The 144179-nt window shown below is 43.7% G+C and overlaps 2 protein-coding genes across 4 annotated transcripts; one reads left to right on the top strand and one right to left on the bottom strand.

The window, feature by feature from the left end:
• The first annotated feature begins 26029 nt into the window (after window positions 1-26029).
• Window positions 26030-27019, top strand: GPR3 (G protein-coupled receptor 3). The gene has a single exon (XM_032228494.1). The coding sequence runs from the start codon at window positions 26030-26032 to the stop codon at window positions 27017-27019; it is 990 nt and encodes a 329-aa protein (XP_032084385.1).
• Window positions 27020-50023: 23004 nt separating this feature from the next.
• On the bottom strand, window positions 50024-90209 carry WASF2 (WASP family member 2). 3 transcript variants are annotated; one of them, XM_032227674.1, is made up of 9 exons: window positions 90078-90209; window positions 74830-74983; window positions 66563-66697; window positions 64749-64902; window positions 63546-63663; window positions 61977-62107; window positions 57162-57317; window positions 55198-55694; window positions 50024-53888 (listed from the first exon to the last, which is right to left on the bottom strand). In XM_032227674.1, exons 2-9 carry the CDS (start codon window positions 74957-74959, stop codon window positions 53734-53736), a joined length of 1476 nt encoding a protein of 491 aa, XP_032083565.1. In that variant the 5' UTR covers window positions 74960-74983; window positions 90078-90209; the 3' UTR covers window positions 50024-53733. The 3 variants fall into 3 exon arrangements, with proteins under 3 accessions (XP_032083565.1, XP_032083566.1, XP_032083567.1); XM_032227675.1 differs by lacking the exon at window positions 90078-90209 and adding an exon at window positions 89747-89860; XM_032227676.1 differs by lacking the exon at window positions 90078-90209 and adding an exon at window positions 78357-78430.
• Window positions 90210-144179: the final 53970 nt, after the last annotated feature.

Raw genomic sequence — 144179 nt, 5'->3', positions numbered from 1 at the left:
CCTCTCTCTCAGCCCAACACAAGCCACCTCACGGGGTTGTGGTTGTGGGGAAAATAGGAGGAGGGGGGAGTATTATGTATGTTTGCCATCTTAAGTTACTTAAAAAGTAATAACAGTGGGAGAAAAATCTAATAAATAAATAAGAACATCATCAGCACGAGTGGGCTTTATGAAACTGACGAGAAGGCATTGTGAAACTGACCAGACTGGTTCTCTGGTAAGAGCAGAGGATAAGTCAAACCAAGATTTATACCCCTTTTGGAGAGGTGGGATTCAGCTGGTGCACACCAGTTCGAGCAAACTGGATGTTAATTTTACATCTGGTTCACCGAACTGGTAGTTGCAAGGACAGGTTGGCCCACCCCACCCCTCCCAAGAGACTCCACACAGCCCGTTCATCATGCCAGGCAAGTGCAGGGCCCATGCAGAGGCTCTGGGAAGGCAAAAAACCTTCCAGAAGTCCAGAATCTGGAGTGTTTCCGGCCTCCGGAGCCTGGGGGAAGGCTGTTTTTGCCCTCCCAGAGGCTTGAGAAAAGTCTCCAGAGCCTGGGGAGGGTGAAAAACAGGCCTACCGGAAGTCTGAAAATGGCCTGTTTCCTGCCTCCGGAGCCCAGGGGAGGCCGTTTTTGCCCTCCCATAGGCTTGAGGAAAGTCTCCGGAGCCTGGGGAGGGCATAAATGCCCCCCTCCATGGTGCAGGAGACTGAATAGGCCACACCCACCATGGCCACGCCCCCAGCAACTGGGCAGAGAACCGGTTGCTAACATTTTTCAATCCCACCCCTGCCCCTTTGGGTGATGCATCTTCCATTCAGATGAAGTTTGCCAGCTGGAAGCCAGAAATGAGATTTCTCCAACTGCTCAAAGAATTAAACTGGCAGGATTTCAGAGCCGATCTCAGGACAATACCACAGAAACCGAAATATTTGTTGTGTTGCATCGCATGGGTTTCCTAGGCGAAAAATGTAGTTCCAACAACGGGGCTGGAAGAGGACTGAACAGCTGCAGCCTATTGGATCGGCTCCTCCTGCCTTGAGCTGCCCAGCCGTTGCCCAAACTCTCCACCCGAGAGCCATCCATTACTCAGAGACTGTTACCATAGCAACCAGACTTCTGAATGGAGAAAGAAACACTTTTGGAAAACCCAGCCTGAATTGGATGCTCAAGAGAACCCATCCTTCCCCTGTTTGGGTAAAGAGATGGAGTTTTCTCCAGATACCTTTCTCCCCAATTCTCGGAGAAACGGAAGCATTTTTTAAAACTTTACAGCATGCTTAAACTTAAACTGAATCCAGAATGGAGAAGGTCCTTATTCCTTCCCCTCTATCCCTCAAAGGATGCTATTAGGGAAGGAGATCTTATTAGGTAAGCAGTGAAGGAAGACCCAGCTCAGCAGCTGAGCACCTGCACTGCACGCAGGTCACGGGTTCAATCCCTAGCATCTCCCGATCAATCCTTTTGAAATCCTGAGAGCATCTGATGCGAAGGGCCTCTCCCTGCTAAGATCTGGCAGAGGGACTGCTGGTAATCTTTGCATCGGTTGAGGAAGGATGAACAGCAAATGCTAAAGCAGAGCAATGCATTTCTGGATCTAACTGAGGATCAAAAGACTCAGCTGAATTGTGTTTTGATTAACACAGGAGGCCATCAACTGACGTAGGCAAGCAGGCAGTGACACCACGTGAGACGTTGACACTTGTTGGAAGTGCTACAGTTTTCCAGAGGCTCCCTGACAATTTGGCAATAGGGTCTTGTTTCCCTTCTGACGGCCATCTTTACCATGTCAGGGAGCTGTCCAAGGTGCTGCAGGTACTCCCTTTGGCTTTGCTTCCGTCAGCCAGTGCTAGGAAAGACAACCAAAAATTCTGCAGGTGGCTGAGAGTGCCATCAAGGCAGTGGAATAGCTACAGAATTTAAAGATCATAGGGGGAATTGGTGCTTTAAGACAGAGTCCCCTACCTTTCCAGCTTTGCGGATCAAAGGGGAGGTGGGGAGGGGATGGTTCTGCGTGAATGGTGCCGTGCACACCTGTCACTCGTGCAAATAGAGCACGCACATGCATGCTTTCTCACTGCTGACACAAGTAGGGATGAACTCGCCTGCCACTTCCGTGGCCCAGTTGTGAGCAACTCAAGGCCCAGTAGCAGGCAAGGGGCCATGGGTTGGGAACCCCTGCTTTAAGACAAAAGCATTGCCTTTATTAGGAAGAACACAACCCTTGTTAACCACAAAGTATTTTGCTTTGAAGGGACATGGTGGCTCAGTGGTTAAGACACTGAGCTTGTTGATCAGAAAGTTCAGCAGTTCAGTGGTTCGAATCCCTAGTGCCACGTAATGGAGTGAGCTCCCGTTACTTGTCCCAGCTTCTGCCAACTTAGCAGTTCGAAAGCATGTAAAAATGCAAGTAGAAAAATAGAAGCCACCTTTGGTGGGAAGGTACTGTGTGCCTTCGGCGTTTAGTCATGTTGGCCACATAACCACAGAGACGTCTTCAGACAGTGCTGGCTCTTCAGCTTTGAAACGGAGATGAGCACCGCCCCCTAGAGTCGGGAATGACTAGCACATATGTGCGAGGGGAACCTTTACCTTTATTTTGTTTTGAACTAAGCACTTCCTCTGCCTAGGAGGCTAGTTTAGTTATAAACTAAACACACATTTTCGTTGTGTGACGAACCGGTGGTAAATTATGTGAAACTCACCTCTGGTTATATTACATAGTAGTAAGTATGTTGCATGGTAGTAAGTATGAGATGGGAGTGCAAACAATATAAAGAACATCTATAACTTAATTCTGTTGAACATGCAGAAAAAGCTGCATTTTTAAGTTCTTTCTCCAACATCTAAATCAGGAATGTCCAACCTTGGCAACTTTAAGACTTGTGGACTTCAACTCCCAGAATTCTCCAGCCAGCCACGCTGGGGAAGTCTCCAAATAAAATAATTAAGGCAGTATATAGTTTAGTGCTATATAGTGCAGATAGGTTTGGTAAAGAAAAAGAGGGAGAAATTTATTAAGATGAAGCATTATTTTGAAGTAGGATTTTTGTTTATCTTAACCTTTAAAAAAAATCCAGTTAAGCTCCATAGGATATTTTGAAACTAAATCCATGTATTGAATCGTTAAACCACTCAATTTAAAACCCAGCTTCTACAACAAACCAGGGTAGCGAAGACGTAATATTTTTCTCTGTCATAGCTGACAAAGCTAAAAAAAAAACACAACCCACTACATTTAGGCTGGATTCCTACAATCAAGGGTAAAATAGGTTTGTATTATACTAAAATCCAATCAGCTCTTTGCAAGCTGTCTGACCAAGTATTTGCCTTAAGCCACTGTGTGATTTCTTTGTTTGGATGTAGCATACTCTACCCAAACAGTTGTGATTTGTTAACCCACATTTCTGGTTGATCATGCTGTGAATTCAGCCTTAGGTCTGTTCAGCATCTGGATGGTACTAATGGTATGAGCTGAGCCAATTCCCCTTTTGAAGATGACAACTTAAATTTCTCCAAACATGCCTACGGAGACACTGCTACATTGGCATTTCCTCTATGGTTTTCCACTGAGCAGAACCCTAACAGAGCGCCCAGGTGTCCTGTCTCTAGAATTCCCAACATTGGCAACTCTAATAGGTGTGGACCAACTCCCAGAATTCCTCAGCCAGCATTGGGGAATTCTAGGAGCTGAAGTCTACGTATCTTAAAATGGTTCCACAAGATGAATCACTTTCTGTTGATGGCTAACCCTCCTTTTAAGAAAGAAGGGACATTTTTGGAATCTTCTCACCGTGTTTTTTGACTCAGAGAGTCAAGGACACCTTGCCCTTGTAGCTGCGATGGTGTGACTGGGAGGCATCTCCAGTTGGGATGGTGCCTGATTGGATCATCTGATGGATATGTGGGTGATGGGTAGGGACTTGGACTTTCGTTTGGGTGGGGGAAATCTGGAAGCTTTCAGATTTGGGTTTCCCCAGATGTGCCAATATGACATCTCTAATAAAATGGAACTTAGAGGAAGCTCAAGCTTTGGAGTCTTCTTTCGTTGTGGGTGTGACTCGGAACCCTGACATTAACCCAAATCCCTTTTAAAAGCTCTACCAGCTGCCCTGAAATCTGGAGTGCTGTCCGTGGTCCTGAGCCCCAGCGTGACAGGAGGAGGATGAGCCACAGCGGGAGCCGATGGAGAAAATAGGGCAGCTTCATTGGCTTTGGAGGAATGTGGGGAGGAGCAGGCCGAGGCAGCGCAGGACTCCTCAGGATAGGGATGGCTTGTTTGCAGGGAGAAACAGGGGCAGGATGACCAAAAGAGGGCAAGCAGTGGACATGAGGAGCAACGGAGCTCAGGAAATGAGCAACGACCACCCTCCCTCCTGATCCCCGAGCATGGAGAGTGGAGAGAAGGTGAGAACAGTGCAGGCCAACTAGATGACTCAGGAGGAGAGGGCCTCACCCCTCTTCTCAAGGCACACCTGGGGAATGAAATTTAAGGAGACGCTGTGGGGAGGGGCATTTGTCGGGAACAAATCCTGAATTGGTAGAGTTCGGCGGTTCAAATCTCACCGGCTCAAGGTTGACTCAGCCTTCCATCCTTCCGAGGTGGGTAAAATGAGGACCCAGACTGTGGGGGCAATATGCTGACTCTGTAAACCGCTTAGAGAGGGCTTTCAGCCCTATGAAGCGGTATATAAGTCGAACTGCTATTGCTATTGATGTGCCAGTACCAACATTTGGAGTTTGCAGGACTGTTTGCCTCTTCCTTACTTCATGGACTCAGTACCTTGTTCCTCACTTTGTGGACTCATTGTTTGTTCCTTGTTTTGTGGACTCATTGTTTGTTCCTTGTTTTGTGGACTCATTTCCCTCTTCCTTTGTTTTTCTGGACTGGGCGCAGACAGAGGCTGCTGTGTATGAATGTGCGCACTTTGCTCTGGGACTTTGCCAAGAACTTGGTGGTGGGTGAGGGGAAATTTGGAGCATTAAAGGGGAGCTTGAACTCTCAGTTGGCTGTGTGGCCTTCATGCCTTGTCCTGGGCCATCACATTCCCCATCGGAAGCTTGGCCAAGGTGGAACAAGTCTTCTAGGTTTGATTGGTGAAGCTCCGTGAAAGCAGCAGCAACGGAGCAGCAGCAACAATTGAACTTAATGAAGGGTTGCTACTGCTGTTAAGGCAGAGCAGCACGAGGGATGGTGTGTGTGTGTGTGTATGTGTGCATGTGTATGTGTGTGTAAGCATGCGCATTATGACAGGAGCCTTGTACCCTTCCCTGGTGACGCTCTTCATCCCCGAGAGGAAAAAGCCAGTGCAGCAAGCAACACATGATGTTTCCCCGATTGCTAACTACTGTGACAGATTCATCAGAGGAGAGAAAAAGGAAGGTGGCGTCTAGAATCTTAATTCAAGCTGGTGCCAGCTTCAGCCTCCAAAAATGAGATGCCAGAAACTTGCTTTGTGTCTGACACAACTGTAGGGGAAGGAGTGGGGAAAGTTAATAGTTCTCAGGAGCCTGGCTTAAAAAGGGTGGGGCCAATTTTAATGCTAGGACTTATCTCTAATCCTTGCTGCAAATAAAGAGAGCTTCTGAGCATGGCTAGATAAATGTATTTCCCTGCAGTCAACTCCCATGTTTTCCCCAAAATAAGATGGGGTCTTACATTTATTTTTGCTCCAAAAGATGCATTAGGGCTTACCATATTTTTTGGAATATAAGACGCACCTTTCTTCCCCACAAAAGAGAGTGAAAATCTGGGTGCATCGTCTACAGTGAATTCAGCATTTTTGACCTCCTGAAACCCCACCCCCATGCATCCCATTTTTCACAAAAATGCAGAGGGTTTGGGAGGCCTGCAAAGTGCCCCTGGGGGCTGGGGAGGGCAAAGATGAGCAAAAAACAGACCATTCCCCCCCACACCCCCCAGGATCACTTTGCAGGCCTCTTAAACTTTCTGCATGCCCCGTTTTTCACGAAAAATGTGGCATGCAGAGGGTTTGGAGCCCTAAAGAGTTTTTTTTTAACTCTTTTTTTAAAAATTTACCTCTTCAAAATCTTGGTGCGTCTTATACTCCGGTGAATCTTATAGTCCGAAAAATATGGTATATTCTGGTTAGATCTTGTTTTCAGGGAAATATGGTACTAAAATGTGTCTGTCAGGCTGACGATCTTAACTGGAGCTTATTTTGGGGGTAGGGCATATATTATGTCCAGTTCAGATGTGGGCTTAAGCGCAAAAACAACCCCAAACAATGAAGTCCATAACCTCTTCCAACCTGGATGTCAACCAGGATGATTAGGGGACTGGAGGCTAAACATACAATGAACGGTTGCAGGAACTGGGCATGGCTAGTCTAGTGAAGAGAAGGACCAGGGGAGACAGGATAGCAGTCTTCCAATATTTGAGGGGCTGCCACAGAGAGGAGGGAGTCAAGCTATTTCCCAAAGCACCTGAAGGCCAGACAAGGAATAATGGATGGAAACTGAACAAGGAAAGATTCCACCTGGAAATAAGGAGGAACTTTCTGACAGTGAGAGCAATCAACCATTGGAACAGAAGTTGCCTTCGGAAGTTGTGGCAGCTTCATCACTGGATGCTTTCAAGAAGAGACTGGACTGCCATTTGTCAGAAATGGTGTTGGGTCTCCTGCTTGATTGGGAGGGTTGGACTAGATGACTTGCAAGTTCCCTTCCAACTCAGTTAATCTGTTAATAGACAGGTGTAGAGATCTGCTGATTCAGGAAGGAAATCCCAAAAGCCCAGCTGATCTTGTTCACTGATGGAGACTGAGCACATATGCCTTTTGTCATATACATGCCTGTACCATCACTGAAAAAAGTGACTTATGACTGAACCTTTCATTTACCACTGTTGCTGCATCCCCCAGTCATATGATCAAAATTCAGGTGCTTAGCAACCAGCATGTTTTTACAATGATTGCAAGACCCTATGTGATCACCTTTTGCAACCTTCCCAGCCGGCTTTTGAGAAGCAAAGTCAATGGAGAAATCAGATTTGCTTCACAGTTGTGTGATTACTTAACAACTGCAGTGGTTGACGTAACAACTTTGACAAGAAAAGGTCATAACATGGGACACAATTCACTTAACAGCCACATTGTGTAACAATGTAAATTCTAGCCCCAGTAATGATTGCACAGGAGAACCTGTAGTTTGATACATCTAAAGATTGTACAAAAAGAGGGAATCAAACTATTCTCCAAAGCCCCTGAAGGGAGGATAAGAAGCAATGGATGGAAACTAACCAAAGAGAGAACCAACCTAAAACTGAAGAGAAAGTTCCTGATATTAAGAACAATTAATCAGTGGAATCAAATACTTTGACCACCTAATGAGAAGGAAGGACTCACTGGAGAAGAGCCTCATGCTGAGAAAGACTGAGGGCAAAAGAAGAAGGGGACGACAGAGAATGAGGTGGCTGGATGGAGTCACCGAAGCAGTTGGTGTGAAGCTTAAATGGACTCTGGGGGATGGTAGAGGACAGGAAGGCCTGGAGGAACATGGTCCACAGGGTTGCGATGGGTCGGACACGACTTTGTAACTAACAACAACACATAGTTCAAAGAAATTCCTGTATTTCCCCAAGTCCAGGACCAACCTGAAGATAGTCTCAGTTAAGTGCATCATTGCCTTACCCATTGAAGCCTTCAGCCCTTCCCTGCAAAACATCAAAGATGGTCTTCTTGTCCTCTACCATCCCCCGGAGTCCATTTAAGCTGCTTCAGGGACTCCATCCAGCCATCTCATTCTCTGTCGTCCCCTTCTTCTTTTGCCTTCAATTGTTCCCAGCATCAGGCTCTTCTCCAGTGAGAAGGTCAGGGTTGATCTCCTCTAGGACTGACCGGTTTGATGGCCTTGCAGTCCAAGGGACTCACAGGAGTCTTCTCCAGCACCATAGTTCAAAGGCCTCAACTATTTGGCCCTCAGCCTTCCTTATGGTCCAACTTTCACAGCCATACATTGCAACTGGGAAAACCAGAGCCTTGAGTATACACACTTTGGTGACTGTAAAGAACTACCCATAACAGTCAGAGATTTGATTGACGTAGCTTTGAATATATTGTATATCAATGGAAACCCTTCACCTGCCAGGTTTCTGCTCAGCACAGGAGAAAGCCTGACAAGAAAGTGGGGAAGTCTCTACGATATGTGATGTGGGTGGTGGTGGAAATATATTACAACTTTTGGGGGCAGAGAAATTGTAAGATTAAAAACAATCCATGGCAGTTGTGATGCTCATTGAGTTTACAGCTAAATCCACCCCCGTTGTTGCTCTCCTGAATGAAGGCAGATGCAGGGACCAAGCAGAAAGCATTAATGCGCTTGGGCACATGAGTCTTTCTTCCCTCCTACACGCAAGGCTCTCAGCAGGATTACTTTGCAGCTTCTCTGCGTAAGTGCTTGGAATATTAACAATCACAGTAATCGCTTTTATTTTTATTCCCCTTATTAAGAGAAAGGAGCTTTCTTAAGGAATGAAGCAGAGGCCATTTATTCAATGGGAAATCTACTCCTACGAGTAACCCTATCTATGGGCATGCATATTTACACATACAGCACCTTTGGAGTTGGGATGTGTGTGTCATATAGAGGAGGGCACTCCCTTGGCTTGAGCTGAGTTTCCTAAGTTACAGGTAGTCTGAGCCCAGAATTTATGGTGCTAAGTGATAAACTTCTTAAGTAAGCCTCACCTCATTTTAGGATTTTTCTTGCCACATTTGCTAAGGGAATCCATGCAGCCATTAAATTAGCAACAATGGGCCCCATCTTGACTTTGCTTGTCAAAAGGTCGCAAAAGATGGTCCCATGAACCTTGGTCATGGCAGCCATCATAAATATGAATCAGTTGTAAAGCATCCAAATGTAAATCACAGGACCACAGGGATGCTGCAATGGTCGTAAAGTGTGAAAAATGGTTATAAGTCACTTATAACTTTGTAACTTTGAACAGTCACTAAAGAACTGTCGAGGATTATCTGTGTTGAGATTCTGATCAGGACACAGAGATGTTAAAACAAAACTTTATAGGATGGGGTGGTGCCAGCCAGCCACTCCTAACCTCTTTCAAAGAACTCCATTCCCTACCCTTGAATTTAACATCCCTCTTTTCCAAAATAACCATCTTCTCTACCCTCGTTTGGCTAAGTCCTTGGGTACCAGTTGCTTGCTGATACCTCTTCAGCAGGGATGATATTGCTGTGGTTACACAAGAATCAACAGGCAGGTGCCAGCTTGCCTCTTGTCTAAGACGTTCCCAGGTGTTTATTTAGAAATCAGCCCTTCACAACAACTGCCTGCAAGGTGAACTGGGCTAGGAAAGCGTAACCAGGGAATAATTCACGGGAATCTGGATCTTCCTGGTCACTTTGTGATTTTCTTTCGATCTGCAGATTGGATGCAGCTTTCAAAATAAAACCAAAGTTAAAAGAAGACAATATTGAAATTGGGGGGGAAAGAGGTCTAGCAGCTGGCAAACCTAATGCTGTGTGTGTGTGTGTGTGTGTGTGTGTGTGTGTGAGAGAGAGAGAGAGAGAGAGAGAGAGAGAGAGAGAGAGAGAGAGAGAGAGAGAGAGAGCGCATTTGGGGAAAGTGAAACTGAAATAGAGGTAGAGGTAAAGGTTCCCCCTCACACGGGTGCTAGTCGTTTCTGGCTCTAGGGGGCAGTGCTCATCTCCGTTTCAAAGCTGAAGAGCCAGCGCAGTCCAAAGACATCTCCATGGTCATGGGGCTGGCACGACTAAATGCTGAAGGTGCACGGAACAATATTACCTTCCAACCAAACGAGGTTCCTATTTTTCTACTTGCATTTTGTACTTGCTTTTGAATTGCTAGGTTGGCAGAAGCTGGGACGAGTAATAGGAGCTCACTCCATTACACGGCGCTAGGGATTCAAACCACTGAACTGCTGACCTTCTGATCGACAAGCTCAGCCTCTTAGCCACTGAGCCACCGCGTCCCATTTGAAATAGAGATAGGTATGACCTATTGAATCATATGTATAATGTGAGCAGCTCTATAAAGCTTGGAAGAATGCATAATTAACTATAACCTATTGTCATGGGGAGAGGGGAAAGGTATGGTGGCCTAATGGTTAAGATGCAAAGCTGTTGACTAGAAGGTTGGCAGTTCGAGACCGGTAATGGGTTGAGATCATGATCTTGCCTCAGCTTCTGTCAGATTCAGTCGAAAGTATGCACATGCAAGTAGATAAATAGGTACCATTTTTGGTGGAAAGGTAACAGCATTCTGTGTCCTTCAGCATATAGTCATACCAGCCATTTGACCATGGAAGTGTCTTCAGACAATGCTGGCTTCCTTGGCTAGGAAATGCAGATGAGCATCTGACCCCTCCCAGTCAGACATGACTGAGCAAGGAAAATCTTTACCTTTTTAAAAACCTTTTTTTATGCTCTACTGTCTCATGGGCCTAGCTGAGGTGGGAAATGAGAAGAAGGGGGATAGAATGACTGAAATTCTGAACAGCAAAGTGGTGTGATTGTCTCAAGGGCTCTGCTTCTCCCTTATTAACTATATATTTAGACCCGGGGTATCAAACTCAAGGCCTGTGGGCCATATCCGGCCTGCGAGGTGCTTAGATCTGGCTCATGGGGGTGCCCTGAAAACAGTGAAGTACCAGCCCACAATGCCTATGCCAGCAAAGCCCTCCCAAGCACCGTTTTGACTGGCAGAGGGTTGCAGGAAGCCGTCACAGCTGAAAATGGAACTTGGGAGCCGGTTTTCCCTAGCAGGGCACTCTAGCTACAAGAGGCGCCCCCAACAAGAGTGACGACAGGCTGGCCATGCCCACCCTGGCCACACCCAGTCTGACCCTCCAGAGGTCAGACACAATCCTGATGCAGCCCTCAATGAAATTGAGTTTGACACCCCTGATTTAGACAAAGCTAAGGAAGACAGAAAAGGGGACACGGTGGCTCAGTGGCTAAGACGCTGAGCTTGTCAATCAGAAAGGTCGGCGGTTCGAATCCTTAGCGCTAGTAACAGAGTGAGCTCCCGTTACCTGTCCCAGCTTCTGCCAACCTAGCAGTTCAAAACCATATAAAAATGCAAGTAGAAAAATAGGGACCACCTTTGGTGGGAAGGGAACAGCGCTCCGTGCGCCTTTAGTCATGCCGGCCACATGACCACGGAGACGTCTTCGGACAGCCCTGGTTCTTCGGCTTTGAAACGGAGATGAGCACTGCCCCCTAGGGCCAGAAACGACTAGCATGTATGTGCGAGGGGAAGCTTTATCTTTTTAAGGAAGACAGGAATCACTTATAGCTCCTGGATCTGAAGTATGGAACGTGTCATTTTTTTTTCTTCACTTGGATTCCAATTAAAACAGCAACATGAAACTGACATTAATTCCTGGAGTGATTCTTTTGCTCTTTCTTCACCTCTCTCTCTCCACTACACACCAATTGACCTTCACAGTTATTTCACTCTGTTGCTATGAAACCACACACAAGCACCAAGAGAGAGAGAGAGAAAGAGAGAGAGAGAGAGAGAGAGAGAGAGAGAGAGAGAGAGAGAGAGGCTTTTCAATAAACCAACTACCCCCCCCCCGCTCAATCCCTCTGGGTTTGCTGAAGTCAGCAATACAAACCAAACCAGAACGACATCAAAATGCAAAGATCAAAACAAAAATAGCACAAGTATCAAGTAACAATTGACCAGTTTGCTTAACCTTTCCCGACAGAGTTATTAAAAACATGACTTGTTGGCGGTCAAGCAGACCCCAACATCCGCCCTAAGTTGATCTGTTCCAGAAAAAGAGCCATCCAAACACTTCTGAGTACTCAGAAAGCAAGCGTCATAAATTATGATTTTGAAATGCCATTCATTCAAAGAATTCTCATTGTTAATTATGGTACATTGCATAATCAGACAGGTGTTTAGGCTGGGTTTGGGTTTTTTTTAATCCACCTTTCAAATCCTTCCCAAGGACCTGAAATAGGTAGATGTTCTTGTCTGATGGCGTTATAGATAGCAATAGCCATAGCACCCAGACTTATAATGCCACCCCATAATGCTTTATAGCAACTCTCTAAGCGGTTTACAGAGTCAGCATCTTGCTCCCAACAATCTGGGTCCTCATTTTATTCATCTTGGAAGGATGGAAGGCTGAGTCAACCTTGAGCCAGTCAGGATCGAACTACTGGCTACTGACAGAGTTTGCCTACAATACTGCATTCTAACCACTGCACCACCGGGGCTCCTTTCATCCTAAGGCAAAAGCTCTAACACGTAAAGCAGCTTGGAAGAGCCGGGGTGGCGCAGTGGGTAGAGTGCAGTACTGCAGGCCACTTCAGCTGACTGCTATCTGCAGTTCAGTGGTTCAAATCTCACCGGCTCAGGGTTGACTCAGCCTTCCATCCTTCCGAGGTGGGTAAAATGAGGACCCAGATTGTGGGGGCGATATGCTGACTCTGTAAACCGCTTAGAGAGGGCTGAAAGCCCTATGAAGCGGTATATAAGTCTAATTGCTAAGTCTAAGTCTAATTGCTATTTTTTGCAATTAACTGATGGTGATTTTTGCCAGTGCTGTTCAAGTGGTGTTCCAGTTGTTCTAGGGTTGCATCCAAGGCACTTATTAGTACAGGTAATCCTCAACTTACGTCCAGAATGGAGCCCAAGCTTTCTGTTCTTAAGAGAGACCCGTGTTAATTCAGTTTTGCTCCATTTTACAGCTTTTCTTTCCCCAGTTGTTAAGTGAATCACTGCAATTGTTAAGTTGTCGACACAGTTGTTAAGTGAATCTGGCTTCCCCATTGACTTTGTTGGTGAGAAGGTCACAAAAGGTGACCATGTGACCATGGGACACTGCAACTGTCATAAATATGAACCAGTGGCCAAGTGTCTGAATTTTGATCACATGACTTCAGAGATGCTATAAAGGTCATAAGTGTGAAAAATGGTTTTCAATGCCATTGTAACTTTGAACAGTCACTAAATTAACTGTTGTAACTCAAGGACTACATGCATTGGTACTATCCTTGCTTTCTTTTGCCACAGTTGTTCCATTTCTATTTGCAGGTCTTTTGTATTTCATCTCCTCCAGTTCCTTCTCTTCTACTCTGCTCTCTTCAGGTTCTGCTATACGTATCTTTCTTATGGACAAGTGTTAAGTCTGGGGTGTTATCTGGCAGGTGCCTGTTGGCTTGTATTCTAAAGTCACAGAGCGCTTTGGCTTTTTCATTTTCTGTTACTTTCTCTATTTTACAGATGATGATAACGATGATTGTTAGGTAAGCTCCCCATTGGGGGCGCGAGTGCGTTCAGAGAAGCGTTGTGAGAGTTGTGTTGGAGAACACACAAACCGCCATACAGAGACACTGCAGTTTAAATAGGCTTTTACTTTCATGGAAGTAGAGGTATCAGAGTCCATCAAACAGTCCAAGTCATGCACGGATAAGACAGTCAATCATCAATGTTCTTCAGTTATAAGGGATAATCCAATGATGATGATGATGATGATGATGATGATGATTGCCATGATGGGAAAGAGCAGCTAATTATACTTTTAGAAGTGCAGTCCAAGAAGTGTTACAATCATCCCCACAAAGGGTCTCCATCTCATATTCATTTGAAAGACTAACCAATTACTTTTCTTTGGCAGAGTGTAGGCAGATCAGCCATTTTCATTGTTTTTAAAGAACAGGTTTTGTTACCCGGTTGCCCCTTGAGGAACTCAGAGCTGCCATTGTATTAAATGTTGAAACTCAGTAAGAAAACAATTGAGGGAGATGGTATGATTTTGAGACAAATAAGGATCACCCAAGCTGTATTAAAACAACATAAGAACTTGCACTATCTGTGTGGAATGATTCTGTTGCAAAGTGGGTAGGATAGTCTTTCTAATCAACTAATACAGAGGCAGGGGACGATGGCCCCTTTATGATTTGGGGAGTTTAGCTCCTAGAATTCCTGAGCATGGCTGGCTCAGGAATTCTGGGAGTTGAAGTCCATGAGTTATAAAAGGACCATCGTTTCCCATCACTGACCTCAAGGATAATCCTGGTGTTATGCCGGTAGCACTTTTTGAAAGGAAAGAAACAATTGCAATGCAAGGAGACATGCCAATGGTTTCACTGGCGTGCCCTTGAGGCGATGCAGTTCAAGAGGAGAGGAAGAATTCTCAGTGTTGGTCGCAATCAAATGCAGCCAATTCAAGCTTCCTTGCTTTTCTTCACTTCCCCCAATCTGCTGTAGGGAGGGAAACAAATTGGATGGGGGGGGGTCGGAAAGCAATGCAGCAAAGGAATCCGAAATGGATGGGTTTGAAAAGCGATTGTACTCTTAGGAACATGAAGAGATTCTCTCTGCAATGCACTGAGTCACCAAAGTGGTGCATCCTACACACGTTGATTCATAATATTAGCTGCCTGGTCATAAGCTGCAAGGGCTTCCTTTTGAATTTATTCCTTGCTTTGTGTGCACGCTTGAGTAGCAACTTGCTTACCTCAAACACCGTCTTGTTTCTACTATATATCAGTCTCCATATCCTCTGCACCTAGGCTATGAGCAAGCAAGGCACGCTTTTATTGTATTTGGACAGAAATGCTGCCTGAATAAAAAAAATAAAAAATAATCCCAAAATCATTGTGATGCACCCCTCACCCCCACAAGCAGTCGAGTTGCCATTCCCACCCCCTCCCGGCCATCGATTCTCCTACAGTAACAAACAGGTTCCCCTGCCTGACCCAAATAGCATGACTTAAATATTCCTTGTGTAAAAATCAAGGTGAGCTGCCTGTGAGTTACCAGAATGATGCCTTCTTTCTGAGCAGAAAGAAGGAAAGCCTTAGCTGGTGGGGCATATAAAGCAGGTTCAGGATTTTATTGTGTCAGCCATATGTGTGTGCCAGGTTAGAAAGTCTAAAAGGACAGGTGCAATCCCTGGGTCAAATTGACCCCGGGGAGAAACAGGGCACAGTGGCGGCAGCAGTAACCAGCAATGACTACGCAATTTCAGCTATTCGTCCTTTCGTTAGCTACTTCGGAACAGTTCCCCCCCCCCCCAAGGCTGACGCTCTCCACATAGGTTGGGGTTGCAGTGCTGAGAATTGTCAGGCATTGGAATTCTGGGAGTTTTAGTCCTAACTCATTTGGAAAGTGCCAGATTGAGAAAGATTGTTTTAAGTAGAAGGAGAAAGGGGAGGAGGGAAAGGGGAGGGAAGATAAAAGAAATGCACACACCTGGAAATTTCTAGCCATTAGTATCAGCTGCCTGGCTCAATAAAGCAGGCACTTAATTACAGGTATGAGACGCTGTTGCTATTTTCAGAAGCCAAATACTTATTAAGAGAGGAAAAAGAGAAAAAAGCCAGCCTCTCCGGAGTCTTTAATGAAGGTCACATAGCAGGAGATGGGATTATCTTGATCCATTCCAGTCAGGCTTCAGGCCTGGCTACAGCACAGAAACCGCTTTGGTCGCATTGACCGATGATCTCTGGAGAGCCAGGGATGGAGGCCATGCCTCCATCCTGGTACTCCTTGACCTCTCTGCGGCTTTCGATACCATCGACCATGGTATCCTTCTGCGACGACTGCGGGAGGTGGGGGTGGGAGGCACTGTCTTACGGTGGTTCTCCTCTTACCTCTCGGACAGGTCGCAGTCGGTGTTAGTCGGAGGGCAGAGATCGACCCCCAGGCCCCTAACATATGGGGTGCCGCAGGGTTCGGTCCTGTCCCCCCTTCTTTTTAATATCTACATGAAACCGCTGGGCGAGATCATTCGACGGCACGGGATAAAATACCACCAGTATGCGGACGACACGCAGTTGTATCTGTCCGCCCCGTGCCAACTCAATGAAGCGATGGACGTGATGAGCCAGGGCCTTGAAGCTGTTAGAGACTGGATGGGGGTTAACAAGCTTGTACTCAATCCAGATAAGACCGAGTGGCTGCTGTGCTTCCCTCCCACTAATTGGCCAAGTGTTCCATCTCTCAGGCTGGGGGGTCAAATACTACGCCCCTCAGATAGGGTCCGCAACTTGGGAGTCCTCCTGGACCCACAGCTGACCTTTGAACATCATTTGTCAGCTGTGACCAGGGGGGCATTTGCCCAGGTTCGCCTGGTGCACCAGTTGCGTCTCTACCTGAACCGGGAGGCTCTCACAACAGTCACTCGTGCCCTTGTGACCTCTAGGCTGGAATACTGCAATGTGCTCTACATGGGGCTGCCCTTGAAGAGTATTCGGCGACTCCAGCTGGTCCAGAATGCAGCCGCGCGAGCGATCGTGGGTGCACCTTGTTTCACCCACGTAACACCTATCCTCCGCGAGCTGCACTGGCTGCCTGTTGATCTCCGGGTGCGCTTCAAGGTGCTAGTTGTCACCTACAAAGCCCTTCATGGTATTGGATCTGGGTACTTGAGAGACCGCCTACTGCCAATCACCTCCACTAGGCCAATAAGATCCCATAGATTAGGCCTCCTCCGAATTCCATCAGCCGGCCAATGTCGACTGGCAACTACCCGGAGGAGAGCCTTCTTGGTGGCTGCTCCGACCCTCTGGAACGAACTCCCTGTGGAGATTCGTACCCTCACCACCCTCCAGACCTTCCGCATAGCCCTTAAATCCTGGCTGTCCCGACAGGCCTGGGGCTAAAGACTCTAACCCCACTCGAATAGTATGACTGTTGTGCTTTTTTAATGATGTATTGTCTTCATGTTTGTAACTTGTTTGTCCTTCCCTCCCCCTGAATTGTGAGCCGCCCTGAGTCCCCTCAGGGAAAAGAGCGGCATACAAATAAAGTAAATGAATGAATGAATGAATGAATGAATTATATAAAAATGGTTTTCCTTGACCTGAAGCCTTCCAAGACGCCAGATGCAATCAAAGTGAGACTGTTGCCTCCATTGTGCCCTGTTGCATCAATGAGATTATTCCCCCAACCCCCGGACCCACCTCATTGCCAAGAACACCCCAACCAATGGAACCAAGTGTGTCATAGTATGGAGCTTACCCTGCATAAGCTTTTGAAAAGTCAAATTGCTCATGGTCTGTAATCCTAACATCAATGGGGGGGGGGGGGGACGACAAGTTAGGGAAAGTGAAACTAGTTTGCTACTGTCGCAGAAGCAAGTTGTTTATCGGGAACTGTCCTTGGTACTGAAATCATTGTCCTGTCTAACTGCCTCAAGGGCTTTGCAGGGACACCCCTTCCTTCCCTTGGGTTCTGATCTTGCTGTATTGATCTGCAGAACTTCAAAAGCAGGTTCTTCTACTAGCATTTGCTCAAACGCAGAGACTACACATAATGGAGAGGAAAGAGGTGGCTGTGTCCACTTTTAGCTTCCAACCATCATACCAAAGGCTGGAAAGGGCTTTGCAGGGCTGCATATTGTTTTTTAAATGTAGAGATCTCAGAAACCAATGCAAGCTGTTGTTTATGGTTCACCTTTCAAACTAAAAGAGACACTTTTGGGGACAAACACACGTTTCCTCAACTCTAGCTAGCTAGCCTAGTGAAGAATTGAGATACATCACTCCCCCACTTGGGGCACTAATTCTGTCGTTCCAAAGGATTATAATGCCTCTGCTTTTTTATCCCTTCCAACAGGGCTTCACTAATCCATCCTCAGCTCTTTCCCCACATGTCCTACTATATTTCCATGACTCTCTTTGCTTTATCCATGAGAACTACTTCCTCAGTAATTCTGGGAACTCTAATCTATTATTTTTAATTAATTTATTTATTTTAACTTTCTGTGAATCCCAGAGTTGCTGCTGTAAGATGGAATGACATGTAAATAATTTAAATAAATAAATAAGTTCTTAATTCCCTACTTTTCTACGTACTGTGTCAAAGAAATATCCTTGAACAAGCCTTTTTGGTTTGCATTGGGTGGGGCTAATGTATTCCATGTTCCTTATATACCCTTTCAACAAAGTGAAGTGTAATATTGTATCATTATTGGCATTGTTTTATTGACAATAAATAGGCATTATACTATTATATCTGATACACTCTTCATTAATTAGAGTGATGAGACATGGTTAGAATGTTCAGTCAACCCTTGTTGGTTTCACCCTTTTAACAGCATGTAACCCTCAACAAATTGAGATAAAAAGCATTTCCACAACACTACCATAAAATAGTACTTCTTCTTAGCTCTAAATAGTTAACATCCTTTATTCAAGTTCCCAACAAAAACGGTGTGAAAATGGCTCGTGGAATCTATCTACCAGAGGGCCCTCAATTGGCTATTATCAACATTTTTGTCTTCATGATTAAATACTTGCTAATTCCTTTCCTGCTAATTTTCACTTCACAAAAATATTCTCTTTCATTGCTTTCTTCGGACAGCCACCCAGACAGCTCCCTGTACTACATTATCTTAAAAAATATACAAAATTCTTTCTTCAGTCATCTCACAAAAACCCTTTTTAACATGGTTGGATTTGAATGCTTATAAATAATTTTGAAACACCTGGCATAGGTTCTGAGATGTCACAGCTATCTTTCAAGTATTTGGCTTCATTCCTACAACTCTACTTAGTTCCAGATATCAACATATTCCATTTGTAAACACTTCCTTCCTTCCAAGCTCCAAATCTCTTCGGATTAAAAGCACTAGGTGCCATCCATTGGAAATCATACAGGTAGTCCTCAACTTACAACCAATTTCTGTTGCTAAGCAGGACAGTGGTGAAGTGAATTTTGCTCCACATTACTTTCTTGCCAGAGCTGTCAAACTGTCACTGCAATTGTTAAGTTAGTAACACAGTTGTTAAATAAATCTGCCGTCCCCATTGACTTTGCTGGTCAGAAGGTCACAAAAATGGATCACAGATCTCTAGGACACCGCAACTGTCATAAATACAAGCCAATTGCCAAGTATCCAAATTTTGATCATGTGACCATGGGGATGCTGCAGCGTTCGTGTGAAAAATGGTCATAAGTCACTTTTTTCACTGCCGTTGTAACTTTGAACTGTCACTAAAGGAACTTTTGTAAAGGCGAGGACCAAAGAATTATAAAGAGAGGGGATGCTTTTGTGCAAAGAGAGTAATTAAAAATCTCGCAATTAAAAAGAATCCCTAATTTTCTGGAGGCTTCTACTTCCCAAACTGCCATAACAATCCAAGCATGTTCCCAATGTAGCCATCACTAAAAAGCCTCACTTTGGCCTTTTGCTGTTAATGATATTATGATAATGAAGAACTGGTGGTTATCCATGAAATATTGGGGATTTTCTCTTGGGGTATACAGGTTGCAGAGAAATCTCTTGCTTTGAGCTAGGATTAAGTACAATACAATACAATACAATACAATACAATACAATACAATACAATACAATAGCAGAGTTGGAAGGGACCTTGGGGGTCTTCTAGTCTAACCCCCTGCCTAGGCAGGAAACCTTATACCATTTCAGACAAATGGCTATCCAACATCTCCTTAAAGACTTCCAGTGTTGGGGCATTCACAACTTCTGGAGGCAAGCTGTTCCACTGATTAATTATTCTAACTGTCAGGAAATTTATCCTCAGTTCTAAGTTGCTTCTCTCCTTGATTAGTTTCCATTGCTTCTTGTTCTACCCTCAGGTGCCTTCTACCCTCAGATAATTTGAGATTAGACAAAGAAAAACATATTTTAATGAAAATAAGAGTAGTAATAGCAGAATCATAAGGATTGAAGAGTTGGGAAAATATTAAATATGTTAAAAATGTGATTAACAATGAATATGCATTACATGCTTGAAAGATCATGATTGACGTTAAAAATGCATATTGAAATATTAAATAAGGAAAAAGGAAGGTTCACGTCTTTAAATATGAGAATGATAGGGGGGAAGGACTAAAATAGAGATAGAAATAAGAGGGGGGGGGGAAATAGTAAAAACAGATGTTAAGATGATACAACATATGGCAGAACTATGAGAAGGTTTAGAATTGAAGGATGATAGTAGAAGTTATGTGTTAGTAAAATTAAAAATGAAAAGCAATTATTAGAAATAATACGGTTACGTTTATTTATGTTGAACTGTATGACACCCAGTAATCAAACCATTCACACAATAAGATGTAAAAAAATAAAAAAAACCTTTTTTTAAAAAAAGAAACCTCTTGCTTTGACACATCTGGTGCAGACAAGCCTGGGACGAACAAGAATCTTGTGAATTGAGCTGAATAATACCATGACGAGGCACAATGCAGAAAGGTGCAAGGACGCTTTGAACTGGAGCACTCTCTGTTCTTTGGTACAAAGAGAAAAAAAACAGGAGGTACAGACATACAAATCACCAGAAAAGCTGTTTAGACTGCCATTGAAGGCTCAGGATTGACTCCCCGATATGCTCTTGTCTTCTTTTCAATGCAGGTGAATCAACATTTCTCCAAACACTTTTTCCAGAGATTATTTCTCACAATTGTCCTCCCCTCCTTCTTGGGGGAAATCTGCTCTAAAATTCACCATCTTAATTTTTGTGGTGGTTTGAGGAGTTTGTTACCCTATCTTTCATTCTCCTGATATAATGATGTGTCTAGAGGAAGGAGGGAGGGAGGGAGGAAAGAAGGAAAGAAGGAAGGAAGGAACGAAACTATACATTGTTAATGACGAAGGTACCTTCAAGAAATTTGTGGTGAAATTTTGTTACCTTCTGGAGAAAATGTAGGGATAGGTTTTCCCCCATAGTCATTTTCCCTTCATTCAAAGGAGAAAAATCTTAAGTGGCCATTAAGGCACAAATGCAATAGTTCACCATAGAAACTATCTTCAAGTGGTTTAAAATGAATATAATGATGGACTTATGCTATGGAGAAGTAGGTGGAACCCAGTGAGACATGGTGGATCAACTGAGACTCTAACCTTCTCAAAGGATCAAGGTATGTCATAAGGCTAGATCAGGAATCTTGTGGTCTTCTGTTTTAAAGTTGCAAAGATTCCAAGGACAAACTTAACCTGGAACCCTTCTGAGTTCCCCAGCATGCTAAACCACAGCCTGTTAATCTCCATTTCAGCCTGGCCTAGCTCATATTGTGAAACCAGTCTTCGAGCAGACACCCACTAAGTCTGGGTTAATTCAGGCTATGCTGCTTCCTCGGGGAAGGAGAATAGCCTTAAATTTAGAAACAGCACAGTATATAAAGAGAATAACAAGCATGATAAACGAAGGTACCGAAGGCGTGGGAAGTCACAAGGAAAGGAAGTAAGCATATCCTACTAAATATCAGAGTGCTATTTTAAATGTCTTAGAGCAGTGATGGCTAACCCTTTTCAGCCCAAAGCCCCAAAATGCAATGTGTGCATCTCTGTGCATGTGCCCTGTGTGATTCCCCGCATGGGTGGACGATTCCCACACACATTCCCTCCTATGCATGGGTGCAGAATACTTTGCACACGCCCCATGCATGCATGCCCGATCCCCCCTGCATGTGCCCTGCCCCCATGCATGTGCACATGACTCTCCCCCACACATGCCCCACCCCCATGCATGCATGGCAGAGACCTGACCATCAGCTGGCCAGCAGGAGGCATGCGTGTGCATGCACGGCGGAGCATGAGCTCGGGCAATGGTTCACGTGCCATCAGAGAAGGTGCTGCATGCTACCTCTGGCACACATGCTATAGGTTTGTCATCACAGAGCATACTTCCACAATTCAGGGTCTTCTTGATGTTCATTTTACTATAATCCCCAGCCTATAGATCTTTTAGTACTTAGAGAAAACATTTTACATTTATTGCAATGTGTCAACTCTGTGTAGCTGATCTCTGTATGTCATTTGAAAAAGTTCTATTAAAATGAGAAATAAAACAACAAGAACTAGTTGCCAGTGTTAAAATCCAAAACAAAAGCAGTTGCCCCAGATAAAAAGCACATTTTCTCTTGAAGCACATATACTTATAAATGATTGCTATAAGAAGAGGCTGAATGGACAACTAGACTGCCTGTCCTGATCTAAGGCATATGTCAAAATGTCCACTCATTATTTTTTGCATCACTCAATTCAAAGTGAATTTTCAGAGAAGACGTTTCATTGATTTATCTTCCCAATCAGCTCTTGGTTGATTAGCCCACCAAATTTACCTGTAAGTAAAACAAACAGGATGACAAAGTCTCAGAAATCACTTGACTGAATATCCCCAAAGTATCAAAAAGTGAAAAATTCAGAAATGATAAAGTCTGATTTCATTCTCCTTAAAGTTCAGTCTGAATTGAGTATAGGGCAGAAAGAAAAAGAAGAAGAGAACAGAAGAGAAGGAAGAGAAAGAAGAGAAGGAAGAGAAATAAGAGGAGAGGAGAGAAAAGAAGAGGAGAGGAGAGAAGTCAAATCACTTCCACCTCTGGAATTTACCAGTTAAGTCAATAATTTCACGTTATTTCATGAAAGGATCATGCAAACTCCAGAATCGACATGAGACATTGATTCAGCACCATAAACAGCTCCTTTCCTGATAGCTTTATTGCTCTTCCACTCTCAATTGATTTGGTGGTACCAGCACAGCGGGCTTTTAGGATGTTCAGATTCCCACTCAACAAAATGAACCCCCCCACAACCATTTGAAAGATTAAAAGAGTATTAACTGAACCACTATTATTGAGGTTAATAGTAAGTTTCCCTCCCAATCAAATACGCATCCCATGTTTTAATTCAAGGCAAAAACCAAACGATTGTGCATCATGCATCCAGAATAATTTATAACCTCCTCCTGAAATATTTCAAAGATTGCTCATTCCACAGCTTGTTCTAATGGATGCAATTACACATATACAGCTTAAAATAAGCTATTATATAACCCGGGCTGCGTCTATTTTGTACTCTGCTGCTGGTGAAAGCACCAGCCAGAGAATAAGAACAGAAATGTCTTTTGCTTCTTTTAGCAAGGTAGTCATTTATTTATTTATTTTTAAAAGGATAGAGCTGGTTGATGCATCATAGGCTCAATTAAGATGTTCTGGTTTGAAAAGCTCTCCCATCTCCACCTCCAGGGAAAAGAGCTGAAAATTAATTATTTTAATTGACAACTATCAAGCCCCATTTCACTGTAACCTTACCCACATTGTCAAGTTATTTTTGTAGTGAGGAGGAATGGAGGAGAGAATATTAACTCCGAACCATCTTTTCATTCTCCCTGTTTAGAAGCTACAGGAAATGGGACTTATTTTCTGCAGCAAGAATAAGTTTCAGCTTATAGAACATACAGTTCAGATTTTCCAAGGCTCTACATCATGTTGCAATTGGAACCTCTAATGTAGAGACCAAAAAAACTGTCCGTGTAAACATTTGCTTCCCATTTAGAAGAAAGATGAACCTGGTGACTGAAAGTAGTGAGCCCTGTGCATTCTTCTTCACTGTCAATTGACATATTTGTAGTGCGAATGCCTGAACAATGAATGAATCATACAACCAATGAATGAGTTGCTATTGTGGACATACAGCAATTAATGATTTATACAACTGTCAGTTGAAATGGGCTGGTTTCAGAGTTTTTCCTGGACATGGCAATGGGAGATCTTCTCTAGTCTGAATAATTTCACAAGGCTAGGAGAATCAGTGACTTGGAAGGGAACTTGAGACCTTCTAGTCCAACCCCCTGCTCAAGCAGGAGACCCTCTACCATTTCAGACAAATGGCTGTCCAATCTCTTCTTAAAAACCTCCGTCCACAACTTCTGGAGGCAAGTCATTTCACTGATCAATTGTTCCCACTGTCAAGAAACTTCTCCTTGATTCTAGGTTGCTTCTCTTCTTGATTAGTGTCCATCCTCAAACCACCACAGCTTCAAGTTTAAACTGTCTACTGTGGACCTCACCCCTTTCCTAAAAGATCCATAAAGGGGGTGTGCAGAAGCGCACCAGCGTGCCTACCGTCTCTGTCCTACTGTCCCCATTTATTTGTACTCATTTCCTTTGTTCATCTCCATGTTGACACTTATACCTGTTATCTCGTACCTGTTTGAAAAACTAAATAAATAAATAAATAAATCAAAGGCTGGTTTATGTGGAGAAGGTTAAACCGAGAGTTTTAAACACTCTGCGTCATGGAATAAATCACCACTGACTGGAATGACACATCGTGACAAGCCAGGGTTGATAGACCTCCATCATGCTGAGCCCCTAACCCACTAGCCACAGTATGGAGTCCTGTGATGAGGGAACCCGTCATTGGGGCAGCCTCCGCCTCTGAGCCACGAAGGCCTTAAGGGATTCTTGGGAGGGGGGATTCTTCGTCCCCCGTTTCCGGTCATAACGCCCCGCAAAGCCCTTTGAACGAGACGCAAAAAGGGGCGAGGAGGAAGCTCTCCCCAAAACGCCTACACGACAAACGCCTCAGCGGCGCCGCTCCTCTCCTCCCCCCCCCCCCGCGCCCTTCTCGCTTTTATGAATGGAATTCTCCAGCCCGAGCCGGATTACTATGCCGCCCGGCGCTCTAGCGCGCGCTTGTCCTCCTTCGACACTGGATTGGCTCCCGCCGCCATTGACGTCACCCGAGCGGTGGGAGGAGTCGCCCGGCCAGAGCCCTTAAGTATGAGTCACCCTCGAAAAGGGGGCTTGTTCACTATAACACCGGGCATCCCCCCCCCCACACCAGTTCCCGGCCAGTCTGAAAGCCGTCGCTGCCGCTGGACAGGGGTTCTTCCATCCTCGCAACCCCACCTGCTAAGCTCCGGCCACATCTGCATTGGGAGAGGCGGATTCCTTCGACCTGCAGCCACCCAATCGGACGCCCGGATCGACCCCGCTGCTGTCCGCCTCCCCCTCCCCAACCGAGGCTTTTTTCTCGCTGAATGTGCAGTGGGACCCTCTTCCAAGGTGAGTGCGGACCCCTTCCTTAATTTGACAGCCCAAAAGAACCTTCTCTGCAAGGGATCCAGATCTGAGCGAGCCATCTAGGGTGGTTTAACACGTTTTCAAAGGCAAAATCACAGGCTAGTCTAGACTCCAGACACTTGTTTTTTAAGGACATTTTCCGCAGTCCGACTCTAAACTTGTTAAGTGGGTTGCGAGTCTCAATAGGCTTCACTTAAAAGTCGCACCGTTACACATCAGAATTGGAAACAGATCCGGATGGTGCAGCAGCCGTTTTTCAGGACACGGATCGACATCTACAAATCCTAAGTGTTCACCAACAAACGGATCGCCAGGTATTTTTCTCAGGAAACTAGCTGGACTTGAACTCTTGAAGGAAGGGCTTCCTAATTCGATGCCTTCCAGATGAGCCTAGACTACTACAGGCTTCCTAATTCCCAGCCAGCACGGTTGCTTTGCCATGCTGGCTGTGAAATAGTACTCCATACATGTAGAAGACAGAAGGCTATCCAAAGTTTGTTAAAGATATTATTGCCTTCCTTAGCTTGACGATTTAACAGACATAGGCAGAATAAAAAGGATTGGTGTTTTGTTTTTACAAAGGAGGAGGACATAAACACCGCTCAGCTTGTTCCCTTGACTTTTCGTGTTTACCAGCTTGTTAGCAGAAAGGCAGAGAGAAGCTGCACAATCTATTTTGTTGCACAGTATTCAGAGCCATCCCTTCCCTAGAAACATTTCTGAATGCCACTATTAAGGAAAGAGCTAGGTTAGGTTAGAGCAAGCAAAAGAGAAAGAGATACGGGCAGGGAGACCTGTGCAGGAACAGAAAAAATATACATGATGTCATCTGGAGCAACCTACGTTGACAAGAGACAACATTGGCTTGTCCTCTTTTATCTTGACGGGCTTGTTTGAAGAACGGGGAAAAAAAGACAGGGCAGGTGGCAAACAAGGACAGGCCCAAGCCAGAAATATCCCATTTAGAAGGCATTGATCACAAGGACTCAACAATCACAGGTAAACTATACCTACAAAAGGTAGTGGTGGTTTTAGGAAACTAAAGGTAGCTGGTTTGCCTCCGTCTTGACTCCCAACCTTAGAAAACATGTATCAATTAATCTGTCCCTTCCAAATGCACACAAACATAGATATGAAAACACGCTCCAATACTTACAAATACTTGCTGCTTCATTCCAAACCTGAGTTGCAACTGAGTTGGCTTTTTCATCTGCTGTTTCAGATCACAGGTAGAGAGCATGAAAGAGGAACTGCCCACCAACACCACCAAGATCCAGCCAGGCTGGTTTGTGCCAACTAATGGCAGCACCAGCAAGTCCTTCTACTTCTCAGAGACGCCTGCTGCTCTTCCCTTAAATCCTTGGGATGTCGTCCTGTGCGTTTCTGGGACGATCATCTCCTGTGAGAACGCCATTGTGGTGGCCATCATCTTTTACACTCCAGCTTTTCGGACTCCGATGTTCCTGCTGATTGGAAGCTTAGCCACGGCTGATCTCCTGGCTGGCTTGGGCCTGATCTTTCACTTTGCCTTTGTTTATTGCGTCCAGTCCGAGATGGTTAACCTCCTCACCATGGGCCTTCTGGTGACCTCCTTCACCGCCAGCGTGGGCAGCCTCCTGGCCATCACCATAGACCGCTACTTGTCTCTCTACAACGCGTTGACCTACTACTCAGAGAGGACAGTCACCCGGACCTTCGTCATCCTCATCCTCACGTGGGGGGTCTCCATCAGTGTTGGGCTGTTGCCCGTCATGGGCTGGAACTGCTTGAAGGACAACACCGCCTGCAGCATCATCAAGCCGTTGAACAAGGACCACCTCGTCATCCTGTCCATTTCCTTCTTCATGGTCTTTGCGGTCATGTTGCAGCTCTACGTGCAGATCTGCAAGATTGTGTGTCGGCATGCCCAGCAGATCGCCCTGCAGAGACACTTCTTGGCGACGTCGCACTACGTCACTACCCGGAAAGGCATCTCCACGTTGACTCTCATCCTGGGGACCTTTGCTTCATGCTGGTTACCCTTTGCTGTTTACTGTCTCCTGGGAGATTACACCTACCCTGCCCTCTACACCTATATGACTGTGCTCCCGGCCACCTACAACTCCATGATCAACCCGGTGATTTATGCCTTCCGGAACCAGGAAATCCAGAAAGTCTTATGGGCAATATGCTGCAGCTGTATCTCCTCCTCCATGCCTTTCCAGTCCAGATCGCCCAGTGATGTCTGAGTCCTCTTTCTCTCTCTCTCTCTCTCTGCTCCAGCAGCCTTCTCCCCAATCTCTTGCCGCTGCAATGTGCAAAGCCTTTCTTTCTAATGTCCTTCCCCTTCCCCTTTGCCAATGTAAGTGACCTGGATGTCCTATATTTTTATTTATTTTAACTTCAGGAAAGGGGGGGGAAAAGGACAAATCTCATTTATTTTTTTAACCATGCCTTTTTAAAAAAAAGACAGGGGAGGGGGGAAAGAAGGGGGAATCCGTGTTTCTGCTTTTGTGTGTGTGTGCATGCGTGGGTGTATCGGTGACATGTCGGGTCTGATGCAAATCTTTTGTCTGAAATATTGAGAGTGCATTATTTTCTTAAGAAAAGGAAAAAAACGGCAAGAAGCAAGCCTCAAAACCTTTCTTTTGAGTTTTTATAGCCTTAATTACCTCAGAGCTCTAGAAAAACTATTTTTCTACATTTTAAACAAATGCCATTGCACCTCCCTTCTGTCTCTCCTTCGATCAAATAGCCCAGAGCTACCCCAGGTTTCAAAAACAAAATAGATTCCCCCCCCAACATATCTGTATTTGGCTGCCCCCTGGTGTTTATTCTAATCCCTGCAACCCTAAGAAGAAGAAGAAGAAGAAGTGTGCCATTGGGGTGGGAGGCGGGGTGGAGGGCAAGGGGAGAATAAGGGCAGTATTAATAAAAAAAGAATGTATAATATTGAGATCTGAAGCAATGTGAATGTCCAGCATGCAGGTGGTCCTCGACTTACAACCATTTGTTTAGTGACCATTCAAAGTTATAATGGATACTGGAAAAAAAGAGTACTGATTTATGACCACGTGCAAACATCTCTGGGGTCACATGATCAGAATCCAGGCACTTGGCATCCGGCAATGTATTTATGACATCTGCAGTGTCCCGGAGTTATGTGATCCCTTTTTGTGACCTCCTGACAAGCAAAGATCCTGCTTGAGCAGGAAATTGGACTAGAACAGGAGCCAGCAACCTTAAATACTCAAAGAGCCACAAAGGTCCTAACAGGAAGCCCCCCACCCATTCAATTCTGGAGCCAACTGGAAGTCCAGTTCCCCCACCATAGAGTCTCCTCCTAGCACGTCGTCCTTTTTCCTCTTCCTGCCCTATCAATTGTGGAGCTGACCAGAAAACCTGCCCCTTGCCATAGAGTCTCCTCCTAGTGTACCCTACTTCCCCCCGCCAACTGGAAGCTCCTCTCAAAATTGTGGTGCTGACTTGCGACAGGGAGCAGCAGCAGAGGGATGAAAGAGCCACATGCGGCTCCAGAGCTGTAGGTTGCTGACCTCTGGACTAGAAGACCTCTAGGGTGCCTTCCAACTCTTGTTATTGGGGAACCGTCATGAAATGACCATTTTACTAACTTAACTGCAGCAATTCCGACTTAGGAACTCTGGCAAGAAAGGTCATAAAATGGAGCAAAACTCAACTTAATTGTCTTGCTTAGCAACAGGGCCGCTTGGGTTCAAGTTGGGGAGTTGTAAGTCGAGGATTACCTATAACACAATACTAAAGGCTTTCAAAGACACTATTTCTGAATAACCCATATCAAGGTTACAAGCCTAAATATGTACCTTGCCCCAATTTTAGACCCTATTGGACTATGGCAAGGCTCTCCAAACTTGGCAACTTTAAGACTTGTGGACTTCATCTCCCAGAATTCTTAAAGTTGCCAAGTTTGAAGACCTATGGACTATGGTTTTCATTTTCCTAGCTGTCAGGCTGGGACAAAACTGGGCATTTGTAGTTTCTAGCCCAATATCATTGGGACCAAGGCTAAAATGGCTGAAACAATTGCACTAGGGTGGGGTGGGGAGATAGCACTGGGATGGGAAGTATTCCATACCATGTTTATTGACATTGAAAAGTTAGGGTCTCATTTAATCTAGTTTCTGTCTAATGCCTTTGACATGTTTTTGACTTCAGCACCCATCATCCACCTGGCTTGACCAAAGGATTATAGCTGGGGAGGGAGCTTTAGCACTAAACATGCAAAGGGCATTCTTTTCTGTCTCTCCTTTTACATTTTGCACAGCTCCTTGAAAGGAAATGAATGTAACAGGCACTTTGGAAATAGGATTTATGTTATTGTTTTGAGCCAGTTTGGTGCAGCAGTGAAGGGCACCAGGCTAGAAACCGGGAGACTGCGAGTTCTAGTCCTGCCTTAGGCACAAAGCCAGCTGGGTGACCTTGGGACAGTCACTTTCTCTCAGCCCTAGGAAGGAGGCAATGGCAAGCCACTTCTGAAAAAAATAAAAACTTGCCAAGAAAAAACTGCAGGGATTTTGTGCAGGCAGTCTCTGAGAATCAGACATGACTGAACAGGAGGAAAAAAAATTAGTCTTGCAGGGAAACTCAAAAGATGTTCTGTGAGAGCACTGTATTCCTTTGTTTACAATTGTAAGAGGGGGGAAAAAGAAATAAAGATAATTTTGTGATACTTAAAGCTGTGTCAGTTTTCTGTCCACTGCATGAAAGTCACTGTTACCTGGCTGGGGCATCTTGCGGGCAAGTTAGGCTACACATCAGCCAGCATGCATGTTGGCTGGGGATGATGTGAGCTGTAGCCCAACTTGCCTGTCCTATTAGGGGAGAGCAGCATAGCTGCCACCAGACAAATAAGAGATACTGAAAGGAATCTTAAATGTTTGGCTGCTTTTGAAGTTTGTTCCATCCTTACATCTCCATGAGGTTACATCCTCTTTCTCCTCTTAAAGATGCTTTCAAAAAGCAACTGGACTTTCTTTGGTTTTCCTTGAAGATGTTTTGCTTCTCATCCAAGAGGCTTCTTCAGTTCTCGGACAAACACTACCTGATGACCAAGAACCTCCATAAACACTATTCTTCTTGTAAATGTGTTTTTATTTTTCATTTTCATTTCGTACAGTCACATATATACTGTGCATAATCGGGGCCATATAACAATAAACAATAAACACAGCCATTCCTCTTGTCAACAATACCCCCCAAAATAGAAACCCAATGTACCTCTTCGACCCTCCATACACCCTTTCTTTCACCCCCCTCCAACTTTCCATCTTCCCTCCAACATTCCCCTCTACCCTACTTCCCCTCCCCCTCTACCACTACTCTCTCCCAGTACACTCCCTCCCTTCCTTCTCACACTCCTTCCCATCCTCTCTCCCAGCCTCTCTACCCCTCTTTCTTCTATCCCTCTACTCCTCCCTTCGGTGTATTTCTACTATCTATTAATATATTCAGCTTGTCCTATTTTTACAGTGAAATTAAAGAGCAACAGTATACAAGTGCAGTCGCGTTACTTTAAAATCTAACACATACTATACATCCCCCTCCCCCCTCCCTCCTAACACCCCACCTCCCTTCCCCCCCCCGACTTCCCAGAGCCCGTACACGGTATAGGTTTTTAACAAATACAGTCTAAAATATATTAAGACAAAAGAAATTAAAAAAAGAAGTTAATAACATCTCTGCATTAAACTCAGCTTCTTCCTGACTAACTTTAAGCAGTTTAGAAGATTATTCCTAATCTTAAGCATAGGCTATCTGTAATTTCTTAGTCCCGTATTTGTTTTGTATATAGTCAATCCATTTTTTCCAGTCTCGTTTGTATCTCTCATTTGAATGGTCTTTAAGATATGCCGATATTTTAGCCATCTCGGCTAGGTTTGTGACTTTCAATGTCTAAACACTATTCTTGAGCCATTCAAAGATGCGTTTTCAAGAGACAACTGGACTTTCTGGTTTTTCTTTGAGGACATTTCGCTTCTCATCCAAGAAGCTTTTGGGAATAATCTTCAAAGAAAAACGAGGCCTCTCTCTCTCTCTCTCTCTCTCTCTCTCTCTCTCTCTCCTCCCTCCCTCCCTCCCTCCCTCCCTCCCTCCCTCCCTCTCTCTCTCTCTCTCTCTCTTATATATATGCAGTTTATATATAATATACACATATATACACATGCACACCCACATATATACACCCACATATATACACCCACATATATACACCCACATATATACACAAACATACACACTTTAGCTATTAAACGCTGATGAGTTGACTGTCCTTTGTAATAGACCAAGATGGTGCCAACACATTCATCCTGGCCTCTTCCTAGGCTGTTGCCCATACACTAGGCTGCACCACCCATTCTATTTTCTAAGAATGCCTAAGCATTAGAGGCCATAAGTGGTAGCCAGAAATTAGACTAACACAACTGATTCAAGGCATAAGCTTTTGAGGGCTCAGCGACAGCTCGGAAATGCTATGCCTTTAATAAAATCTACTGGTCTGGACCCTGCCAACAAAAGTGTGCATAGTCAAGGCTCTGGTTTTCCCAGTTGCAATGGATGGCTGTGAAAGTTACACCATAAGAAAGGCTGAGCACCAAGAATGGAGGCCTTTGAACTCTGGTGCTGGAGAAGACTCCTCTGAGTCCCTTGGACTGCAAGGCCATCCAACTGGTCAGTCCTAGAGGAGATCAACCCTGACTGCTCTTTAGAAGGCCAGATCCTGAAGAGGAAACTCAAATATTTTGGCCACCTAATGAGAAGGGAGGACTCCCTGGAGAAGAGCCTCATGCTGGGAAAGACGGAGGGCAAAAGAAGAAGGGGACGGCAGAGTGGCTGGATGGAGTCACCGAAGCAGTTGGGATGAGCTTAAATGGACTTCAGAGGATGGTAGAGGACAGGAAGGCCTGGAGGAACGTTTTCCATGGGGTTGCGACGGGTTGACACAACTTTGCAACTAACAACAACAACTGGTCTGAAAAGATGCTACAGGAGTCCTTCTCATTTGGGGACTCATCTGGGGGGCAAGAAGCACTTTCATCAAGCGAGTACACCAGAGGTGGGCCTCTTGCCAGCTTCCCATTTTTAAAATCAGCAGGTTGCTAAGCAGAAATCAGGAAGCACCTAAGGGTACTGAATTGCTAATGTCACCGAGATGTTGCCTTTTAAATATGTTGCAGCAAAAATAGCCGAGAGTCTGGGGTCACCTTAACACAACCTTGTAAATAAGCCCAGAATAGTTACTAACATTTTTTTTAAAAGAAGCATGTCAACGAATAGGGAACACTCTGTCTTTGTCACAGTCAAACCCAAACAATAAAGATAAGTTATGACCTTCCCTCCTTTTCTCCCAGCCTTGCAGTGAAAAGGATGGTTGTGGCCTGCCAGCGGCCAGCTTTGTAAGTGGCTGTATCCCAGGCCCAAATCTCTGCCGTAAAATTACCGCCCATTTGTTGTGGCCCGCCAGTGGCCAGCAGAGCTGGAAGCAGATTCAGACAGTGAGCAGTTTGGGGAGGAACCTGGGCCAGTCCTGCAGTCTGGGGAAGACTCTGATGAGGGCTCTGTGTCGGAGGCAGAGAGGGGGCCAGAGCCGTATGCCAGTTATCAACTGCCTTCAAAGTCAGACATCAGTGGGGCAGATGAACAGCTGGAGCCTGATCCCAGTGTGCGCATGTGCAGAGCTGCCAGGAGAAAGGAACAGCTAAGGAACAAGGATCAACTTGGGAGTAAAGGGACAGGTGGACAGTGAATGGCCACTCCCATAGGGAATAAAGAGGAGCCAAAAGGGTGGGGGATTTGCAGGAGACAATTACTGTAGTTCAATTCATTAGGGTGAAGATCTTTCCTGACTTCTTGCCAAAGAATTGCTGCTACAGAGTGGTGTTGGGAAGATATCGGCCTGGCAGTTCTCCAAGCCTGATAAAGTCCTGTAGTTGTGAAATCTCATGAAAGACTGTTGGCCAGGACTTTGCTGGAGTGGAATTCCCTTTAACCTAAATAAAATGAGTTTTATTAGGACGAGGAGTCCGCTTCGTGCTTTTGGGTCAGAACAGGTCAGAACAGGGACATTGGATATCCCTAAAAACTCACTTAATGACTGCATCATTAACCACTGCTGCAAAATGGGCATAACATCAAGCACAACTCACTTCAATGACTGCATCGCTTAGCGGTGGAACTTCCAATCCCAATTGCAGTTGTAGAGAAATGTCTATGGAGATTCTCAATTATCCAGGTTGTGGCTGTCCCAAAGGGTCCTTTTTTTTCAAGAGGCAACTGGGCTTTCTGTTCTTCTTCTTTGAAGATGTTTCGCTTCTCATCCAAGAAGCTTCTTCAGCTCTGACTGGATGGTGGGAAATGGAAGGGTTTATATTCCTTGCAGACATCAGGTCATTTACATCCTTTTAGAGCAGTGGTAGTCAACCTGGTCCCTACCACCCACTAGTGGGCGTTCCAGCTTTCATGGTGGGTGGTAGGGGTTTGCTGTAACTCTGCTTTATAAATTTTATAAAGTAAAGTTACTTCCCTACTTTATAAATCACCATTACTGTGGAACCGGTGGGCGGTTAGAAAATTCTACTACCAACAGAGATACAAAAGTGGGTGGTAGGTATAAAAAGGTTGACTACCCCTGTTTTAGAGGGTTGTTGAAGAACTTTGAGGTTTAGCTGTGTCCTCAGAGTCACCTGAGTAGTGCAAATGAGTGTGAAACCTTCTTGGAACCAGTGATGGGATTAATTTTTTTTAGCAAGGGGTTCTGTGCCCGGTTGCTGGGTGAGTGTGGCTATGGTGGGCATGGCCTAGTCAGCCTCCTGTACCATAGCAGGGGTGGGGGCGTTTTTGCCCTCCCTGGGCTCCGGAGGCCCTCCTGGGAGAGGTGGAGCAGGATGGTTGGGGCCAGCCAGTTCACCTTGCAACTACCCGTTCGGCGAACTAGATATAAAATTAGCATCTGGTTCACTCAAACTGGTCCAAACTGGCTGAATCCCCCCCCCCCGATGTATGCCCTTGTTCATTGCACTGTGAGGCTATCAGTGAGTTTGGGTGTCCTCATCTGAGAAGGCACACAATTAGACAATTGCATAAGATGCAATTCTTAATCTTTAGTTGGATGCACCCATTGCTTTAAGGCTCGGATGGTGGAATAATCCAAAAACTCAGATGAATTTACACCAAGGTACAGACCATGGCTTGCAAACTATAATAGCTTCACATACACAAACTAGGCCAAACCAATTATGATTCCATTAGTACATGAGTTATTTCCCTCCTTTTCTTTTCTTCCCACTCCCAACCTTGCCTAAAATTAAAACTAGAAAGTGAATGTGAATGTTTGCTGAAGCTAATTAAAGTGGCAATGGATTGTCCTTAAGATCTCCATCTTGGCTCCAAGCTGACTGAATTCCAAAGATGACAAACAATTTCTCTGTTAAAAGATGTTTGTGTTTTGGGTCGGATGAAGAAACAAGCAACTTTTCTTTTGTTTCGCTGTTCCGATTATACAAAATACTTGAGGATTTTTTTTTAAAAAAACTACCTTTTCAAAACAGCGAATAGCTCTGTCCTCTCTCAGGCAAAGGCACTCAGAAATCTGAATGGAAGGCTGACGTCCTTGGCCTGATTTAGGTTGGAAAAGCAACAAAGGAATTTCTTTCTTTAAAAAAAAAAAAAGGATTGCCAATGTAAGAAAGATAGAGGAGCTTTCAGAGAAGAAGGCCAAAGCCAAATAAATAGAGGGAGGCAGAATAACACACAGTACAAAAGTCATATAATCAATTAAAAACCATGCATGCTACGATTGCTATTCTGAAAATGAGGATGGAACAAACAAGGCTTACGGGGCTCCTGATATACTTTTAATAGCCATTGAGATGCCTTCTCATTATTGATGAAGAGAACGGGAAGCTCCATTCCCACCATTTTGAGGTAAGAAACACAAAAATATTGCAGTGGGAAGCTTAACATGGGCCTCACCTCGTTCAAAACAAAGAAATCCCTGTATTTCCCCAAGTCCAGGACGAACCTGAAGATAATGAGAGGAATACTGTTAATATAGTTTACTTGGACTTCATTAAGGCATTTGATAAAGGAGTCTATAACCTAGGTAAAGGTAAAGGTTTCCCTTGCACACATGTGCTAGTCATTCCTGACTCTAGAGGGCAGTGCTCATCTCCGTTTCAAAGCTGAAGAGCCAGCACTGTCCAAAGATGTCTCCATGTGGCCAGCATGTGGCCGGCATGATGCCAAAGGTGCACAGAATGATGTTACCTTCCCATCAAAGGTGGTTCTTATTTTTCTACTTGCATTTTTATGTGCTTTTGAACTCCTAGGTTGGCAGAAGTTGGAACAAGTAACAGGAGCGCACTCTCTTATGTGATGCTAGGGATTCGAACAGCTGAACTGCCGACCTTTCTGATCGACAAGCTAGCGTCTTAGCCACTGAGCCACCACGTCCCCTAGACCATAACCTACTACTAGATAAAGTAGAAAAATGTGGGTTAGACAGCATCACCACCAGATGGATTTGTAACTGGCTGACCAACCGCACTCAACGTGTAGTCCTCAATGAAACTGCATCTACATAGAGGGAACTATGCAGTGGAGTGCCCCAAGGCTCTGTTTTAGGCCCAGTGCTCTTTAACATTTTCATCAATGACTTGGACGAGGGAATAGATGGGAACTCATCAAATTTACAGATGACACCAAGTTGGCAGAAATAGCTTAAGATACAGAAGGATTTTGACAGACTTGAATATTGGGCAATATCTAACCAAATGAAATTCAATGTTGAAAAAAAATAAGGTTCTACATTTAGGCACAAAAAACAAAGTGCACAGGTACAGTATGCAGTATGTGGTGCCGAGTGGTGGGTTTCAAATTTTTTTAGAACCACTTCTGTAGGTGTGGCCTGCTTTGTGGGAGTGGCTTGCCAGCCATGTGACTGGGTGGGCATGGCCAACTTGTAAAATGTGATGAAACTCACTTAATAACGCTCTCGCTTAGCAACCAAAATGTTGGCTCAGAAACTCTGGCATTTGAAGCAAGCAAGTCTTAAAGCTGTCAAGTTACAAAACTCTTGCACCCCTAACCTTTTAGAAAAAAAAACCCAGGGGTGTTCAAACTTGACAGCTTTAAGACTTGTGGATTTCAACTCCCAGAATTCCTCCTCTCGCTCTTCATCTTGATGATGCGCAGACGGGCAGGGGGAGGGAGCTGGAACCGGTTCTAAATGGCACTGTAGACTTGTGGAATCACTTCTATAGAAGAGGTTAGAACTGGCAGGAGCCCCCCCCCCCTGGTGGTGCCTTACTCAATAATAGTAACTGTGAGAGGGATCTTGGAGTCTTAGTGGACAACCATTTAAATAGGAGCCAGCTGTGTGGAGCAGCTGCCAAAAAAGTCAACACAGTTCTAGGCTGCATAAACAGAGGGATATAATCAAGATCATGTGAAGTGTTAATACCACTTTATCATGCCTTGGTAAGGCCACACTTGGAATACTGCATCCAGTTTTGGTCGCCACGATGTAAAAAATAATGTCAGCTAAGCTCATCATTGCCTTGCCCACTGAAGACTTTAGCCCTTCCCTGCAAAACATCAAAGGCAGCTTGTAATTACAGGTAGTCCTCAATTCTGACCAAAGTTGAGCCCATTAAGGCTGATCTTATGCCTAAATTACCGGTTCAATTTATTTGGAAAAAAATACATTCGAACAAACAAATCAAAATAGCCAATTCTTGTTTTCATTATGGATATCCAGGTCATTCTAAGAAGAAACAAATAGGCAATGTAAATTCAGAACATGAGAGCAGTTCGCTAACCAAGTTACTAGTAAAACCCACAAAATTCTCCACGTTTAATAGAAGGAGACAGAACGGTGATTTCATCCTGCATTTATGCTTTGGAAAGCCTAGTCTATTTGTTCTGTGAATGTATCCTGTTCCAGCTGGAACAAGTTCCTGTCCTTCAGATCAGAGCAAAATGTTCAGGGTTGAATTGCCGACTGGACATCCCTGTTGTCCAAAGAGTTCTTTCCAATACAAAAGAACAGAGGAATGCATTATTTCATGCATTGCTAGTCCCTTCGCTTCTGTTGCAGTCAAAACAAAGGGGAATCTAACAGCCCAGCCACTTTAACCCCTATGGAAAACATTAAATGTAAAGCCATCTTAGTAAGAGTTCTAAGAGTTAACTCTTCTTCTTGTTTGTATTTAAAATAACCTATACAACCAAGAAGGAAAAGCCCATAGCATAAAATACAAAAGCCATTATCCCAGTAAAATTCCCCATTAACCTATAAAACTATGGAAGTGTTCACCAACTAGGACCAGATGCAGTGGTGGGATTCAAATAATTGAACAACCGGTTCTCTGCCCTAATGACCAGCTGGGTAGGCATGGCTTGGTGGTCATGTGACCATGTGGGCATGGTCACTCACATCGATGGGCACTTCATCTTAGCGGTTACAATGTAATAAGGGTTAACTGGAGAGGCAGTTTCTGTAAGCAGGGCAAGAAAGATTTGGCTAGAAACAACACCAGTGTGTTTCCTTCCTGCCTTCCTTATAGGATTAGCCCTCTAAAGTGGAAAAACACAAAATAAGATTTCTTCCAACAACTAGTTCTCAAACTGCTTATAAAGTTAGCAGCTGGTTCTCCCAAATAGGTGCGAACTGGCTGATTCCCACCACTGGCCAGATGTAAACAGATAACACTGGGGTAGGAACAGTGAGCCAAGCCCTCAAGCTACCTACAGACAGAACTATATGCAGTATCTAGGAGCACTTCATCTTGGTAGATACTTGACTAAAGCACCATATCAAATTTGCTCTGTGAAACAACCTGGCCTCTCATGGTTCCCAAAAGCCACATTGCTTCTCTTTACTAGTCTTTTGAAGACCTCTTCCAACAGTTCCCAGAAGTACAAGCAACATGTTGCCTTCCTCACATGAAGAACCGTGTCAAGCCAAGTTGCCCAAACCAAAGCTACATCATTATAGATCAAGGATTCCCACCCTTTGATCTAGCTATTGTGGAACTGAGAGTTGGAAAGCCTTACTTAATCTTCTCTAGCCTGAGCATCCTCCAGATGTGCATACTTATTCCTGGCTGAGAATACAGAGAACTGACATAACACCGCTAAAGAATGCCAAGTTTTAGGAAACTGGCTTTTGCGGATCAAGTGCAAAGCCCAGCCAGACTGTCAATCCCAATTTGTTTTGACTTGTTCCAACGGATGACACAGTTCCTTCTAAATCCCAGATCTGCCTTGTAGCACACCTCCCCCCCCAAAGACTCATTCATCATTCATCTCCCACTCAAGCCAAGCTATGATTCCCTCAAGCCATTGACCATGATGCTTGGCCACTTTGGAAATTGGTGGCTCAACCCAGAGGTGGGATTCACTTACCTTCCCTACTGGTTTACAAATGTGACCGCTTGTACGTACCATGTCTGTGCATGCACAGTGCTCACATATTATGTTGGGGTGGGTGGGCAGAGCCCCCTGCAACTGCCGCTACCGGTTCGCCTGAACCAGAGGGAAACGGCTGAATCCCATCTCTGGCTCAACCTATCTGGAGGGCAACATGTTTGAGAGAGCTCATGTAGAACATTTTATTAAAAAACAAAAACTTCCCCAAAAGGGAAAGGGAAGTAATGCCTCTGCTAAATGAGCACCAATGTGGTCAAATGCCACATGCCATTTCAAGTGGTAGCTCCAGCTAAAGCATGACTATATGCACAGCCCCCCTATTAATCTCTGTTTCTGTTCTGACCCAGCTCCCCAAACATGACAGACCCTCGGAAGTGAATTCAAAGATTCCTTTATTACGAGCACCAGCAGCTCCGGCAAAAAGTTTCTCTCTCACCGCAGGCTAACAAGTGTGCCCAGACGGAAGATGAATAGTTGTCTGCCACATCTATTCATCTCCGCCCCCTGCCTTTTATCACCAGAGCTAGGATGGGGCTTCGTAAGCAGCGGTGGCTCTTTCATCCCAAGGACCGGCCCATCGCTTTCCACTGCTCTCCTCTCCTCTGCCTTCTGCGCATCCACACGTCAGGCACTAGACCCAGCTGTTCCTCCTCTTCCTCATCAGCCATCTCCAGACCTGGGGGCTGTTAACTCTCCATCTAAGGGCTGACGGACAGCCCAGGCTCTGTCTCTCTGTCTCTCTGTCTCTGTCTGTCTCTCTCTGTCCCTCTCTGTCTCTGTCTCTGTGTCTCTGTGTCTCTGTCTCTCTCTGTCTCTCTCTCTGTCTCTCTCTATCCCTGTCTCTCTCTCCCTGTCTCTCTCTCTGTCTCTGTCTCTCTCTGTCTCTCTGTCTCTCTCTCTCTCTGACAGCTCCATTCCCTCTTCCCCCTTGGAGCTCTCAGCTTGCCTTGATGCTGACCCGGACTCCCACACCGTCTCATCTGACTTGACTGCTGGAGGGGCCAGCGGCCGACAGGCCACAACAGTTCACAATGGCAAGGAGAAAGTCAGCTAAGAGAAAGGTTCAAGTCTCCAGTATGTCATATACAGAGGAGAGACAGAGAGAAAAATGCATGTTTGAATTGGAAACAGAGAAGAAAAATGTTTGGGGTTTATTGAACGATTGTACTGCTGCATGAGCTTAGCATTTCCGACTCAACCTAACCAAATAGCTTTTTGCTCTCTGTTCTGGCATGTAGGTGTTAGCCTTGGTTATATATTGGAGCCTTCTACTAAACCAAAATAGGGCTGGTGTGCCTCAGGGGCTAAGAGGCTGAGCTTGTCGATCAGAAAGGTCAGCAGTTCAGCGGTTTGAATCCCTAGCGCCGTGAAATGGAGTGAGCTCCCGTTATTTGTCCAGGCTTCTGCCACCTAGCAGTTGGAAAGCATGTTAAAATGCAAGTAGAAAAATAGGGATCGCTTTGGTGGGAAGGTAACAGCGTTCTGTGAGCCTTCGGTGGTGAGTCATGCCAACCACATGACCATGGAGATGTCTTCAGACAGAGCTGATTCTTCAGCTTTGAAACGGACATGAGCACCACCCCCTAGAGTCAGGAACGACTGGCACGTATGTGCAAGGGGAACCTTTACCTTTACCTTACCAAACCCAAACTACCAAAACTGATTTGCAAACAGGTTAGGGATCAGGGAGGGAAGGCAGGCTAGTAACAAAGCCCAGTTTGGCTCCAAAGTTGTTTGTGTTTCTCCCGAGTCAGCTGCCGAATCCATCCTCAAAATGTCAGCCATTTTGACAAAGCTCAGCCAGGCTTCTCCTAAAAGGCCTAGCAAGAGCTTCAAGCGGCAGGGAGCGAGGGTTACGGAGGGTTAAGAAGAGCAGGGCGAGTTTGCTCTTGGAAAACAGAGGAAACAAGGAGGTTTTGTCCAAACGCCTCCCTGGCCACATAAACCCCCATCTCCTCTTTACAGCCTATTCTGTTCCCCCCTCAAGGTGCCTGAATAATACAGCTTGGCCAACAACCAGGATGACACAGCACACACAAGGTGGAAAAGCATCCCTTTAACACTGATTGGAGCTGACAATATTTCATCTCGCCTCTGATCCCAGAAGGGAAATTAAGGCAATGGGGGAGATAAAGCATGGCATCAGAGGGGACAGACAGTCCCTGCTTGACCTTGGTATTGTGAAGATCACCTCGCAAGGAGAAATTGAACCGATCTGTGGAGGCTGAAAGCAGAACCCAGGGACACAAAAGGACAGTCACAAGGCTCCTTTCCTCCTGGAACAGTTAAGTTGCTGGCACGCCCATGATGTGCCCCATCCCATATTACAGGGTAGACCTCGACTTACAAGAGTTCATGTATTTGACTGTTCAAAATGACAACGGCACTGAAAAATGGGACTTAACAACTGTTTTTCACATGTACAACTGTTGCAGCATCCACAGGGTCACATGATCACAGACGCATGGCAACTGACTCGCATTTATGACGGTTGCAATGTCCGAGGTTAGGTCATCCCCTTTTGCAATCTTTTTACAAGCAGAGTCAACGGCGAAGCCAGATCCACTTAACAACTGGGTTATTAATTTAACAGCTGGAGTGATTCCCTCAACAACTGTGGCAGGAAAGGACGCAAAACGGGGCAACGTTCACTTAGCTGGCTCACTTAGCAACATAAGTTTTGGGCTCAATTGGGGTCCTAAATCAAGGACTAGCTGTAAATATTTTTAAATGATCAATTAAAGTAATTAAAATAGGTGTCCACTCTGACGGCTTTTGTTCCTCCCTTGGAGTTGTATTTAACCCAAAGTAAACTTTTATTTTAACCCCAAATAAAGGGATATGGTGGCTCAGTGGCTAAGATGCTGAGCTTGTCGATCACAAGGTCAGCAGTTTGCTGGTTCAAATCCATAGCGCCGCATAATGGAGTGAGCTCCCATTACTTGTCCCAGCTTCTGCCAACCTAGCAGTTCGAAAGCATGTAAAAATGCAAGTAGAAAAATAGGGACCACCTTTGGTGGGAAGGGAACAGTGTTCTGTGTGCCTTTGGCATTTAGTCATGCCAGCCACATGACCACGGAGACATTGTTGGACAGTGCTGGCTCTTTGGCTTTGAAACAGAGATGAGCACCACCCCCTAAAGTCGGGAACAACTAGCACATATTTGAGAGGAACCTTTACCTAAACTTTTAAGACTAAAACTGCCCTCTCCCTAACCTCAATAGGTTTTAGGGCAGAGATGGAAACGAAGGTTGCAAGACCTCTAAGTCTCCCAAGATAACATCCCTGCAATATATCAGCAAACATACTTGCTTTGGGAACAAGTATTGGGATTGTCTGAGAGTTCAGGTGTTAACATTAGCAGTTTGCATCTCTGCAGCATCCTGTTCCCAACTAAAACATTTCAGACATGACTTCATAATTATAGCATGACCACCTTTCAGCTCAGGAGAGTCTAGGGAGGCCATTTGCAGCCCTCCAGTTTTCAGCAGCTGTCTTCTACTGCTTTAGGTTCTTTCATGACACACACCAACCCTCATCAAGGCTTAGTTAACAATGGTACACAGCCGGTGAGCCCATCTAGTTCTTCCTGCTCATCCCTAGCGTTTCTGGTTCAAGTGAGTAATAGAAGAGCAAGCAGAGTCTGCTTTGCACCTGCCACACCAAGCTCAACAAATCTGAGATTTTAAAGTTTTCAATATTCACCGACAAGTGTGTCCCACTGGGATCTCCTTCCCCATACATGCCCTGTTGCCACAGCTAGATAGCGTGTGAGTGTGTATGTGAGAGAGAGAGAGGAGAGAGAGAGAGAGAGAGAGAGAGAGGAGAGAGACAGACAGACAGAGACAGACAGACAGGCAGGCAGGTAGGTAGGTAGGTATATCTGATATGCTGTCCGGTATCTCTTTTTTTTTTTTTTAATTTATTTCCATTTTCATAACATACACTCACATGTATACTATACATAGCCCATATCATATAGTATTAAATAATAATTACATAATTTCCTCTTGTCAACAATGCCCAGAAAAATAAAAACCCATTATAGCTCTTCTGCTCTCCATACACCTTTCTTCTATCTCTCTCCAACTTTCTATCTTCCCTCCATCATCCTTTCCTACTCTACTTCCCCTTCCTTTCTCCTTCTCCTCTCTCTACATTCCACTCCTCCTTATCCTCCTCATCTTCCCCCCTTTACCCTCTCTCCTATCCCTCTCTTCCCATCTTTCTTCTCCCCTCTGTTTCCCACTCCTCCTCTCATTGGTGTATTTCTGCTTCATGTCAATATGCTTAACATATCCTAGTTTTAAAGAAGAAATAATAATAATCTTACACGTCTCGTCAAACCTGATATATATCCCTCTCCCACCCTCCCACAACCTTTCCCCCCCCCCCCCCCCGACTTCCCAGAACCCGTACACGGTATAGATTTTTAACAAAAACAGTTTAAAATATATTGGAAAAAAGAATAAAAAATTGGTAACACCTTTACATTGAACTTAGCTCCTCCTTGCTAAACTAACTTTAAACAATTTAAATCATTCCTAATCTTAAGCATAAGCTATCTGGAATTTCTTAGTCCCGTATTTATTTTGTATATAATCAATCCATTTTTTCCAGTCTCATTTATATCTCTCGTTTGAGTGGTCCTTAAGATATGCAGATATTTTAGCCATCTCGGCTAAATTTGTGACTTTCGATTCTTGAATTGTAGGCAAGTCTTCCTTCTTCCAGTGTTGCGCCACCAGCAATCTTGCTGCAGTTATTAAGTGCAAAATCAAATTAATCTCTACAGCTGTACAGTCAGTAATTATACCTAACAAAAATAACTGAGGAGTAAACTTTATCCTTTTTTTAAGAACATTTTGCATAATCCACCATATTTTTATCCAAAATGCCTTAATCTTTTGGCAAGTCCACCATATATGGAAATATGTAGCATCGAGAGAACCACATCTCCAGCATTTGGGTTGTAAATTGGGATACATAGAAGCCAACTTTTTAGGATCCAAATGCCATCTATAAAACATCATATAAAATTTTTCTCTTAGGTTTTGGGCTTGTGTAAATTTTACATTTCTTACCCAAATTCTTTCCCATGTATCCAACATTATTGGTTCTTCAATATTTTGAGCCCACTTTATCATACAGTCTTTAACTAGTTCTGTTTCAGAATCCATCTGTATTGCTGTCCGGTATTTCTTGAAAGCCCCAGGGAAAGCTAATCCATTGACCATGTTCCACTAAATATTATTTACTGAACAATTGTTCAATTATTATATGCCCAACATGCTACCCTATAAAGGACTGTTTGCAAGCCACAATAGATAAGACCCCTTTGCTAAAGCCAAACAAGCCACACGGCTTAGCCTAACAGACACAAAATATAACAGAGACTTATAGCGGATGCATCCAATTTAACACAACCCATGGGCACAATTGATGGATGGGGCAGGAGAAGCTGCTGCCAAATTGACAAGAGCATCTTTTTTCTCCTTCCAGATGGTCGGGAGCAATATGCTGACCCTGTAAACAGCTTGAGAGAGGGCTGTAAAGCACTGTGAAGTGGTATATAAGTCTAAGTGGCACACAGCACCCGCTCTGATTGCACGTGAGACCTCACCCCAGTTCAGCTCTGCCGCACATGTGTGCGTGCCTCCCACTAGCCCGCTGGTTTTCAGGTCTCTGATGTGCATGCACGGAAGGTGGGTCGCATGCGGGGGTCACGCATGCATGGGCAGGGAACAGGTTACATGTGGGTGCACACATTGCATTTTGGGGGGTCCGGCTGTGCATGTGTGATTTGGACACTCGAACTGGAAAAGGTTAGCCATCACTGGTATAAATGTTATTGCTATTCCTGCCACTGATTCAGCTGTGCTCTATTCCTTCGGACCAACTCTCCACCAGTGTTCCTTCTTCAGCCTGGAGCGAGGTTCTTCTTGTGTTCATTTGTGAGACCTGACTTTGACCATCATGGCTAGTCTGAACTAGCCTCCATCTACCCAAGGAGGCTGTTTCTTCTATACTTGCAGTGTTTGAGACGGCTGGAAAGAGACAGTGGGAAATGCTTGAACGGCCTGCTGGGGGAGCTGTCCAAGTGCTGATTGCACTTTCCCATTTGCCTTGCCCTGGGTTGAGAAAGTTACAGTCATTGTGGTCTCTTCTTTTTTTTAAGGCAAAGAAAATATCTTGGTCCCCTCACTGCCCAAGTGTGTGAACGTATGGCAGCCTATTAAACGGAATATCAGAGTCTTTTCCAGAAATATTTTGAGACATTTTGGCTGCGGTGGTCTTCACTTTATACAGGTAATCCTTGACTTACAACAGTTAATTTAGTGACCATTTGAAGTTACAACTTTTAAAAAAGTGACTTATGACCGGTTTTCATGCTTACGACTGTTGTAGCACCCCCATGGTTCCGTGATCAAAATCCTGACACTTGGCAATTGACTCATATTTATCGCAGTTGGGCCAAGTGATCCCCTTCTGACAAAGTGTCAATGGAGAAAGCAGATTCATTTAACTTGGTTAATTTAACAACTGCAGTGATTCACTTAACAACTGTGGCAAGGAAGGTTGCAAAATGGGGCAAAATTCACTTCACTGTCTTGATTAGCAACAGAAATCCTGGGCTCAGATGTGGTTGTTAAGGCAAGGTCGTACCTGTATTGAGGCTTTTTTGTAAACCAGTTTGATCATGAAGGGTAGCTCACAAATGTTCAATACACAATGATTTTCATTTTGGCTTATTCCAAGTGCTTCAAGCCACACTTGCCTGCTATGGGTATGGCCAGTCATGGCTTTGCAGCGGCACAGCCCCAATATGCATGGATTGGGCCATAAACAGGGCAAAGGTGAGACTCAAGAACAATCTCCACAAAAATTGTTACCTTATGCTCAGAAGATTCCTTTGGTCCCCTAAGAAATATCCTAGACCAGGGGTGTCAAACTCAAGGCCCAGGGACCACATCCAGCCAACGGGCTGCTTAGATCTGGCCTGGAAATAGCAAAGGACCAGCCCACTGTGCTTCTGCTAGCAAAAATGGGGTGCGGGAGGGGGGGGCTACATGCACCACCCTACCCCCCTGCAGTCGATTTTGGCCTCCAGAGTGCTCCAGATGGCCTTCCAGGCCAAAACCATGCCTCTGGAGTGCTGCAGGAGGCCGTCCTCAACTCAGGTTTTAAAAGGGAGGAAAGGTAAAATAGTTTACATTTCAGGTGTGGATGATTCTGCTCCTATAGCCTATGTCAATCATTTATAGTTCTAGTCTTCCCATGGAGTCAGTTTCTTGACCTGGTCTCTCTGTCATAAGGTGATCAAGTATTAAAAAAAACACAGAAATGTACGCCTCTTTATTTTGATAAGTATATAAAACCTTGTGTGTGGAGGTGCGGTCCTGTGTCACAACCCATGGTGACGCGCCTCCCTCCCCGGGGTCAAATACAACCCTGATGCAGCCCTTAAAGAAGGTGACACCCCTGTCCAAGATGCTGAGGCTATTTGGCTTTTGTTCCTGGAAATAAAAACTGCAATCTTTGTGGAGGGACTTTTTCAGGAGTGATGCTGCACTTATTAAAGCCACGGCTTCAGGAGATACCTACCAAGCTCTTGTATACTTTAATCCAGGCGATTAACAGCACGCGCACACACACTCATCTTTTAACATTACTGTGTATATGCAGACATACATACATAGAGAGACAGGCTTTTAACATTACAGGCGTATTTTTAAGAGCTGGGTGTTGCATTTATACTGCAAGGTTCTGGAGCGACTATGGAAACATTGATTTTAAACACTGCATCCATCCTATTTCAATCATTCACATTAAATATGAGGGAAAACATATTAACTTCCTACATATCCACCACTGGTGGCATTTAAAAAAAAAACAACCACCACCACAAGGGTCTATTTTGGCAAATTATACCAAAAGCTTTTGTTAAAAATCTTTCTTCAATTGTGCCTGATTTTCAGAGACAGCCTGGATAAAATCTCTCCAGTTTTCTTGACAAGGTTTTTCAGAAGTGGTTTGCCATTTCCTCCTCCTTAGGGCTGTGTGTGTGTGACTGGCCTAAGGTCTCCCAGCTGGATTTGTGCCTAAAGCAGGACAAGTCAGTCTCCCAGTTTGTATTTTCATGTCTTCACTATTACACCAACCTGGCTCTCTTAACGGCACTGATACTACTTCAAGTGATACTTCTTCAACTCCAAGCCAAACGCTATTGCTTTTCGAAAAGGTTGAAAACACATATAGTATATTTTTAATTATTTATTTCCACGATGAGTAAGAGAGGAGCAGAGGACTGTTTTAATTTTTAAAATTTAAGAGAGAAAAGGCATGGAAGAAATAAAAACAAAAATGGATATTTGCCCTCCCTGCCCCAAAAATACACTAGAATAAGTTACCCTTTGAAGTTAATTATGGCAAATCTGGGGAAAGTAAGAGTAATACTTAAAGCTTTAGAATTGTATTATTTACTTCTGTTTCACGTGACAAAGGTTTGTGATGGTGACCTATTCAGATGTAGACAGCTGATTATGCCAAGACATCGAATATTAAGCTATGTGCCATGGCTTCATTTCAATCAAGTTTGTCTTTATAGCATTCATATAAAAATGAAATACTCCGTTTCCCCAAAAATAAGACCTTCCTGGATAATAAGCCCAATTGGGCTTTTGAGCTCATGTACTAAAATAAGCCCTCCCCTGAAAATGAGTCCTCCCCTAAAATATTGCAACATAGCAGCTATGAAGGTGACCACGCTCGCTGCCTCCTGCACCTCAAAAATAATAAGACCTCCCTGAAAATAAGGCCAAGCGCTTATTTCGGGGGTCAAAAGAAAATAAGACCCTCTCTTATTTTCGGGGAAACACGATAGAACAAGGAATGATTGAATTGGATTGCACACCCATTATCATACTTATACCAGATTGAAAGCCTATTGATTATGGATATTTTGACCAAAACATTGGGAAAGGACAAGAAGAATCTCAATCTAAATAGAAACAACATGCAGAAAACAATTCTAATGCAGGTAGTACTCAACTTACAACCAGCTGCTTAATGGCCATTTGAAGTTATGACAGGCCCTCCAAAATTACTTATCACCTGGTTCTAAAGTCCCCCTGGCCATTCCCACACAGTCACATGACTTCACTTGGGCACTCAGCAATCTTTCTCATAATTACGACCATTTGCAGCATCATGTGATTGTGACTTACATTTTGCCAGAAACCAGCCCATAGCGAATAACAAGATTATTATGGCATTTGCTGAATTGCAACACTCGCTTAGCCAGGAGTTTACTTAACCACCAGAAAGGGTCACAAAATCCAATTGATTACAACTGTCATAACTTAACACCTTCATTGCCAGATTCAATTATGGTTATTAAATGAGAGGTACTTGTGTGGCTGAGGCAGAAAACCTCTGTACTTGAAGTTATAATCTCTAGGATATGCTCAACTTCTATTTGTGGCATCAAGTCTTCTAGGGTTTCCACATCTTAAGCTGCATTTATTAGAGCTGATGAACTTCACTCACCTAAAAATGTGTTTTTTTTCTTCTGGCAGGAAAAAGAAATCAATGAAGCTCTATATTTATCCCAGTGACAATGTGCAAGAATATGTGAACATATAATTTCCATCAAATTCACATATAGTAAGAGTCCCCAAAAATTTTTGCAGTAAGTTATAAAAACGTGATGAACTGTGAGTCAGGAGGGAAAAACTGGAAGCTATTGGGTAATTCTTTTCAATATATTTAGAACAAAATGAATATTTAGCATTATATTCTCTCAAGGAAAATATTATTTTTAACCACACTAAAGGCCCAAATCCCTTTTTATTCTGCACACTTCCATCTATTTTTATGATTTTCTAAAATCAAGGATCTCTGCCATACAAATCGACTATCCGGAAAGCTTATCCATGTTTCCAAATTTTTTCTTTAAACCAGGTTTGTGGACTGAGGTATGCAGAACCATTAAGCTATGCACATCCAAAGTGGAATGTAAGGATATCAAAACAGCTGCCAAATACCACAAATATCCCTCTGTACCATTATTGTAACTTCTGATCTTTAGGGCAGCAGGTAAAAAGTGACTTTAAAAGAAGGTGAAAATTAGGAATAGCAGCAGGACCAAGTTTTGCAAGGCGATACTAAGGAAAAGGACATTTTCTCTCTCCTAGAAACTGGAACTGTTATCCTGCAGTCCTCGGGCTGCACTGAATTTTTCCAGTGAAATTCTCACCTGTGTTAACAATGCGTCGGGTGAGGCAGAGGGGGATACAAAAAGCACATATGCATTCAGACTTGTAAGTTGTACACACACCAGGAAAGATAGGCAAGAAAAGATGATCTTGTGTGAATGGCAGTAAAGATTATAACCAAGCATTAGAGAAAGTGACCGATTCATTGAACCCTAAGCATAACACAATGGCTAGAAAAGATTTCTCATTTCTTTAAGAGGTTTATATGATAAAAAGTTTTGTTTTAATCACATATACTTTACAAGAAGCCCCTCCAGGAAAGGTAGACAAAACTGGAGAGGTTATAAAAGTTGTTTTAAAAAGATTTGGATTAAAAAAAAGCAATTAGGGAGAGTAAAACGAATACGGAGAGCCAAACCCTGCATGTGGATGCGGAAGAGAAGCAACAATTCCAATCTCCATTGTGCTTCTCCCTCTTCATCCAAGACCTGCCAGACAGAATTTGATACTGATCATCAGGCTGTACAGAAACACCCCGATGATCACTGGCCTCTTAGCACGGACATGGCTGACGTCACTACAGCACTTTTTGCTTTAGGTTTAAGGACTTTTGAATTCATTCCAAAAGCCAGTTCACACAACGCCGGAGTTATTGGTAAAACAAACTTTCAGCGTACCATGGAATGGTCGCTCATTTTCACCAAGTGTGTATGGATACACTGACAAACACCTAGAAAAATCCTACGGCTTGGCTGTTACCTGATATTCTGGAATGTGTAATGCTCTTGGTCTCTACTGATAAAACCAACAACTGAGTTCCTAACCATTTTCCCCGGCAGTTACCGTATTTTTCGGAGTATAAGACGCACCTTCCCCCCCAAGAGGGTGAAAATTTGGGGGTGTCTTATACACTGAAGATAGCCCCACCCACCGGCCCCAACCCTTTGGCCTCTGCCTCCCAGCAATTTACCTCTTTGCAGCAAATGGGGGCTTGCGGAGGCTTCAATAAGCTATAGCAATCCCTGCAGCCTGTAACAGCTGATGATTGGGAGAAATTGAAAGTGAAATTGGCTGTTTGCTCTACATGGCAAATTGCTGGGAGGCAGATTTTTTTTTTCTTGTGCTAATCAGGCTGTTTGCTACAAGGAGGTAAGTTGACAACTATAAATGCCTACAGAATGTTCAAATTGTTAGACTTATTTTTTAAAGACTGCTTTATTATTGTTCTAGACAACTTAACAAAATGAAGAAGCTTTTTAAAATAAATGCTCGATCTGAAGAGGCCCAGTGCTGTTGCTTTAAAAAGTGCTATTCTTTTAAATAGCAGAGAATAACTATACTTCCAGGAAGCACATCAATTTTAACAGCATCTGTACAAATATAGCCTGAAATATAACAGTACAAGCAGTGTATATTGTCTGTGTTGTTTGTTGCAAGGAGGCAAATTGCTGGGAGGCAGAGGCAGATATTTTCCCCTTGTTTTCCTCCACAAAATCTAGGTGTGTCTTATACTTCGGAGCATCTTATACTGCAAAAAATACGGTAATTAAGGTATATCTATTGATCTCTCTCTTTTTTTTTTTTTTTCACAAACTGACCATTTAGAGAACTTACTTAAAAGAACACTTCCTTCAACATTCCACATTTTTTGCTCAGGTATGATCTAGGATACATTTGAAATAATTACTCTTACATAAATATATTTTATGAAATAAGGCACATAGAAGTCAACTTATTCTACATCATAAACATTGTTAGTTTTTGAACTCAATTAAAATGAATCATGTTAAAAGGTGCAATAAGGAAAGAAAAAGTCACTCTCTCCCTCCCCACTTCAAAACTCCGGGGGGGAAAATTACATATAAAGGAAATCAAGCAGAGAAGGCCCCAGAGTCTCTCTGTAGTATGAGCAGCCTGGTAAAAGGACACAGCACCCTTCTGCCCAGCTGTGTGATCCAAGAGGCCTATTTTAAGTCTCTCTCTCTCTCTGCCCGACTGCCTGCTTGACAGAGCTTTGCGACTTCTTGAGATTTTGAAGGGTCCTTCCTCATAATGTGGTCAACTAGGGTGGAGAAGGAAAGAAGTCAATCTTCAAAGACTGTAGAAAACATTTTGGACCCAGCATTGTAGGTGGTTTTGGACCCAGTGGCACAATCTACAACTTAAAATATACGCATATTTTTTTTAAAGAAAGCAATTTGAAAATCTAGTTTACTCAGATGTGATGCAAAAGGAAAAGAAAAAAGGAAAACTAAATAATGGGTGGGCTTTCTGTAGAAATCAAGCAGTAGCGCTCTTGTTCTGGTGGAATTTCCTCTCCACCTTATTCTTCCACTGAACCAAAAGCAGTTATTTCTGCTGTTTAGATGCTGCAAGAAAACCTCAAGTATTCTAACTAACTCAGAGAATGAGATCTATACACAGCATCTTCAATTAAGTTCAATTAACTACGCTAAAATCAGAATAAATCAGATGACTAAAGCCATCTTTTGGAAATGAATCAAATCTACTTTGATGCTTCACACCAAGCATGGATGTCTCAAAGAGACAATTTCATTCATTTTAATCCAGGGAGAAGATCTGTTTAAAACTGGAGCAGTAGGAGAGGCAGTCGCCATCCAGTACCTAAGGATTCCATGCCCTGGCTCAGGGGTCTCCAACCGTGGCCACTTTAAGACTTGCGGACTTCAACTCCCAGAATTCAGCTCAGCTGGGGAATTCTGGGAGTTGAAGTCCACAAGCCTTAAAGTAGTCAAGGTTGGAGACCCCTGGCCTGGATGATAACTATGGCCCAACTGGCTAGATGAGGTACTAGACTGGTTTTCTGTTTCTCAAGAGCGTTTTTTTCAGGGCAGTTCTATTGAACATATTCAATGTAACAATTTATTCTTTTCCAGCAGGTAGTCTCACTTCTTAAAAAGTGCCAAAAAGCAATAAGAGGGATTTAAATGGAGAGGAGTCAAGCTTTTTACTAACTGGCATCTGAACTCAACCCTAGCTTCAGAATGTGTGGATATGTCTGAGTACAACATACCTGTGTTTTCAGTTGTTAGTCAACACAGACAAGCAATTTAAAAGCTGCAAGTGATGAGGGGCTTCAGGTTGTGGAAAGCGGACAAGAAAAATTGCGCTCTCTGTACAGGACCCCCACCTCTCAAGGAACATAGAAAGAATTAGCACCACTTTCAAACTTTTAGAAGTCAACCTTAGGTCAAACCTGTTTAAATGTTATGCTAAAAATGCCCATTATCCTTATGCAACACATTGATTATAAATTGATACAGTCAATCTGCAAAAAATCCCAAACATTTATGGGGATAGCTAGGAAAAACAGTTGTACTAAATACAGAGGCTCTCTAATTTCATTGGCACAGCCATATAGTTTTCTTGGCACTGTGTCTGGGTAACCGTTCTCATTCTGAATGCACACCTGAAAGCCTTTTTATATTCCTGTGGCTTCTGTTAGGAGAGATTTAGGAGGCACAGTCATGCAAATTTAAAGGTTTTGCCGTGTATGAAAGCCAGGCACATTAAAAAGCAGGCAAAGTTCTGTCATTTCATTCTAAGCTGGCTGCTACTCTTAGTGCTTGAATATTAATTCTGGGTTACTAATGAGCCTTAGGGTCATTCTTGAAATTTATAGAGTGTTTTGAAAGGTTTTATAATTCATGAGCAAACTACCCATCGGCCTATTCTTCATGCCCTCAGATCAGATGCTCAAAGCTGTTCAGTGGCACAAAGGAAACCACCAAACTGAAGAAATTTCTTCAGGATACTCTAGACTTTCTGCCTACTTCTGAAAGTTTGGTCCTTCCTTTGGCTAAAAAAAAGCTCTGCTATATAGCTAGGGGACCAGAAGTTCGAAACTAAAAACAGGGACATGGAGTCTGTAAGGGTAAAAGCAAGAAAACGACACTCTTTGGGGTATAGAAGCTCTTACAAGGCACATCCCAGTGAGAAAAGAACAACAGGGCATATGGCAAGGCAAAGGTTTTCAAACCAATAAATAGGTAGGCAAGTTCCCTATTCAAACCATCACTCTGATTAGAGTGATCATTCCAGTAAGTGGGATGCCTGGATAAAGTTAGGGGCCTGCCCTTTGACATTCTGTATACTAAGAAAATCCCCCAAAATGCTATTTGAAAAAAAAAAAAGTTTGCTAGAAAGAAGTATGTATATCTAATGCTAGTAGGGCAGAACCTCAATTTGTCAATTAACCCACTTTTGTAACTGAAGTTGAGGCTCTACAGGTTCCAACAATGCTGAAATGACACTGTGGTAATTTTTGTAGGAAAAAGCAAAATAATAAGGAAGACTGGGCATATATTACATATGGCCAAGTTGGTCCATGAAAACTCCCATGTGGTGTCTAGAGAACGGTCATTGGCTTGATTTCATCACATTTCAGCTTTTAGCATAATGTGATTTAAAAGAAAGAGCGAGCACTTACAGCTAAGTTGATTCATGTAGGACCTTCTACTGAACTGAGAATCTGCAAATCTTTTGATTGCAAAGCAAGATCACATCCAGTGCTTAAAGCTCTGGTCTGCAAGGCACACGGAGGGAAAAATCCTTCCTAATTTTGCATATACTAAATTCCATCTTCATTATAAAAACTTAAGTGGTACTATGGGTCAAGCAGACAGGATCCCTGTTCCCTGGCTCATTCTATGATTTAAAAAGGTTGTTTTTTTTGGGGGGGGGGAGGAGATAAAATTGTTTAGAAGATCCTGTTGTGTACACAGTAGAGTGTTTTTTAAACTCCAACCTAAATTAATACATTCCAAATTTAGCATAAAGAAACTATTGTTAGGGCTGGTGGGAGTAGAAATTTTAAATTACACCCTATTTGAGAGACAAAGAAGATGAATCACCAGCTTACTACCGTGTTTCCAATGCCTTACATAATTGTTGCAAAGGAAATTAGTATTACTTGCAAGTTGGTAGCCTGTCATCTTAAGCAACATTTCCTGGTTGCACCAGGAGCTGCAAATTTAGTCCTAAATCAAAGAAAATCTTTAACAATATACATATATTTTCATAGTAACCTGAGAATCTGGAAATCTAGGGTTCATTTTCCTTCTTTCTTGGAAGGATGTTTAAGTCCCATCGACTGGGGGGTGGGGGGAGCAGTTATTTGGAAGCCTGGAAGATCTATCTTTGGTTATTGGATGAAAAGAGGAAAGCAAAAAAAAAAAAAAAAGTTTGGCATTCTGGGAAATGATGGACATTTTCTCTCCATCTTATCCGCCTCCATCTCCATTTTGGGGATGTGCAGGGGCTTATTCAGACCAGTCTTCATCAAACTCTGAGGAATCATCTTCTGAATCGCTGTATTCTACCGCAATGCGGCGCGAGAGGATGGTTGCCACATCATTGCCCACAACGTCTCGCTTCTCTTGTTCACGTTCTTCTTCAACTTTACGGAGCTGGAATCCTGGCAAGGAAAAAAAGAAAGAAAGAAGTTGCAGGTGCCCCCTTTCATAGGTACTCTCTGCTGTGGCTCACCAGTGGCCCTGGAGCTGGCAGCAGATTCGGACAGTGAGGAGGTTGGGGAGGAAGATGGGCCAGTCCTGGAGTCTGGGGAAGGTTCTGATGAGGGCTCTGCATCGGAGGCAGAGAGGGGGGCCAAGGCTGTCTGACAGTTATCAGCAGCCTTTGGAGTCAGACATCAATGAGGCAGACAAACAGCTGGAGCCTGTTCCCAGTGTGCGCATGCACAGAGTTGCCAGACAAAGGGAAGAGCTAAGGAACAAGAGTCGATTTGGGAGTAAGGCCACAGGTGGATAGTGAATGGCCCCTCCCATGGGGAATAAAAGAGGAGCAAAAAGGGGGGGGTGTTTGCAGGAGACAATTAGTTCATTCCTCCATTCTTGCCAAGTATTATGGTGTCTGAAAGATTTCGGCCGGGCCACTCTCCAAGCCTGATAAAGGTAAATTGTGAACTATCTTGAAAGACTGTGGGAGAGGAAAGACTTTGCTGGAGAGGAATTCACTGTAAATTAAATGGAAGAGGTTTATTGAGACGAGGACTCAGCTTTGTCCTGCTGGGGAAGCTTAGGTCAGAACACTCTCTCCTTCTCTCTGTGTGTGTGTAGAGACAAGACAGTAGCATTATGTGAAGTAGTTGTGCATGACCTTGCCTCCCCAAGAAAAGGGAAATAGCAGCAACTAAGATGATCAGGAAAAAAGCCCACACAAAAGGTAACGTTCACAATTTATAGAATTCTTCAGCAAGTTACATGCTTTGAAAAAGCCAAAACTATAGTGAGGAAGATGCCAAACGTGAAGGTTATACTGTATAAGACATTGGGACAAAGTGATCTACAGGAAGATAATTTTAATAATGAGATGCAGGAAGAAACTAAAAAGCATGTAAGAAATGCAGAAGAATTCGGACCATAGTAAAGCATATAAAGCAACAATGAATATTTTCCCTTCAAAACACAGGTGTCAGGCATTTTTTTTAAAAAAAACTTTCAATTATTTACAGTCAAAAGGATGCAGTTAATGTTGCTGTTTGAACTTGCTGGATGGAACAGAAAAGTTAAGCTGCCACTGTTTGTTAGGAATCCAATTGCACAATGGCAGTCAATGCCTTGTATGAGGTTAAATGATTTCCAATACATTTTGCTAAGTTCAGAATTCCAGCAACCGCAGAATGACTCCTAATTGGGGTATGTTTTGGGTGCTTGGCTTTTTTAGGGTAGTTCACATTCAGACATCCAAAATGAGAAGAAGCTTACCTTGACGAATAGCAGAAAGCAAGTCGCTCCTAGCTTCACTAACAGCAGGCAATGAGGATTTTGGCTTGGAGGGCACCAAATCAGGTTGCTGAATAGAAGCCTCTGGAATACCCATGCCACCGAAAGATGAAGGAGGTGGGCCAGGAGGAGGAGGAGGAGGGGGAGGCACCCCACTTGTGGGCTGTGGTAGGAGGGGAGATGGCACAACAGCATATTCTGCTGCTGGAGGTGGAGGGGGTGGAGGGGCAGAAAAATCAGGGTGAGGTGGGAAGGAGGGGGGAGATGGTGGAGGAGGAATGCCAGCAGCTTGAAAGTCAGCAAGTGGAGGGGGTGGAGGAACTCCCTCCATCGGTGGTGGAGGTGGTGGGGCAGGAGGTGGAGCAAAGCCAGGTCTGGTTCCTGGGGGTGAGCTAGTAGGAGGAGCTGGTGGAGGATGGCTGGGGCTGACGAGGATGGATTTCTTCAGCCCTCCAGAAACACTCTGGCTAGGTGGATAGCTGTGGAGTAGAGAGTGGGAAGAACAGAAAGCAAAAAGAACATCTCGTGAGTTTTTCAAATAGGATCAAACCCTCTTAGTGAAAAAAGGCATCTTGACTGTAGTGCAGAGCAGTCAGTTTCTCCCATTTTCTTTCTTTCTTTTTCATTATTTCTTTTCATTGATTTTGCATTTAAAAGCCGTTTTCTGATATCCCTCACAAGAACTTAAATTCAGACTTAAATTCTGTAGTGTAGATTCAATGTTCCTTCTGGAATCCGAGGCTTTTGAATCATCATTAACCAATGAATGTGAAAAGAATCTGAACATAACCCACACTCAAATAACCTTGACGTGCATTTTTTTTTTTTTAAATCAAGGTCAACAAATGCATGTCCCTTGTAATCCCACCTTGATAGAATTCTAGAGCCAAGGTGGCGCAGTGGTTAAATGCAGCACTGCAGGCTACTGCTAGATCAGCAGGTCAGCGGTTCAAATCTCACCGGCTCAGGGTTGACTCAGCCTTCCATCCTTCCGAGGTGGGTAAAATGAGGACCCAGATTGTTGGGGGCAATATGCTGACTCTCTGTAAACCGCTTAGAGAGGCCTGAAAGGCCTATGAAGCGGTATATAAGTCTACTGCTATTGCTAGCTTTCTGCAATGCTAAACAAATTATAGGCTGAATCTCCAGCACGGCACCATGTGCCTGCTGACCCATTTTTTGGCCCTTGTGAAGCTCTCTGCTCTACCCAATTTTATATTTAATGTTCAAACAAGAAGAATCTTGAAAAATCTAAAAAAGATACCTTTGGTGCTTCATTTGCAGCACATTGGTCCTTAAAATTAAGAGCCAGCATTGCAACAAGCAAAGCACCAAGTATTTCAATATGCTTCTAGGCCCGATATCCTTAGAAAATAACATTGGGGGCGGGGGTGGGGGATAACAGTCGAATGCTTTGCTTGCTTTCTGATAAAAGCCTACTTTGTAATTGATGCTAGTCATTATGACATGCTCTTCATATTTTCCATGGTCTCCATGTTTCAAATGTTTCCATATTTCAAAAGGCACAAGAGTATCCAGATACATCCACTTTCATTTCAATAAAATTCTTAACTCCACATATTTATTTCATATCTTTTACAAGTAAGAATTTGTTTCCCCATTTAATTAAAGCACTTCCCAATATGGAATTAACTATTTCCCCATTCCTCTTTAATTTGTAATTATGGTAAGATATACCATCACCAATTCTATAAATAATTGAATGTTTTTACGAAGGAAAAACATGCTGCATAAAACAAACATAACAAGAGTTGCAATGGAAACGAAAAAATAGAAGGCCAACCACTTGTTTTAGCGTAGTGTTTAAGGACTGCTTGCAAAATGTCTTCTGACAAGTTACAGCTATTGACCTCACTTAATGGGCAGGCTCTTTAACGTCTGAGTTGTTTTGAAGGTTAATGAATCTTCTAGTGACACATACTTACCTAAATTCTGCTGGTGGTGGCGGAAGACTATCGTCTGACAATGGAGGAGGTGATGGTGAAACGGATTCTGGTTGTGGAGGAGGTGGATAGTATGTGGCATCAACACTTTCATTGGAGCCAATGCTACCATTCTGATACACCATGTTAGGAGGGTATCTAAAACCGCAAAAGTACAGTTGTGAGCCAAAGGCCTTTCCCTCCAAGAGTTCAAAAAGCAGCTTCAAATATAGAATGCTTACAGCATGTGCAAAACATATACAGGGTAGTAACTTGGCTAGGCTTTTATATCTGTACAAGTAGTCCTCAACTTGCAACAGTTCATTTAGTGACCATTCAAAGCTAAAACGGCACTGAAAAAAGTGACCTATGACCATTTTTCACACTGATGACTGTTGTATCCCCTTGGCCATGTGATCAAGGTCCGAATGCTTGGCAATTGGTTCACATTTACAACGGTTGCAGTGCCCTGGGGTCTTTTTGACTTTTGTGATCCCCTTTTGCCATCTTCTGACAAGCAAAGTCAAGGTTCACCTAACAACCATGTTGCTAACTTAGCAACTGCAATTTCACTTAACAACAATGGCAAGACAGGTCATAAAATGGGGCAAAACTCACTTAACAAATGTCTCACTTAGCAACATACATTTTGGGCTCGATTGCGGTCGTAAGTCGAGGGCTACCTGTAATGCAGCATCTTGGTATTAACTAGAATTTCAATTATAGGGACACTTTACCCATATGTTTAGGCCCAGGCCTCTGAAATCAGTATAATTCATCTCCTTATAAAAATTATACTATTCTTTAAAAAAGAAAAATGATGGATCACACCAGCAATCTTCTCCTATTCAAGAATGATTTTTCATCTGTTCAGAACAGTTGCTGGAACTGGGCAGGTCTAGTTTAATGAAAAGAAGGACTAGGGGAGACATGATAGCAGTGTTCCAATATCTCAGGGGTTGCCACAAAGAAGAGGGAGTCAAACTGTTCTCCAAGGCACCTGAGGGTAGAACAAGAAGCAATGGGTGGAAACTAATCAAGGAGAGAAGCAACTTAAAACTGAGGAGAAATTTCCTGACAGTGAGAACAATTAATCAGTGGAACAGAAGTTGCCTCCAGAGGTTGTGAATGCTCCAACACTGGAAGTCTTTAAGATGATGTTGGATAGCTATTTGTCTGAAACGGTATAGGGTTTCCTGCCTAGGCAGGAGGTTGGACTAGAAGACCTCCAAGGTCCCTTCCAACTCTGCTATTGTATTGTATTGTATTGTATTGTATATCACACAAAGCACTTACACAAAGTGGCAAGTGTAAAAAAAAAAGAACCCAGTGTCATATAGGCCGCCTTCAAATGAGACCAGTTCAGATGACAATCTCATACACACTTATTAGAAGAACAGTATCCAAATAGGGCCAGCAGTATAACCATTGGTTGCCATTGGATGACATCCCCAGGTCTCACTGCTTCAGCAGAGTAAGGAAGATACTCAGAGATGATTCACAGCCTGGTCAGGGTCTCTTCGCACTTCTACCATTGGGCAGAAGACATCGAAGCATAGCCAGCCGAACAAATAGGTTTAAAAATAGTTTCTATCCTTGGGCTGTCAAGACTCTTAAACACAACCAATCACTCCATGCAGAAACATATGACTAGTTTTTTTTTCTTTTCCCCTAAATTACTTGCGTTGGGATTATCCCTTGTACTTTTATGTTGTTTGCATTTGTTGTCATGGATTGCACCAGTGAGGCTAAAACCAATTTCATTGTATTGTACAATGACAATAAAGGCTATACTATATCACTCTGATTCAGTTCAACATTCATACAGTTTCACCAATTTGCTATGCATTCCCAAGCCAGCTGATCCTGGCTGCAAGTGATGGATGTAAAACTGATCTGCAGAATTATCCAAATTTCAGCCGTTTGCCAAAACAATTAAAAAGGCTTTCAAGATTCCTAATTGACATTTCCAGTTCATTACAAGAGTAAATATGTGTGGAAAATAAACACACATGGTCACGCAGAGAGGGGGCTTTGGAAAAGTTAACTGGGCAGCTCTTTTCCAACGATCTCGCAATGCACACGCGAAAAAGTTCCTAGCCTACCTCTGCTCAGGCATTCATTTATTCCAACATTGTCAAAGGCTTCTCTTTTGCAACACAAATGATGTGCTGCTCTAGAAACAATTTTAGACCTGTGGTTTCCCCCACCTTTTTATAAAGGAAGAAGAGCTGAAGGTGTATGTGTATGTATGTATGACCTTGACAAAATGCTACTGTGAGCTATACAGAGTTTGTAGGTCAGCATATATTCTCCCCTTATTAGAGAGATTGCCAGGGAGGGCAGACAATTTTTATGTAGGCTTTCTCCTCCAGGACACAAACCCGGCTACCACGTAGGTAGTGGCAAAATTCTGTGTTGCTGCAATGTCCACAAGAAAAAAATTGGTTACAGAAGTATAGTTGTCATCTTGTACCAATTATTTGGACATTATCGATAACAATTTCTGGACCATTGTATTTACTCCCATACTTATCGGCTTTGCACCCAGGTAAACCAGGGAGTGATCTGAACAATTTGAGAACATGTATGTTATTATCCACTTTCAATGTCAATACTTTTTAATTATATTTTAATGCCAGTACTTTTTAACATATTGTAAAAAGTAACGTGTATTGCTGGTCTTTGACCGTAATAAAGATTTATACTTATACATACTTGACAAAATGCGATTTCTTAAGCTATAATGAAAGAGAGAAATGGAATTCCTCTGGCTGCAGGTTTTTACGTATTATAAGGTTATCCTACTGGAAAATTTCACCACAGTAATCCCCCAAATGTAGTGAAATTTGTTTTTGAAATGGACAGTTTTCTTTAACTTGTAGTTTCAATTAATAAGGAGATTGACCCCCTAAAGAAGACCATGTCTACCTCCTCCTAAATAGCAGAAAATCCTAAGAATTATCTCATATGCTTATTTCTTTTAGTAAAAAACCTATTCCATATTAGTGTTTCCAGCTAATGTAGTTAAGAATACATCATATCCAAGGTATCTCTATAGCAAAATGACTGGGCCCAAGTAAAAGTAGACAATTTGTGATAGATGAAGTTATCCCCAAATCAAGCCGATGGGCAGATTTTTCTTCTTTTAAATCCCATAGTATCCTAAGTAAGGAAGAGGTCATTTGCAGAACACGTTCCAGTTCTGTTCTAAAACTACTAGTAGGAACAACAATCTCCAAATCAGTTTCACTATAGCAACTTATATTGGTTCTAATCAGCAGTAGACAATTTCAGCACTTGTTGAAGGCAAATCAAGGTTGTGCAGTTAAGTTTGTATTACTATTTAGTATTTATTTAGTATTTAGTATTTATTAGACATTTATAGGCCGCCCTTTTCCCTGAGGGGACTCAGGGCGGCTTACAATCAAAAAGGAAAGGGAGTGTAGGACAATACAAAAAGAAATGTGCACAAAAGTAAATTAAACAGTAAAACTCAGCATTCACTCAGCATTCGGGAGGGGCAAAAATAAACTTATCCCCAGGCCTGACGGGCTAGCCAGTTCTTGAGGGCTGTGCGGAAGGCCTGGACGGTGGTGAGGGTACGAATCTCCACGGGGAGATTGTTCCATAGTGTCGGAGCCGCAACAGAGAAGGCTCTCCTCCGAGTAGTCGCCAGTCGGCACTGACTGGCGGATGGAATACGGAGGAGGCCAACTCTATGCGATCTGATGGGACGCAGGGAGGTAATTGGCGGAAGGCGGTCTCTCAAATAGCCAGATCCACTACCATGGAGCGCTTTATAGGTGGTGAGTAGGACCTTGAAGTGCACCCGGAGATCGACAGGTAGCCAGTGCAGCTCACGGAGGATCGGTGTTATGTGGGCGAACCGTGGTGCGCCCACGATCACTCGCGCGGCCGCATTCTGGACTAGCTGAAGTCTCCGGATGCTCTTCAAGGGCAGCCCCATGTAGAGCACATTACAGTATTCCAGCCTGGAGATCACAAGGGCTCGAGTGACTGTTGTGAGGGCCTCCCGATTCAGGTAGGGCCGCAACTGGCGCACCAGGCGAACCTGGGCAAATGCCCCCCTGGTCACAGCTGAGAGATGGTGGTCAAAAGTTAGCTGTGGGTCCAGGAGGACTCCCAAGTTGCGGGAGTTACTATGCACATATCAAGTCTACTTTGCTCAATTTGCTCCCCATAGCAACAGCATTTATACATCGCTTCACAGTGCTTTACAGCCCTCTCTAAGTGGTTTACAGAGTCAGCTTATTGCCCCCACAATCTGGGTCCTCATTTTACCAACCTCAGGAGGAGGGAAGGCTGAGTCAACCTTGAGGTGGTCAGGATCGAACTACAGTCAGTCGGCAGAATTAGCCTGCAAACCTGCATTTCAACCACTAGGCCACCACAGCTATGCAATAAATAAAAGTTGCTGTGAACTCTAAATGGAAGTGGATGGTGAGTATTTCACAGGTCTCAAACCCCTGCACTTCTGCATTAAATGTAATAAAAGTAAAGTCACTTTCAAGTCAAGCAATACTCCTGATGACTTACATTACTAATTTGATTAAGAACTCAGATATTGGTTTGTTTGTTTTTTTAAAAAAATCTTTTTTAAAATACACCCAAAGAAATGTGCTAGGATTTCAAAATCTACTTCAGCTATTCACTTTGAACTGGAGAATGTTCAGTCAAACAAACCACACACTTTAACATCCCTTCCTAGGAAGGCTACTATTCAGGAATCAGACACCTTTGGCCTTGGTGGTCACAGGACCAACTCCATGGTTACTATTACAATTTATCTCTTACCCTTCCAGTCCATGATTTTCCCTTGTATCGACAAACTCTTGACCCATTTTCATTTTTTCCCATTCTTCTTTTCGGCTTTTTATCTTTCGAGGATTGACATTTCCTCTGTTAGGATTATCCTTCTTTTCTTTCTATAAAACAAATACATAGGAAGCAATTGTAGGCGCCATTAGTCCTTTAAGCTCGTCATCAGCAAAGAAAGGTTATCAGTAAAAATGTACATAATCAGAAACACGTTCTCTCACTAGATCTAACTACACTTATATGTTTTATTTATTTGTATGCTGCCCTTCTCCCTTATCCAATAGTACAAGTATTTAATAGATCTTAGGCATCAATGTTTTATCAGAGGTGCATGTTTTGCAAATAGGTATCCACAGATGAGTGAAAATAATGTGCATCTTTACAAAAGAAACCAGTAAGATATTCTTCAAAAATCCAATCACAGGATCACATCTTGCCTGCTAAAAGCAGATACGCAAATGTAAAAACACAAATAAATAAGAACTGGGTTGGGGTTGGTTTTTTTGTTTTTGTTATAAGCAAGCAACGGCTACATAATAATCCCTGATGTCAACACTGCTAAATCAAACCTTAATTTAATGCTTCAGAATTTATACAATTCATTGCAGAAGGCTGGCTGGCACTAAGTAAGGTAAAAGTTTGGTTAAGAAAGCCTAAAAGGAAGCTACTAAAGGGATCATGGGGATGGAGAAAACTTCTTAGAAACTACAAATTTCCCATCCTCAAATAAAAATGCAGTTAAGGGCATAGGAAAATGCCATCTAGATAAAAGCTTTTTTTTACAAGTATGATTTCCCAACTGATCCATTCCAATTGAAAATATTCCAAACACGAGATGTCTTTTTGTAACATCTTTACCGAGAAATACGTAGCAAGTAACATAATCCACATTATGAAATCCCAACTTTGCTCAGTTGCAGGTTTAAGTGTACAAATAATTCTATCACTGGACATTCAATAGTTATTATAACAATAGGAACTATTTTGTTACAAAAAATTATTCAGGATGGGCATTATTTTAAGTCCGCAGAATTCCCCTCTAACAATTATTATTGAAAATAATGGCATATTTTATACTGTTCTTAGTTGGAAAATAAAAATAAAATTCTAAATCCAGGATTTAATCACAGGATTATCAAAGAGGAAAAGAAGCAAAGACAGGTCTCAAAACACATTTCCCCAAATAGGTCCATTCACAGTAAGAGATGTGGCTTCATCTGCCTTGCTGCCTGCATAAGCATATCCCCATAAGTATGGCCCTTGGCCACCAGAAGGATGCCTTATTCTGCTTCATATATTATTCTTGTAACAGAATACATGGCACTAGAGCAGAATCACATATAATGCATACAAGAAGTTGACTGAAGTCTCTCCCACTTCCAAAAAGAAAAAGAAAAAACCCAAACCCCAACCACACACAAGCAATTCTGTGATTGGTTATCCCAAGCGTTGCATGCAGTCAGGCAATGGAAATCTACATTTTCCTTCTCTTTGCTTAAGGATAAAACCAAACAAACGTAACCAAAACAGCGCCACACATCTCACCCTATGCTTCCGTCTCTCTTTCATAATATCCTTGGTATCCTGCAACATTTTCTCCTTCCAAAGATCAAAGAAATACGATGGATTTGTGTAAAATTTAAGTGCCTCTTTGCCATCATCCCTAGGAGAGAATATATCCATACAGAATGAGATGGTTATGTGTGTGTACATGACAACCAAATATGAAACAGAGATAATAAGGAAAAATATCTCTTAACAATAAGTTCCCCCTTTAAGGTAAACCAAATATGTTTGTGTGGGGGGGAATCAACTCAAAAAAGACAGCTACCTCCAGCTACCTGTAGTTACATTTTTCCTATTCAAAAAAGGTATTAATGGATATGGGTTAAGGAAGTATTTATATTCCTTATTGTCAAGTCATTTTCAGTCATAATATTCTCAGTGATATGTTACTTTACAACAGGACATTTATTTCTGTTTTTCTGCTTTTCATTATATAATCATAAACCAAAATATGCCACATAAAATGATATGGCAAAATCGAACTGTAAGCAGAGAAACTGGCTTCGCCACCACATTCTACCCTAGAATTTTATCAGTATCAAGTTTGAGGGTCCAACAATTACATTTCCTAGAGAATTAGTTTGCGAGTTGTTCCAGCAATCCTACCATCAAATCTATGTGCTGTTGATCGCAAAAAGTTAAATAAGAAAGCAGCATTAAATAACACACCCAGAACAACATACCAGAAGCATTGTATTGTTAGACTGTTCTATACTAATAGCCAAACTGGCCATTTTGTGTTTGTTAATTTACAAGGCTGATTTTGGGTTTGTCCAGCAAACCAAAGTTAAATAAGGCAGTTCTTTAAATGCAAACAGAGACACCAGTCAAATAACATGCAAATTATTTACATCATGCACAAAAGATTGTATTTTTCTTCAGCTTAACCAATGAAAACTATATTTCCACAATGAAGTAACTTTAAATTTCAAATTTTTAGTCTCATCAACAAATATTTGTCTCCAAATCCCACTTTTATAAATTTGTATCATGGCAATCACCACCACCCCTGCTTTTTTGCTTTCTCTATCAACTCTGTTTTTCCTCAAAAAGCCAAAAATATCTAAACCAAATTTAAACTTAAATCAGAAAGCTCTCTTTTGAGCCATCTGATGCCATTCCACACTCTTAAGAGGAGGGAGTTTAAAGCAAGAACCTGGTATTTCTCCTGGATATTGTTACCTGTATGACGAGAGAATGTTAAGAGGTGGAGGTTTATTACAAGTACTATATGTTTCAAGGACAGGCAGGGGGGCAGATTCTCTCTCAAAGAGCTTTTGGTCCTGAGTTGTGGAACTCTTGAAGGCTTTCCTGGTATTAATACCTTGTAAGGACACTATGAAGAAAAAGAAACGGGAAAGAAAATAGTTAATATTTTTTTTTTACAAAGGTAAATTTTTGCCACATCTCCAAGAAAGCTTTCATAAATAAAAACTCTTTTCTGATGCCATTTCCAAAAGAGAATTGTCCAAAAGCCAGTAGAAAGGATTACTTACCAAAGGACCCAAACTGTTATGGAATTACCTATCGTGTTCAAAGTAAAATACTACATAGAAATTGTGAAGAACTTCTCTCTTTCCTTCTGGCAGATTATGAGGCAATTCCCAGAATGTGGCCAAATTTTGTCTAGCAGTTATGAGAATGTTGAAAAAAATATTATCAAACATGGCTGGGTTTATTTATTTATTTTTAAATCAATACTCTCATATGTTGTTGCTTCCTGGATCTTCTCTATTGTAATTATGAATTTGATGGATTTTATGTGTATATGCTTATCTTTGACTAAAAACAGAGCAAAGCATGGAAAATCAGTCGTCTCTAAACAGAGGAGATTGAAAACAAATATGGAAAATAAGAAGTTGGCAATTTTACAAAAACATGATTATTTAACCAATCAAAATGTAAAGTATTTAAACAGCTTTAAGTGAAAAAGAAACAACTATCCAGAGACTAGATACATCTAGACCAGTGTTTCTCAACCTTGGCAACTTGAAGATGTCTGGACTTCAACTCCCAGAATTCCCCAGCCAGCATTCGCTGGCTGGGGAATTCTGGGAGTTGAAGTCCAGACATCTTCAAGTAGCCAAGGTTGAGAAACACTGATCTAGACTCTAATAACATTCAGATCAATATAGAGTTTTCCCTTCCTACTCTTACCAGCAATCCAGTGGTGGGTTTCCAATTTTTTTACTACCAGTTCGCTTGTGGTCTCACTGCTTCTGCACATGTGCAGAAGCATCCGGACAGAGCCTCCCACTGTCACCACTACCGGTTCGCCTGATCCAGGCTGAACCGGGAACAGCAACCCACTTCTGCAGCAATCCAATGGATGCAACAGATTGGGGTGTCCAACCTTGGCAACTTTCAGACTAGTGGACTTCAACTCCCAGAATTCAAACTTCAACACCGCTGCAACAGAACTTGCAAAAAGTGACTATATCTCGCAAGTTTGTTTCTTAGTCTCTTTTAAATTTGAATTCCCTTTCCTTCTCAAAAATGTTGGCAGTTAACCTGCACAGTGAACACAAGCAGCTGAATTCTATGGTTTAATCAGAAGAAAGGACCACAGAGGACCTCAAGGCAAGGAGTGCTTCTTTTGAACAAAATCTGTTCATGGTTGTCCTTTCGTCTATATCAGTGTTTCTCAACCATATCAAGGACATGTGGACATCAACTTCCAGAATTCCTAAGGCAACATGGGGAATTCTGGGAATTGAAGTCCACACGTCTTCAAGCTGTCAAATTCACAAACACTGCTCTATAGAGTGGTAAGCAAAAAAGACATTTATGCTTGTTGCTATTATGAAGTGACTTCTCCCTCGTTAACAAAATAAGGCAGAGTACCACTTTTCTACAAGATTCTCTTGGGCAAGTATGATGGGTCAGCTGAGACTGTTGGGTGACTCAAGGGGATTTTCCAAAGTCTCAAGGGGACAAAAAAGGCTTTTGCTGCAGTTCTGAATCATAATGTTCTAAAAATATAGCATTGTATATACCTTCTTCCTCCTTGGGATCCAACTGAGTAACTTTCACCTGAAGGCGATCGACTCTCTCAACTAAAGAGGTGACTCGAACGCCAAATGTGGTTGCTTGTGTACACAGCTCTCTGAATATGTCCTCTGCAAATTTACCTGGGGGGAAAAAACAGGCATGTAGACTGAAATACCAGGAAAAAAATTCCCAGGAAATAAAGGCAACAGTAAAATCACTTTTACACAATTGCCAAAAAACAAACAAACAGCAACCTAAATGTATGGCCAGATAATCACAAGTTGACCTCAATAAAATGAGTCTTTAAGTTAAGCATACACATAATTATTTTTGTTGCTCTTATTCACAGGATGCAATTATAGAAAAACAGTTCATTTTCCTTCAAAGCTAGACCATTAGTAAAAAAAAAAAAAAAGTTCCATAATAACATTGAACCTACATATGGTATTTTCATAAGTTAAGGTTATTTATGGTCTAAAACTAATAAAGCATAAAACACAATATTTAAAAGCGCAAGAAAAGCAAATCCAAAACAAATAGCAATGAGGTACCAAACTGCCTTCAGCAAGCTATGGCTACTGCTATAAATTGACAAGAACATCTTTCAAAATAAAAGGAAGTGATACAGAATCTATACAGACTTATTAAGTAGTAAGTAAGTAATCAAACTGCAAAAGTAATCACAGCAAAGCAGCTGATTCTTACAATCTTAATCATCAGATTTACTGGTAGGATAAAACAAGGTAAAGATAAAGGTTCCCCTCGCACATATATGCTAGTCGTTCCTGACTCTAGGCAGCAGTGCTCAAAGCCAAAGAGCCAGCACTGTCCGAAGACGTCTCCGTGGTTGTGTGGCCGGCATGACTAAATGCCAAAGACGCACGGAATAGTTACCTTCCCACCAAAGGTGGTCCCTATTTTTCTACTTGCATTTTTAACGTGCTTTTGAACTGCTAGGTTGGGAAAAGTAAAGGGGATTCGAACCACTGAACTGCTGACCTTTCTGATCGACAAGCTCAGTGTCTTAGCCACTGAGCCACCGCGTCCCTCTAAAACAAGTTGCCGCATTTTTCGTGGTATAAAACACACCTTTTTGCCTCAAAAAAGATGCTGAAAATCTGGGTGTGTCTTATACACCGAATACAGCATTTTTTGCCTCCCAAAGCCCCGCCCCCTTCACCAAAATGGCTGTGCATAGCCTTATGGAGGTTTTTAGAGATCTCCTGGGGACTGGGGAGGGCAGAAATGAGCGAAAAACTGTTTTTTGCCTCTCCCAGCAGCTTCTTAAAGGCTATGCATGCAATTTGTTTGACAAAAAACGGGCCCATTTTCACGAAAAAACGGGCTGTTTTTAGGACGTTTGCAAAGTGCAAAAACTCCCCCCCCCTTTGGAAAGCTCTTTAGTTAGAGTGATTGATGAGAATTACATTGATCAAGTGCTGTGCCAGCAGAAGGAAAGTCTTAGGTGCTGCAGATTGTCAGCGATTTCCTTCTCCAGCACATGGATAAATACACCTGGAAACCTACCCCCTCTCTCTCCCCCTACCTACCTACTGTTTTTCTCTCTCTCTATTTCTCTCTCTCTCTATCCCTTTATCTACCTAACTACTCACTCTATCTACCTACTGTATTTCTCTCTCTTGCCCCCTCTCTCTCTATCCCTCTATCTACCTACTTTTTTTAAAAAAATGCCTCTTCAAAACCTTGGTGCGTCTTATACTCCAAAAAATACAGTAGATTACAGCAATATTGGCAAGTGGCTGTTTATTTTCTGCCATTTATTAAAGTGGGGATTCCCAGAACCTCCTCCCAAAGTACCTGTTATTGCAGTGTGGAAGTGCCTTCCTGTTTCCCTGAAGGAGAGGAAATGCACAGATATTCCATGCTTGTAATACTTTGAAACCCACCGTTCTCTTTCCTAAGAAGGGTATTACACATTTGGTGGGTCTTTTTAGCTTCTAATATGGTCTGCGGGATAAAGAAAATAGAGCTCTATTCCACTGTCTTCCGGAAGCTCTAAAAGGCTGACTTCATTACGTGATACCCAGAGGAGGTCCCATCTCTCTGCTTTCCTTCACACTGGGCACAAAGTCATTTATTACTTGCAGGTGGCAGCGCCGGAAAACAAAGCAAGGTACTTTCAAGGTTGAAAATAATGCTCCCAATGTTGTAGGGGAGATTTAATGTTTCTACTAAATCAAACAAAAGGTCTGGAAAAGAAACTTCATGGGAAGCAGATATTAAAAACATCTTAAATAAATAATTAAAGCAAATTAAAGTCTACGGGCAAACATAGGGAACACCTGAAGTTTCCCGTGGACTCCTGAGAAGCCTCAGCAGTGTTCAACAATTTGGAAATGCCAAGAAAATGAAGAAAATCATTTAGTATTTATTCAATTATATTGATGGATTCCTTGTTTTCATCAAGAGAATAGATAACACAGATCCTAAGTGTGTGGCACTAGGAAACGGACAACTCACCACGGCTAACTTGCCATGGCCAACTGCAGGCCAACAATTTAACAATTCAATTTAATAACTGAAATAAATAGAAAAATATTTTATTTTTTGTTGTTCACATTTCATTCTGTCCTCCTTAAGGATTCTATTCCACCATGTCTTTGATATTAGAATAATTCTTGTCCTCCAGTGAGTTGGCCGTGGCAAGTTGGCTGCGGCGACCCACTGGACATTGATGGCAAACCTTTTCGGCACCAAGTGCTGAAAAGGGAGCACGTGAATGCGCTCGTCTGGGCCGCGACCAGGAAGAGGTGCTGCCCAGGGGGCATTCGTGAGCCGGAAAATGTACATCTGGTTTCATTTTCTGGTTTCCGGTGCGCACATGTGCACCGGCCAGCATATATTCCAGTTACTTCTGTGCATGCCCACGCACCAATCAGCTGGCTGGCGTGCATGCTGACACCGGAAAACGAAAGACCAGCCCTTCCAGTTTCGGGCACTGCTGCACGCACAAAGGCCAGCTGATTGCCGTGTACGCATGCATGCCAGAAACCCGGAAAAGGAATGGGTGATGCCAGGCGTGCCAGGTGACATGGCTCTGCGTGCCTCTTCGGCTAGGTTCGCCATCACGGCATTAGGAAACCAGGAGAAGCAACAATTAGCAAAGACTGAAAGATATGGAGATAGTGAACAGCATTAGTGTGAAATCTTTTAGCCATATTTTCTTTACCCATCTCACCTTAACTACTTCACCATACAAAAAAGGCAGCAAATTCTTTTAGGGTTAGGCATTTATGTGTTATACTTAGGTATACTGTGTATATAACTGTGAGATTTTGAGTGTGATCCTATCTGGAAAGAATACCCAAATGTAGTCTGCAATATAAAGTACTCTTACAATACAATACAATAGCAGAGTTGGAAGGGACCTTCACTTTGTCAAAGAATTCAGTAAGATTAGTCTGGCATGATCTGTTTTTGACAAAGCCATATTGGCTTTTGGCTATTATTTTGTTTACTTCTAGGTGTTCGCTAATTCATTGCTTGATTATCTTTTCCAGAATCTTTCCTGGTATTGAGGTCAGGCTTATAGGTCTATAGTTTCCTGGATCTATTTTTTCCTTTTTTGAAGATGGGAAACACATCAGCTCTTTTCTTAGTCACACAGTACTTAAAAGGGTTTTCTTTCACACTTCATAGTGCCAAATTTGCACTTTATTCTTTGTACAAATATAATTCTCCCTTGATGCTACCACCTTTAATTAAATGCAACACATGCTACTTTATTTGACTCGGTTTGTATTTCTAGAGAGTCTTTATACCCCAGGGAATTAGCAGATCTCTGAGGATCCACAGGTGAAATAATGGTGAACTTTATGAATAAACTTTTTTATCCTGAAAAGTATTGCTTTTTGGTCATACTATCCAGGGGTAGGATTCAGCTGGTTAAGACCGATTTTGCACAGTTCAGAGAAACCGGTAAACTGCTGCTTTCTGCTGCTTCTCTGTGCTTTCCGGATGGGACTTAGAGGAAAGTGGAGGCTCACAGCTGCTGAATTGCACAAGAGACTCTCCCTCCCTCCCAGCAAGAGCAGCAGCGGAGAGAAGCAGCCGCTGCCCCGGAGAGCAAAAATGGAGCAGAGCAGGCCCCAAAAGGTTGTTTGGTCAACCTTCACCACATGGCAGAAGCCGCGCATGCACACGCACTCATATTTTCAGCAAACCGATTGTTACGTGGGTTGAATCCCCCACTGATACTATCCCCTTACTCTGTAACTGCACAAGTGTCACATATGAAAAGAAGTGGTTCCACAATCCATAAAATTCACACACTGTACTATGTGTGGAGCAGGGAGAGAGAAAAACAAGCTCAGATAAAAAGTATGTTTTTTTTCTGAGTTAACTGCAGCAAGGATATAAGCACCATTTCCAAAACAATCCAGAAAGACTGAGACTTAAAAGGTTTTGGCTTTCTTCAATCACACCCAAGTTTTAATAATAAAAACATCATAATCAAAAACGGAATCAGATATGCCTCATTTTCCCCCACCCCCCCATTTTCTTAGAAATGCACAATGGTTTCAGGAAAAGGCTCCCTTTCCACAATTTTCATTCCACAGTAATATCCAGACTGTTCTTCTGATATATTTCAACCTTTTCAAATCTCAAGAGCAGCGTTTTATGTACATATCAAACTGTATTGTGCACATTCGTTTTGCAGGCAGAAATACTGTGGTTCCTTCCAAAAAGGGTGGGGAACAAAGAAGAAAAGACAACAGCAGGGCAAGAAGTTCCTCCTTGACTCACCTTAATCATTATTTGGGACTGCACAGTAGAACAGATGTGGTAAACCTATTTTCTTTTTCAAGCTGAACTACTAGTGTCAGCACTGACATGTGTATCGAGTGATCTGTAATGGTTTTAAAAGGATTTCTGACTACTAGTTGTTTATAGCAATAGCACTTAGACTTATATATCGCTTTACAGCTCTCTTTAAGCGGTTTACAGAGTCAGCCTATTGCCCCCAACAATTTGGGTCCTCCTTTTACCCACCTTGGAAGGATGGAAGGCTGAGTCAACCTTGAGCCTGTTGAAACTCTAACCACTATGCCAGAGACTCAATTGTTTAATAGTAAAACAAAAGACTTTCCACCAACACAGTCCCTATCCTCAATAAATAAAGCCTGGAACACCCAGAAGTAGATTATATGTAAAAAAAAAGTTTCATCTGGTTAACCTTAAAATTACAAAAAGGGTTTTATTTATTTTTTTACTTTTTGTGCAGTCTGACATTTGGTTTCTCACTCTAGCTTGTTAGGAACACATCGAGCTCTTGATACACACTGAAGTTAAACAAGGGACTTCCAGTTTGGTTGTTCCTGCTGACAGAAGAGGTGCAACAGGAGTGACTAAACAAGTACCAGCTTACTTGCATGCTTACAGAAAGTCAGAATAATACAAAAAGAGTAGATAGATCTCTGCATTTGAATTATACTCTTAAATGGTAAGGTTGTGCACTGCACCTCCTTTGGTTCACCTTTTCCTGAACTCTGGGAGACAGCAATAAACCTAGCACCAGGGATAGTTAAGCTAATAGGCAAGTGGAATGTGCCAAGTTTATCACCCACTTCTAAATAGGTGAACAACATCTATATTTGAAGCTCTTGCACTTTTGCATGGAACCTCAGAAGCAATTCATTAAGATCTGGAGAACAGCAATCAGTAATAAGAATGTTAACATTTAACTGCCAAGAGGTAGGTCACTTTCAAACATGCAGCTTACAAAGTCCACGAAAGGCTGAAGTGACATGGGAAGAAGGTGCAGGTGGACACTGTGAGCAAAACATTAAAAAAAAAATAAGATGGACAGGCCTTAGTTGCAAGACTCCATTGATCCGAACCTCCACTTGTGCTATGTAGCTGTCTTCCCCAAACAAGGCAGAATTTGGGTCAATTCAACTATGGGAAGGTGTGAATGTTGAATGAGTGCGAATGTGTTTGAATTCCTTTTTCACAAACTCCAAAATCAATATGTTATTGTTGTTGAATCTTGGTGTCTTGTGATACTCACTGCATGCGATTAGACTATATTTCTCAAGAGAGGCCCTGCTTCATTACATCAGTAAAATGCAAGGCCTTGACCTGATTGCATGATGGTTGTATGATAAATGGTATCCTTTGCACAACCGGTCCTATGAAATTTATAAATATGATTCTATGATTGTCCAAATCCTGATTATTAGATTTTTTCCCCCTGCTGTTTGGTCAAAGATAAATAAATAGCAGAAGAACATTTTCTTTCCATCTTGTGTCATGGACACTTAATGTGCCTGCAACTTTCACCTCTTCTACAAACGCTGGGGCATTTATAGCCCAATCTTATGCATGTTTATGCAGAAATGTTTCATTTCATTCAACAGGAAATTCAAATGCATGTTCACAGGAGTGAAGTCTTAGTCTTCAAATATGTGCATTTACATATCCTTGCATGCATATAGGGAAAGCCACCGTAACAGAAGTCTGTGAGTAAGCTATATGACTTGCAGGAATAAAGACTTTGAGTTGTGCTCCTAGACTGTATAAAGCAATCTTTCCCCATCTATCCATATTCTAATATCCGGATTGCAACTAAATTCCCGTGTTAGGGATTTTGTTATATAGCAGCTGTCCAAAAATCTATAATATTCTAATCAGGTTGTATATAGGCAATCCTCAACTTATGACAATTGAGCCCAGAATTTTGATTGTTAAGTCGTTGTAGTCCTCCTATTGAATCATTGGCAGACTTATAATTATTTTTCTGATGGTTGTTATGTGAGTCACCACGGTCATTAAGCGAATCACATAGTTAAGCAAATCACAACTCTAGCATTTTTGCTAGAAAACGACAAAAATTAATGTTGCAAAGCTAAGAAGTGCAGGTATACTGCTAGGAGCCGCAGGCGCTGGATAAGGATGCTTTATTGAGTACAAGATTCTTGGGATCTCGTACTCCATTGCCAAAGTCCTCAGGAGAAAAATCGGTGGAAGCAACTTATGAGAGCAAGTTGTGACTTTTCCTGCTGGCTTTCCATTGACTGTGCTTGTGGGAAGGTGGCAGGGAAAGTCACAAATGGTCATCACGTGGGATGCTGCAAGTCATAAGCATGAGCTGGTTGCCAAGCACCCAAATCATGATCATGTGACTATAGGGATGGCTATGATGGTTGGAATTTTGAAGACTAGTCATAAATTCCACTTTTTCAATGCTAAGGAGGATGATAAGGAACCATCAGTTCCAGATAGTCCTCAGATTATGAATGCTTGTTCACTGACTGTTCAAAGATACAACAAAGTCCTCATAACCTGAGGACTATCTGGAACTGAAGGTGCCTTAGCACCCTTAGTCATCTTTAGAGGCTCTCCTTTAGGCGTCCTGCCAAATAAGGCAAAGAGGGCTCTGCTTCTGAAAAGCTTTGCTGGGGATAGAATACCAGTCACTTGCACTAAAGTGTTATCATTGCCAGGTAAAGACATTTTCTTCTTCTACAGGAATATAGTTATAACAACTAAATTCAGCTTTTGATTTTAAGTGCTCATGTTATATTGAGATTTTGGTTCTGTATGGTTTTCATTAAATCATTCCTGCTCTGCTTATTCATTCTTTTTACTATTGGATTGTTTGCCATGCTTTAAGTGACTATAATTTGCTGATAAGAGTTCTGGTTATTGGAAAAATTAGAAATATTAATAACCTTAGCTACCACATTTTTGACAGCTTGGATAGAATCACAGTTTGATTATTTATTTCAAAGAGTAAATGAAGTATATTCAGTAAATCATTTTGGAAAAATGAAGACTGCTAGAATAAGGTAACCCTTCAGTTGCAAAAATTGCTGTGGCCGATTTCTCTTTTTATTACTTCAGCCCACAATTTTACTCAGCTTTTATATGAAGATATTGTCCAACCAGATTAAAAACTATACCCAACTCATTATTATTCATCTGCAGACATAATGAATAAGAGAATAGATTAAAATTGGGGGATTTCAGGTATGCAATGAAGTAAGTTTCAGTTCTAATCATTAAATTGCTTCCTTTTGTGTTCTGACAAAATTCTGAACCCTGGAATCTGAACAATGCTTAATAGTGTGCCTTATGTTTTATCTCAGCTTTTACTCCAACTATCCTGTGCATTCCTCTCAAAGAACATTACATGGAAGATCTTTTGGTACTGAGAAAGATGGATAATAAATAAGTTACAACGAAAGAGGGCACCAAGAAAGAATTGGGATCCTAACAGCTCTTGTAAGCAGTTTGCTATAATACTTACTCAAGCTGCCCAGCTGTCGAATGACATTTGACAGGGTGATGTTGGTTGCACATTCCAGCTCATTCCGAACACTGGGCAATGTCTGGCGGCACAGGTGCCTTGGCTCGATATTTCTTGTTACTAATGGCATGGTGGATCAGCTTCAAACAGGGCTCTGAAAGATAAAGAATAATCCCCAAACAGGAATAAGATTATATGGCCACAGACCCTAGCAACATTAGAGAGAAACTAATATTCTAACATATCATAACACAGTTATGTATTCACTCTCTCTATATTTTTTAAATAAATCTATTTTTTAAGGTTGCCAGAAGGAAATCAAAGCCTGATAGTTCCAAACTCCCAACAAAAACTCCCTCTGCTGTAACCTGTTCCATATCCATTTATTCAAAACCATATATGGTTTCTTTGACTGCTAAGTATTTTCAGAAATCATTCTTATTAAATTTATATGCTGTCCATCTCACTATCTAGCAACTTTGGACACTATAAAGACCAATATGAAATGTGCACATTAACACATTTTAGCTGGCGGAAGGATAAAAATTTATCATGCTAGACAAATTGGATTCTCATTAGAAAACAGGAAGTGTTGATAGCTGACCAGGCAGCTTACTAACAAATGCTTTTTAGCCAGAGGGTTGCACCATTTCTCCTAAATTTCCTCATGATGGAAGGCTTTCCTACTAATACGCCTGCATTTTAAAAACAGTCGTTTTACTCTACACAAGAACAAAGTAGGCAATGACCTATCGCAATCAGATAAATGCCTTTTGAAATTATGAGAAAGATTCTGAAGGACAATCATGTTTGTTTGCCTTTCCCAAACTTTTTTTTAATCTGTAATTCAGTTAACCTAACACTTAAAGAAAGCATTTATTAATAAATATTAATTAAACAAGATAATTTGTAGATCGGAGTTGCCTAAATCAAATCAAATATTTTACAGCCACTAGAGATAAAAATGTCAAAATACAGAATGATACTCTTGACGTTCACTACCTTTCTACCTACTATAAAACTAACCATCCGATTTTCAGCAATCATAAAGTATTAAAGTGCCTGTATGCTCATGCCATTCATCTTTAAAAGACACTGATATTTCTCTTCAAGAATTTGCACTCTGTTGGAGAACACAGCCATGTGTTTATGAGCTGTCCAACTAGCGAAAATAAAATATACAGCATTTAATTAGCTAATTTTCAAGAAAGAAAAGGGAACCCACCCTCTCTGAGGTTAGGCAGCAAACAGCTTTGCTAAAGGAGACAGCTGTCTTGTGACAAATGCTCTGATCTGCTCTGGGATGGAATGGGGGGGGGGGGGGGACCAGGAAGCTGACAGCTTGGGGAACATGGCTTCCTGTCACCAACAGCAACAATCCAAGACTCTTTTTCTTTTTTTAAGTCAGCTGTTTATGCTTGACTTTGAACCACCTTTTTATAGTCTCTGTGGCAGCTGGCAGCTTATCTCTGAGGTCCAGGAGTCATTCCTGAATGCTTTTCTATCAGGGTGTTAAGGGACCGAAGCTGATTTAACTTTTGCTAATTACCTCCCAAGCCAAAATCTGAATTTCCAAATTTGACCTACCACTGCAGAGGAGTCCAAGATCTAGAGGGTACAGAACAATATACAAGGTTTTATGCGTAACACAAAGTTACAGTGGGGAGAAATCCCTCCCCTAAAATTAACTGTTGGAGCAAAGAGCAGCCAGGAAACCTTAAAATAAATTAATTTACCTATTACCAAGATATCCTAGGCTTGGGTATCTCAGAGATCAGTCTACATATTGTGCTTATAATCATTAGGAACAATAATTATTAGGAACAACTTCTAGTTCTGATTTTATAATAAGTAGATTGGTATTTTAGTCTATAAGGTCTCAGTCAAACTTCATATTATTCTGCAGTGTTGTTTTTACTAAACTTCTTAATTTGGAACAGGTTAAGTAAGATATATTTCAAGCTATTACAATGTTCTTGGCAAGTCTGGCTCTGAACTTAACTCAAAGGTTAGCTTCAAATGGATGGTTTTCCCTACAGTGATTAGCTTCAGAGAAGGATTAGCATCCTTCAGATGACACACATCTGGTTTGCTAAATGTCAACTACTGCTATACAGTATGTTGAAAATGGGAATATCATTCTGAAGAGATGCACAAAGGCAATCTTTGTTATTTCTTAGAATCTGCAAAGCAAACCTACTGTAGGTCACTATTTGAAAAATATAAAAAAAATATTTACAAAATTCTCATTGTGGTAATGTTTGCCTGTTTGTATACTTAAACTAGACCAAATGGTGCATTATATTGTCAAAATTTTTGAATCAAGGTACCTAAAATCCACTAACTTAAAGGGTGCATTAAAAATAAACACCAGATATTTGGTTTAACAAAGCAGGAAAGAACAGTTGCAATGTCTATTGAGACAAAGACTAACATAAGAAGTAGCAGTACAAAAGCGGAAATGGAAGTGCAACTGTATGCACATACCGGTGGAGTAAGAATATCACAAAGCCACCAGTTATATAGAAATAACATTGAAGAAAACTACAGTCCTTCAGAAATGAAAGGAGAAAGCCCCAGCTTAAAAAAAAAGTTGAAAATAAGGTTTTTCACTTGGGGATTATGAGAAGTGAAATCCAAACACATCTGAAAAACACCAGCTTGGGGGAAGTCTGATCCGAACTATGAAATGGGCATCCTCCTAAAACCATATGATCGTGCATTTTACCCTAAAATCCTATAGCCTTTCTGCCATGTGGCAGCAGCTATATTGATAGATAGATAGATAGATAGATAGATAGATAGATAGATAGATAGATAGATAGATAGATAGATAGATAGATAGATAAAAATAGCCAGGAGTTCTTACACATTGCTTATTATACACATTGCTTATTAAACATTTCTGGTACTAAAAATGCAGTGTTGGAAGAGGAGATACGCCACTTGCATACAATGCATATTTGGCTGGAAAAAACATGCTATCATTTGTGTGCAGATACTACTAACGTTTCAGACTATACAAACAATAGCTTGCCAATGGTTCAAAGATCAAAAAGAGGCCAACCAAAACATAATACAATAAAGGATGTATACAGGACTCATGTGCCCCTGAAGATATCAGAATTTTTTTCACTGTCATAAATCACAAAAATGCTTATAGAAGGATTACTTCAGGTAAACCATTCTTTTAGTATGTTGCTTTTTCCCCTGTTTGAAAACTAACAGTGAACACTGAAAGGAAGGAAACGAACAAGAGCCCCACCCTCAACTAAAATAACAGCAAGAAAAGCTACAAATAAAACGTTTCTGATGAAGTTGCTCCCACTCTCATAACTGAAGCAGAAAAACTCCCCCACCCCCCCACCCCTTTTTTAAAGAGAAACTATCTCCTGGATAATATGAGTTTGTAAGTGTGTGTGGGGAAATCCCTCCAAAACTATCCCTCCAAATCAACATTGCCACAACAATTCTCCTCTAATGACATACCACACTTTAATATCAAGTATCTTTTAGGATATACATACAAAATACTGCTATAATGATTTTGACAGCAATCGGCCCAGTGCGTTAAAGGAAAGAATTTGCTTAACCATGTCAGCAATTATACCTCTGGTTAAAAAAGCCTAGTTCCCCTTTGGACTTTCTGAATGTTTGCATATCTTTGTTGCTGAATGTTTGTTACCAGAGGTTATGTAGATCCCAGTGGTATATAAAAGGAATCTACTGAGCCACTAACATCAAAGTTGGGTGTTTGTTTCATTCATTTCCTAACATCTTTCAACACGTAAAGTGTCAAGTGTGAAAAATAAACTAGCTCCTTAGATTCATTATCTGGGTGAACCATCTTTAAATGCAAAAATTGCAATCAAATATTTCCTGTTACCACTTTTTTTGCATTGCTATGTAGAAATATTGATCCATTTCTCCAAGGCAACTCGGTAAGGTGCATTTTCTAGACCAGGGGTGTCAAACTGGATTTCATTGAGGGCTGCATCAGGGTTGTGTTTGACTGGGGTGGGGGCGTGGCCAGCAAGACGTCGCTTGTGTCGGGGTGCCTGTGGGCGCCTGAGCACTCTGCTAATGAAAGTGGAGCTTGAGAGGGCTGCATGTGACCCTCCCGAGCTCCGTTTTCACTGGGAGAGGCACAGCGGGCTGGTCCTTCACTGTTTCCAGGGCAGCCTCAAGTGGGCCAGTTCTAAGCACCCCACAGGTCAGATCCAGCCCATGGGACTTGAGTTTGACATCTCTGTTCTAGACGAACTGTTCATTCTAGTTATCATATTTGTTGGGTTTAAATTGGAAATCTGATTTTCAGTGATGCTTACAAGTTTGCAAACTCTTTTGAATTTTCAGTATTTCTGCCTAAATGTGACCCAAAATGTGATCTGGTCTCTACACATCCCAAAACTAAAGAGAATCTAATTAAACAAATGAGTCAAAAATTATACTTGTTCATTTATTTATAGAAGTAAAAGATCCAAAGCTAGTCCATATTTATGCAGAGAGATTGAATGTTCAAATTTTAGCCACCATGCCAAACAGTGAATCTCTTCTTCATCTCTAAAGGCATTAATGACTATGGAAGTCATCAGAAATTTCTGGGTGGGATATGACACACATTCAGAATCTGTGATGAAAATTTCATTGAAGGGTTAACTTTTTTTGTAGGACAACCCCAAATTAGTCCTGTCTGTTAATGAAGAACTTATACAACTGGTCCTAGATAGCTCTTTAACTCAACAGACTGAACTGGGGGAGTGTCACTAAACTAAAAGAATGCTCATAACTCGATGACTACCTATATTAGAAAAGTAATATCACTAAAGGTTTTTATGTCATATCTATGAATTATCATCAGTAATTTCATCAACTTTCATCTGACTTGGAAGATTCTAAACATATTTTAGTGCATGTGGCACTCTTTAACTCTATTTAAATGTTTCTGTTGGGATGGGCAATGGATTCATGTATCATTAACCAAAGAATGTTTTACCCAGGTATGGAAAGCAATGGGAATGGAGGATGAAACCAAATAAAAATTATTCTATTTCCCCATATTGAACACTGAGCAAAGGCTAAAGGACAAATGCATCTGACGCTATTTAAACACACTTTAAATCTGATGCAGACCAGCAAGGACATGGCATTGAAGAGGATACATGTCAATCACTGGAAAAATATGGGCTTAGCCTAGAACCAGGAAGAGATGAGAAAAACTGAAGGCTGCCCTGCCTTGACACTCTTTGGTAGAATCTCATATTTTCAAGAGTCTTTTGTTAAAAGCTATAAATTGATTGAGTTCTAGCATTTCTTGTGATATCTATTTCATGATCTGGTCTGCTTTGAAAAGTTAACACCTGAGATACAACCAAATTCATCTGGGATTCAAATTGGGGTTCAATGGCTCAATCATTAAAGATGCTAAGTTTGTCACCTGGAAAGCTGACAGCCTGGGTTCAGGACCCGAGTGCTGCACAACAGGTGAGCTCCTATTACTTGCCTCAGCCCCTGCCCACCTAGTAGTTTGAAAGCATACAAATATGAATGGATAAATAGATGCCACTTTGGTGGGAAGGTAACAGTGTTATGTGCATCTCCAAATATAGTCATGCTGGCCACAACTACAGAAATGTCTTCGGACAACGCTGGCTCCCTCAGCTAAGAAGCACTGCCCCTAAGAGTCAGACTAGACTGGACAGGAGAAACCTTTACCTGAGATTCAAAATAGGATCCAGAATTCTGCTGAAAAATGTACCCACAGCAGCTATGTGCAATTTTGCATCTTTTCAGATCTCCCTGGTCAACTTAGAATCTGGGAATAGAAATGGGTAGGAGGGATATAATGAGAGGACAACAATGGTGGGTGCAGAAAGCAGACACCTTTCTTCTCCACTTTCAATCTCTCTCGCCTTCAAGCAAATACCTGAATAGAAACTTGTTAAAATATCTGCAGATCATATAACAAAACCAAACAGCAAATTCTCCAGCTTCTTAGGGGCAGCTTTTCATAATACCCAGTGGTAGATCAGACACACCAGAAGATCTAGAAAAAAAAAGGGGGGGGGGAGAACTAACGAGTTAAAATTGTAAGTTTCTATTAGGCCACCAAATCAGAAATCTTATTTCTTTTTACCAAGGAAAGACCAGTTGTTATTTCCGGTGTCTTAAGACAGTGAGTTCTCTCAGCAGTTAGTAATTCCTTTGGGAAATTGCCAGAAAGAACAGTTTCAAGTAATTCTGAAAAACCAGGAAAAGGGAGGAAATGATAGATATTAGAAACCTTTAAAAGGAAGATCCAGAAGAAAATTCTGCATCCTGCCAAAAAAGGATGCAGTAACCTATCTAAGAGAGAAGCCTCAGCAACAAGCACTGTACAAGTAATTATTCAAGACACCATTGTTATATCACATCATATCCTCCTATAATAAGCACTTACACTTTACCATTATCTCAAATGCAGATTCCTGTCCTTTACAAACACCTATAGCTAGCAGACAAACAATATTTGGAAAAGGGAAGTTATGGTTTTAACTGAGTCTTTCCTCACCCCTATCCCTGCCCAAATATTTTTTCTTTCTTTCTTTACATACTGTCTTAAAGAGCTTAGAGTTCCAGAACTGCTAACTATACAACAATTAAATTGTCCTTAAGACAGCATAGATATTAAAAACAAAATATACTGTGAACTGTCAAAAAATAATTTAATTAATGTTTTCGACAACTCAGCCTTAAATCCTCATTTCCTGCTCATAAGAACTGACTCATATATAGCCTTAGTTACATCTTTCTTACAGAGTATGCTTTTCTTTATAGAACCAAGGATGAACTAATATTCCATAATGCCCAAATGTTTGTATACATGCATGAAATTTACACAGGTGTTTCTGTAGGTTTAATCCTTGGAAGATATTTGCCATAATCGCCCAACATAATCAAACTTACAACAGAAATTTATTTATTAATGTATATTCTGCAAAGTGACAATACATGCTTAAGGGTTAAGATTGTCTTCATGGCTTCTTTTGCAATTGTATAGATTTTGAAATAATCGTTAGCACACAAGGACTAAGTTTGCATGGGTAAAACTAAGCTGAAATAAATTTGAATTACTTGTGGTTCAGCATGTTGTGAAAACACAGCAATTTGTTGCCATGTTGTATGAAGTAGGGCCTTTACATAAAGCCATAATACATAAAGCCATAATATCAGTTATTTATTCAGGCATGGCATGTTATGTTAACATAGCAATTCAGTTTTGTTAGCGTTAGCATATTATACAAACTAATCTGTTAAATTTAACTGAAATTCTGATTATTTTTTCTTATCTACACAGATAGAAGTAGGAATGCTTTAACCTGACACCTGTACAGATAGCTATTTATAGCCATATTGATAAATAATGGTTTATCATTACACATACAAACATGCTATTACCCCATCCAGCTGATCTTAGTCAGGAAAAGGGGAAAACTGGAAAGAGATTTCCGAACAAGAGTTGTTGTTTCCTGTTCCACATCTTAGCAGTTTTGCACCCAAACCTAGTTATAACAACCAATAGCTAAGGTCTACCTTACAGTACAGGTAGTCCTCAACATACAGCCGTTTTTCACACTTACAACCATTATAGCATCCCCATGGTCATGCCATCAAAATTCAGATGCTTGGCAACAGACTCATATTTATGACGGTTGCAGTGTCCCAGGGTCATATGATCATCTTTTGCAACCTTTTTTCAAACAAAGTCAATGGGGAAGCCAGATTCACTTAACAACCATGTTACTAAGTGCAGTGACTCACTTAACAACTGTGGCAAGAAAGATCATAAAATGGAGCAAAACTCACTTAACAAACGTCTAACATAGTAACATAAATTGTAGGCCTCAATTATGATGATAAGTTGAGGACTATCTGTATTTAGTCAAAGGCAAAATGTTCAAGATATAAATTTTCATTTTTTATGATTCCACTTAAACCACCTTTGATTATACAGTGATTACAGCTGAATATTCAATCCAACATTTTATAGGAAAAAAAGCATATGAATTGTTAGCTAATTCAATTGTACTCCACTAGAGATAGAAGGCACTTACTACAGATTAATCTGATCAGATCCGGGATTCAGTAGTTCATCAAATGTGTAAGCAAGGGTTCAACCAAAGGATGCAAACCGTGTAGGTGAAACCAGCTATTACAATGATCAATGATCAAGAAGTAATCTCCACTGAATTCAACAAGCGTTACCTCCAAAGAGCTTCAATGTGGTTTAATTCAGTCTTTAAAAAATACAATGAATAGAAAACAGAAATCCCAAAACAAGCCAGATATAAATTATAACAATGCCATTGTTAGAGGCTACTGCAGAGATTGGCTTATCTTTAAATCCATCTTATTCTCTCCAGAAACACTAGACTAGAGCAATTGTAAGGATATTAAGAACATCTTTAAATGCTTGTAGCAAAAACATACATCTTCAAATGACAAGACTGAAAACTATTCATAAATTGAAAACCAGCTACTATGCATTCTTTTGCCAGGCTCAACAACATTTCACAATTAATGCTATATATTTAAAAGCTGAATTGATGCCAGTATGTAAATATATCTAACATGGTTGGCCTGTCCTCATTTGTAGATCGCTGCCATATTGTTTTCTCTACCTGGGAAATGCAAACATCAATTACTTCTCTACACAAAGATTTGCACATATTTCTCTTTAGAGATTTTCCCTCTCTAGTCACAAAGCAACTAGTTAGGAATGATTTATCTGCTGACATTCTTCAGGACAGATATCTAAAACTGTGCCATTTAAGGAGCACCCCTTTCCTTAATTCAGTTTTTAAATTATGCACTACACTTTCAATAGCAATTCTAGATTACTGAAATAAAGCAGCCTTTCTATAATACCTACAGCTCTTTCTAATTCACCTTATAACTTATACAATTAATTAATTCCAATATCCAATTTCTTCACCTTACCATTTGTTGGGAAATACTGGGAAGATAAGTCTTTTCTTAATAATTAAATGTAAATAGCTCACTAAGTATAATCCAATTACTTTAAGAAAAATCATTACAATATGTGCATGCATTCTTGCCCTAACAGTTTTAGTATTTTAAATTAATCATTGCTGAATACTTATTAAGTCAATCTCTGACATTACAAAATCTATAACTGCCAATTTCTTTTTAAGGTATTTTTATAGATAGCTTTAGATTTCATTATTTTCATTTGTTTTAGGTTTTTTTCTCAGAAGTATCTTAAACATTTGAATTAAGAATTGAATACAGCTTCCAAACAATAAGAATAATTATTACAAGAACATATACCTACGGTGGAATCAGGACACCTTTATAAATTTTACAAAATAGCCAGGTTAAATGGGCTATTAGCAAAACAATCACTGTGATATAGAAAAGATGGATATACCAGCCTGCATTCTTGGGTTCTACCTCCAAACTACCCTTTTAAGCAAGCAGCTAAACAAACCAGGATTTGTACTGATTTGAGTAAAGCATTCATCTCTTAATAGGAATGCTTTTGCTAGCTATGTCAATATTCTGATAAAAACTCTGTATTTGATTACAATCCCCGTAGTCCTCAACTTATGACTGGTCCTTTAGCAACTGTACAATATTATGATGGAGCCCCCAAAAACTACTTATGGTTTCAAAGTTCCAACATTGCCTTTGCCCATGGTCATATTACTATATTTAGCAAATGAACCATATCTGTAGCTATTTACAGCACCCTGTGGTCACATGACTGCAATTTACAATGTTTTGGCCAGAAACTGGCATTTATTTCTGAATCTGATTACCAACAAAAAATGGCTCATAACGAAAAATGGGTTCCCTTACAACTGCGGCACTCACTTAATTGCCACAGAAAAGTTTGTAAAATTGATCCAGTCACATGGTGACCCCCCCCCCTTACAACTATCATGATTTGTGACTCTAATTTCTAGGCTCAATTACAGTTGGAACTTGAGGACTACCTCTACAATTATCACTCTGAAGCTAGAAAATGGGACAGGTTTACTTCTGCAATTCTGCTATCCTTTGGAGGCACTACGCTCATGACAACAGAAGTAAAGATTTTTCTTTCCATCTTCACATTTGGAGTCAGAAGAAAAAGCAAATGATTATTTTGCTGTCACGTCACTGATGCACTCTAGACTGCAATCTAAGCAAGAAAACCACAGCCTTCTCCCCCAAAGATGGAGAGAAAAAGGTTTGGCACAGTTGGAAGCCAGCCTATTCTTAGAACCACAGCCATAGTTTGAGGCTAGTGAGAGGCTGGCCCTCCTATTACATTCAACAGGGGGCAATGAGACACTTGCTCTGATGAGTAGAACTACAGGTTCCTACAGTTGGAGAATAACCTCTGCCACCTCAAAGTACAGTTGTCGACAATTCCTCATTGACTTTTCTCATAAATCAGTAGCATTTTACAGGAAGAGATCAATCAATCATGAATTTCACAATATCTAATCATTCAAGAAAAAAAGATTTTAAAGATACTTGAGTCTAAACCAAATCTGAAATGTCAATTGAAAGGATAAAGTAGAACGATTCCCTAAAACCAAGAGAATCAGCACAGATATGGCAAATTCTCTACCCCATTATACACAATTTTATACATAATGCGGTAATTCAAACATCTGTAGCAATTTTAATAATTTCATTTTTTCTCACATCTTTTCTAGGGGACTCAAAGATAATCTAGGAGCCACTGTAGAAGAATGAAGATAAACAAACCTAATGAAAAACAGTAACCAAAAACACCAGGCTGAGGATGGAGAGTGAGACCTCACCGAAATGTTGCCAAGACAATCTCAATCTTACACGGAGAAAGACCCAAATACAACAAGACCAGCATGTACATACATATACATACATACATACATACATACATACATATCCCTCCTACCTACCAGACATCTGGAAACCAACCCTAGTCAACAAATGAGCCCCACCCACCACCCAGGCCATTACAACACAAAACAACAATGGACACACAGCCAGCACCAATCAGCACCAATCTACCAATCATGATACAACACATGACCAATCATTCCACTTACTGAAACAAAGCCAGCACTCCACACACACACCAAGATTTATAGAAAGATGGCAACTCCAACCACGCTTTAAGCCCAAAACCCAGCCTGAAGATGGCGAGTGAGATCTCGCCGAAACATTGCCAAGACAATCTCAATCAAACATGGGAAAAGATCCGAATACAACAAGACCAGCACACCTACACCTGTGAAAAACTATGAACACACACACACACACACACAGATGCCTCTTGCAGCTACCATATGGCAAAACTAAGAGCAAAAATTGTTAGAACACAAAAAAGAGCAATGATCCATTTTTTTATCCAACTGATCTTTACACTTACAAAATAATCATTAACTTTTATTCAATGATCCAACAACCTGCTTTTTGCATAGGCCAATCAAAAGTATTGATATAAGAAATTATGTTAAAGTGTATATGGCTGTATTTTCTTGAGATCATGCACATCATTCTCCAAATTCCCAAAAGTATATGTATATCGGCATACATGTGCATACACAAGTAGGCTCATATCTTGCTCTTAGGCACAGGAATTTTTCTGCCAACTTAATTCCAACATAGGACTTTTTGGGATACAACATAGACTGCAACTATTTCTCCAAATACCTTGAGAATTCCCACTCCAAATAACTCTCCAAACTACCACCTTAACATCTTCCTAACCAGTACCTCTAGGATAAGCCAGGGAATAAAACTAACCCATATGCCTAAGTAATATGCATTCCTTTCCTTATCAAAGGATGCTCATTTCCATGCAAAGCATCAATAGAAGCAATTTCCTGTCATGTCATTCCACTAAACCTTTATCAACAGACTGCAGAACATCAGAGTTTTTCCTGGGTATGCACTGGATGGATTCCAATATCAATGGAAGAGAATTCCAATATCACCAAAGCCAATGGCTCCATTTTGGCCTTCTGACATTTTAAAGTGCTTTAAGAGGCTGTTCAACTATAATGCTAATAGTGTTCTGTTTTTTAAAGGCAAGAGTTGGGGTGGAAATGAAACCAGAAGGCAGACTTCTTCATTTATCTTCCATAATATGGATCAAAATAAAATTTCCAATATGATTCTAGGCCATTTTTTAAATTGGGAAGATTAAGGGTGGGGATATGGAAGCAGCTTTACCTCTCACTCCTATCCAAAATATTAAGCTATAATGTGGGGCCTTGGTTTACCATGAAGCATAAATCCAGCCAATGTGATTTGTAAACCACTGTTAATGGCTTTCAGACCATTATGTCTTGTTCAAAAGTACTGTACTCAACAAATAATTAAAATAAACTATATTATGATCTGAAAGATTGATTACTTTTTCCCACTTATGGTCAGCATGGATGTTTTCCTATTTTATAGGGAAACAGCTCTCCTTTCTCTTTATTACTTATTACACCAATTTCCTTTTCTCAATGGAAATTACTCTATGATTAGTATTTTCTACTTTAGATAAAACATTCTTAAATCCCATAGGTTCCTTAATCTTCTAGTACATGATTAGGTCATCATATCTGTTTAGAGACTCCACCTTCTTGCTTCATTTCATTTAGTCTTTCCTGCATCAGCATTTTCCTTGTCTATGAATCACAGCAAGACGTGTGTTCCAAGACCCTATTAAAGCCACAGAATTGCTTTCCTGTTCCTCTATTACTTTGTTCAGTTTCATTGAGTACATCACTCCAGTGCTTTTCTTTTTACCAAGATAAATGCCAGAATGCCCTGATTTTCTTTTGGCTTCAATGTTCCCAGGTCCTTCCCTACCATCTTACCCACAAAAATAAGCAACATCACATTTTTTTTAAAAGCTTTCCCTATTCCTTGTAACAGATTGTGCACTTAAAAGTATCCCTATGAATTATCTTCACTAAGATAATAATAACATAAGGAATGTTATTATGAAAAGTACAATGCATACATTCAGACTACATTTTCAAAGAACAGCAATTTAGCTTAGAAACACACTATTGTTTTATACTATTTACCAAAGCAATATTAAAAGCACCACAACTTATGACATATATAAAGACATTTCATATACAATTGACACCACATACCAAACAGAAATGAAAGGCTTTACAAATTTATACTGGGATTTTTTTTTACTTAGTATGTGCAAATTACAATCCTAAATATAATTACAACAGGATACATTCCTTAGATAAATTGTTTATTTTAACCGTGTTAATGTCCCATCATTTCCCAAGGAGTTCTGAACACAAGAGTTTCCCTCCCTCGCAGTATGTACATATCTTCCTTGGGATGAAGGCTAAGCCTACAAATAGCACTGCCCCAAATTTCCATGCATTGTAGACTAACAGTACCCTCTTATATCCAATTGTTTTCAAACACTCTACAACCACCATATACCAAAACGATTCACAGTAAAAATTCAAAGTCATCTGGGATGAATAAATTCTTCCCCTCCAGATATTACATACACTATATATTATACATAGTTTGACTGGATTGTCCTATGAAGAAGCCTACACTATCTGTTAAATATTGAACTTCCTGGTTTTATACCACTAGCTTCACTTCCTTATCAAGAGTGAAAGAATGTGGGAGCATAGACCTTGGGAACTGGGCAGAATACAAATTTAATAAATAAACCAGAGCAATTTACAAAAAAACTTATTGCAGGGTAAATTGATCAATACAAGTAGTCCTTTGCTTACGACCACAATTGAGTTCAAAATTTCTGTTGTTAAGTGAGATGCTTGTTAAGTGAGCTTTGCCCCATTTTACGACCTTCTTTGCCACAGTTAAGTGAATCTCTGAAGTTGACAAGTTACTAACCTGGTGAAGTGAATCTGGCTTCCCCACTGGCTTTGCTTGTCAGAAGATCGCAAAAGGTGATCCCATGACCTTGGAACACAGCAACGCTCATATATCTGAACCAGTTGCCAAGCATCTGAATTTTGATCAGATGACCATGGGAATACCACAAAGATCATAATTATGAAAAAAATGGTCATAAGTCACATTTTTTCAGTGCTATTGTAATTTTGAATTGTCACTAAGCGAACTGTTGAAAGTCAAGGACTACTTGCATTCCCAATAACCACACGATCTGGTTATCTAAAAGCAATTTTAGACCCACATATTTTTTTCCTCTTTTGAAAAGCCACCCCGCTGCCTTTAGTAAGATTCTTTCGAACAGTAAAAACTGTACATCTATCACTGTGATTCTTTACCCAATATCTGTATAAACAGCCAACTGATTGCAAACAGAGTAGGACCAGTATAGATATGGACCAAAGCAGAAAACTATACAACACTATTCCTGAATAGGTTAGGCCAGAATTCACATGTACTCAGATTTCTCATCTAACATAGACATGGAAAATAGATTATTAATTGTCTTTGTATGGTGCAAGAATAACAGCAGTTTTGGGTCCCATGAATGCTAACAAATATGTTACAGGATTGAACTTGCAGATTTCATAACCCCTCAAAAGGGAGGCGGCATGAGCCTTCACCTTTAATCCAACCTGAACACCCTTCTCACTTTAAGTTGTAATTTTACACCTTTCTCACTTTTTGTAATTTTAAAAAGGAACAAAACACGTCTGAGTAAAACATGTTTAAAACATTTTCTCTCCCCGCCCTCCCTTATGAAAATAACTCGGGAAGGAAGAAGAGGGACAAATAATCAGGAGAAAGCTCTAGAGGAGGGGTCTCCAATCTTGGCAACTTTAAGCTTGGCGGACTTCAATTCCCAGAATTCCCCAGCCAGCAAAGTACGAAGGGCTCCTGATTTTGGTTCTCGCTTTGACCACGAATTTTCGGGCACCGGGCTCCGAAATCCTTACCGCAAGCCCCATTCACTTACTTCAACCATCACTGTGCACTTGGGAGGATTTCGGGGAGCCAGCAGGAAGCAGAAGCCGCGGGACGCGAAGTTTGTATTGTCCCACTCCAGTACCAGGCGCCATTCGTAGGACAAGCCCCGCCCCTCACCTGTCTGGGGCGCCACCCGCATAGGCCCCGCCCCTCGCCTTCTTGGCCCTCGCCTCCTCTACGTCACCCCCAATGGTGCCACTCCCACTACGGTATAGAGCACCTTTCCAGTTTACCTCTCCCCCCTCAGCTCTTTAAGGCGACCCCTGGTCTTTTTCTTCCCCACATTTCCCCCCTTCCCGCTGTCACGGGGAGAGACTTACCTGCCTACGGCCGCCTTCTCCGATGCGCTTCCACTCCAACTCTTCACCACCGAAACAAACCGTCCCAACTGTCCGCCATTCCACAGCTTTCCCCTCAGCTTCCCCTCACCGATCGTAGTTCACGCCTACTCCGCCGGTCCGTTTTCTCATTGGCTCTCGGCGGTCTTCCCGCTCTCGCTGGATTGGCCGAGTTCCACTGCCTGTCAAACATTTACCCGACGCGATTTGCGTAGCCAAGCCGACTTCCTTTTTCCCCCCTTTCAACGACCACACCCTACGAAGTCTTTCTTTTTTAAAAAAAAGAAAAAACGTAAACAATATGGGCCGTACCATATTCTGAGACTAGGAGGGCGGAGATTCATGTGGGAGAGAATAGTTTCGGACAAGGGGTGACAGTAGACTTCGAAAAGAAGGGATCGTCGCACATTGTCACTAAAGGAGAAAAAGAAGGCATTACTTCAGTTCTGTGTTCTCCGAAATTTATTACATTCTCGAAGTCCCCTGTTTTAGTTTGCTCTCCCTTTATTCGGCTTCGCTAGGCCGGTCTGTTCTATGATCCTGAAGTTGGAGTGGGGAAGGTTGAGTCCCCTGGCGTTGGGAGGTATTACTGCAGTAGAGGAAAGTTTGGGGAGTTCCAGATTGAAAAAACGGAGAGGAAAAACGTCGGGCGGCGTCGGGAGGGTTGGGGCGGGCGGGGGGAGTTGCCAGGTCTTTTCATACGTTACGCAGTAACATGGTCACTGGGGGCTGTTCCAAGGGCTTTTCCCCCTCCAACTTCCTTTTCATCGTACTATTTCAGAGACGGCTCGTTGCAGGGAAGCAGCCAGCCTCAATGTAGCAGCCTCTCCTTGTACGAACTACGATTCCCAGAATTCCCAGTGTGCGAGCGAACACGCCTGGTGTCGGCTTGGAATTCGGGGAGTTGTAGTCTTAAATCGGATTCAGGCGGTTCCGCAGGTTGGGGGGTCTTAAACTTTAAGAAAGAATTGCAAACTTTGTTCCTTTTTTTTAAATCCCATCTTTCTGTATGTATTTATGAACGCTAATCTATTTTCTTAGTTTGGTTAGTGGGGGAAAAATCCCTAATCAAATGGAGTGGCTTAAGCTACACAAACACACACACACACACACACACCCCACACACAGCTGCTAGGTGGGTGGCAGACTTGGTTAATCAAAATCCTGTTTAGGCAAAGCAAGCCCCACAGACTTGCCAGAGGCAATGTCAACATCCTGGGAGGGAACATAAAAAGTATTTAGAGTATCCCTCGGCCATTTCTGGCTCTTGCAGGGCTGGGAGAGTTTGGATTCTTGAGAGCCAAATCTTTTCCTGCCCTACCAGCCTCCTGCCCCACTCCCTTCTCAGGTATTCCTGTCCTTTATGAGAAGGAACTTGGAAGCAACACATGGAATCTGATACATCCAACGTCCCCACCCCACTTCTGAGAATCAAAGCCTGTGATCTAGATAGAATGAGAAACTGGATGTGCTACTACTGTAGCTTGTTTGGACTTGAAACCTAGCCAGAGTCGGCCTGGTGAGTGTTTGGAAGGGAAAAATAGAAATGGATGGAAATATTGTAACAGCAAATTATGTGGCTGGACAAATTTATTTATTGTTACATTTAGTTGCTACCTGTCTCACCAAAAGAAAAGAGTGCACACAAAAGTAAAATAATTGAACAAATAATGAAAAAGAACAACTGGAATAGGATAAAATGGGTGTTTCAGAGCACGCAGGGACACCAAGAGCCTTCTGCAGTTGCAATGTGACCCCAGGAAAAGAAGAGTTTTGTTTAAAAAGTTGCAGGTCACAGACATTCGTCCCTTCCCATGAGATTTCTGAAGCACCTGTTTGCTCTTAAAACACATGTATATCCCTTTCCATATCAGGCTGAGAAAATAGCATACACAGATAGTCTCAACTTTTGACCACAATTGGATCTGGAATTTCGATCATAAGTCAACAGTTGCAAGTTTAAGTCAGAATCGATTGTACAGCTTTCGTTAAACAAATCACTGTGGTTAAGTGAATCAGGCAGTGGTAAAGCAAATTCCATTTTCCCCAATGGGTGGTTTTTTTCCTGCCAAGCGCTCAACATTTTGATTCCGTGACTGTGGAGATGTTGTGACAGTTTGTAGGTACAAAGACTAGTTGCAACTCCCTTTTTTCAGTGCTGTTGTAATGTCAGTAAGTAAATGGTTGTATGTCAAAGACTACCTGTAAGTGTGTGTATGGGGGGGGGGGGGTTGTCCTCATAATATGCCCACAACAATCCTGTGAGGAAGGCTGGACTGAGAGAAAGAAGAATCTGCCCAGTTAGCCAGGTGATTGGCTTTTGGGTCTCCCTGGTCCTAATCTAACCTATCACTCCAGGTAATCCTCGATTTAAAATCATTGTATTGTTGGAAGAAATGTCCTCCTGGGTTCAGTTCAAAATGGGGGAAGAAGACACTGGATTCCTAGAAGTTGCTCGGAAAGAAGGTTTATTGACGGTGGACAAGACCATGTGGTTTGAGATCCTGGAGGAAAAAGGGGATCACATGCCTTGAAGAAAAAAAAGGGAAGAGATGCTGAGAGTCCCTGGGTTTTATGCCCTCTCTTGGGCCCCACCTTAGAGTTTCCTGTTCCTGTACAAGAAATATATTGCCAGGTGTGCCTCATTCAACATCCAAGAAAGACCCCCCCCCAACTCCATTTAATTAGAGAAAAGGTACTTTTACTGGATATGAAATGAAGCAAAATCTGAAGCAAAAAAGAGCAGACTTGTACATCTCAAACGTTTACCCAAATCCCTCCCCCCAGTTACCCCGACCCAATGTCCAATCTCCAACTGCCAAAGGTGTCATGTGGGGCGCATCTTCAGGTGGCCTCATCCAGTTGGTATGCAGAGACAATTGGCCTTGACCAAACCCAAACACGAGCCATCAGCATGCACAGAAAATGGCGAGAACTCCCTTTTTTGAGATGTCTCCACCAGCACGTTTCCCCTCCCAAATACCATGAGCCCCCTTCCTCCCTGTTACTATGGCAGCCGATAGCAAGCATGCAAGATAGAGGCTGACATATATTCTGATGGGTGGCCAGACTGCCAGGGGTCTTAGCTAACCTTGTAGCCTATCTCCCAGCTTAGTTGAGCCTTGGTGGGTGATGATGTAATCTTCCCAGGTGCCATGTAGTGAGATGGGTAGAGGGCTAATCCTATCATTTTCTGAGGGCCATGTCTTAATCCCATCACCCTGGAGCTGAAGGGGGTAGATCTTTGTTATGTAGAATAGACTGGCTCAGACCTTAATGGCCCATTGACAAAGGTGGGAGGGGGGGCTGAGTTTCTGCCTCTCTTTTAGGGGAAATATTCTGCCCTTTTAATATTTCCTAAAATATCTTATTTTCCTAGGAGAGGGGTGGGTGCTAACTTCCTACAGTATGGTGAGCATTCAATGGCACTGAAAAATGACCATTTTTCACACAACCTTTGCAGTATTCCCATGGTCATGTGATCAAAATTCAGATGCTAGGTAACCGGTCCATATTTATGACGGCTGCAGTGTCCGAGGATAACGTGATTACTCTTTGCGACCTTTTGATGAGCGAAGTCAACAGGGAAGCCATAAAATGGGGCAAAACTTAACAACTGTCCCAAGCAACAGAAAATTTGGGCTCAATTGTGGTCGTAAGCCAAAGACCACCTGTGTTATTGTACTCTGCAGAATTGCCGTGGCATGACTTTTGACTTGAAGGTTGAATTCTTTAGGCAGTATTTGTCACACCAACTTCTCTGTTCTCTTCCAAATTAGGAGGCATGTGGAGATGAAGAGATGGAATCCAGGTGTTTGCAAGAGACAAACCGCAGGTGTAGATGCTTGAATCAACTTCAGCAGAGATTAAAAACCCACGTGATGTACTCTGCACCATAGCAAGCCCCTCCCTCCCCCCCAATTCACCCTCTTACACCCACTAGTGTTTCAGGAATATTGTTTTTTTGTATTTGACATAATTGTTACTATCCAATGCCCAGAACATCCATTCAGAGACTTTTTAATTGCACATGTCTAGCAATGTCGGGCATGAGATTAGCAAAGCTCCATTTCCCCTTTCCTTGAATTTGTTCATCTTTCCCTCTTCAGGTTTGCAATCACCTGAAATAGATTTTTAAAAAGCCTTTCGGGAAGGTTGGGTTTCTGATGAGAGCAGCCAATTAATTGGAGAACTGGATACAGGAAATGAAATGAAGAATTTTTTTCCCCCAAAGATTTTTTTTTAATTTTTTTATTCTCTTACATACCATTTTAAGTATACATTCACATAATTGTTGTTGTTCTTTACATTTATCATTCTTATACATTTATCATTCCATTTAATAGCTTATAATGTACAGTTTGGGTTGCTTTATTTGCCATCCCTTCCTCCTTTTGTAACACCTTGTTTTCCCTTTCTTTTCTTCCTCCCTCCCTTCTGTACTTTCTTCCTTCCTCCTCTCCTTCTCCTTTCTTCTTACTGCTTCCTCTTCCCCATCTTCTCCTATCTTCCATTTTCTGGTGCTAGCATGCGCACTGTCCAGCTGATCAGCACATGCATGGCAATAACCAAAAGGGTTGCTAGCCGGTGCACATATGCGCGCTGCAAACAGGAAGTTCATTTTCTGGTGTGCATGCCCCCTGGGCAGCTCCTCTTTCTGGTCATGGCCCAGAGGAGCGTGCAGGTGTGAAGTGCTCCCTTCTCAGCGCTTGGTGCCCAAAAGTTCACCATCACTGCTCTAGATAGAAACTTTGCCAGATACTAAGCTCTATGCAATGGTAGAACAGGTTGTCTAGGTCCCTTTCCCATTTCTGGAGGATCTTAAAAAGGGGCTGGATAGCCACCTCTTGTGGATGGTTTGGTTTTCCAGAGCTGTGAAACTCCTGGCCCACGAGCCAGATGCAATACAATACAATACAATAGCAGAGTTGGAAGGGACCTTGGAGGTCTTCTAGTCCAACCCCCTGCCTAGGCAGGAAACCCTATACCATTCCAGACAAATGGCTATCCAACATCTTCTTAAAGACTTCCAGTGTTGGGGCATCCACAACTTCTGGAGGCAAGTTGTTCCACTGATTAATTGTTCTCACTGTCAGGAAATTCCTCCTCAGTTCTAGGTTGCTTCTCTCCTTGATTAGTTTCCACACATTGCTTCTTGTTCTACCCTCAGGTGCATGCATCATACACTGCCCATGCCCATTTTAGCAAAGGGGGGGGGGAAGCCCCCATATGTCACAATGTAAGTTTGATGTCCCTGTTGTAGAGGGTTGGAAAAGATCATCTTAATGGTGCCTTCCCATCTATAATTCTATGACACCAAAATCCCTTCAAGAATTTAAGGTAGCATATAAAGAATTCCTTCTGGTTCTATAGGTAATCCTGGGGACCAGAACTTCCATTGTAAGCAAGGTGATATTGAGTTATGCCCAATTTTAAAACTTTTTGCATCAGTGTGAATGGAATCATAGCAGTTGTTAAGAAAAAAAATGCAGTCATTAAAGAATCCAGTTTCCTTCACTGGCTTTACTTGCCAGAAGGTTGCAAATTGTAAACACATAACCCCAGGATGCTGCAACCATCATAAACACATGATGGTTACCAAGCACCCAAATTTCTAAAATAAAGTTTTATTCATTTTCTATTATACACATTTTGTTGGTGCATAATAAACATCATGTTGTCTGGGTTATTTTATTTGCTTAGCAGTATAGATTACATCCTTAATCTCCACCCCCTTTTTTTCCAAACCACTGGTAGAATAAGTTCCATGTTTGATAATCTTTTCTATCTTCTTTCTTATTAATCTTTTATGTGAGTCTTGCCATTTCTGCACAATCCAAGCACCCAAATTCCGAACATGTGATTGTGGGAATGCAGTGACAGGGCAAGGACCAATTCTAAATCACTATCCGTGCTACTATTGTAACTTTGAACGTCGCTAAATAGTTGTAAATCAATGACTACCTGTATCTCTGCAGCAACAACTCTGTGAAGTAGGTTTAGTTGAGGGACACAGACCCCAAAAGCCACCCATTATAGAATGGAGACTTAAACTTGGATGGGTCTGTACAACTTAACCACAACACACAAATTGCTACAACAGGTTGCCTTTCAGACGCCCCTTTATTGTCTCATACAGCTCGATCATCATGCCAATGTGAGTTTCTATTTTTTGAAAGCATATTATCTGCCTTCCCACCCCATGAGTCAAAGGGCCACCAATTATGACCTATCTTTTGTTTTTGACAGACACGGGTGACTTGACATAACAACTGCCCTCCGAGCTTCTGCTAATTCTTAGCCAAGTCATACCTCTAAATAAATTAGCAGGTTTGCAAACTGAAGATTGCAGGGACGTAACATTTGAGGGCTTGACTTGCAATGTAGCCTCCTGACCTCCAGGCGGGCTAATTCAGTGTTGGCTTTTGCGGAGCAGGTGTTAAGAGTGGAGATGGGGATGGTGGACTCAAAGGAAGGGACCAGTTCATAGTCACTCAGAGAAATTTTGCAGCTAAAGGAGAACTAGAATTTTCATCTCTTTATTCCTAGTCTAGCATCTTCACCACTTCTCAACTGTGACTCTTGGGTTAGGAGAAATGGATTGCCCTAGAAGCCCGTGGGAAGCAACAGAGTTAGCACTGATAATATTACTTAGTTTGGTAATGAAACATCTTCAAGAAAACCACCAAGCTCAGATAGCACCAAGGATCCCTCAAAACCATAACGTATATAAGGAAATTTGGGCTTTCTGTCTGAATGATCTCCTTCTTGAGATGATCTTTCCTGTTGTTGTTGTTAGTTGCAAAGTCATGCCCACCCGACCCATCACAACCCCATGGACAACGTTTCTCCAGGCCTTCCTGTCCTCTACCATCCTCTAGAGTCCATTGAAGCTCAGGCCTACTGCTTCGGTGACTCCATCCAGCCACCTCATTCTCTGTCGTTCCATTCTTCTTTTGCCCTCAATCTTTCCCAGCATGAGGCTCTTCTCCGGTGAGATCTTCCTTCTCATTAGGTGGCCAAAGTATTTCAGTTTCCTCTTCAGGATCTGGCCTTCTAAAGAGCAGTCAGGGTTGATCTCCTCTAGGACTGACTGGTTTGATTGCCTTGCAGTCCAAGGGACTCACAGGAGTCTTCTCCAGCACCATAATTCAAAGGCGCCTCTGCCCTTTCTGAGTGGATTTTATTCAGAGGCCCCAAATCTCCTGGCCAGTTCTGGTTTTCATAAATTATATATGCACTGCTGGGTGTCTTTCTGAAGCAACTCTCCAGCTCGGGCGCTTCCATCCAGGGGAATCCAAGTTGACCAGTCCCTTGTCCATGTTATGATAAAGTTGCCTTTGAGTGACTGACAGGGATATAGACATGTCAGTTTTTCAGCCACAGTGCAGAAGAAGCTTCCTCTCACCTTCTTCCGGGATGTTTTTTCTTATTTCTGGTGTAACCTGCAGTTGTTCTATTCCCCCATCCTGATGGTGCCTTGCCCCCTCCCCGCATCCTCCCCACATCCAACCTTGTTTAGCTTTTAAGATCAGCAAAGAAGGGGCAATGGGATGCTACCTTCTAGGGCCTCTCCAAGTGTCCTCTTGGGCCAATTTTTTGGAAAACCGAAGCAAGGAAGGGCATCAGCAGAGGTGAACTCACTTGGTCCCTCCGCCCAAATCCCGGAGCTTTCAAAAAGTCCTGGTCCAGCCACAATGACACTACAATGACACCACCTCTGCAGAAGAGGCCCCTCTTACACAAGTCTTTGGTGCTCAGCTTTGCAAGGAGAAAGCAGCCGTTTTCGCAGAGTCTCCTTTTCCTTCCTTCCTCCTCCTCCCACCACCCCTCTCTCTGCCTGCCCGCCTCCAGTTCCTTTCAGCCGGCTCTAGCCTGCTGAGTTTTCCATTCTGACAGGGACCCATGCCAAGGCGGATGGAGGGCAGTCCTAGAAACACTGCTGACATGATCCCACTGACATTTGCTAATCAGCTTTAACCTTAGATCCACACACACGCAGTGTCTGGCTTGCTGTCTTGTCTCCATGGAGACATAGCCGACCTTTGCTCAACCAGCTCCCGGGTACCTCCGAAAGCAGCAATGCTGGTTCCCATTTTCCTCCCCATCAGAGTCAGGTGGGGAGAAAATTCTCGCCCTGCAGGAGTGTGCCTGGAGAGCGTGGAGAGGAAGCAAGCCCAGTTGCCTCTCTAGATGCCTGTCTGCCTTCCAGAAAGCCATCCCCTACCACTGCCTCTGCTGCTTATCTGTGCCCCCCCCCCCGGGTGGGCAACCAGCAGCACTCAGGCCACAAGCAGGCCTGGCGTTCCAAAACTTTCTGCCAACGATCCACTCAAACCACCGGGAGACGCCAAGGATGCTCCGCTCTCAATCGCCAATTGGGGTCTCGTTTCTTCTCAATCGAAGCCAGCCCGGCCCGGCTTGCCTTTGATGGGGTTTGCCATTCTGCACAAGTCATGCAATTTGGCAACACCACAAGGCCGACCGAGGGGGGAGGAGGAGGAGGAGGGCTGCTCACCCAGGGTGCTATTTATTTGTTCTCAGGCCAGCCTTGGCCGCAAGCAAGGGAACAGCTAGAGAGATATCTCATAGCCACGGCAGCTGGAACATAAAAATAACAAGCAAGCTTCCCTACCAGCAGAATGTGCAGTGTGCAGCGCTTTGGGGCTCAAAAATAAACAGCTGTGGGTTTGCTTTTTTTTTTTAAGCTTCATTTCCTTTTTCTTTGGCTCTTTACTGCAAAGAAAGGATCCTGTGCTCATGACTGTTGGTTCGAGACCCTGAGGCACCTTGGCAAGAGGCCTGGGAACGTGTCTCTGTGTGCGCTGCTTTTCATTTTTGCACAATTTCGTCCCTGGCTTCGTCGACCCGTCCCCCCCATTTCCATTGAAGGAGAGCTTCAGAAGGGCCTACACAAAGACACATACATCTTAGCGCACGCACGCACGCACACACACACACACACACACACAGACAGACACACCCCTCAGGCTTCTCAGATGGGGAAGGCAATCGAGCCAAGGAGCCTGCAGAGCCATGGGAAGATACGTCACAGAAAGCAGCCGTTGCCCCTGGTGGCTTTGACAGATGTTTCTTTCTTTCTTTGTTGGGCCTTCAAGGCGGTCTAATTTTCTAGGCAACGTTTTCAGAAGTGGTTTTTGCCCTTCTTGTCCTCCTCCTCCTTCTCTTCTTCTTTTTCCTCTTCCTCTGCCTCCTCCTCCTCCTCCTTCTTCCTCCTCCTCCTTCTCTTTTCTTCTTTTTCTTCCTTTGCCTCCTTCTTCTCCTCCCCCTTCTTCTTCCTCCGCCTTCTTCTTCTCCTTCTTTTTCTTCTGAGGTGGCGCAGTGGTTAAAATTCAGCACTGCAGTTCAGCAGTTTGGCTGTTCAAATCCCACCAGGCTCAAGGTTGACTCAGCCTTCCATCCTTCCGAGGTGGGTAAAATGAGGACCCGGATTGTTGTTGGGGGCAATATGCTGACTCTGTAAACCGCTTAGAGAGGGCTGAAAGCCCTATGAAGCGGTATATAAGCCTAACTATTGCTATTGCTATTGCTATTGCTTCTTCCTCCTCCTCCTTCTTCTTCTCTTTTCTTCTTCTTCTTCCTCTGCCTCCTTCTTCTCCTTCTCCTTCTTCCTCCTCCTCCTCCTCCTCCTTCTTTTCTTCTTCTTCTTCCTCCGCCTCCTTCTTCTCCTCCCCCTTCTTCTTCCTCCGCCTTCTTCTTCTCCTTTTTCTTCTTCCTCCTCCTCCTTCTTCTTCTCTTCTTTTCTTCTTCTTCTTCCTCCGCCTCCTTCTTCTCCTCCCCCTTCTTCTTCCTCCGCCTTCTTCTTCTCCTTCTTTTTCTTCCTCCTCCTAGGGCTGAACGTGTGTGACTGGCCGAAGGTCACTCAGCTGGCTTTGTGCCTTAGGTGAGAGTAGAACTCCCGATCTCCTGTTTTCTAGATCAGTGCCTACAACAGCATTACCACAATTACAGCAAAGTAGCCTCTTGGACTGCAAGGCGATCAAACAGGTCAGTCCTAGGGGAGGTGAACCCTGACTGCTCTTTAGAAGGCCAGATCCTGAAGCAGAAACTCAAATACTTTGGCCATCTAATGAGAAGGAAGTACTCACTGGAGAAGAGCCTCATGCTGGGAAAGACAGAGGGCAAAAGAAGTGGACGACAGAGTGGCTGGATGGAGTTACCGAAGCAGTAGGCGTGAGCTTGAATGGACTCCAGAAGATAGTAGAGGACAGGAAAGCCTGGAGGAACGTTGCCCATAGGGTTGCGATGGGTCGGACATGACTTCGCAACTAACACAACAAAGCTGCTTCAAATGTCTAGCCCAGGGCAGGCTCTCCAATATTGGCAACTTTAAGACTTGTGGACTTCAATTCCCAGAGTTACTCAGCCAGGACCCATGGCCTCCAGATGTTCAAGGACCCCCATCTCTTGCTGGAGCTCAGGAGTGGGTGGAATGGGAAGGAGGGTGCCTCTGCTCCCCAAAATGAAAGGCTAGCAAACGATGCCACCCCACTGGGATGAAATAACTATGATTCATCCACTCTTGCCTGAAGCAATAGCATAGCGGTCGCCAGAAGACCAGCTTGGAGAACAGCACACTAGACATCCGTGCCTAGGATGTCACATCCGTGACAGAAATCCAGGCCATTTTCCGAAAGTGAGTTTGGGGAGGTGCAGCCGAGAAGACCACAAGGCTCCGTTGCAGTGTTTCCCAACTGTGGAAACTTTAAGAGGTATGGACTTTAATTCCCAGAATTCCCTAGCCACCTTTGCTGGCTGGGGAATTCTGGGAGTTGAAGTCCACAATTCTTAAAGTTCCAAGATTGGAAACCCCTGGGCTGGCCCACTCAAAGACCCATGAGACAAAAATGGAATGGCTTTCCCAAACATCTAGAAAATAACAAATCAGATGCTTCGTTCACACCAAAGAATCACCTTTTAGGAAACCGAAAGACAATAATTGTGGAGCAACATAACCCCCAGCCAGAGAACACAATGCTGACAATATAAAATGGACCCATTTTTTTTCAAAAAAAAAAAGGGGCATGAACAGCCCTTAGGAGGCTTGTAGGGTGTTCCTGGGGGAGGTGGGGGGCTTGCTTTTTAATCAAAAAAAGGAGATTAGGAAGCTTATAGAATGCTCCTAGGGGCTGGGTGTGTGTGAAATTGAGCAAAAAAATGGCCCATCTTTTCTCATTTCTGCCCTCTCCAGCCCCCAGGAACTCCCTGAAAGCCTCCTAAAAGCTATGCAGGGCCATTTTTGCAAAGGGGGTGGGGTTTCAGGAGGCCAAAATTGCTGTATTCAGTGTATAAGACGCACCCAGATTTTCAGCCTTTTTTTTGAGGGAAAAAGATGCGTCTTATACTCCAAAAAATATGGTACATACATACAGAACTTGAATATATTTGTCTACACACACACACACACACACACACACACACACACACACAACACACTTGTTATTATTAGTACTTACACAACAGTCCATTAAGCAAAAAGGAAGGCTGTGATGCAAATGAGCGAGCCAGCTGGATCAAGGAGATAGAATGCTCTCTATGCCCAGCAGGGAAATTATGGGATGTTTATAATTATGGCGGCCTCCTTCCTTGGCCCAACTCTTTATTTCTCTTCGGCTAGAGACGGCAGTCCACTGTTCTTTGATTTGAAACTTGTGTTCTGACCTCGGTTTCCCAAGAGCAGGAAGCACACTCCTTGTCCCTTGCCCGTGCGGGCCCTGCACTTACCTGGCATCCCAAACGGGCCACCTGGAGACTCCTGGGAGGGGAGCGGCAGGGTAGGCAGGGGCAGCCAGTCCTTGCAATTACTGGTTCCAAGAAACAAGTGTAAAATTAGCATCCGGTTTGCCCGAACCAGTCCGAACCGGCTGAATCCCCACCTTGCATTGTTGTATGTCTTAATGTGCCAAGGGAACTCAGGTAGCTGCAGCTTAGCCAACAAATGAAGAGAAGGTTTGGCAGGATCTGCAAGCTAAATTTCAAGGAGAGACATTGTGTTAAATCCAATACATAGGTAGTCCTTGACTTACAACCACAACTGAGCCCAAAATTTATGTTGCTAAGGGAAACAGTTGTTAAGTGAGTTTTGCCCCCTTTTACAACCTGTTTTTTGCCACAGTGGTTAAGGGAATCGCTGCAGTTGATAAGTTAGTAGCCTGGCTGTTTAACGAATCTGGCTTCCCCCTTGACTTTGCTTGTCAGAAGGTCGCAAAAGGGGAACCCAGGACCTTGGGACACAGCAGCAGTCATAAATGAGAACCAGGTGCCAAGCATCCGAATTCTGATCAGATGACCATGAGGATGCTGCAAAGGTCAGAACTGTGAAACACGGGTCATAAGTCACATTTTTCAGTGCCGTTGTAACTTTGAACAGTTGCTAAACAAACTGTTGTAAATTGAGGACTACCTGAGCTGTCAAGAGATGTAGGGGGCCTAACCCAGATCTTCCATTTCAGGATGATCCCGAGATTATATAACAGAAATGTGCACTATTTATAACTTTCCTGAAAGAGAGGAAATATAGTACCAAAGCAATGGTGGGTTCCGGATCCGCGTCGCCCACAGGATGCGTGCGGTGCGCTCATGCATCGTACCCAGGGGTGGGTTCCTGCCAGTTCTAACCTCTTCTATAGAAGAGGTTCCACAACTCTACAGTGCCGTTTAGAACCGGTTCTAGCTCCCTCCCCCCACCCGTCCACACATCATCAAGATGAAGAGCGAGAGGAGGAATTCTGGGAGTTGAAGTCCACAAGTCTTAAAGCTGTTAAGTTTGAACACCCCTGGGTTTTTTTTTCCTAAAGGGTTAGAGATGCAAGGGTCTTGTAACTTGACAGCTTTAAGACTTGCGTACTTCAAATGCCAGAGTTCCTGAGCCAACATTTTGGTTGCTAAGCAAGAGCGTTGTTAAGTGAGTTTCACCACATTTTACAAGTTGGCCACTCCCACCCAGTCACATGGCCAGCAAGCCACTCCCACAAAGCAGGCCACACCTACAAAAGAGGTTCTAAAAATTTTTGAAACCCACCATTGATCATACCTGCCATCGACACCTCCGCAAGCCTCCGCGATGCTCTGGCTGTTTGCCGGAGTGCCATGCAGATGCTGTACGCGCCATGCAGGTGTGCAGAAGCGCCCAAGGCTTTCAAGGACAGGAAAGGAGCTCGGGCGGGCGGGTGGGCCCTCCGGAGCACCGTACCAGAACGGTACCCAGTGCTTTGGGCAGGCCCTTGTATGCCCGCCTGCAACCCACCACTGTACCAAAGGTGAAAAATTGCAGTCTTGGGGAGAGCTAGTTGCACACACCCCTCCCTTCCTGCATTCTTTCTTTTTTCCTGTTTCTTTTGTTTTTTTAGAAGTGTCTCTCTCTTATTCCCTTCCCATCTCCAAATTAGCACGGGGAAAGATGCCTGTTATTACCTGCCACTGGATAATGATTATAATTAGGTGGCTCTCTGCCACCAACCAAGATCTGAAGAGCGGAGCCTGCACCCCAGCCGAGCCTGCACTACTGCAAAAACACACCAGCGACAAAGGTGTCAAGCAAAGACATTGGAAAACAACGCTGGCCAGCCGCTCGGAAAAGGGCACCAGCTGAAAGCGCTTTGATTATCTTCTGCAGTGGGTCTTTTGCCGTTTTGAGCATCTGGGTTGAAAGACAGACACAAAGCAACTGGCTCACCCCAAATGTGAACCAGGTCTATTAAGGGAAGGAGGGGGCTGGAGCAGAGAGGAACGCTGCTATTCGAGCGGAAGAACTTCAGACAGTGCCCGGGGATTATTGATTGCGCTTCGCACATCAAAATACAAGGGACATAAAGACGAGCTTCACAGGTCCTACGGAATACAACGCGAGCTGCTTCCTGGAGGCTTCGTAAGTTGTGTGAAGAAGGAAGCTATTGTGGCTTGCGTTCTGACCTGGGCTTCCCCAAAAAGCCTGAAGCAGATTCCTGGTCCTGACAAAACTCCTTTTATTAAACAAATGTGAACTCCTCTCATTCATATTCAGCAAAGGCCCGGCAAACAGTCTTTCAAAGGCGAATTTATGACCACAGACCCCATCTAGCTTGGAAAGTTGCCATGTAAATACTTTCCAAACACAGTGCTGTGCAGGGAAAGACTTGGCACAGAGTCTCTGAGATTCACGGACAGATCTTCACACTCCTGAAATAAATGAACGAATGAATTGTTTCCAGCAAAAGCTCACTCCCCTTTCACTCCTCTTTTATTTCCTATGGGAGGGGCAATTCTCCCAAGTTGACCCTGATATCTTAGCTGTTCTTTTTTTCAGGCAGCTTTGTGCATTCGCACACTTGGGAACAGGCTCCAGCTGTTCCTCTGCCTCACTAATGTCTAGCTCTGAAGGCAGCTGAGAACTGCCAGATGGCCTTGGTCCCCTCTCTGCCTCTGACGCAGAGCCTCATCTGAGCCTTCCACAGACTCCAGGACTGGCCCATGTTCCTCCCCAACCTCCTCACTGTCTGCTGCCAGCTTCGCTGCCGGGCCACAACAGCTTGCAAATCCTGGCTTGTGGATAAGCAGGCAAATCCAGCCAGCCAGTGCAAATGAATAATAATAATAATAATTTAAAAAGTGTGCAAACCCAGTGGAAGCTATGCTCAGCCTCAATGCAACCAGAGATTCGAGGATTTTTTTTTTAATTCAAGCATAGTTTGGATGACCGGGTCATAATCCATCTGAAAAAAAATGGCTTGCTGTTGTGAATATAAATTGTCTCTGGACACTGTTTTGATCAGAGCCCAGTAACGGTAAAACATTTCCAACAGCTGTTCTCACTCTGTCACCTGCAGCTTGTCAGAGACAAAGACTGATCTGTTTACCAAAAGCTAAACCAAGGCTTGATTTAATCATGGTTTATTAAGCCGGATGAGACTAGATTTGGGCACCATGGCAAACCAGAATCAAATAAATACATGATGGCTTAGATTAGAACAAAGATGTTTGACATGGGACCTTCCAGGATCTCCAAATCTCGTTCTCAAATAATTCCCAGTGCAAAGAAAGAGGGGATTCTGAAACACATCATGGGAGAGGAGAGGTTTTTAGAATAACAGAGTTGGAAGGGACCTTGGAGGTCTTCTAGTCCAACCCCCTGCCTAGGCAGGAAACCCTATACCATTTCAGACAAATGGTTATCCAACATCTTCTTACAAAACTTCCAGTGTTGGAGCATTCACAACTTCTGGAGGCAAGTTGTTCCACTGATTAATTGTTCTAACTGTCAGGAAATTTCTCCTTAGTTCTTGGTTGCTTCTCTCTTTGATTAGTTTCCACCCATTGCTTCTTGTCCTACCCTCAGGTGCTTTGGAGAATAGCTGGACCCTCTTCTTTTTGGCAGCCCCTGAGATAACACTGCTATCATGTCTCCCCTAGTCCTTCTTTTCATTAAACTAAACATACCCAGTTCCTGCAACCATTCTTCATGTGTTTTGGCCTCCAGTCCCCTAATCATCTTCTTGCTTTTCTCTGCACTCTTTCCAGAGTCTCAACATCTTTTTTTACATCATGGCAACCAAAACTGGATGCAGTATTCCAAATGTGGCCTTACCAAGGCCTTATAAAGTGGTATTAACACTTCACGTGAATGAATTATGTTTGATTTTATTCTGTTTTAAAGGAAATAGATAGAAATAAAATCAACTTTAGTTGTGTCCTCTTCCTCGGTTTGCCTTTCTCCCATATCTTCTGCCAGGCTCCAGATGTTATCCCAAACATTCACCATAGGAGAAAACAACTGGCACGGGATGGCAAGAGTGGGTGAAGGAAGAATCTCTCTTCCTAGTCTAGAATGGTATTTCCTCTTTTCTTTTTAGGGGGTTCCTGTAATTGGTCAGTTTCCCAAGGCTGTCTGGGGAATTGAGCCCTGCTTGTGCAGCCATCCTGCTTCCCTTTATAAAAAGTCACCTTTCTGAGATCTTTCATGTAAACTTTGATCACTGAAACCCTGACTTTTCATCAGTCTTGTGCCAAGGGCTGACAAGGGAGGCATCCAATTTGTGGGCTATCCACAAGAACAGTGTTTCTCAACCCCAGTGTTGACCCAGGCTTCCTTAAAAAGCAAGAAGAGTCTTGGTCCCAGCAAAACCACTTCTATCTATCCAACTGTGAATTCCTGTCATTCACAGTCAGCAAGGCTTGGCAAACAGTCTTTCAGAGGAATATTTATCAACATGAACCTTATCTCATTTGGAGAGCTGCCTATAACTAGTTTCCAAGCACAGAGCAAGGCAAAACTTGGCAGAGAGTCTCTTATAGTCACAAACAGAACTTTCCACTCTTGAAATGACCGAATGAAGGAATTGTTTCCTGCAAAAGCCCACTCCCCAGTCGCTTTTCTTTTGTTTCCTATGGGAGGGGCCACTCACCTCCAAGGTATGGCTTTACTCCTAAGTCGATCCTGCTTTCTTAGTTGTTCTTCTCTAGTTTGGCAGCTCTGCGCATGTGCACACTGGGAACAGACTCCAGATGTTCCTCTGCCTCACTGCTGTCTAGCTCCCTCTCTGCCTCACATGCAGAGCCCTGCTCTGAGCCTTCCTCAGCTCCCAGGACTGGCCCATGTTCCTCCCCAACCTCCTCACTATCTGACTCTGCTGCCAGCTCCTCTGGCCACCGGCGGGCTACAACACTCAGTTATTTTACGGTGCATAGACTTCAACTCCCAGAATTCCTTAGCCATCTGGATGGGAGATTTTGGGAGCTGAAGTACATTCATCTTAAAGTATCCGAGGTTGAAAAACACTGCACTTGAAACCGGAAGGTTAGGGGAATCACTCCACTCTATCAGGAAGGGGATTCTCTTGTAGACATCTGTCTGTGAAGCTCTTGAGATTTAAGCAGAGGTAGACTTCATGCTTTGTATAGATCAGTGGTGTCAAACTCGCGGCCCGTGGGACGGATATGTCACATGCTGGCCACCCCCACTTCTGGTTTAGTGAAAGGGGGGGAGTCACAATATGTCACATGACAACAATGTGACACCATAAAGTTTGACACCCCTGGTATAGGTGGTCCTCAACTTGCAACTATTCATTTAGCGGCCATTCAAAGTTATGAAAGCATTGAAAAAAAAGTGCTTTACAACCAGTCCTCACACACAATCATTGCAGTCTCCCCATAGTCACATGATAAAAATTTGGGCACCTGGCAACCAGTATATCTTTATGAGGGTTGCAGTGTCCTGGGATCACCATTTTCAACCTCCTCAGTTGGCTTTTGACAAACAATCAGTCAATGAGGGAAACCAGATTCACTTATCAGCCAGGGTGTTTCCCTTAACAACCAAAGCAAAAATGGTCATAAAATCAGATGCAACTCATTAAACAACCACCTCCCTTAGCAGTGGACGTTCCAGCCTCAATTGTGGTCTTAAAACAAGGACTACATCAGTGGTGGGTTTCAAACGTTTTTAGAACCTCTTCTGTAAGTCTGGCCTGCTTTGTGGGAGTGGCTTGTGGCCATGTGACTGGGTGGGCATGGCCAACTTGTAAAATGTGGTGAAACTCACTTAACAACACTCTTGCTTAGCAACCAAAATGTTGGCTCAGGAACTCTGGCATTTGAAGCACGCAAGTCTTAAAGCTGTCAAGTTACAAGACCCTCGCACCCCCTAACCCTTTAGAAAAACCCCAGGGATGTTCAAATTTGGCAGCTTTAAGACTTGTGGACTTCAACTCCCAGAATTCCTCCTCTCGCTCTTCATCTTGATGATGTGCGGACGGGCAGGAGGAGGGAGCTGGAACCGGTTCTAAACGGCACTGTAGATTTGTGGAACCTCTTCTATAGAAGAGGTTAGAACTGGCAGGAACCCACCCCTGGACTACATGTACCCAGCCCTTTTATATTTGGTATGGCTGTATTTGAACATACAATGGTAAAGCCAACGCTTGAGGTTATAAATTCTGGTGTTGGGTTTAGAATTCTATGAGAATGCAGCCAACGTTGTTTTGTCCCAAACCATAATTTAAAAAACTGTCCGGATCTTATACAACCTGTATACAACCCAAGACAGCCTTGCTTAATTGAACCATGGTTTATTGAATCAGCTCTTTTTTTTTCTTTCTGAGTTTACACGTTACACGGATTGCATTTGCCTATCGTTTTTATATATATATAGGCCCAGTTACAAACCTAACAGCTGCATTCACCCAAAAGATTACCCTTCCTTAATTTTAGTCTTGTTCACAGGTTGCATGCGCGTCTGTGTGAATATGATTTGGTGTGTTGAATGCATTGAGCAAGCCCAGAAGACAGATTAACTCTGTGACCAGATTTAGCACGCTGTGTGAACCAAGCCCCTAAATTACCCAGTAAACGCTAGAATTTTGCTTACGGAACACACACTAAGCTGTAATGTAGCTGGCTAGTTTGCCATTCAGCATGCCGTGCAGAAATAGCCGTGGTTATTTATCTTCCTATCCAGTCTCCTTGTGTTATAAAATATTAGCATGCATCTCCACCCCTCAGGAAAAAGAACGGGAAAAAGTGTGATTATCTTGCTGGCATTAGAAATTCAGCCTTTGCGCCAAGGTGTAGGTCAGCGGTGCCCTTTCAGCATCTTCACCTGCTGAAGACAGAACTCTGGAGAAGAAAAACAATGCATTTTGTAGGAAGTTAGCACCCACCCCTCTCCTAGAAAAAAAATGAAATATCCTGGGAAATATTGAAAAGGCAGAATATTATATTTTCCTGGATCAGAAATGGAGGGACATGTTTTCAGACAGGAAACAGACTCACTCTTAAGAGCCCCCACCTTTCTCAATGGGCCATTAGGGGTCCTGATTTAGTTTATTCTACATAACAAAGATGGGATTAGCCTTCTACAGAAACTCACCACATGGCATCTGGGAACTCAACCAAATTTGGACTCAAAACACAGGCTATAGAGTTGCCCCTGCATGGTCCCATGGGAGTCTGACAACCAATCAGAATACATTTCTTACACAGGAAACAGAGAGGAGGGGCCGAACAGAGTATAACACTCCCCCAGAAAGCCCTTCCCCCGACATTCTTCTTCACCCAACATCTGGAAGCATGTGAACCCCCTCCCCTTTTTTGTTGTTGTTCAGGAACTCAAGCCATGTGATCCGTTCCACAATTAAACCAACTTTCCAAGCAGCCTCCATGTTTCCAGTGTCTTTTTCCTCACTAGGAGCTGAACCCAGAAGGACAATTTCTTCCAACAATTTCATTTCAGAATGGGAAACGTGAAGGACCAAGACTTTAGAGTTAGAACAGCAGCAACAGAGGAAAAGAGGACTTTGGTTTGCCCTGGAAGGATCAGGACAATGGCTGAGCAAAAAATAAAATAAAATAAAAACACCCCGGGGGAAGTCACAAGTACTGGGATTGCAGTGTTTTTCACTTGATGATGGGTTGGTGAGTGGGAGACAAACAGATTAGTGGCATCTTCGAGACAACCTAAAGTCACGATGACATTAAGTTGCTTGTTCTGAAAAGGAGAACAAATTTAATCAGAAAGGCAATGAATATTGTCTTGAAAATTGGTAGGATTCAATCACAGCTTGCTGTTTTCCCTGCCCCGCCTTTTTATCCAGAGCATCAAAGTAGTTTGAAATGTAGATTGATGCCTATTGTCTTCTTCTTCCTCCTCCTCCTCCTCTTGTTGGTAAACGCTTTGCGCAGGTTTTTTTTTTTTTACCTGTGCAAAAAGTCTGTGAAATCACAGTTTTAGGGCCCAGTGAGACAGTTCAGTGATTTAAAAAATCCTGGACAAAATGGTCTTACAAGGGCTAGCTCCAGATGGTGACCAAAGATCAAGTTGCACATCCCACTGGTGTGTGGTGTGTGTGTGTGTTGGGTGTGTGTGTGGTTGTTTAAATAACAGGAATGTGTCATTCTGCAATTGACTGGCATTGCCTATGTTCTTAAAAGGCTCCTGTTCTTTTCATACACTTCTATGCATACCAACCACAAAGCCATCCACCTGCCTAGCCGTTGCAGAAGGTAATTTTCGTGCTTTAAGTTCACAAGAAAGATCTAATATTTTGCACAGCAGGTATGTAACCCATGATCCTAGAGCCTCAGAAATCCCTTCTTACCACATTGCCAAAGTGAGGCTTTAAGCCTTTAAACATTTACCAGCCCCTTTATAACAATAGCCCTTAGACTTCTATACCGCTTCACAGTGCTTTTACAGCCCCCTCTAAGCAGTTTACAGAGTCAGCCTCTTGCCCCCAACAATCTGGGTCCTCATTTTACCCACCTCGGAAGGATGGAAGGCTGAGTCAACCTTGAGCCTGGTGAGACTCGAACTGCTGGCAGTGAGCAGAGTCAGCCTGTAATATTGCATTCTAACCACTGCACCACCAGGGCCAAGGAAAGGGAGAAATAGCAATAGCCCTTAGACTTACATACAGCTTCACAGTGCTTTACAGCCCCCTCTAAGCAGTTTACAGAGTCAGCCTATTGCCCCCAACAATCTGGGTCCTCATTTTACCCACCTCGGAAGGATGGAAGGCTGAGTCAACCTTAAGCTGGTGAGAATCGAACTGCTGGCAGTCAGCAGAATTAGCCTGACGTACTGCATTCTAACTACTGCGCCACCATGGCTCTTAATACTGCATGATCTGGAGCTCTGTTATCAGCTACAGAGCCCTTCAGGAAATCCTTTCTGGCTGCAGAAGAAATGGGCCAAGGCGTGCAAGACCTGGCTGCAACTATTCCCCCCCCCCATCCTCACTCTAGCTTAATTTTTACCTGTGCACCCTGGAGTGGGCAAGGTCTTCATTAGGGCTTATTTGGGGGGAGGGGGTAGAGCTTATGCTGGATGCATGTGTAAAAATGAAGCTAGGACTTATTTTCTGAGTGAGTGATACAGTATTGGGGGGGAAAACACGGTACTTTATAACTTAATTTAAACAATGCTTTAAAAACAGGAAAAACGTCTCTCCCTAGCAGGGGTGCATTTCGACAGGCAATACTGTTAGTTCGCTTGTGTGCACGCTTTTGCACATGTGCTTGATGTGTGCTTTGCGCACCTGTGCAGTGCAATTAAAATTGTTCTGTGCATGCAAAGAAGCAGAAAACAAGATGGCGGTGCCTATGGCGGCACCCAGAGAACCGGTTTGGGGGTGTGGCAGGCTTGGGCTGCTGCCGGTTCCAGCAACCCAGGCCGCCAAATCATTACGGGTTCAGCCCAACCACTCCGAACCAGTTGAATCCACCACTGTTCTCTAGCCATATGCCAGCTCAGGGAAGGGGAAAAAAACCCTCTGTTTATTGCAATGCTGTGTATCTGGAGATGAACTTCCTTCTCCCACTCCTGCGTCCTGGCTGGAGATGAACTACCAGGCTGTGGTCAAGTCACCTCCTCCAGGGAGGAGAAAAGGACGGGAATGATTGTAGAGTCACGCCAGCTGCTGCAGTGATGGGCACAGACCTCAGCCTTAATGGCCTTCTGCCCACCCCCACCCACCCCATTCCTGGTCTTAAATGGCCATGTGCCTGATTTCAGTCCGGAAGCACACTTTGTCTTCTCGCCAACCTGCCCTCCTGCCATTCTGCACTTTGCAACCGCTGCTCCATTTGATTAAGTTAGAGCAAAAACCCGAGAAGGCTCACCACGCCTGATTGGAGGAGAGGGAGGAGAGAGGAGGAGGAGGAGGAGGAGGAGGAGAAGGGAACAGCGCTCGAACTGGGGCGGTTTTGCATTTTTAAAACGGTGTCTTAATCTTAAAGGCAGGATTGTTCGCTTCCGCCAGGCTGCTGCTGGCCCAGAATATTTTATTTGGGAGTAAGTTAAATGAATTTGAGAGTTCGTGGCAGCAAAGGCTGAGGAAATCTGCTTCCAAGTAGGAGGTTAGTAAGGATATAGATTTTTACCAAAAAAAACCCAACACAAGTAACGTACCTGATAGGCAGCATCCTTTCCCTCCTGGAGACAATTTCCATCTTAAACAAAATAGAAGTAGAAAGTGGAGAAACTCTATCCATTTCTGCAAATTAGGCAGGGTGATTGCACACACAAAAAGTCCCATTTGGAAGCATCTCTGCATTTAAATTCTACCTCTTTTTTTTTTTTAATCTATGCCTCTTCAACTTGCATCTCATCTGCAATCTTACCTGTATGGAACTTTGTAAGATTTTTTTTTTTTTTTTAAAAAAACCATTCTTCTTCAACCAATCTTCTCAACTCCATTGCTAAGGTTTCTCCTTTCTTTGTCCTGGTTCATGTCATGGAAGGGACAGGGTCAGGAGTGAAAGGCAGCAGGTTCTGGAGAACCGGTAGCAGAAATTTTGAGTAGTTCGGAGAACCGGTAAATACCACCTCTGACTGGCCCCGCCCCCATCTATTCTCTGCCTCCCGAGTCCCAGCTGATCGGGAGGAAATGGGGATTTTGCAGTAACCTTCCCCTGCCATGCCCACCAAGCCACGCCCATAGTAATTTTTTTTTTAATCCCACCACTGGACAGGGTACATTTTGTGTGTATCAGTGGTGGGTTAGGACTGGTACACCCCCAGTATGGATATACAGGTGCTTGCTGGGAGCCCCAGGTACCGTTCCAGTACGGTGCTCCAGAGAGCCCACCGAGCTCTTTACTGGTATTTGAGTTGCTTCTGCGCACGGAGCATACGGTGTCTGCGCAATGCTCCGCCAAGCAGCTGGAGCATCACGGAGCATCACAGAAGGTAGGGATGCATGTGTGTGCTGCATGCGTTCATGTGGTGGACGCCAGCCCCCGTTGCACCGTACCGGTTGCAACAGGATCTGGAACCCACTGATGGTGTGTGTGTAGCAAGAAGCTGCTTGGCTGATAGACATTCAACTTTCTCTTCTGCCCATGGAAGTGGAAGGAAAAGTCCAATGAGATATCAGAGCAACTGAGAGAGAGAGAGAGAGAGGGAGAGAAGAAGGAGAGGGGGTGAGAGGGGAAGAGAAAGGGAGAAGAGGGGAGAGGGAAGGTAGGGAGATGGAGGGGTGGGAGATGGAGGGAAGGAGGACAGGGTGAGGGGGAGAGGGGGGAGAGAGAAGAGGGCAGAGAGGGAGGGGAGGAAGATGGAGGGGTGGGAGATGAAGGAGGGAGGACAGGGACAGGGGAAGAGAGAGGAAAGGGGAAGGAGAGAGCGACAGGGGGAAGGAGAAGAGAGATGGGAGGGAGGAGAGAGAGAGGGAAGGAAGGAGGGAGGAGAAGAGAGGGGGAGAGATAGGGAGAAGGAGATTGATAGACCTCTACAGTTTGTCTTCAGCCATCCTTGAGCAATTCTCCTTGCAGAAGGTTTTCTCATTTCCCCTTTTTGTGCTCGTTGAATAGGCGTGTGTCATGCCTAACCTACAGAGTACACATTGTACATACGGAGGCAGGCCTTGTCTTACGACCACAGTTGGGAGTGGAACTTTTGTCCATAAACAAAGCAACAGTTGAGTCACACCCAAAGGTTGCACCGTTTTATCTGATGCAGACGAGTGAACCCTGAGCCCAATTTAGGACTTGGGTTGGGTGGAGATGAGGATGGCTATCTTTTCATTCCATCTATGTCAACTCATTCGTTGCCACCCAAAAGGCTACCAGTGAATGGATAGATTCCTTTTGCCCAAAGTCAGAACTGCTTGGAATAAGATCAAAAGCTCCTGCTAGCTGTGAAGCCATCTCTGAACATCCATACTAGGCTGGGGGCAAATAGTTCTTGGGCCACATCAGGGGAATAGAGCAGGGGCGCACACACGACCAGCAGCCTGAGCCTAGGTTGCTCACCCAGCCCCGAGTGGGGTCCTTTGGAGCTTCTTCAAAACCTGTCATCAAATTAATAATCTTTCAACCTGACAGAGAGAAGATGAAATGGTTAAACACCTAGGTAGCAATCATATTAACTGTAAGTAATTAATACAGTTAATACAGTAATGCATATTAACTATCTTTAATTACAGTCCCATTTAAATCGAGCACAATTTAATATTCATCTTAGCCCCCTGAACTCTGAGGAAAAGTTGACATGTTTCAGCTTTTTAAAGGAAAAAACAAGGGTCCGCGGGAAGACTTAGATTTAGATTTTTTTTTTTATTGACATTTGGGTTGTGGGTTGTGGCCCATTGGGCAATAATGGGTTGTGCAAAATTTATGGCAGAGAAACTGACAGTAGCTCATTAAATCAGCTGGTGGTACCTTCAGTCATTCCTGCCAGAGCCAAATAGGACTTGCGTTTCAAGAACAAAAGATGTCACTGTGAAAGTAGCTGTATTCCAGGCCCAAATCTCTGCCACAAAACTACTGCCCATTTGTTTTGGCCTGGCAGCAGCCAATGGAGCTGGCAGCAGTTTCGGGCAGTGAAGAGGTTGGGGAGGAACATGGGCCAAAATTGGAATCTGGGGAAGGCTCTGATGAGGGCTCTGTGTCAGAGGCACAGAGGGGGCCAGAGCAGTATGCCAGCTATCAGCTGCCTTCAGAGTCAGACATCAGTGAGGCAGACGAACAGCTGGAGCCTGTTCCCAGTGTGCGCATGCGCAGAGTTGCCAGACGAAGGGAACAGCTAAAGAACAGGTGTCGACTTGGGAGGAAGGCCACAGGTGGATGATGAATTGCAGGAGACAATTAGTTCAATTAATTGGTTCGTGACTCTCAGAGGCTGCTTGCCAAGTTCTGCAGATATCGGCCTGTCAGCTCTCCAAGCCATATAAGATCTGTGACTGTAAATCCTCCCTTGAAAACTTTGCTGGATGTGAATGAGTAAATTAATAAGAGGGGTTTTTGTAGGGACCAGGAGTTTGCTTCATGCTCTTGGGAAGTCTCGGTCAGAAATCAAAACTCTTCATTTTGATTTTGTAGGAAATCAAAACTCTTAATTTTTGAATCCTAATATTTCAAACCGATATTTAAATATTCTCTTATCTTGCTCTTGCATGAAGGGAAAAAGCTCCTCTTTGCCTCTTCTCCTCCTGCCTGATTATAAGTTTGCTGGACACTCCCACTCTGCTTCCTGGACCAATCAGAAGATATGCCCCATTCCTTTTGCATGTTGCAAAATTGTTGCCTCTTCATCAGGAAGTATTTGGGCTCCAAATTGAACAGTAACATCTTTTCTTGGTCAGTGTCAGATGCAAAGAATCAGGAGCATACTAACTGGCAGCTCAGAAGATTTATTGCTTAAGCCTATAGATAAGAATCTAGTCAACTAAATTGGTAGCAAATAAAGGTCATTGGAATTCAGGAGGATTGTTTGTGGGAATATAACGATTCTAGGCTGATGCCTTGTTTTACTCTGCCCTCCCAGCTCTGCCTGCTATTCTCCTAGACAGGAACTGATGAAAGCTCACTGTTTTTTTGTTTTTTGTTTATTTATTTATCTACATCCCACCTTTATTATTTTTATAAATAACTGAAGACAGCGACCATACTTAGCACTCTTCCCTCCTTCTATTTTTCACGCAACTATAAGAGACAACCAGGCTGAGCCCGAGGGTGGAGTCAAATGCATTACCAGTTTGGAGTCTCTATACCCTGCTAAGAGACCCAAGTCCAGCCCTCTTGAAGTCCCTTCATGGTATTGGACCTGGGTACTTGAGAGACCGCCTGCTGCCAATTACCTCCCAAAGACCCATCAGATCACACAGAGTAGGCCTCCTCCAGGTTCCGTCTACCAGCCAATGTCATCTGGCTACTACCCGGGGGAGGGCCTTCTCTGTGGCGGCTCCGGCCCTTTGGAACGAGCTCCCCGCAGAGATTCGGACCCTCACCTCTATCCAGGCCTTCCGAAAAGCCGTTAAAACCTGGCTGTGTCGGCAGGCCTGGGGTCGATGAGTTCCCTTCCCCTCTCGAATCGTGTGGCTGTTGGTTGTTTTTTTAAATGCCCTGTACTTTGTAGTTTTTGTGTTTTTCCCTTCCCCTCCTTCGGGTTTGTGCGCCGCCCTGAGTCCCGTTGGGAATAGGGCGGCATATAAATAAAATGAAACTCAAACTCAAACCCATTGATTGTTATCCGGTACCCATCCTTCACGACCATTCGTAGGCTCTTGTGTATAGGCAGCATGAAATAAACTTGTAATAATCTTGAATTCTATCTTGGTTCCTGACTTCTTGCGCTGGACAACAACAAAAACAATTCTGTGAGCTGGATTTGGCTAAGAGAGAAGGACTGACTCAAAGTCATCCAGCCAGCTTTGAGGCCTAGGGTGGGACTAGAACTCACATTCTCTTACTTTCTAGTCTGGAGCCTTAACCACTAGACCAGTGATGGCGGACCTTTTTTGGCTCATGTGCCAAAAGCAGGCGGAGTGCAGGGGAGTCATGCACGGACATGCCACATCCATAATGCTATGTGCATGATCACAGCGCACATGTGCGCATGATCAGCACTCCCCCCCCCATTTTTGGCATGCTTTTTTCGCCCTCCCCAGGCTCCAGAGGCTTTATAGGAGTCTAGGGAGAGCAAAACAACTTCCCCCGCCCCACCTGGAGGCCCTCCGGAGGCTTCAGGGGCTTCCCTGAAGCCTCTGGAGTGCGGAAAAAACCGGCCCTACGGGCAAACCGGAAATTCAGGAAAGGACTTCTGGTTTGCTCGTAGGGCCGGTTTTAGCCCTCCGGAGCCTTCAGGGGCCTTCAGGAGGTTTCCCTGAAGGCTTTGGAGGGCAAAAAATATCCGTATGAGCAACCAGGAAGTGACTTCCAGTTTATACTTAGGGCCATTTTTCATCCTCCGGAGCCTTCAGAGAAGCCTCCTGAAGGCTCCGGAGGTCTAAAACCGGCCCTACGAGCAACTGGGAAGTGGCTTCCAGTTTGTTCGTAGTGTCATTTTTTGCCCACCAGAGCCTTCAGGGAAACCTGAGGGCGGCTCCTGAACGCTCCGGAGGGCTAAAAGAGCCCTATGAGGAAACAGGAAGTCTGCTCCTGAACATCTGGTTTGCCCGTAAGGCCATTTTTTCGTGCTTCAGGGAAGCCTCCAGAGGGCGAAGAATGGCCTCAAAAGAAGACCGAAGTCAGCTGGCCAGCGCATGCATGTGCGCTGGCCAGCTGACAGGGCATGGTTTGCCATCACGGCACTAGACCAAACTGGCTCCATAAACAGATGTCTACTATATCTCCTACTATACAATAATTTTTGTTTGTGTTCAGCTACTCTACAACCACTGTGGTTTTGGGTCCAAGAAAAGTTGTGCACCTCTGAGGCTGAAGCCACTTTGGATATCCAAAGACGATGCTGATAGCTGAAGCCAATTCCCTAACCAAAGCCATGCCTGCCTAGCATTCACTGCATAAATAAACTTAACACAATTGAATATGTGGGATGCCTGGATGGGGATTGCTGCAGCTGGGCAGCCAGTGCGGCTGGGAAAGGAATGGGAGAGGCCAGAGCTGACATAAACAATCAAGAGCTAGCAGGACAGTTTTTTGGCAGCTCACCTTATCAAAGGCAACATAGCCAAGGTGGCCAGAAATCTGGAAAAGGCCTTTCCAATCAAGCAAACGTCCTCATTCACTCAATGAGGGTTGGAAATTCCCCTTAGTCAGGAGTTGGAAACTTTAAACACTCAAAGAACCACAAGGGTCCTAACCAGAAGCCCACCCCCTCCGATTCAATTCTGGAGCCAACTGGAAGTCTGGTTCCCCCACCATAGTATCTCCACCTAGTGCGGCGTCCTTTTTCCTCTGCCAACCGGAAGTCCAGTTTCACACCATAGAGTCTCCCCCTAGCATGGCATCCTTTTTCCTAGACCTGTCCTAACCGGGAACCCTATCAATTGTGGAGCCGACTGGAAAACCCGCCCGTCCTCCTGGTGCACCATGCTTTCCCCGCCCCAAGCTGGAACCTCCACTCAAAATTGTGACGTCGACTGGTGACAGGGAGCCACAGCAGAGAGATGAGAAGAGCCACATGCGGCTCCAGAGCCACGGGTTGCCGACCCCTGTTCTTAGTTCTCAAGATTCTGTATTTATCCCAGACATTAAAGAGACCTGAGATTTCTGTCATTCTTGCCGCCTGGATCTCACCCAACTGCATGGGACTTGCCACCTTGCAAGTATATTTTATACATAATCTATCAGAGTACAGGGCAGAACTACAGTATGGTAACGGTAAAGTGTTAGAACATGAAGATGCAGCTGATGGTGACATATTTAAGTCCCTGGAGCTAGTCTTTAAAGTTGTGATGGAGCCCCAAACGGTACTTTGCACTCCTGTTTCAAAATTCTAGTGTTGCCCCACCTGTAGTCATGGGAGTTTGGATACTTGGCAAGCTACCCCATAAATGTGGTTATTTCCATTGCCCTGTGATCATGTGATTGGAAGAGCCGTGGTGGCGCAGTGGTTAGAATGCAGTACTGCAGGCTACTTCTGCTGACTGCCACCTGCCTGCAATTTGGTACTTCGAATTTTACCAGGCTCAAGGTTGACTCAGCCTTCCATCCTTCCGAGGTGGGTAAAATAAGGACCCAGATTGTTGGGGGCAACAGGCTGACTCCGTAAACCGCTTAGAGAGGGCTGTAAAGCACTGTGAAATGGTTTATAAGTCTAAGTGCTATTGATATTTATGAAGTAAACTGGTGTTTACTTCTGGTCTCTGGCCAAAACCAACCCATAGCGAACAAAGGGTTTGCTTAATGACTACAGTGTTCACTTAATGACTGTGTGGAGAATGCCATAAAATCATCTCTGATTTATGATATTCCCGCTTTATGATTGTCATGACTTACGACTGTAATTGCCAGTCTCAATAACGGCTATGGTGGCGCAGTGGTTAGAATGCAGTACTGCAGGCTACTTCTGCTGACTCCCAGCTGCTTTCAGTTTGGCAGTTCAAGCCTCAACCGCTCAAGGTTGATTCAGCCTTCCATCCTTCCGAAGTGGGTAAAATGAGGACCCAGATTGTTGGGGGCAAGGGGCTGATTCTGTAAACAGCTTAGAGAGGGCTGTAAAGCACGGTGAAGCGGTATATAAGTGGAAGTGCCATTGCTATTGAATGAATGAATTAATTGCTAAGTGCTATTGGTATCACCTGTATTTCTTAACTTTTCAAATTCCATAAAACAACCCAGAAAAGCAACACAAAACGCATCCCTGCAGCATTTCCCACCCGTCCTAATCCCAGTAGGCCCTTCCTGGATGCCTTGTCTAACTCTAAGTGGGCCTCTGCTATCATGTTGCTTGGGAACTAAGGGCTAGCAAAGACTTCAGGAAAGAACCTTTCTTTGTTCTTGAATGCTGCAGGCGACTTCCTGTAAGAGCCTGGAATCCCCCCTTTTCTGACTGTGGAATGCGACACCCCACTCTCTGCTGAAGACAAACACCCAGGTGCCCTTCAAGTTTTGACACCTAGAAAGTAGACGGAAGATGGGTGGTGCAGGACAAGAGATGCAGCTGGCAGGAAATCCTGCCGATGGATTTGCTTTCTTGAGCAGTATTGCAAAGGCCTTAGAATTCTCAGCCTTCTCTTATCCAGAGAAAATTAAACCTTGCGGTGGTGTGCCTGGATTAAAGAAGGGAGAGCACATAAACCTGCCTAGATTCATATACAGCTAATCCTCGATTTACAACAGTTCATTTAGTGACTGTTCAAATGCGTGGTGTGGTGATTCAGAGGTGGAGCTCCCGCCTCACAATCAGGAGACCGTGAGGTCGATCCTAGGTAGAAGTTGATATTTCTCTGGGCACAATGAGAATATATCTGCTAAACAAAACTCTGCATTGGCAATAGGGAGGGCAACTGGTCAGTAAATATTCAACTTCATTCAGTTGCTCAAACTCCACTCCACAAGAGATTATGGGATCATTAAAAGATGATGATGATTTAGTGACTGTTCAAAGTTACAACAACACTGAGAAATGTGACTTGTCACCATTTTTCACAGTTAGGACTTTTGCAACATCCCCATGATGATCAAATGATCAAAATGCAGGTGTTTGGCAACTGGCTCATATTTATGACCATTGCTGTGTCCCAAGGACATGGGTGATCATCTTTTGCGGTCTGCTGACAGGCAAAGTCAATGGAGAAGCCAGATTCACTTAACAACTGGGTTAATAACAATTGCAGTGATTCAGTTAACAACTGTAACAAGAAATGTCATGAAGTTTTGGGCTCAGTTGTGGTCGTAGGTTAAAGACTACCTGTTATAAAATTGACCAAAGTTGAGCCCAAAATTTCTGTTGTGATGCATTTGGTTTGCTCCACTTGATGGCGTTTCTTGCCATAGTTGTTAAGTGAATCACTGCAGTTGATATGAAAAATAAGTCACTTTTTTTCTGTGCCATTGTAACTTTGACTGGTCACTAAATGAACTGTTGTAAATCAAGGACCACCTGTATTCTGAGCTATACGTGGCTGATTTGATTTAGAAGAGAGGTCTTAGCCGAGAAGTGTTGGGCAGGTGGGTTAAAAGGATCCAAGATGGTGCTAAAGTTTCAAATCGTTCCTGCTTAACATATTGTGCCAAATGAGTTGTACTTTTGGCTTAAGGAGTTTAGGTTTAGGTTTTTTGGATTTATATGCCGCCCTTCTCCCAAGGACTCGGGGCGGCGTACAACATATTACAAAAATGAAAAGGGACATTAAATAAAGTATCCAAAAAAAAACCAATTGATATTTACAATAAAAATTTAAAAATTAAATTAAAATTAACAACCAAATTAATCCTATATTTTTTCTATAGTCGTGTGAACTCAGCCAACACCTGGGTTGTTTCAGGAACTTTCTTCTCAAAAGGTGCCCCACTTTCTCTTCTACCACGATGGGCTTTTTGTGGCAAGGTGGAGTTACCCTCCTTGTATTGCTCAGAGGGTTGAGAAAAGCCCAATAATTACTCTGATTCGGCAAAATTCCCAGGAACTGAGATTTCTCCTTTGCTGCCTTCCGCCTTCTTTCAGCGATAGCCAATAATAATATAATTCCTTTAATCCTTCCCCTTAGGAGCTGACATCGGCGCAGAGATAGGGAAGCATTAAGGAGCTTTGGTTTCCCTTAGGAATCCTAGCACCGGCGAGAAATAAATATGTAAGCTTCCTTTGGGCCTTTTCTCTCCTTACACTTCGTTTTCCTGGATCCCTGGATGTAGAGACCCTTTGAACCATTTTGTTGCCCTGCAGCTTCACTAGCCTGTGCAAAGGGACATGCTTCAGCTCTCTTCCACCTCCCTCCCCCCCAATCCGACCCACTCACCCCTTGAATCCCTGGTGGTGAGGGTCCCTTAGAGTAGTGGCTCCGGGAGGCGACATTCACGTCACTCCTGCCTCCCAGATGTTGCTCCCCCCTCTTCCTTCCTTGTTCATTGGCAGCAGGCACGCCAGCGGATATTTTCCAAGCGAATAGTTTATTTGCAGCAAAACAACGGCAGCGCAAAGTCCCGGAGAGCCTTTGGGTTTTTTAAGTTTAAAGTCACGAACGTTAATTGCCTCACGTCAACTTTGGAGGGGGCAGAGCCCCCCCCCATATCTTCTGAAGGTTTTCAAAGGGGACTTGGCTGTGTCTGCACAAGATGCTCCGTTAAGTAACAAAGGATGTGCTTCAAATAACAGGCTACGCTAAACGAAGCTTGTGTTTTAGGGGTCCTTGGTGTTCTCTGAACTTGGTTGTTTTCTTCCAGGCAATTCATTACCCAGACTAGGTAACAGAATAATAGAAGGACCTTGGAGGTCTTCTAGTCTAACCCTCTGCACAAGCCGGAAACCCTATAGCCGTGATGGCGAACCTTTGCCACGACTGCCAGAAGTGGCAGGCAGAGCCATCTCTCCAGGCACACGAGCTGTCACCTCTGTTGCTCTTCTGGGTTCCGGCACGCTGGCACGCTGGCCTTCATGTGCTTGGGAGTGCCGGAAACTGAAAGAGCAGAGGGAGGTGGCATTCCCCACCCAACATTCCCTCCCTGTCCGGGTTTGCAGAACCAGGTTGTCAGTGGGGATCCCTCCCCCTGAAGGAGACCAGGGAGCAGGCAAGAGGGGCAGGCAAGGAGGCGTGAGGACCCCCAAAAGGGAAGGCGGATTGGCGCATGTGCATCGGACAGCTGGTCTTCGCACACACAAGTGCACCAGAAACCGGAAGATCATCTGTTTTTCCAGTTTATGATTTGTGTGCACTCCCATTTTGGCACTCTGTGCCAAAAGGTTTGCCAACACTACCCTATACCTATACCAAAACCTATACCAGGTAACATCAGAAGTGCTAATAAGGCCTGAGGTTTGCTCTCAATTTATATTCTTGCGCTGTCAATATTGGTGGGAAGGGATGATCTTAAGAGGTTATTTGGTCTGGCTGTTTACTGTAAGCTTTACTGATAGCATCGTGGTTTATTGTGGTGGCAATGTTTTCATGACATTCTAAAACTATGACTTTACTTCTGGCTTACCAGTTGTAGGAATAGGAGTGGGGAAACCAGGTTCCAGACTTTGCTCAATCAAGCAAACTCCCGGGGTGATTTCGAGCCTGTTCCTCTTTCTCAGCCCAATCAACCTCAGAGGATTGCTGCTGTACAGACAAATAGGAGAAGAGTGAGCCTTACATAGACTGTCTTGAGCTCCTGTACAAAAAAAGAAAAAGTGGGATAAAAATCTAATAAATAAATACTACGCATATGGTTTAGTCTATTTATGAATATAGCCATTCATCCAGACAACCTAATTCATGGTCTTTTCCGTATCCATAGAAGTATCTATCCCTACTGTTGGCTCTCCAAAGGTTCAAAGGTGACTCTTTCCTATCCTCCTTGGAGATGCTGTGGTTTGAAACTGGAAACCTCTCAGCTTTGACCCTTCTTAATATCATGGCAATAACACCTCTGGGCAGGAAGCTGCTTTTAGTAAGGCAGACCATTCATTGGTTGACCTAGCTAAATGATGTCTATGTTGATTTGCAACAACCCTCCAAAGAAAGTGAATGTAGGATTTAAGACATACGCTTAAGAATCTGCTCGGTCTCCAAGCTTAATTCCTTCCATAACTAACTAATGGATCTTCACAGTACTGTCTGATACACTGATTACTAGGGTTCCAACTGACACCCCCAACGAAGGAAGACTCTGAGGCTTGAAGTTCCTCAAAGTTTCGTTTTATTAGAGATGTCATACTGGCACATCTGGGAAAACCCAAATCTGAAAGCTTCGAGGTTTTCCCCACCCAAACAAAAGTTCAAGTCCCTACCCAGCACCCACCCACTTCTGAGACGTTTGCTACACCCCCAATCCTTCTGTGGGCTCAGCTGCCTCTTATCTAACTGTCTGTCCACTTTGCAGCTCTTTTAGCAAAGAAGGAACCAAACTTTGTGGAATTGCAACTGCCCCTGTGCAGGATTTGGCTTGGAAAATGGGCCAAACCCTGGCCGAGTTTCAACAGTTCTGCTATTTTGCTCATACAAGCCTGATCAGGTTATAAAAATAATTGTAGCCTTCCCTAAGTTGCTTCTGAGATGTCAGGAGGGAACCCAATTTACAGTTTGGGAAACTTGCTATAAATCATACAAATGCAGCAGTATATTATTTTGGGCACTGCACATTATATGAATATAATCATGTTGGCTACCGTGAATTTAGAATACAAGTAGTCCTCGAGTTACAACCCCAATTGAGCCTAAGGTTTCTATCGCTAAGTAAAACAATTGTTCAGTGAGTTTTACCCAATTTTACCACCTTTCTTGCCACCTTGGTTAAAGGAATCACTTTAGTTGTTAAATTAATAACATGGCTGTGAAGTAAATCTGGCTTCCCCATTGACTCTGCTTGTCAGTTCGCAAAAGGGGGATAATGTGACCCTGGGACACTGCAATAGCAATAGCACTTAGACATATATACCGCTTTCCAGTGCTTTCCAGCTCCCTCTAAGCGGTTTACAGAGTCAGCCTCTCACCCCCAACAATCTGGAGCCTCATTTTACCCCGTGACCGTCAAAACCGCGCTTGACTAAAGCGCGCCCGATTAAACCGCATCGCTGACGTCATCAACAGGGCGACAACAGCCAGCGCAGAGAAAGAAGGGCGCTTTAAATAGCGCTTTGAAAGCAAGCCGATTCAACTTAAGGTAAGGGTTAGGTTTAGGGTTAGGTTTAGGGTTAGGTTAAGGGTTAGGTTTAGGATTAGGTTTAGGGGGGTTAGGTTTAGGTTTAGGTGTTAATTCTAGGTTTAGGGTTTACAGCGTGCTTCTGTCTCCGTGCTGTTGATGATGTCAGTGACGCGGTTTAGTCGGGTGCGGTTTTGTGGTGGAACCATTTTACCCACCTCGGAAGGATGGAAGGCTGAATCAACCTTAAGCCTGGTGAGATTTGAACTGCCAAACTGCTGGCAGCCGGCAGTCAGCAGAAGGAGCCTGCAGTACTGCACTCTAACCACTGTGCCACCGCGGCAACTGTTGTAGATATGACTGCTGCCAAGCATCCAAATTTTGATCCTGTGACCATGGAGATGCTGCAACAGTCATCAGTGTGAAAACCAGTCATAAGTCACTTTTTTCACTGCTGTCGTAACTTTGAACTAGTCACTAAATGAACTACACATCTACTATGTAACTTAGCCGTTTTAAAATTCAGCATTAGTTGAAAAACGTGGTCAGGTTTAAGATTTCTGCTATGTTACAATGTAAACTTAGCCTACTGTGGTTTAGCATTTTACATGCAAATTCAGACATCATAGATTATTCAAAATAAACCCTGTTTTACAAAATATCATGACGGTGCAAACAGAGAGAGAGAGGGAGAAGGAGAGGGAGAGGGGGAGGGAGGGAGAGAGAGAGCGAGGGAGAGGGGGGGAGGGAGAGAGAGAAAGAGAGAGGGGGAGGGAGGGAGGGAGAGAGAGAGAGGTCAAGTTACACTCTGCTTGCAGCTGGGATAGGAATACACAATCCCGTGATTAAGTTGTCTATGCCAGCCTTTGGCAAAGTAGACATCTGCTGTGTTTTTCTAAGTGGTGCCTTCTCTTCTAGTAAGGCAGATTTCTTATTGAAAAACTGCAGGTTATTGTGGGAAACACAACACTCTTTTGATCAAAAACAAATAGAACCAAATAGAAAAATAAATAAAACAAATGAAGCCTTATAATGTGGAGTGGATGCCAGCCAGTCTTTTCGATGAGACCTCTTCCCACTTTTTTTTAAAGAATAGAACAGAACAGAACAGAATAGAAGATAGAATTCTTTATTGGCCAAGTGTGATTGAATATACAAGGAATTTGTCTTTAATGCATATGGTCTCAGTGTACATAAAAAGACAAGATACATTGGTCAAGAATAAGGTACAGCACTTAATGATAGTCATGGGATACAAATAAGCAATCAGGAAACAATCAATATCAATATAAATCGTAAGGATACAAGCAACAAAATTACAGTACCTGCAGTCATAACTGGGAGGAGATGGGTGATAGGAACGATGAGAAGACTAATAGTAATAATAATGCAGACTTAGTGAATGGTTTGACAGTGGTGAGGGAATTATTTGTTTAGCAGAGTTCAGGAAAAAGCTGTCCTTGTGTCTAGTTGTTCTGGTGTGCAGTGCCCTATAGCGTCGTTTTGAGGGTGGGAGTTGAAACACATTTTTTTATGATGACGTTTTTGATGTTAGGTGTCCATTTTAGGTCTTGAGATATGATGGAACCTAGAAATGTGAAGATCTCTACTGTTGATACTTTGTTATCTAATATTGTAAGAAGTGGTAGTATAGGAGGTTTCTCCTAAAGTCTACCACCATTTCCAAGAATAATAATAATAAAAAATAAATTTTTCTCTCGTTTCCCTGCCAGTTCTAAGCTCTTCTATAGAAGAGATTCCACAAATCTACCGTGCCATTTAGAACCGGTTCCAGCTCCCTCCCCCTGCCCATCCACACATCATCAAGATGAAGAGCGAGAGGAGGAATTCTGGGAGTTGAAGTCCACAAGTCTTAAAGCTGTCAAGTTTGATCACCCCTGGGGTTTTTTTTCTAAAGGGTTAGGGGTGCGAGGGTCTTGTAACTTGACAGCTTTAAGACTTGCGTGCTTCAAATGCCAGAGTTTCTGAGCCAACTTTTTGGTTGCTAAGCGCCAAGCCACTTCCACTCTGTCACATGGCTGGCAAGCCACTCCCACCTGGTCACATGGCCAGCAAGCCACTCCCACAAAGCAGGCCACAGCTACAGAAGAGGGTCTAAAGAATTTTGAAACTCACCACTGACCCCACCCCATCTTTTTTCAAGAGCACAGCGCATGAGGTGTCCAGTACTATAATGTGGTTTTTTTTTTTCTGACTAACCCATTTTATGAAAAGGTATCAGCTTTTGTGAATTGCAGCTCAGTTTCTCCGAGCATGACATTGTACACCACGGATGAAGCTTGCTGTTGCTGGCAAAAGCCGGTAACGTTTAATAAACCGGGTTAGACAGAAAAAAGATGCTAACCAACTCCCTTTGAGGTTTTACTCTCATAAACTAACTCAGCCCCCCTTCTGCAATGCCTCTTAAAAGCATGGCTACCTTTCTACTTACATTTTTTGGGGTGGGGGGTGGGAATTACTTATTTTATTTATTCCCAACCAATTCTGGGTGGCTCCCAATCAAAAGTTAAAGTAAGAAAACCGTACGAAAACTATAAAATTTGCAGACTATAAAATTATTTGACTGGGATGATGCTTTATATATATATAAAAAAAGATGAAGCAACAGGCATATCTCAATGTGACTAGTCCCTTATGTTGATTCCCGAGGCTGATCGAAGACAGAGTTTCCCTCTTCCTTTCCCTTTATGAAGAAATTCTTGGACTGGAATCAGACAAAATAACTCTTTGTCCTGATGATGGACCTAGTGGCTTGTCTAGTTTGGCTGACGCTTCAGAAGGACTGGGAAGTCAGGCTGTCCCTGCCTTATGGAACTCCCTTTAAGTCATATTGTACTGTAGGAAGTTATCACCCAGACCTCTCTCAGAAAAATGAAATATCCTAGGAAATATTGAAAAGGCAGAATATTTCTCTGGATGTGAAAAGGAAGAAACATGTTTTAAAAGACAGAATAGCTCCCTGTAGCTTCCTGCCCATCCCCACTTTGTCAATAGGCCATTAAGAAGGCCAAGCTAGTCCACTTTACATAATAAAGAGTTCTCCCCTTCAGCTCCAGGGAGATGGGATGAAGGCATGATAATATTGGCCCTTTACCCAACTCACCACATGGCATCTGAGAACTCAACGAAACCTGGATTCAAAACGCAGCCTAGAGAGTTGCCCCTGCATGGGCCCATGGGAGTCTGACAACCAATCAGAATACAAGCTCAAGATAAAAGGCCAGAGGGGGATAAAACCAGGGACTCAGCATCTCGGTCGGCCCTTCTCTTTTCTCCACCAACATTGAAGCATGTGATCACCTTTTCTGTTCAGGACTCAAGCCATGTGGTCCTGTCCACCATTAAAACCATCTTTCCAAGCAGCCTCCATGTCTCCAGTGTCTTTTTCCCCACTTGGAGCCGAACCCAGAAGGACATTTCTTTGATCAGTACAACAAAGGGTCTTAAAAGCCTTTTTTTAAAAATGCCCCGCAAGGTAATTCTACCCCAGCCAAGCAGAGAAAGAGGGCAGCCCCTTGAATGAACCTCTGTTTGCAGTCTTGTTTTATGTTTTTTTGTTCTTTCCTGCTTCTTGAGATTTCTTTCCTCCTTATTAAGGGTAATTTACAAAATAAAGGATGCCTAAGAGAGGACATGGCCTTGAAAAGAATATAGATTTGCAGATTTATTTATTAGATTGTTATATCACTGGAGGGGTGCAGTGGCTCAGTGGCTAAGACACTGAGCTTGTCGATCAGAAACGTCAGCAGTTCAGCAGTCCAAATCCCTAGCACCGCGTAACGGAGTGAGCTCCTGTTACTTGTCCCACCTTCTGCCAATCTGGCAGTTCGAGAGCACGTAAAAAATGCAAGTAGAAAAATAGGAACCACTTTTGGTGGGAAGGTAACAGCGTTCCGTGCGCCTTCAGTGTTTAGTCATGCCGGCCACTGACCACAGAGATGTCTTTGGACAGTGCTGGCTCTTCGGCTTTGAAACGGAGATGGGCATCACCCCCAGAGTCGGGAATGATTAGCACATATTTGCTAGTCCTTTACAAAATAAAAGATACCTCTGAGAGAGGAGATGGCCTTGAAAAGAATATAGATTTGCAGATGTATAGATTGTTATATCACTGCAGTTCTGGTATTCTTGGGGGTGTATATATAAACCTCCAGTATAAAGTAACAGTGACATTAAATTCAATCAAAAATGAAACTGAAACAGAGCAGATATGTCATTCTATTAAATGTCAATGCCATCATCCAACTAATTAAAAAAAATCTTTCTTTTAACCTGTTTTGAGAATGCTAATCTGATTGGACACATCTAGCTCCAAAATATGGAGACGTCATAAAGAAGAGCTTCTTCTGGCCTTATTCCCACTGTCCAATAGCCTAAAACAGTTTCCTCGACTGTAGCACTTTTAGGAGGTATAGATTTCAAGTCTTTGAATTGTCCCAAAAGTGCTTTTTCAGGAGGCACTTTCTGGGTTTTCTTTGAAGAAGTTTCGCTTCTCATCCAAGAAGCTTCTTCAGTTCTGACTGGATGGTGGGAAATGGGAGAATTTATACTCCTGTTTTTCCATTTCCCACCATCCAGTCAGAGCTGAAGAAGCTTCTTGGATGAGAAGCGAAACGTCTTCAAAGAAAAACCAGAAAGTCCAGTTGCCTCTTCAAACCTTTGAATCACCTTTGGGACAACCATGACCTGGATGACTCAGTACCTCCATAGACAACTCCCTGAATTCCCTACCCATCCCTCTTAAACTTGCCAAGTTGGAGAAGCACTGGTGTAGTGGGAGATCCCAATCATCCTTCTTTTTCTGATTTTGTTGGGCAGAGGAAACATCAAACTCTGAAAAACATGTGGCTTCCCTCACCAACAGCTGCATCAACAACAACAACCCCCCCCCCGGCTCAAAAAAAAGCAAACATGGGAAGAAGGGCCAGGGGAAGAATCGTGATCTGTGTTTTCCAATACAAAGCATGTATGTACTTGCATGAGTGACTGCAATTCTGTGGCATAAAACGCCTCCTTTGCATGATGTCACGCTGCACAATTCTTCCTTTGGACGTCATTGTGGTTTGCTAGCCAAACTGAATAGGAGCAGCCTGAAAGGACAGAACAGGCCAGCAAACCTAATTTTAGGGTTAACAATGTTGTTATTGTGGTGTTTGATCCATCGCAACCCCATGGACAACGTTCCTCCAGTCCAGGCATTCCTGCCCTCTACCATCCTCCGAAGTCCATTTAAGCTTCATGCCTACTGCTTCAGTGACTCCATCCAGCCACCTCGTTCTCTGTCGTCCCCTTCTTCTTTTGCTCTCAGTCTTTCCCAGCATGAGGCTCTTCTCCAGGGAGTCCTTCCTTCTCATTAGGTGGCCAAAGTATTTGAGTTTCAATTTCAGGATCTGGCCTTCTAAAGAGCAGTCAGGGTTGATCTCCTTCAGGACTGACTGGTTTGATCACCTTGCAGTCCAAGGGACTCGCAGGAGTCTTCTCCAGCACCAGAGTTCACAGGCCTCCATTCTTTGTCGCTCAGCCTTTCTTATGGTCCAACTTGCACAGCCATCCATTGCAACTGGGAAAACCAGAGCCTTGACTATATGCACTTTTGTTGGCAGGGTGAAAACTATTACAACCAAGTTTAGGTAGTCCTCACCTATTCTGCCCCCAGTTTGCTTCTCCTGAATGCCAAGTAGGATTTCAGCACACCAGTGTCCTTTCTCTTTCTTTGACCTGGACATGTTTGTTGCAAATTATCTCCCATCTGGACAAGCGAGACTCAATCACAGAAATCATGTCTGTATTTTCTGAGCTATCTGGCCTCCTCCCACCACCAACCGCCCCCGCCTCACTGGCCTGAGCCTCTCAGAATTGGAATCAAGCCACCCAAGGGAAAAGGCCAGCAAAGAAGAAAGGGAGGTGTGACCTGCACACATCCCTCCTCTGGATTTCTAAGAGTCTCACAAGGTCAATGCATCAATTTTTCCCATTCAATTCAGGGAAAAGCCGCAAAGAAACGGAAGCCACCGGAAAAATGCAGCAGGGAGGGAGGCAGAGCCTCCCATATGCAAGAAGGCAGTTCCCCCACATGCATTTAGCCATGGCATAGGATTTCCAGGAAGACTCTTGTTTTTTTGGCTGGGCTTGTCGACCAGAAAGGGCGGCAGTTCGGCGGTTAGACTCCCTAGCGCTGCGTAACGGAGTGAGCTCCCGTTACTTATTCCAGCTTCTGCCAACCTAGCAGTTCGAAAGCATGTAAAAAATGCAAGTAGAAAAGTAGGAACCACCTTTGGTGGGAAGGTAACAGAGTTCAGTGCGCCTTCAGCATTTAGTCATGCCGGCTACATGACCACGGAGACGTCTTCGGACAGCGCTGGCTCTTCGGCTTTGAAATGGAGATGAGCACTGCCCCCCAGTGTCGGGAACGACTAGCACATATGTGCGAGGGAAACCTCTACCTTTTACTTTTATCCTCATCACCTTGCTTATTTCTCATTCTTAGTCCCAAAGCGGGGCAAGCTTAAGCTGCCCTTAGATTTCCTGCATTAAAGTAGCATCTCCTAATTCCAACACCATGCAGGGGTGCAGCCTTAAGGTGTATAAAATTGGCTGGACTTTGTCACTGATCCCCTTGGAGAAAAGTCAAGAGACGGCAGAGACTTAACATAGAGAAGGATTGTACCAATAGGAAAGAGTATCTATAGCTCAGGGTTGAGTCCTTGGTGGAGTCCTTGGTGCTCTCCCTGAGCTTGGTTGTTTGCTTGCCTATGTTTCATTACCCAATTAGGTGACATCATCAGTGCGATGATGAGTGTGGGGTTTGCTCCCTGTTTATGTATAGTAGCTTCTCCCTGCTAGTGTTGGTGGAGGTGTGGTTTTCTTCTTGGTAGATCCTTGATTAGGGTATTGTTTTGATTGTTTGTTTTGTGATTTGGTTGTTTGTTTGAGTCTTTGTCTAGTGTTAACCCCTACTTATCTCGACTTGGCTGCTGGAGAGGATACATTTGGTCTTTTTGTTTCCTTCTTAAGCTTTTTTTCTTTGAATAGCATATAAATACTCTAATTTTAGCAATACCAATACCCTAACAAGACTCTAATCAAGGAACTACCAAGGAGAAAAAACTTAGTCCACCAATACTGGTAGGATAGCAATCGCAATAGCACTTAGACTTATATACTGCTCCACAGTGCTTTACAGCCCTCTCTAAGCAGTTTGCAGAGTCAGCCTATTGCCCCCAACAATCTGGGTCCTCATTTTACCCACTTCGGAAGAATGGAAGCTTGAGTCAATCTTGAGCCTGGTGAGATTCGAACTGCCAAATTGCAGGCAGCCAGCAGGCAGCAGAAGTAGCCTGCAGTACTGCACCACCACCGCTCTATACATAAGCAGGGAGCAAATCCCTTACTCACTAGCAATGATGAGGTGACCTACTCAGGTAATGAAATGTCTGCAAGCTCAGAGAGTCACAAGGACTCCAGAAAAGCATTGCATGGAAACAGTTTTCCATTGACTCAGGACTGAGGACTTTAACTCATACATGAGGATTAGGCAGGCACATTTGTGTACAATTTGGCCCCTCTCAATCCCAACATGACATCGGTTGGAGGAATGTGCAACTGGGTTCAGTTCCAAGTGGGGAAAAGGACACTAGAAACATGGTGGCTGATTGGAAAGGTGGATTTTAATGGCGGACAGGACCACATGGTTTGAGGTCCTGGGCAAAAAGGCACATGGGGGAGGGAGGGAGAGGGAGAAAGAGAGGGATAGATAGAAAGAGAGACAGACAGACAAACAGACAGACAGTCTCCCATGAGACCATGCAGAGGCAACTCTGTAGGCTGTCCTGAGTCCCAAGCTTGGTTGAGTCTCAGTCCACCTGAAGAGCTGCAGGTTAGGGAAAGACTGGTCCGCAGCATCCTTTCAGCCACAACACTAAAGCAGGGATGTCCAACTTTGGCAATTTTTAAGACTTCAACTCCCAGAATTCCCCAGTCAGCACAAATCTTAAAAGTTGCTAAGGTTGGACACTCTGCTATTAAAGTGTATTGAGCTAGGAGCAAAACCAGCACCTATTCATGATCTCGAGCAAATCCCTCCCCCATTATTCATCCTTAGAAGGTGCTTGAGGTTGCCATTTCCATTTATTTTTTCATCTTTTAACTACATGAGCATTTTTTTAAAAAAAATCCCCATTCTACCAAAGGGCTACAGAAATCTCTCCCCATACCCTCCACCCCCGAAATGATCCTAAAAGTGCTTTTCAGGAGGCAACTGGACTTTCTTGTTGTTGTTTTTTGGAAGACGTTTCACTTCTCATCCAAGAAGCTTCTTCAGCTCTGCTGGGATAGTGGGGAGTGGAAGGATTTATACTCCTTGCAGACAGCTGGTCATTTGCATTTTTTGGGGGGAGGGTCCTTGAAGTACTTGGGGGTTTATCTGTGTTCTCAGGGTCACTTGAGTGGTGCAAATGGTTCCTGTAGTCTGCAATTTTTTTCCTCTGGAAATCCATTCCTACTCCCACACCATTCCAAGGGTGTTCATCCCAAATTGTATAGCTAAAAGTCTATAGAGATTCTCAGTCATCCAGGTCATGGTTATCCCAAAGGTGCTTTTTCAGGAGGCAACTGGACTTCCTTGTTTTTTGCTTGTTTTGAAGACGGTTTGCTTCTCATCCAAGAAGCTTCTTCAGCTCTGATGAGATAGCACCTTTGGGACAACCATGACCTGGATTGCAGAGGGTGGTATTCAGCCAGTTCTGACAGGTTCTGGAGAATCGGTAGCAGAAATTTTCAATAGTTCAGAGAACTGGCAAATAGGCTGGCCCCCGCTGACACCCAGTCAATCTTCTTTTGTTGCCCTGAACAGGCGAAGGGAGCTAGAAAGCAGGTTAGTGGGGTGGGGAAAGAATGGGGATTTTGCAGTATCCTTAGCAATAGCAATAGCAGTTAGACTTATATACCGCCTTCATAGGGCTTTCAGCCCCTCTCTAAGCAGTTTTACAGAGTCAGCATATTGCCCCCACAGTCTGGGTCCTCATTTTACCCACCTCGGAAGGATGGAAGGCTGAGTCAACCTTGAGCCGGTGAGATTTGAACCGCCGAACTGCAGCTAACAGTCAGCTGAAGTGGCTGCAGTACTGCACTCTAACCACTGCGCCACCTCGGCTCTATTCCCCTGCCCACCCACCAAGCCCCGCCCACAGAACCGGTAGTAAAAAAATTGAATCCCACCACTGCCTGGATGAGTGAGAACCTCTACCCGAAAGTGCAGAGCTCAAGGGGAAAGCCCAAACTGCAGCCAGCATGAAGCAACCTGATGAGTCCTTGGTGCTCTCCGAGCCTGGTGCAGAGGTCTCATCACCCAAACTAGGCAATGTCATCCAACTGATGTGTTTTGTTCAAGTCAGAGGTCTCCAATCTTGGCCACTTTTAAGCTTGTAGGACTCCAACTCCCAGAATTCTGGGAGTGGAAGTCCTCCAGGCTTAAAGTCTGCCCTGACGATGTTACCTAAGTTGAGTAATGAAACGCCCTGCAAGAAAACCACCGAGCTCAGAGACTCATTAAGGACCCTGCATTTCAACCCTGAGCTACAAATATTCTCCTTTCATGAGGCAATCTCCCCCAGGCTCAGGGGTGAATCCTTCCATGCGTTCTCCAGTGCCAGACAATGCCCGTCTCTCTCTCTCTCTCTCTCACACACACACTCTCTCTCTCTCTCACACACACACAGAGACACAAACACTCTGCCAACTAGCAATAGGACTGCTGGGGAAATAGGGCGGGGGGGGGGGTGTAGCTGAAAAAAACCCAGCGTCTTCTCTCTTCGGCTTTTTCTGCATCTGCTTGCACACATCCACACCCGCTAGCAATCCAGCCCGGCTTGCCTCTCCGCCCCTTCTTTTGCCCCCGTGCAAGACGCGGAGGAAAAGGCGCTGGCTCCCCAGCAGCTGGGTCAGGCGTGAGCGCCTCCTTCTAGGTCAACAGACAGCTGGAGGGTTGCTAGGCAACCGGCCCTGGCTCTTCCTCCGCTCCCCCACCCACCCCACGGCTGCCTGCAGCCACGGCAGCCTCCTCCTCCTCCTCCTCGCAGCGCCTTGCGCACAGGCACAAGGTCGCGGCGGAGGAAATCGGCTTGCACCGCCACCCAAGGAAGCCAATCTGAAGGAGGCCGGGTTGGCGTGCCCTCGCTCGCCACTGCTCGGAGGAGGAAGGAAGAGCAGAGGTGCCGGGTGCCCGCCGTGCAAGGACGCCCTCGCGGAACGGCTCCCCCCGCCCCTCTTATGCCTCTCTGGCTGCACGGCTGTTGCCTCCCCCCTCCCTCACCCTTAGCAAATCGGACTTCGCTGTCTGGCACAAGGTCATATCCCGGGCATTTGCATCCGTGTTTTGCTTTATTTTTTAAAACCTTGGCAAGTTAAACTTCAACTCCCAGAATTCCTCAGCCAGCCAGGTTAGCTGCGGAACTCTGGGAGTTGAAGTTCACTCCTCTCCAATTTGACAGGTGAGAAACACTGATTTTACACCCCAGGTTGGCAAAGGGGTGTGGGCAGTGGTGTATTAACCATTAAGCCATGCTTAGGGCACCAGGCCCAAAGCGGGCACCACAAAGTTGAGAAACAAAGAAAAAGAAACCAATGAAGATTTGTACAGTATGTACAAAGGAGTGGGCACCAAGATTTGTCAGTGCTTAGGACACCAGGGAGCCTTAATCCGCACTGGGTGTAGGCGCCCCCACCCATCCCTGCGCAGGAAGAATGAAATATTTTGGGAAATATTTAAAAGGTAGGATAGAATATTTCCCTTAAAGGAGAAATGAAAAAAAAAAACACAAATCTTAAGGGAGGCAGAAACCAGCCCCCCCCCCCCCCAGTTTCCCTGCCCCAAGCAGGAACTGAGGAGGCCAGCTTTTAGAAATGCAGATTTGGTCATCTGTTCAGAAAGACTGGGTCAAGACAGAAACTTATAACAAACAAAAGGTTGAGGAAATTAGCTCAGACAAACCCCTAGCATTTGCATTTCTCTCTTTCCATTTACAGCCGTGATGGCAAACATATAACACGCATGCTGGAAGTGGCATGCAGAGCCATCTCTCCAGGCATGCCAAACATGTCTGTGCTCTTCTGGGTTCCAGAGTGCTCATGCGCACCAGCCAGCTAGTTTTCGCACATGTGGGAGTGTTGGAAACCGGAAGCTTAGCACATGCATGCCGACCAGCTGGTCTTTGTGCACGCAGGAGTGCCGGAAACCGGAAGCTGGAACCGGAAGCTTAGCACATGCGTGCTGGCCAACTGTCTTCGTGCGTGTGGGAGTGCCAGAAACCAGGAAACTTAGCTGCTCTTCCGGTTTCCGACGCTACTGTGTATGTGCGCTGGGGAGCTGTTCTTCGGTTTCGGTGCTCCCGCACGGGCGCACTAGGGAACTGCTCTTCTGGTTTTCAGCGCTCCCATGCACGCACACATACACTCCTGTTTGAGCACTCAGTGCCGGAAACTTTTACCAACAGTGCCCTATAGAGCCAGTCATGACCCCTACATGACCCCATAGGAATCCAGAAGGTAATAAAAACCCATCCTCTCTAAACTCATTTGGTCAACTGCCCCAGAACCTACAACCCCAGTGGTTCTGTTCACTAATAATTGGACCCATCCGCCTCCATTTGGTTTCCAGCGCCTTTCTCCTGGCTTGGAACTGGAACTAGATATTCCTTCTTCCAACAGAGGGATGGGGCACAGGTACCATCAGCTGGGACGTTAGGGCAGGGGTTACCAAATGTGAGTTGAAGTAAAGATGCAATGCCCAGGTTGGCCTATCCGAAGCAAACCGTGAGTTCTAGCCCCGACTTAGCCTTGAAAGCCAACTAGGTGACTATGGGCCAATCGCCAGGTGACTGTGAGTTCTAGTTCGGCCTTAGCTGAGAAAACCATCTGGGTGACTTTGGGCCACTCACTCACTCTCAGCCCAGCTCGCCTCACAAGGTGGTGGTTGTGGAGAAAATAGGCAGAGGAAGGTGCGTTGGACATGTCCGCCACCTTGATTTATTTGTAAAAATAATAAAGGCAGGATATAAATAAATGTTGGGACTTTTCTGGCCATGTCCTGCAGGCCTCTCTAAATGCAATGCCAAATAGTGATTGCACTATTGGATGGACAAAGAGGTCAGTCAGTCCGCTGAATATAAATGCCAAATTAAGCAACTGATGACAAGTCAATGCTACTATCCATTTGATTATTGTTCTTGCCCGATTAGGGCCAGAGACACAGAAGGACTTGTGAGAAACTGAAGGCTATTTCTGATTCTCCCCCCCTCCTTCCCCCCCCCTGCTTTAACTTCCTTGACAATAAAACAGAACTAAAAGTAGCACCTTCTAACTCCACTTTAAGGTAAAATATTCTACCCAGTTGATTCACTAATACTGCAATAACTTGATTTGTCCCACTCTTATTCAGCCAACAGACACCAAAGGGACCTCAGCTTTTAACCTTAAGTTCATCTTGTACTAATTATTAAAGGGGCTTAATTTAGACACAGGAAGGCAAAGGCAGAACTTTTATATCATAACACAAAGCCTGGAGACCCCTCCTAACAAATTTTCCTAATAAACTTATTTATATTACATTTGGAATTTTAGCTCAGTTATATTTAAAAATACGGGAAATACCATTCTCTCCCCCCCCCCAAACTAACAAAGTAGTAAAGCCTCTTGAAGATGCCAATAATTTACTGTTGTTTTCTCACATTTAGTTTTTAATTATAACGGAACCACTTAGATGGCCAGCGATCACTAGAAAAGTATGTAAAGTTCTCCTAAGGATATTGAATAAGGATATTGACGATATTGTCTCTAAAGCAGGGGTCCCTAATCCCCGGTCCATGGATCGGACACCAGTCCATGGCATGCCAGAAACCGGGCTATGCCAAACAAGTGAGGCCCCATCCATGGGATGCAGGCAGCACGCAAAACCACGCCCTCTCCGGTCCATGGAAAAACCTGTCTCTGTGGAACTGGTCCTTGGCGCCCCCAAAAAGTTGGGGGCCAATATCTTAATTTCTGTATATTCTCTCAGCATGGAAAGTTTAGTTTGATTTAATTTAGCCCAAAATTTCCATTGCTAAGCAAGATAGTTGTTAAATGAGTTTTGCCCCATTTTACAATCCTCCCCGCCAGCTGTTAAGTGAATCACTGCAGTTGTTAAGTTAGTAACATGGTTGTTAAGTGAATCCGGCTTCCCTATATAGACTTTGCTGGGCAGAAGGTCCCAAAAGGTGATCACAAGACACCAGCACATCACTGCACATCCAATTGCCTAGTGGCTGAATTTTGATCGTGACTCTGGGGATGCTGCAATGGTGTGAAAAACAGTCACGAGTCACTTTTAAAAAAATGTGGCTGCCACTTCACTGTCAATAAACAAATGATTGTAAATCAAGGACCACCTGCAGTGTTTCTGTTACCCCCTGTTTAGTGTTGACCTGATGAGTTTAGTTTTTAAAAATTCCACACATTTTCTTAATGGACACACATTAGAACTGCTAGCACCCACTCTAAATTGCTACAAACCGGTTTCCAACGCAGCTGCCAAAATGCCTCTGCTACTATCACTCTTTTGACATTAGCAGCCACCCACAGACAGGATCACAACCATTCTGGTGGTGGGTCTGTGCAAATTGCCAGTTCCTAACCTCATCCAAAGGCCGGTGCCCGATTAAGACCCCCCTTACTCTCTCCTCCCTCCCCTCTCCTATTCCCTGCTATGCTCTTGGCTCCGAAAACGACTGTTTTAACTTTCCCATCATGCCCCCAGTAGGACCACCCAGCTTGCTGACTGGGAATTCTGGGAGTTGAAGTCCATGCATGCTAAAGCTGCCCAGGTTCAGAAACCCTGCTCCGGCAAATTGAAGAAAGTTACAACAGCAGCTTACAAGAGCCTACTGCTGCTGAACAGCCAATAGTTCCAATAGCCATTTGCAGATTGGAAGACCCTCCCTGAAACTGGTCCACTAAGTTGGATCTGGTTCAAGAGCTCAACTTCATGTCCTGGTAACACTGGCATCAAGATGCTTTCTCAAAAAAAGGTTTACACGCCATATTCTTACTTCACAGGCCATTCACACCTTCTGCAAATTCCTTACATTCATTGGTCCTGTATATCAGTGGTCTCCAACCTTGGCAACTTTAAGACCTGTGGACTTCAACTCCCAGAGTTCCTCAGCCAGCAAAGCTGGCTGAGGAACCTCGGGAGTTGAAGTCCACAAGTCTTAAAGTTGCCAAGGTTGGAGATCACTGCTGTATATAACTCTTCTAGAATGTTGGAAGAAGAAATGTCCTTCTGGGTTCAGTTCCAAGTGGGGAAAAGACACTGGAACATGGTGGCTGTTTGGAAAGATGGTTTTTAATGGTGGGCAGGATCACATGCCTGGGTGAAGAAAAAAAGGGAAGAGATGCTGAGAGTCCCTGAGTTTTATACCTTCTGTTGGGCTTTTGAATTTGGGCTTGTATTCTGATTGGTTGTCAGACTCCCATGGGCCATGCAGAGGCAACTTTGTAGGCTGTCCTGAGTCCCAAGCTTGGTTGAGCTTTGCTGGGCGATGATGTAATGAAGGGCTTTGGGATTCCTATTATGGCTCTGCCTGAAGTAGGTGATCTTTTTTATGTAAAACAAAATGGCTCAGGCCTTAATGGTCCTTTGACAAAGGGGGGGTCAGGGAGCTGCTTTGTCTTTTAAAACATGTTCTCCTTTTTTCATCCAGGGAAATATAATATTCTGCCTTTTCAATATTTCCTACAATATCTCATTTTCCTAGGAGAGGTGTGGGTGCTAACTTCCTACAGAATATTGCTGGATCTGTCCTTACACCTATGTTCAACCCCCTTGCAAAAGACCACCCACCCCCGTCTGTACAACGAACAGTAGCAAATATGGTGATGAAGAACCCAACATGGGGGGGGGGGATTTAAACTGGGAAAGGGATGTGTCACTGGCTCAATCCTAAATTTGTGCACTTTAAACTTTATTCTGCTTCTGCTAAGATATGCTTCTTCATCACCATGTTCCCACGGTTTCATTAGCTTGAAAAGGAAAGGCGCCATTTTCCTAAGCGATTTTACATAGTCCCATGGCATGCCCCTGGGGCTTGCTGACTGCCTCCTCTCACCGCCGGGCACCGCTGTTGCTATTCATTGGTTATAAATTTGGGTTAGTCCTTGACTTAGGACCAGTGGTGGGATTCACTTAGGTTTACCACCAGTTTGCCACTGTGAGTGCATGCGTGCGCCTGCTCATGTTGCACGCCTTCCACACATGCGTGCGGCCTTCTGTGCATGAGCTTTGCTTATGTGCATGGTGTGCACGCATGCATGCAGCATCGAAAATGAGGCTACATAGCATGTTTTGAAGCCAGGGCGGGTGGGCAGGCCCACCTGCAGTTGGGCCACTACTGGCTCGGGTGAAGCAGTCCGAACCGGCTGAATACTGCCTCTGGTTATGACTAACTGCAGTTGGAAGTTACAACAGCCTCAAGAAAGGGGCTTTATGACCTGCCCTCACATTTATACCTTCACTCCTCCCCCACAGTCATAGGGTCATAATTTTGGGTGCTTCGTAACTGCAGCATCCCGCAGTCACATGACTGGGATTTGCTAACCTTTTCCCAAAGACCAAAAAAAACAAAAACAAAAATTCATTGGAGAGCTGGATTCAAAGGAACACAGGATTATCCTCTTAATTACTGATGTAAAATCATTGTAAAACTGCATCTGGTTAGACGGTTCTCAATTTAAGACCACTTCGACTTACACTCCAAATTCGGGTCCTAACTGCAGTTGTAGATCAAAGCCGAGCAGCATTTGGAAACAGGAAGGAACTTGAAAAGAGTTCAATCAATTTCCTCTGCTTCCTCCAGGGACAGCAAAACCTGCGTCCACAACAACTCGGCCACAGCTCTAGGGTCTTGGTGTGTGTGTGTCTGTGTGTGTGTGTGTGTGTGAGAGAGAGAGACAGAGACAGAGAGAGAGAGAGAGAGAGAGACAGAGACAGACAGAGAGACAGAGACAGACAGAGACAGAGAGAAGAGTTCTCTCCAGAGTTGGGTTCCTACCGGTTTGGTAGTAGTATACCGGCTTGGGTCGATGAAACCGGCAGTGACCCAGGCCTGCTACGCCTCCGAACCGGTTCCCCAGTCAGCACGGCTTTTTTTTTTTTCATTTTTTAATGTCAGACCTATTTATAGGCTCCAAAATTGTGCACGCACCGAACCGGCAGTAATGCTGGCAGCAAACCCCCTCCCCCTGGTTCTCTCCCATTTGCCCTCCCCTTTCCCTGCCCTATTCTACCCACTGACCTTTCGATGGGGCTATTTTGGCCACAGTTCTAGCAACCTTTTAGAGGGATGGCTAGACCTGTGTTCAAAAACAGCCTATGAGGCTGCAACGTTAAGTGACTCAGATTGCTTGGGGCTGCATGTGTCCTGCCCATCAGCCACACTGCATCTTTTCTTCAGTTTGAGCAAGAGCGGGGTGGGGGGGGAGCCTTTTCATTGAAAGAAGTGCCAAGAGGAACAAGATGCATTCCTGCACACCAGAGGTGAAATACAGCCGGTTCTGTCAGGTTCTGGAGAACTGGTAGCGGAAATTTTGAGTAGTTCGGAGAACCGGCAAATACCACCTCTGGCTGGCCCCAGAGTGGGGAGGGAATGGAGATTTTGCAGTATCCTTCCCCTAGGAGTGGGGAGGGAGTGGGGATTTTGCAGTATCCTTCCAATGGAGTGGGGAGGGAATGGAGATTTTGCAGTATCCTTCCCCTGCCACACCCACCAAGCCACGCCCACAGAACCGATAATAAAAATAAAAGGAATTTCACCACTGCTGCACCCTTTCCCCACCCCGTAGAGTCAGATCTCTTCGTGTCCAAAGATGGCCACTCAATCCAATTCAGGAAGAACCTCTCCCCCACCAACAATCTTCCCCCCACCCTCCTGCTCCCTTCCCTCCTGCTTGCTCTTGTGATATTCCCCTGCTCTCGACTTCTCTGTTCTCTAAATGCCCCTGCCAAGGCCAGGAACTTTTTTTCCCTTTTCTCTCTCTCTCATTCTCCCTGCTGCCAGCCAGGCTAATGCTGAGAAAATAAGAGAGCGGGCCTCTTTAATTCCAACCCAGCTAGGTCACGGCGGTTTGGCAGGTGGCTGGGGCTTTCTGATCTCTTTCCAGGTTCATTGTTGGATTTGGCCAGGATCGCAGGAGAAGGGAGGCCGGGGGGGGGGGGGGAATTGGGGTCTGTGTGTGTGTGTGTGTGTGTCACGCTTTTGTGTCGGTGCGTGCGTGCATGCACGCTCACTCTCAGCAAACATCTACAAGTATTCTTTTCCTTTCCTGGAACAAGAGAAACAGAGAGAGAGAGACACAGACACACACACAGACACACAGAGAGAGACAGAGACAGAGGGAGACATAGACAGACAGACAGACAGACAGACACACACACACACACACATACAGAGAGAGAGAGAGAGAGAGAGAGAGAGAAAGAAGCAAGTCTGGGGAGCTGACTTTGGCAGAGGAAATTACACAAAACCTCCCAAGGAAAGACTCTTTGCAGCAAAAGCCACGTTCCCACTCCCTCCCCTATTTCCTCTCTTTCTCTCTCTCCCCCACATCCCATTCCTCCTAGCGCTCTCCTTTCACTATACAGATGGCTCTCAAGCCTCTCATATTTGCTCTCAACCCCCCCCTCTTCCCCAGTCCATCAGTATGCATTATGTGTTTCCCCCCCCTCTCCATGGCAACCTTCTTTCTTTCTTCCTTCCCAGCCCCCAGCCTTGCAAAAAGCACTTAGTAGCAATACCCATGACCCCGTGGATATTTGCTAACCTCTTCCCACCACCCACAGGTAGCTGTCTTGTAGCCCTCCTCCCTCCCAAGTCTGCTTGCCTGCAAGTCCTTCTCCTTCCCCCATCCCTCCTTCCTTCCTTCCTTCCTTCCTTCCTTCCCTCCCTCCCTCGGACGCCACAGGGCTGCCTTTTGATTCCTGGAACTTTCACGCCAGGCTGTGTTTATGGCATTGGCGCTTTTCCCATCCGTCTCTCTTAACCTGTCTGCAGCTTGTAGCCAATGGTGCTGCTCCCTCCCCCCCCATCTTTTTCCTCCTCCTCCTCCTCCTCCTCCTCCTCCTCCTCCTCCTCTTCCTCCTCCTCCTCCTCCCCCCCCCCTTGGTCGGCTGGTGCACAAGCTAATCTCGGCCATCTATCACACTCCCAGCCAGGACCTGTGGCCTCCAGGTGTTCAAGGACCCCCGTCTCTTGCTGGAGCTCGGGGGGGGGGGCGGTTGGAATCATGGGAAGGCAGGGTGCCTCTGTTGTCCCCCCCCCAAATGAAAGGCTAGCAAAAGGTGCCACCCCGCTGGGCTGAAATAACTATGATTCATGAACCCTTGCTTGAAGCAACGGCATAGCGGTAGCCAGCCGGAAGAGCAGCACACAAGAGTGTGGCTTTCTAGGATGTCAACCCCGTGATAGAAACACAGGCTGTTTTCTCAGGGCGAGTTTGGGGAGGTGCAGCCAAGAAGACCACAAGACTCCGTTGCAGTGTTTCCCAACCTTGGCAACTTTAAGAGGTGTGGACTTCAATTCCCAGAATTCCCCAGCCAGCAAAGCGAAGTTGAAGTCTACACACCTTAAATTTAAGAGACAATTCTGAGAGTTGAAGTCCACACACCTTAAATTTAAGAGACAATTCTGGGAGTTGAAGTCCACACACCTTAAATTTAAGAGACAATTCTGGGAGTTGGAAGTCCACACACCTTAAATTTAAGAGACAATTCTGGGAGTTGAAGTCCACACGTCTTAAAAACTGCCAAGGTTGAGAAACATTGATCTGATGTATCCTGGATGGGAGTTGCCAACAGAGCTTGACCTTTCACCCTCCAATTACTTTGAGAAAAGATGTGAACAGTAGATGTTCTTGGTCAATGTTTAAACTTCTTCAGGGTGGCCGTTTGCAATCATCCGTCTTAATGTTCCTTCTTCCCCATGCCATTTGCAAGGGAAAACCCACCACACAAAACAGAGGATGCCCCTTCAAACTCTTAACGAGATGTTCTAGAGCAGTGGTGGCCAACCTTTTTGTCCTTGCGTGCTGAAATTGTGCGCATGCGTGCCCACACCCACAATGCAAGGCAACCTGCCCCGCGCATGCACGCATGAACCCCTAACCCCCACCCTCAAACATGCACATGCGTCTCCCGGCAGAGAGCTGAAAATCAGGTGGCCGGCAGGAGGTGCGCGCACGTGCTTGGTGGAGCTCATTTGGGAGATGGCCCGCGTGCCCTCAGAGAGGGCTCCGTGTGCCACCTGTGCCATAGGCTCACCATCAGGGTTCTAGAGTACGGGTGTCAAATTCATGGCTCACGTAAATGTTTCCCCCTTCACGGAGCTGGTTTGGGGGCATAGCCTATGCGTGACGCATTTGGCCGATGGGTCACCAGTTTGACACGCCTGAGAGAAAGGGGAAGATGAGAGGGTTCGAGTTGAGCTGTTTGTCCTCAGCAGATCCAAGAAATAATCCCACTAGCTTGGTTTCACCGTCCTATTGACCCAACCATTGCTCGGTTGTTGTATGTACAGGCAGTCCTCGACTTACAACCATTTGATGTTACGATGACCATTCAAACTTACGACACTGAAAAAAAGCAATTTATGAATGTTTTTCACACTTACGACTGCCGCAGCATCCCCATGGTCACCTGATCAAAATTCAGATGCTTGGCCACTGGTTCATATTTATGATGGATGTAGTGTCCCCGAGGTCACATGGTTCCCCTTTTGCGACCTTCTGACAAGGAAAGTCAATGGGGAAGCCAGATTCATTTAACAACCGTGTTACTGAGTTAACAGTTGCAGCGATTCATTCAACAACTCAACTGAGAAAGGTCATAAATTGCAGCAAGACTCACTAACAACTGTCTTGCTGAGCAGCAGAAATTTGGGCTCAATTGTGGTCATAAATCAAGAACTACCTGTATATTATGGCAGCCACCGAATCATCCCCATCTGCAGAGCGCATAGAAGCAGCCTAATGCTTCCTCTTTGGGTTGAAGGGCCATTTCCATTAGCAACAGGCTGG

This window comes from Thamnophis elegans, chromosome 12 (assembly GCF_009769535.1).
Source record: "Thamnophis elegans isolate rThaEle1 chromosome 12, rThaEle1.pri, whole genome shotgun sequence".
Lineage (NCBI taxonomy): Eukaryota > Metazoa > Chordata > Lepidosauria > Squamata > Colubridae > Thamnophis > Thamnophis elegans.
Note: the sequence above shows the minus strand (reverse complement) of the source record. Positions and strands in the feature narration are given on the sequence as shown.

What these genes read in the sequence shown, in the direction of transcription:
- GPR3 (XM_032228494.1), top strand. Translation starts at nt 26,030, where the DNA reads ATGAAAGAGGAACTGCCCACCAACACCACCAAGATCCAGCCAGGCTGG.
- WASF2 (XM_032227674.1), bottom strand. Translation starts at nt 74,959, where the DNA reads ATGCCATTAGTAACAAGAAATATCGAGCCAAGGCACCTGTGCCGCCAG. An exon ending in CCACCACCAGCAGAATTTAG is followed by an intron (nt 55,695 to 57,161) that starts GTAAGTATGTGT and finishes TCTACTCCACAG; the next exon opens with CTATCCACCTAGCCAGAGTG. An exon ending in GCTTTCTGCTATTCGTCAAG is followed by an intron (nt 53,889 to 55,197) that starts GTAAGCTTCTTC and finishes TTTCCTTGCCAG; the next exon opens with GATTCCAGCTCCGTAAAGTT.